Source organism: Oncorhynchus keta, unplaced genomic scaffold, assembly GCF_023373465.1.
Source record: "Oncorhynchus keta strain PuntledgeMale-10-30-2019 unplaced genomic scaffold, Oket_V2 Un_contig_4255_pilon_pilon, whole genome shotgun sequence".
Classification (NCBI taxonomy): domain Eukaryota; kingdom Metazoa; phylum Chordata; class Actinopteri; order Salmoniformes; family Salmonidae; genus Oncorhynchus; species Oncorhynchus keta.
In genome coordinates, this window is record NW_026287673.1 from 151,716 (window position 1) to 256,550 (window position 104,835).

At 43.2% G+C, this 104,835-nt stretch overlaps 2 protein-coding genes across 4 annotated transcripts; one reads left to right on the top strand and one right to left on the bottom strand.

The window, feature by feature from the left end:
• Window positions 1–28,315: 28,315 nt before the first annotated feature.
• senp8 (SUMO peptidase family member, NEDD8 specific) lies at window positions 28,316–30,620 on the bottom strand. 3 transcript variants are annotated; one of them, XM_035762253.2, is made up of 2 exons: window positions 30,473–30,620; window positions 28,316–29,951 (listed from the first exon to the last, which is right to left on the bottom strand). In XM_035762253.2, the coding sequence occupies exon 2, from the start codon at window positions 29,905–29,907 to the stop codon at window positions 29,269–29,271; it is 639 nt and encodes a 212-aa protein (XP_035618146.1). In that variant the 5' UTR covers window positions 29,908–29,951; window positions 30,473–30,620; the 3' UTR covers window positions 28,316–29,268. The 3 variants fall into 3 exon arrangements, with proteins under 3 accessions (XP_035618146.1, XP_035618149.1, XP_035618147.1); XM_035762256.2 differs by having other exon boundaries at window positions 30,478–30,614; XM_035762254.2 differs by having other exon boundaries at window positions 30,457–30,614.
• A 125-nt stretch (window positions 30,621–30,745) lies between these two features.
• On the top strand, window positions 30,746–72,413 carry LOC127924540 (unconventional myosin-IXAb-like). Its single transcript, XM_052509236.1, has 2 exons — window positions 30,746–31,049; window positions 71,398–72,413. Exon 2 carries the CDS (start codon window positions 71,484–71,486, stop codon window positions 72,396–72,398), a length of 915 nt encoding a protein of 304 aa, XP_052365196.1. The 5' UTR covers window positions 30,746–31,049; window positions 71,398–71,483; the 3' UTR covers window positions 72,399–72,413.
• The last annotated feature ends 32,422 nt before the right edge of the window (window positions 72,414–104,835 follow it).

Consider the following 104,835-nt stretch of genomic DNA (forward strand, 5'->3'; position numbering starts at 1 on the left):
ACCTGTTTTAGAGAAATGTCATCATTGAACATTGTAAGAGCTATTATTATTGTCTGTTTATGTGCCCCCTTTAGTTAACCTACGGTTCTGATGTGTACAGGGAGAATACTGTAAGAATGTTCTGAGTTCTGTTGCTGTACATTTCTAAAGTGCTGAACAAATAGTTCTATGGACGTCTGTCGTCACTGTCTCATTAATGTCTTCATCGAAATTACGGATTGCCTTTTATCTGCTTGTCCTCCCTCCCATTTTGCCATAATTTGTACATCTCGATTGTCAGTAGAAACCACATTTGTTTAAGCAAGTCTGCCATATCAGCTATGTTATTTTTTTAAATGCAGTAAATGAGGCTGAATGAAGGTGTTGTTGGGACTCTGCTGTTGGGACAGCTTTATGTAGGCCCTAACAGTTTGTGGGCACCGTTTGTCACCATTATAGTGCAATTAATAATGTATTGTTTAGTGGTGTGTTGTGTAGCGGCTTTGCTGGCATGCATCCCACTTTGTTTGTTTGCCCCACCAAGATTGACATGCTAAAATCACCACTGGTTATACTGTACCAGTGGTGAGCAATAATTTTGTCTCGAGAGGTATTTGAAAATGTCCATTGTCATTTATACATATATTATATCAAGTTTTAGACGTTCAAACTGCAATTTCAAGCAAATGTTACCGTGTTGCATCTATTTTGATTCAATGCAATTTCCTCTTGGAAGTCTGCAACCATAGAAATTCTTGGTATTTATGCCAATAATAAGCCAGTCACCGCTCAACTGTTGGTCACCGCTCACTGTCACACTATGTTGACATTATTATTGATTTAGTACAGAAATAAAAGTTCTAAGCAACTGGGACCATGTGTAACAGTATAACTTTAAACCGTCCCCTCGCCCATACCCGGGTGCGAACCAGGGACCTTCTGCACACAACGACAACAGCCACCCCCGAAGCATCGTTACCCATCGCTCCACAAAAGCCGCGGCCCTTGCAGAGCAAGGGGAATTACTACTTCAAGGTCTCAGAGCAAGTGACGTAACCGATTGAAACGCTATTTAGCGCACACCGCTAACTAAACTAGCCGTTTCACATCCGTTACACATGTAAATAACCTATTTGGAATCCACCTGTGTGTCCATAAAAGTCTGTGTGCAACCTGGCACACTTGAAAGGGTACTTACTGCCCCTACACCTTTAAGGCCCTTCACATGTTCCTCGCCTTCAACATAGAAATGTAACTACCATGATAATTTGGAATGACCAGTCAATTAGCATTATGATTAATGTAGTCGTCTTTCTACAGATTCCAAATTGACCTACAAACGTTTACATTATGCCATCTTAATCTCCCAAAAAAACCGTGCCATTCCAAACACAAAAAAATACAAAATACAGTGGTTTAAAAAGTGGAGGACCACGTGCTTCTTTAGATCATAAAGCGAATAAAATCGTCGCAAAATTGTAGGAACAGACCCTCTCCCCCGCAGCTGAGAGGTTTACGGTATTATAATACATGCAGCGCCTGGATCATTTACAGTTTAGAATGGTTCGATCTTGAAATTATCCTGTAAACATTATACTTTTAAACTAAAAGCCTATCTTCCCATTTCTAATGTCACAACTATAGGAAACGTTTGGATCAATGTTGTTATATCTATAGGAAACGTTTGGATCCAGAAATGACTAGATGTATGCTGAAAATGAGCGCAAACTAAACCATAATGGTACAAAGCATTATCTGACTTGACGATTGATGATTGAATGTGTCACTGTTTTCAATAAATATGTTGTTTTAATGTATTTATTTATTAGGGACAGATACAATTATTAAAACGTTTTAATTAAATATATTACTAACATAGTAGGCTATTATTTGTATTATCTCAAATATATTATTAACTCCATCGCCAAAAACTCTTACAGCCTAAAAAACCTATCTACTAATATAAAGTCGTAACAGTTTTAGTTAAAAGCCCATCTTTTATTTAAGCAGACTTTAACACCTCTACACTACCAGGGGTCGGGAGGGAGAACCCGGAGGGGGCGGATAGGTCAGGTAGGTTCTACCCGTTCTATCTAACGCCTCCTGCGGCCTCCTCTCCTGCGACGACGTCGGGACACCCTGGGGCGGCGGCGCCTGCGGACAGGTCGGCTGGAGGATCTGCGTCTTCTGGGCATTGTGATTGATGGATAGACATTTTAGACAGGCGGTTGTCCCTTTTATAGGGCTGGAGGGGAGCTGGAGTGATGTCATTATGGGATAAATAATGATGCAATAAGTATTAAAGACAGTTTAAATTGAGAAGACATCTGAATTATGTGACGTCATAGTAGCAGTGGCAGGATGATGCAATAATGATATTTTTATTTTGTCATTTTAAATCGTGATCTGTGTTTGAATGTTAAATGACGAGACAGGGCCATTGATGCGAGTAACCAGTCTTGTTCAGTACATCATAATTACATCCGGGTAAAACCGGTAAAACACACGAGTTGCAGTAATGAACATTTACCAACAGATGGCATCACTGTGCTGCCATCTTACACCCATAACAATCTGTTTATTTGGCCAACACAATGAACCATGGAAGAAATAATCAACCAGGTCTTTATTTAATGGTGATTTGGAATGTTGTAGGAGATCCTACTGCAGCATAGAATGCTTAGCATATTATAATACAGATAGGCTATCATACTACAGTAAAACACATCTTCGGTTGATTATGCCAAAACAGAACAGAGGATTTAAGGAAAGTCTATTTAATCATCAATTTCCTGCAGTCAAATAACCTAGTAGCCTCATGGGTGGAATGACATTAATATGATTCATCATTTCATAATTAATACACATTATTTTTTTAAAAGCTGCCGAAAATCCGGTGTTTCTATGTCAAACAATTTTGTTATATTTCAGTCTTCTGTGATGTATATAAAGTGTCATATTGGGATGCAAACTCAACATGTAATACAACTCTATCAACTCTATCTCTGACATGGTACAGGTAGGTAGGTGTCTTCTGTATACACCTCACACCCATAACCATGTGTGTGAGGTGTATACTTTTGTCTGAAAGTAGTTTTAAGACTACCTAGAAACACTGTGTGACCCTGATTCAGCCCACTGCAGTAATTATTAATGACCTCTACTATTACCCTTGACATGTCAGCCATGTCATCCATTAGAAAGTCTGAAACTACTGAATATGTTTATTACAACCAATCTCTAAACTACCGAGTAGGCGCTCTCATTACATCTATTATCATGTGATTTCTCAGGAGTCAATTGAATCAGCTTCTTTCAGCTAAACTGTTCAGAATGTCTGTGTAACTACTGCAACCAGCCTCTCAGAATCAGAATGTTGTGATGTCACTGAAACTGCATTGTGATTTAATGGCACCACAACAAGTTGTGCATAAAGCAAGTCATATTATGATCATCAAATGCTGCTCTACAGTAGATTGTTATCAGAATGGGGTATAATGTAAAAGTCATTTCCCAAATAATAAACTCAGTCAAACATTTCATCCTCTACATATTTTATTTGATCTCAATATAGAGAGAATGCTCTCTAAAATGGTAGATCTTCAGGAGCCCACTCCACCTGGATACCATGACAACCCTCAAGTGATTGACACTTTTTTATTTTACCTTTATTTAACCAGGTAGGCAAGGTGAGAACAAGTTCTCATTTACAACTGCGACCTGGCCAAGATAAAGCACAGCAGTTCGACACATACAACAACACAGAGTTACACATGGAATAAACAAACATACAGTCAATAAATAATACAGTAGAAAAAATCTATATACAGTGAGTGCAAATGAGGTAAGATAAGGGAGGTAAAGCAACAAATAGGCGATAGTGGCTAAGTAATTACAATATAGCAATTAGACACTGGAATGGTAGATGTGCAGAAGATTAATGTGCAAGTAGAGATACTGGGGTGCAAAGGAGCAAGATAAATACATAAATACAGTATGGGAATGAGGTAGTTGGATGGGCTGTTTACAGATGGGCTATTTACAGGTGCAGTGATTTGTGAGCTGCTCTGACAGCTGGTGCTTAAAGGGAGATATGGGTATCCAGGTTCAGTGATTTTTGCAGTTCGTTCCAGTCATTGGCAGCAGAGAATGTTGACAGGTTAGTTTCCACAGCCTGGTGGGCGGGACCAGAGGGACACCTGGTGCAGAGGTTCAAGAGGCCCTACTCTGACTCTCTCCTAGCAATGCCAGGAATTCCCCTAGCTAATTACCTAGGGAAGCTAGACACTGAACACACAGGCTTTAAGGTTGATAGGCCAGGCTAAACAAACCACACTGGAGCTAAGTGGCTCTGTTCGTGTATAGACCCAACTCTCTAAATATTCACATTTCTCTATCTAAATAAATTGGGCACAGACATCAAATTACCTTAGCAATAGATTTAGTTGTTTTTTTTCAATGCATAACCTCTTGTTGATCCTATAGGCATACCTCCCATGCCCTTACTGATGTAGGTCTCCATAACAAAGTCATCTTCATACAAAGAAAAGAGACAGAATGGGTACAGTTCAGAAATCCACAAGATCCACATTCCATAATTTCAGTACACCTGAACAAAAATGTACATATCCAATGTTGCATAATGTAGAACCCAAATTCTGAGAGGGGGTTGTATTGGGCTGGAGAGAGGCAGAGGTCAGGCTGAAGCAAATGGCCAGACACATTATAGCTGAGCTCATTCCTCTTGGGACATACTGTATACTAGTGAATGTTAAATCTGCATTTCAGCAAGGAAGAAAACTAGCAAAAGATTTCTAGTTATTTTACTCAGAATGTCTGAACAGATGCATTAGGAACAAACACACCCCTCTTTGATTATCAAATCAAATTGATTTATTAAGCCATTCTTATATCAGCTGATATCTCAAAGTGCTGTACAGAAACCCAGCCTAAAACCCCAAACAGCAAGCAATGCAGGTGTAGAAGCATGGTGGCTAGGAAAAACTCCCTAGAAAGGCCAAAACCTAGAGAGGAACCAGGCTATGAGGGGTGGCCAGTCCTCTTCTGGCTGTGCCGGGTGGAGATTATAACAGAACATGGCCAAGATGTTCAAATGTTCATACAGTATTTTCCCTGTACACTTTTTTTTTCCTGAGGTCTTCATTTTGATTTCCCCATGATGCCAAGCAAAGAGGCACTGAGTTTGAAGGTAGGCCTTGAAATACATCCACAGGTACATCTCCAATTGACTCAAATTGTGTCAATTAGCTTATCAGAAGCTTCTAAAGCCATGACATCGTTTTCTGGAATTGTCCAAGCTGTTTAAAGGCACAGTCAACTTAGTGTATGTAAACTTCTGACCCACTGGAATTGTGATACAGTGAATTATAAGTTAAATAATTTGTCTGTAAACAATTGTTGGAAAAATTACTTATGTCATGCACAAAGTAGATGTCCCAACCGACTTGCCAAAACTATAGTTTGTTAAAAACTTCTTAGGGCTGAGATCCCGTTAACGGGATTAATATGACAACAGCCAGTGAAAGTGCAGGGCACCAAATTCAAACAACAGAAATCTCATAATTAAAATTCCTCAAACATACAAGTATCTCATACCATTTTAAAGGTAATCTTGTTGTTAATCCCACCACAGTGTCCAATTTCAAATAGGCTTTACAGCGAAAGCACCAGAAACGATTATGTTAGGTCAGAGCCAAGTCACATAAAAACACAGCCATTTTTCCAGCCAAAGAGTGGAGTCACAAAAATCAGAAATAGAGATCGAATTAATCACTAACCTTTGATGATCTTCATCAGATGACACTCATTGGACTTCATGTTACACAATACATGTACAGTGGGGAGAACAAGTATTTGATACACTGCCGATTTTGCTGATTTTCCTACTTATAAAACATGTAGAGGTCTTTGTCATAGGTACACTTCAAGTGTGAGAGACGGAATCTAAAACAAAAATCCAGAAAATCACATTGTATGATTTTCTTGTTTATTTTTTTGTGTGAATTTTACCCCTTTTTCTCCCCAATTTTGTGGTATCCAATTGTTTAGTAGCTACTATCTTGTCTCATCGCTACAACTCCCGTACAGGCTCAGGAGAGACGAAGGTTAAAAGTCATGCGTCCTCCGATACACAACCCAACCTAGCCGCACTGCTTCTTAACACAGCGCCATCCAACCCGGAAGCCAGCCGCACCAATGTGTCGGAGGAAACACCGTGCACCTGGCAACTTTGGTTAGCGCGCACTGTGCCCAGCCCGCCACAGGAGTCGCTGGTGCGCGGTGAGACAAGGATTTCCCTACCGGCCAATCCCCCCCTAACCCGGACGATGCTAGGCCAATTGTGCGTCGCCCCACGGACCTTCCGGTCGCGGCCAGTTACGACAGAGCCTGACATTGTATGATTTTTAAGTAATTAATTTGCATTTTATTGCATGACATAAGTATTTGATCACCTACCAACCAGTAAGAATTCCGGCTCTCACAGACCTGTTAGTTTTTCTTTAAGAAGCCCTCCTGTTCTCCGCTCATTACCTGTATTAACTGCACGTGTTTGAACTCGTTACCTGTATAAAAGACACCTGTCCACACACTCAATCAAACAGACTCCAACCTATCCACAATGGCCAAGACCAGAGAGGGTGTAAGGACATCAGGGATAAAATTGGTGACCTGCACAAGACTGGGATGGGCTACAGGACAATAGGCAAGCAGCTTGGTGAGAAGGCAACAACTGTTGGCGCAATTATTAGAAAATGGAAGAAGTTCAAGATGACGGTCAATCACCCTTGGTCTGGGGCTCCATGCAAGATCTCACCTCGTGGGGCATCAATGATCATGAGGAAGGTGAGGGATCAGCCCAGAACTACACGGCAGGACCTGGTCAATGACCTGAAGAAAGCTGGGACCACAGTCTCAAAGAAAACCATTAGTAACACACTACGCTGTCATGGATTAAAATCCTGCAGCGCACGCAAGGTCCCCCTGCTCAAGCCAGCGCATGTCCAGGCCCATCTGAAGTTTGCCAATGACCATCTGGATGATCCAGAGGAGGAATGGGAGAAGGTCATGTGGTCTGGTGAGACAAAAAATTGAGCTTTTTGGTCTAAACTCCACTCGCCGTGTTTGGAGTAAGAAGAAGGATGAGTACAATCCCAAGAACACCATCCAAACTGTGAAGCATGGAGGTGGAAACATCATTCTTTGGGGATGCTTTTCTGCAAAGGAGACAGGACGACTGCACCGTATTGAGGGGAGGATGGATGGGGCCATGTATCATGAGATCTTGGCCAACAACCTCCTTCCCTCAGTAAGAGCATTGAAGATGGGTCGTGGCTGGGTCTTCCAGCATGACAACGACACGAAACACACAGCCAGGGCAACTAAGGAGTGGCTCCGTAAGAAGCATCTCAAGGTCCTGGAGTGGCCTTGCCAGTTTCCAGACCTGAACCCAATAGAAAATCTTTGGACAGAGCTGAAAGTCCGTATTGCCAAGCGACAGCCCCGAAACCTGAAGGATATGGAGAAGGTCTGTATGGAGGAGTGGGCCAAAATCCCTGCTGCAGTGTGTGCAAACCTGGTCATGAACTACAGGAAACATATGATCTCTGTAATTGCAAACAAAAGTTTATGTACCAAATATTAAGTTCTGCTTTTCTGATGTATCAAATACTTATGTCATGCAATAAAATGCAAATTAATTACTTAAAAATCATACAATGTTTAGATTCCATCTCTCACAGTTGAAGTGTACCTATGATAAAACTTACAGACCTCTACATGCTTTGTAAGTAGGAAAACCTGCAACATCGGCAGTGTATCAAATACTTGTTCTCCCCACTGTATGTTTTGTTCGATAAAGTTCATATTTATTTTTTTTAAATCCCAGTATACATTGGGCGCGTTATGTTCAGTAGTTCCAAAAACATCCAGTGATTTTGCAGAGAGCCACATCAATTTACAGAAATACTAATTATAAAATACAAATGTTATACATGGAACTTTAGATAAACTTCCTTAATGCAACCACTGTGTCAGATTTCAAAAATGCTTTACGGAAAAAGCAAACCATGCAATAATCTGAGTACGGTGCTCAGAGACCCAACAAGCCAAAAAGATATCCGCCATAATGTGCAGTCAACAGAAATAACATTATAAATATTCACTTACCTTTTTTATTTGACCAGGAAAGTCAGTTAAGAACAAATTCTCATTTTCAATGACGGCCTAGGAACAGTGGGTTAACTGCTTGTTCAGGGGCAGAACGACACCTTGTCAGCTTGGGGGTTTGAACTTGCAACCTTCCGGTTACTGGTCCACCACTCTAACCACTAGGCTACTCTGCCGCCTTCGATGATCTTCATCAGAATGCACTCCCAGGAATGCCAGTTCCACAATAAATGTTTGTTTTGTTCGATAATGTCCATCATTTATGTCCAAATAGCTACTTTTCTTAGCGCGTTTTGTAAACAAATCCAAAGTCACAAAGCACGTTCACTAGGAGCAGACGAAATGTCAAAAAGTTCTGTTACAGTCCATACAGAATCAGTCAATTACAGAATGTATAGAATCACTCTTTAGGATGTTTTTAACATAAATCTTCAATAATGTTCCAACAGGGGAATTCCTTTGTCTTCAGAAATGCAATGGAACGGAGTTTGTGGCACTCTGCCAGACCACTGACTCAAAGAGCCCTTCCTTTACAGTAGAATCCTCAAACAAGTTTCTAAAGATGGTTGACATCTAGTGGAAGCCTTAGGAAGTGCAACATGACCAATATCCCACTGTATTGTCAATAGGGAATGAGTTGAAATTGACCAACCTCAGATTTCCCACTTCCTGGTTGGATTTTTTCTCAGGTTTTTGCCTGCCATATGAGTTCTGTTATACTCACAGACATCATTCAAACATTTTTAGAAACTCCAGAGTGTTTTCTATCCAAATATACTAATAATAGGCATATATTAGCAACGGGGACTGAGTAGCAGGCAGTTTACTCTGCGAACCTCTGGGCATCTTATTCATCCAAGCTACTCAATACTGCCCCCAGCCATAAGAAGTTAAGAAGAAATGTGTGGAGTGGTTGAAAAACGAGTTTGAATGACTCCAACCTAAGTGTATGTAAACTTCTGACTTCAACTGTACTCTTTTCAAAACTGTTAAACTTAAGTTCAAAACATAACACAACATTGAATAAGACAGCAATTTGCTACATTTCTACAGTAATACCGTATTGAAATATATTTCAAATCTAAAAAAAATGAAATACTATCAAAACAATTAGACCAACCACAGCTGATTCCCATTGTAGCTGAACACCTACCCAGGTGTTACGTCTTTCAATTTCATTACCGTCTATACAAAAAGGGACATCTTAGGAATAATGCTGTACTGTAATGTAAACATGGATCCAGCCAGAGATATAGAAGTGGCTGACAGGAAGAAGAGTGGCTGGGAGAGGGAGAGGAGTACGCATGTGTGGTGGAAGAAGACAGAGGAAAATCAAGAACTGTAGTTTCAGATGAGATTAGAGCTACTATAATTGATTATGTAATAAATCGTGGTCTATCAATGAGAGGCTGGTCTGAGAGTGCAGCCAAATCTGCAACTCAACAGTGGCATCTATTGTGAGAAATTTCAGGCAAAACAACAGGTAAGATGTGCATTCTGCAAGGGCATCTGACTGAACTGCACATTACAGAAGTAAATTGAGCAAAGCCTCCAAACCCACTTGTGTGTAATTGTTTTTGTTTTTCTGCTTAGGACCCAACGGTTACGTCCCACAGGCAGGAGAGGTAGGATTTTCACTGCTGTGCAGGGAACTGCAATCGTTGATATGGTCATCAGAAACAATGGTATAAAACTCACAGAGATTTGGGACAGAGTGTTGGCAGACAACATTACATTTGGAAATATTCACAATGTAAGCATAACAACTATTTCTAGAGTCCTGAAACATCAAGTCAGAATGAAGCAGTTGTACACTGTCCCCTTTGAGAGGAACTCTGAACGAGTCAAACAACTCAGGAACCAAAAAGAGAAAAGAGCCACAGTGGATGTCTCGGACCAGAGGGGTGGATGTCCCGGACCAGAGGGGTGGATGTCCCGGAGCCAGAGGGGTGGATGTCCCGGACCAGAGGGGTGGATGTCCCGGAGCCAGAGGGGTGGATGTCCCGGAGCCAGAGGGGTGGATGTCCCGGACCAGAGGGGTGGATGTCCCGGGCCAGAGGGGTGGATGTCCCGGACCAGAGGGGTGGATGTCCCGGACCAGAGGGGTGGATGTCCCGGACCAGAGGGGTGGATGTCCCGGACCAGAGGGGTGGATGTCCCGGGCCAGAGGGGTGGATGTCCCGGGCCAGAGGGGTGGACCAGAGGGGTGGATGTCCCGGACCAGAGGGGTGGATGTCCCGGACCAGAGGGGTGGATGTCCCGGGCCAGAGGGGTGGATGTCCCGGGCCAGAGGGGTGGATGTCCCGGGCCAGAGGGGTGGATGTCCCGGGCCAGAGGGGTGGATGTCCCGGGACCAGAGGGGTGGATGTCCCGGGACCAGAGGGGTGGATGTCCCGGACCAGAGGGGTGACAACTTCACAATGTGTGCAGCAATATCCGCTGATGTATTGCTGTTACACAAATTGGGCCAAACAACACTGAGCGTCTCATTACATTCCTGGATGACCTCTCTGGAAGGGTTGTGCAATACAACACTGAGCGTCTCATTACATTCCTGGATGACCTCTCTAGAAGGGTTGTGCCATACAACACTGAGCGTCTCATTACATTCCTGGATGACCTCTCTGGAAGGGTTGTGCCATACAACACTGAGCGTCTCATTACATTCCTGGATGACCTCTCTGGAAGGGTTGTGCAATAAAACACTGAGCGTCTCATTACATTCCTGGATGACCTCTCTGGAAGGGTTGTGCCATACAACACTGAGCGTCTCATTACATTCCTGGATGACCTCTCTGGAAGGGTTGTGCCATACAACACTGAGCGTCTCATTACATTCCTGGATGACCTCTCTGGAAGGGTTGTGCCATACAACACTGAGCGTCTCATTACATTCCTGGATGACCTCTCTGGAAGGGTTGTGCAATACAACACTGAGCGTCTCATTACATTCCTGGATGACCTCTCTGGAAGGGTTGTGCCATACAACACTAAGCGTCTCATTACATTCCTGGATGACCTCTCTGGAAGGGTTGTGCCATACAACACTAAGCGTCTCATTACATTCCTGGATGACCTCTCTGGAAGGGTTGTGCAATAAAACACTGAGCGTCTCATTACATTCCTGGATGACCTCTGGAAAGGTTGGGCCATACAACACTAAGCGTCTCATTACATTCCTGGATGACTTCTCTGGATGGGTTGTGCCAGGTGAAGAAAGGGTTGCAGTGAGGCGAAATCAGCCAATATTTGACATTGTAATGGACACCGTGGCATTTCACCAGTCCAGTCACAGAGTGGTTTGCAGCTCATCCCAGGACGGCATCACGTTTCCTCCCAACTTGTTATTATTTCCTCATGGAGATGGAAGGTTTATGACCAACATCCACATCCTGGACACAATGAATGCTGGATGCCTGGACATACAGTACTGTGCAAAAGTCTTAGTCAGGTGTGAAAAAATGCTGTAAAGTAAGAATACTTTCAAAAATAGACATCAATTAACAATCAATTAACAAAATGCAAACCGAGTAAACCGAAGAAAAATCTACATCAAATACATTTTTGGTGTGACCACCCTTTGCCTTCAAAACAGCATCAATTCTTCTAGGTACATTTGCACACAGTTTTTGAAGGAACTCGGCAGGTAGGTTGGCCCAGACATCTTGGAGAACTAACCACAGTTCTTCTGTGGATTTAGGCAGCCTCAGGTGCTTATCTCTGTTCATGTAATCCCAGACAGACTCGATGATGTTGAGATCAGGGCTCTGTGGGGGCCTTACCATCACTTCCAGGACTCGTTATTCTTCTTTACACTGAAGTTAGTTCTGAATGACTTTCGCTGTATGTTTTGGGTCATTGTCATGCTGCAGAATAAATTTGGGGCCAATCAGATGCCTACCTGATGGTATTGTATGATGGATAAGTATCTGCCTGTCTTTCTCAGCATTGAGGAGACCATTAATTCTCACCAAATCCCCAACTCCATTTGCAGAAATGCAGCCCCAAACTTGCAAGGAACCTCCACCATGCTTCACTGTTTCCGGCAGACACTCATTTGTGTACCGCTCTCCAGCCCTTCGTGTACCGCTCTCCAGCCCTTCGTGTACCGCTCTCCAGCCCTTCGTGTACCGCTCTCCAGCCCTTCGTGTACCGCTCTCCAGCCCTTCGTGTACCGCTCTCCAGCCCTTCGTGTACCGCTCTCCAGCCCTTCGTGTACCACTCTCCAGCCCTTGTGTACCACTCTCCAGCCCTTCGTGTACCGCTCTCCAGCCCTTCGTGTACCACTCTCCAGCCCTTCGTGTACCACTCTCCAGCCCTTCGTGTACCGCTCTCCAGCCCTTCGTGTACCGCCCTCCAGTACCACTCTCCAGCCCTTCGTGTACCACTCTCCAGCCCTTCGTGTACCACTCTCCAGCCCTTTGTGTACCACTCTCCAGCCCTTTGTGTACCACTCTCCAGCCCCGTACCACTCTCCAGCCCTTCTCTCCAGCCCTTCGTGTACCACTCTCCAGCCCTTCGTGTACCGCTCCAGCCCTCTACCGCTCCAGCCCTTCGTGTAGCCCCGTACCTCTCCAGCCCTTCGTGTACCACTCTCCAGCCCTTCTCTCTCCAGCCCTTCGTGTACCGCTCTCCAGCGTGTACCCTCTCCAGCCCTTCGTGTACCGCTCTCCAGCCCTTCGTGTACCACTCTCCAGCCCTTTGTGTACCACTCTCCAGCCCTTCGTGTACCGCTCTCCAGCCCTTCGTGTACCGCTCTCCAGCCTTTCGGCGAACAAACTGCCTTCTGTTACAGCCAAATATTTATAATTTTGACTCATCAGCCCAGAGCACCTGCTGCCATTTTTCTGCGCCCCAGTTCCTGTGTTTTCGTTCATAGATGAGTCGCTTGGCTTTGTTTCCAGGTTGGAGGTATGGCTTTTTAGCTGCAAGTCTTCCATGAAGGCCACTTCTGACCAGACTTCTCTGGACAGTCGATGGGTGTTAGCAGAGTCCCACTGTTTTCTGCCAATTCTGAGCTGATGGCACTGCTGGACATCTTCCGAATGCGAGGGGAAGTAAACATGTTGTGTCTTTCATCTGCTGCAGTAAGTTTCCTTGGCCGACCACTGCGTCTACGGTCCTCAACGTTGCCCGTTTCTTTGTGCTTCTTCAAAAGAGCTTGGACAGCACATCTGGAAACCCCTGTCTGCCTTGACATGTCAGCCTGGGAGAGACCTTGCTGATGCAGTATATCAGCAAGGTCTCTCCCAGGCAGACATGGCAAGACTGAGCACAGCAACAAGACACAAGGTAGTTAGTTACCTTGTGTCTTGTTGCTGTGCTCAGTCTTGATATGTCTGCCTGGGAGAGACCTTACTGATACAGTATAACTACCCTGTGTCTTGTTGCTGTGCTCAGTCTTGACATGGTGTATGACTTTTGACTGTAAACTGTCTTCAGCAACCTCACCTTGTTAACTGAGTTTGTCTGTTCCTCACCCAGTTTTATTCCTCCTACACAGCTGTTGCTGTTTCAATTAATGATTGTGCTTCAACCTACATATTGAATTGATGATCATTAGCACCTGTTTGGTATAATTGTTTAATCATACACCTGACTATATGCCTACCAAATCCCTGACTTTATTCAAGTGTACCTAGAAGAATTGATGCTGTTTTGAAGGCAACAGGTCGTCACCAAATATGGATTTGATTTAGATTTTTCTTCTGTTCACTCACTTTGTATTTAGTTAATTGATAAATATAATCTATTAACATGTCTATTTTTGATAGCATTCTTACTTAACAGCATTTTTCACACCCGCTTAAAACTTTTGCACAGTAATGTATCTGCAGAAGATTGCCAGGGATGGACCAGACATGCCAAAAGAGGATTTTCTAGGTGTATTGCCCAAGATGACATCAGTTGTGACGTGGGTAAGAACCTGTGGTCTAATGCAGAAGACAGGGTTGACCAGCATTGATACTGTATCTGTATCAGTAGAAAATTATTGTATTTTGGAATCACTTAATGCCAAAAAAAAAGACATAAAACCTATTGAAGCATATTGCATTATGTCTGAATCATTCCTGGAACATACCCTGCAGTGAATTCTAAACAGTAGAGGTGTCATTATTGTTTTTTTATTTTTTACCTTTATTTAACTAGGCAAGTCAGTTAAGAACCAATTCTTATTTTCAATGACAGCCTAGAAACAGTGGGTTAACTGCCTGTTCAGGGGCAGAACGACAGATTTGTACCTTGTCAGCTCTAACTTGCAACCTTCCGATTACTAGTCCAACGCTCTAACCACTAGGCTACCCTGCCGCCCCAAATACATTTTTTACAAAAGAAAACATTGCATAATGCTACCTGTTTAGTGTTTTTTAGGTCATTGTTTTATGAGTGACAAAGTGTGCTTGTTGGGTGACAACCTTTGCTAGTGTTATGGAAGAATGAGTTGATTTGAGACATGTATGAAGAGTTTTGGTAGTTTTAGTGCATTTTGGATGTGAAATTAACTGCTGTGCCAGGCTGAAAGTTGGTTAGGAGAACTGTGTGAAGAGTTTTTAAAATGTGACCTAACTAAGTATTGAGAAATGGGTCCTAGCGATTGTAAAAAAAAAATTAAAAAAAACTGTAAAATGTGAAAATAGACCAAATTATTATGGTGAGGCACATGGGTTTACTAACAGTTTACTACACAACATACACTTAGTATTACTTTCTTAGCTACAGTATACATATCTCCCTTGCATATTACTTAATTTATGCAGCAGCATACAAGACATTTTTGGACTCACCTTGGCATTTGATGTGCTCACTTAACATGAAGGTGGCGCTGCATTCTCTGTATTTATGGTGGGAACTCCAAATAAAACCACACAGCCACTCCATTGAATAGCAGGCTACTTACTGGTTGCTTTGCACTGCTTGCAGTTTGCCACAGATTCCTTCCAAATGACTCATTGTTAAATTTGCGATTTCCAACTTGGTGTATGTAATCTTTATTTATGTACAATGGCCGATGAGCACCGATATACGTTTTATCTGTAATTTATCTCCATTATTTATCTTCATATGACAAGGATTAAAAAGGATTTGCAAGTAGATTATCGACTTAATTCATGATGATGACTGCTAGCTAAGAGTGTAATTAAGACGTTGACATGATCAGTCCAATCAAAGCTACTGTAGATATAACGTGATTTGACTTCATTTTATCTGTGGCCAATAACCTAGAGCCTTCTTGGAAGGGCACTTCTAATATAGCGCTATGGCAGGACCCAAAGGGCTGACATTTTGGATGTTTTACTAAGGACATAAACTTTGCGATGACATCGTGTCAGAACACTGAGCCAATCACGGCGCAATGCTCCTATTTTTTGCTGGCTCGCCGCACAACCACCGAAAGCACTGAGCTGGGCTGAAACACCTACCTTTTGAACAGGATATATAATAGACAGTAGAAGAAGTGTGTGTGTGTGTGTGTGTGTGTGTGTGTGTGTGTGGCTGGCGTCAGAATGCATGTGTGTGTGCATGCTATGTGTGTAGCCTGTACGTAGTGTGTGTGTGTGTGCTCCAGACTTGGTACCGCTTACCTTGCGGTAGTGGAGAGAACAAACAGCCTGTGGTTTGAGTGGCTGGAGTCTTTGACAATTTTATAAAATAGGTTAAACCATATATTGATTTGAGGTTTTCTCAAAGGGGTTTTAAGAATAAAAAGTTTTTTTTTTACCGCATAAAATGTGATTAAAGAAAGCAGCGCAATTAAAGCGACAACGGCACAAAATGTAGAATCCACAATTCCACTTTCTGCCTGGAAAAAGCTGCAATTATTTTTCTGATCACAAGATGGAAGCACAGACCTGAAACCCAACCATGTTTCATTTCCAAATTGTTCCTTTGCCCCATGGGTTGGTACACTGTACCCAAGGTGAGCAAGAATTTTGTCTCGGGCCACACCGGAATCTCAAAATTCGGTATAAATACGTTTAAACTAACAAGCCTATCTAATAATGTATATTCTCGTGTTTATTCGGTTCCTTAGTTGTCTGTCTGTCAATGTTGTACAATGTTAGCTTTAGGAAACGCTTAAGATGAATGATGTGCCGTTTCTAGTGCTTGGAATCCAACCGTTGGATCAATAAATAGCTGTAGATTTATGCTGCAAATGAACGCAACTTGAACCAGAATAGTGCAATGCATCATCTGACTTGACCGGTTGATAAGGCTGCATTTCTCAATACTGTTTTAAATAAAAGCTTTGTTTGAAATATGTTTAAAATAAAAACATTAACGTATTTATTATTCATTTGTTAGTGTAAGATTACTCTTCTTGCGTTGTGTCTTCTTGCGTTGTGTACAATCAGTCATCGACACGGAACTCTAATATGTAGCACCAGTCATGTAGCTTTATTCTGTTAGGAACGGCACAAAATTGCACGTCATGCAATGCTCGTCTCACCATCCAACTCACGCACTGTACAGTACTAGCTAGCAACTGGTGGGGGGACCAGACACACACAGTAAGTTGCTAGCTAGTACTGGCGGGAATTCTTTACAACAAAATGTACAACAAATATTCTCCAAAAACCGCGGCATCTTATGTGTGATGTTCGAATAACATTTACAAACAATTTGATATAAATTGTACATTTAAATCATCACTTGAGAGTATAAAAATCACTTTTGATGTACAGTGCTTGGCAACCAAAAACTTACCGCTGGTTTGGTGCTTGTTCACTGGGACGATTCTAACTGAAACATCCCCCCTCGTAAGCAAGCTACGTAAACCAGCCAATAAGATGCCATGTTGAGTAGGCGAAGGCAAGACAAACTCAAACCAAAAACCCATTGGTTTAACAATAAAGTGGCAAGGGGAATCACCAATATAAATAACCCTGTTACATTAGGGACAGACAGTTATTCAAATATATATGATATGATTAACTCTATTGCCTAAAACTATAACACCATCTTATAAAATAAAGAAAGTCGTAACAGTTTTAGTTAAAAGCCCATCTTTTATTTAAGCAGACTTTAACACCTCTACACCACCAGGGGTCGGGAGGGAGAACACGGAGGGGGCGGATAGGTCAGGTAGGTTCTACCCGTCCTATCTAACGCCTCCTGCGGCCTCCTCTCCTGCGACGACGTCGGGACACCCTGGGGCGGCGGCGCCTGCGGACAGGTCGTCTGGAGGATCTGCGTCTTCTGGGCATTGTGGTTGATGGATAAGACTTTTAGACGGCCGTGCTCCCTTTTATAGGGCTGGAGGGGGCTGGAGTGATGTCATTATGGGATAAATGATGATGCAATAATGATTAAAGACAGTTTAAATTTAGAAAACTTGTGAACTCTGTGACGTCATAGTAGCAATGGCAGTATGACGCAATAGTGATATTTTATATGTTGCAAATGTAAATTGTGATCTGTGTCTTTGGCCAACACAATGAACTCTAGTAAAATAAAAGGTCTTTATTAAATGGTTATTTGGAATATTGTAGGAGGGGATCCTACCGCACCATAGAATGCTTATTAGCATGTTATAATACAGATAGAGAGATACGCTACCTTACTTACTACACAGTAAAACATCTTCCATAGGTTTTGCCAAACTAGAACAGAGGATTTAACGAAATTCTCTGTTTAATGACCTCTACTATTAACCTTGACATGTCAGGCATTTATTTAATCAATTAGAAAGTCTGAAACTACTGAATATGTTCATTTACAACCAACCTCTCTACTACTGAGTAGGCTCTCTCATTAAATCTCTTATCCATTTAATAATGGATATCAGTGGTCAGTTGAATCAGCTTCATTCAGCTAAACTGTTCAGAATGTCTGTGTAATTACACTCTTAGAAAAAGTGCTATCTAGAACCTAAAAGAGTCCTTTGGCTGTTCCCATGGGAGAACCCTTTGAAGTTACCTTTCTGGTTCCATGTAGAACCATTTTGGGTTCCATGCAGAACCCTTTCCAAAGAGGGCTCTTCATGGAATTCAAAAGGAAGAATTCTACCTGGAACCAAAAAGGGGTTTTACCTGGAACCAAAAAGGGTTCTTCTATGGGGACAGTTGAAGAACCCTTTTTATTGAGTGTACTGAAACTAACCTCTCAGAGTCAGATTGTTGTGATGACTTTGTAGTTCCATTGTGACACAATAGAGTACCAAAGTATGTCATAATACCCATAAAACCTAGAGGTCAAACAGGGAAATGGTTCCAATAGTTTTCACACCATTCATTTTTTCCCACAGGGGATTTTAGAAATGCTTAAAATAAGGGCTGTGCTTCGTGTAGGCTTACACTGTGGGGACGTTTTGTTAAATGTGTAAATCTCTCTAGGACAAGGTGACTGTTCTCAATATACTCACCTGTATTTTCCCCCCAAAAATGAAATGCTAATTAGCTGCTAATGTGGCTATCATAAAGAACTAGAAATACCATGATGATCTGGACGAGACTGACGAATCAAATCAAACTTTATTTGTCACATGTGCCGAAGTGTAGATCTTACCGTGAAATGCTTACTTTACAAGCCCTTCACCAACAGTGCAGTTCAAGAAGAGTCCAGAAAAAAGATTGACCAAATAAACTAAAGTAAAAAATAATGAAAGTAACACAATACAATCCAGTGGCCATTTGATTAATTGTTCAGCAGTCTTATGGCTTGGGAGGGCCTTTAGGTCCTAGACTTGGCGGTACTTATTTTTCCACATTTTGTTACGTTACATCCTTATTGTAAAACTGATTCAACTGTTTTTCTTCCCCTCAGCAATACACACATAATATCCCATAAAGACAAAGCAAAAACTGGTAAAACATTTTTTTAATCACATTTACATAAATATTCAGACCATTTACTCAGTACCTTGTTGAAGCACCTTTGGCAGCCTTGAGTCTTCTTGGGTATGACACTACAAGCTTGGCACACCTGTAAACAGGGAGTTTCTCCCATTTTTCTCTGCAGATCCCCTCAAGCTCTGTCAGGTTAGATGGGGAGCGTCGCTGCACAGCTATTGTCAGGTCTCTCCAGAGATGTTCCATCGGGTTCTAGTCCGAGCTCTGGCTGGGCCACTCAATGACATTCAGAGATTTGTCCCGAAGCCACTCCTGCATTGTCTTGGCTGTGTGCTTAGGGTCATTGTCCTATTGGAAGGTGATCCTTCGCCCCCAGTCTGAGGTCCTGAGCGCTCTGGAGCAGGTTTTCATCAAGGATTTTTATGTACTTTGCTCCGTTCTCCTTTCCCTCGATTTTGACTAGTCTCCCAGTCTCTGCAGCTGAAAAACATCCCCACAGCATGATGCTGTCACCACCATGCATCACCATAGGGATGGTGCCAGGTTTCCTCCAGACGTGACGCTTGGTATTCAGACAAAATAATTCAATCTTGGTTTCATCAGACCAATGAATCTTGTTTCTCATGGTCTGAGTGTCCTTTAGGTGCCTTTTGGAAAACTCCAAGGGGGCTGTAATGTGTCTTTTACTGAGGAGTGGTTTCCGTCTGGACACTTTACTATAAAGGCCTGATTGGTGGAGTGCTGCAGAGATGGTTGTCTTTCTGCAAGGTTCTCCCATCTCCACAGTGGAACTCTGGATCTCTGTCAGAGCGACCATCGGGTTCTTGGTCAATTTCCTGACCAAGGCCCTTCTCCCCCGATTGCTCAGTTTAGCCGGGCAGCCATCTCTAGGAAGAGTCTTGGTGGTTCCAAACTTCTTCCATTTAAGAAGGATGGAGGCCACTGTGTACTTGGGGACCTTCAATGCTGTACCCTTTGCCAGATCTGTGCCTCGACAAAATCCTGTCTTGGAGCTCTACAGACAATGCCTTCAACCTCATGGCTTGGTTTTTGCTCTGACATGCACTGTCAACTGTGGGACCTTATGTTGACAGATGTGTACCTTTCCAAATCATGTCCAATCAATTGCATTTACCATAGGTGGACTCCAAGCAAGTTGTAGAAACATCTCAGGGATGATCAATGGAAACAGGCTATACCTGAGCTCAATTTCAAGTGTCATAGCAAAGGGTCTGAATACTTATGTAAATCTGGTATTTCAGTTTTTTATTTGTATAAATTAGCAAACATTTCTAAAAAACAGTTTTTTTTACTAGTTTTTGCTTTGTGTGGTATGGTATTGTGTGTAGATTGATGAGGGAATAATGTAATCCGCTTTAAAATAAGGTTGTAACGTAACAAAATGTGGAAAAAGTCAAGAGGTCTGAATTATTTCTGAATGCACTGAACATGGTTATCAAAATACCACGCCAGGGTAAGCCTAAACGAAACACAGACCTTATCTTTAGTTTCTAAAACCCCCTATGGAAAAAATGAATGGTGGAAAAACGATTGGAACCATTTTTCTGTTTAACCGCTAGGTTTTATGGGTTTATGACGCCTCCACTGTGGGGCTCTCAAAGAATACATTTCTCAAAGAATAAACTCAGTCAAACATTTCATCCACTATATCTTTTACTTCTATCATAGAGGGAGAATGCTCTCTAAAATGATGGATCTTCAGGAGCCCACTCCACCTGGATACCATGACAACCCTCAAGTGATTGACACTTGACAGGTTCGTTCCCACAGCCTGGTGGGCCTGAACCAGAGGGACACCTGGTTCAGAGGTTCAAGAGGCCCAACTCTGACTCTCTGCTAGCGATGCCAGGAATTCCCCTAGCTAATTACCTAGGGAAGCTAGACACTGAACACACAGGCTTTAAGGTTGATAGGCCAGGCTAAACAAACCACACTGGAGCTAAGTGGCTCTGTTCGTGTATAGACCCAACTCTCTAAATATTCACATTTCTCTATCTAAATAAATTGGGCACAGACATCAAATTACCTTAGCAATAGATTTAGTTGTTTTTGTTCAATGCATAACCTCTTGTTGATCCTATAGGCATACCTCCCATGTAGGTCTCCATAACAAAGTCATCTTCATACAAAGAAAAGAGACAGAATGGACACAGTTCGGAAATCCACAAGATCCACATTCCATGATTTCAGTACACTTGATTAAAAATAAACAAATCCAATGTTGCATAATGTAGAACCCAAATTCTGAGAGTGAGTTGTATTGGGCTGGAGAGAGACAGAGGTCAGGCTGAAGCAGATGGCCAGACACACTACAGCCGAGACCATTCCTCTTGGGAGCCATACTGTCTGTACTGGAATGTTCCTCAGGGGACCCTTATTTACTCTTGTTGTGTCAATGTGCACAAGCTGCCTGCAAAGATACAGTAACAGTCCAGCTTTATGTTTTATACTGCATTGCGATACGACATGACACCAGTTCTTGTTTGTGTTTGCTATGCAAAGGCCAAACAAATGGATTCATAAAGACATTCATCTTAGATTTTGCTGAAGCAATAAGTGTATTTTTTTCTCATAGAGGTGGCAATGACATCAGCATTGTTTGCTATCCAAGCTAGTCACATTGAGAGAGTAAGTTTTGCATGCTAGGCCTGTGACATACAGACTGGATCCCCTGATGTGGTAGGCCGTCATTGTAAATAATAATTAGTTCTTAACTGACTTGCCTAGTTAAATAAAGGTTTAATAAAATAAAAATACATACCGTAGCGATCCTCGCTATGTGAGCCATGTTACAATTCCCACCAAGTGGGTTAACCCTAATGGCACGATGCGTAGGGAGTTTGCCTATCACGCAGAGACACAGGTTTGCTTCCCTGGCCTGCCATTGTCGACATTGGTGTCAGAAGTGGGATGGTGGCTGTCATGGTCCGAACGTGTGAGGGGGCTGAGGTTAGTCGAAGCATGGGGACGTGCCTTCCCATTCGGATGGGGGCAGTGTAGCGATCCTCGCTATGTCAGCCACATAACCATTTCTACCAAGTGGAAACCCTATTGGTGTGATGCATAGGGTGTTTGCCTTTCACGGCAGAGATGGGGGTTGCTTCCCTGCCCCTCTGTTTGCTACAATACTGTGTTGATAATGAATAAATGAACATATCATAATCCTTGATACAGATGCATTCAAATAGAACCAATAACCATTCATCTACCCATGATGAAGTGTAACCTGTAAACATTTCAGCATTTCACCCTGTTTCCTGTGATGTTGAAAGGAGGCCATATTGTGAGCCGTGAGATGTCATGACCTTGAGGTGGTGAGTGTCCAGGGGAGATTTCCATGGCTGACAGATGAAGAGGTTGTCCTTGGGTCTGAGTCCCTCCAGATTTCTCTCTGGCAGTCTGGACCCCCTGATGTGGAAAATGGGAGCTCTATCTCGTTCTTCACGGCTGGATTAACGTTTCCTCTACTAACCTTCTCTCTATCGCGCTCTCTCTCTCTCATTTATATTGTAATTTGAATTAAACTTTTACAATTCACAGAAACACCTCAATATCATTCCCTAGCATCCTTTCCTCTCTAAAACATTAAACTTAGAATGATAAAAATCCCTGGAACGTTGTGTCCTCTTCCCTCCGACTACAACAACCAGTTGTCCCTTCCTAAACCTGCCTCTATACTACTGAGAGCAGAACCAGACCAATACCTAGAGAAGGAGGAACATCCAATCTTCCAAAATGTGCTAATGCTATGTTCTCCCTGATGCTAACGGCGATGCTAGTGAGTGTTTACAGGGAAAGAGCATTTAAGGTGGGTGTTCATTCTCCAGAACACTGACTGACTGACTGGCCTACCCAACACTATGCTGTCAGACCCAGAAGGACTGGTACTGGATAGTCCATACTCACTCTCAGCGCATTTCCATACAGTGTTTTACCCAAAAGGCTCAGACTTTTCTGTTTCCATCTCCAGTACACAGGCTGGCACCCGTGTCTCATTGGGCTTTGGCTCTGGAGGACCTGCTTTCACTTGGGGCCAAAGTAGGTCAACTGGTACTTTTCAGCTTTAACACCTCACGAAGCAACTGTTTTGATGATGCAGAGGTTGTTGATTCTGCTCTTCACAAGTCCTCACTGTCAACCCTAGCTATGGAAACACAATTTCCCTAGTGTAACATAAGGGTGTATACACTAGTGTAACATAATGGTGTATACACTAGTGTAACATAAGGGTGTATACATTTTCTGAATGGATGGCGCTTGTTCTCAATTAAAGTCACACATTTAGTTGAAAATGGGTCTAAAATGGTTTCATGTTGTTGTAGTTGGTTTCAGATGTGTGTGAGTGCATGCATACCTACGTGTGTGTGCGTGCAGTTAACTCTGTTTGGAGTCCATCCTGAAAGACCTCTAAAAACAGATAATGTGAAACACCTGAGATGCTACAGGGAAGAACTCTCCAACAGCCATGATAACAGACAGCGCTGATCAACAGACCAGATCCATTAACCCTGTAAATGGAACAGTGTGTGTGTGTGGGGGGGGGTTTAACATCTCACATGAGTGTTTGTTGTGTGTACAAAGCCTTAGTCGTAGCAGAGAGGCAGGCTTGGTACCGTCTGGTGAGCGTTCTCATGATGTGGGTGTTGACGAGCTCCCTGCAGGGCAGATTCAACCCTGGCTCATGAGCACACCAGCCACAGCCAGGTCTACAGAACTGTATCACACCACCCACAGCCAGGTCTACAGAACTGTATCACACCACCCACAGCCAGGTCTACAGAACTGTATCATTTGGAATGGGAAAACATCTGCCCGTGTGTTTTATCTTGGCATTCTCCACAGCCAACATGCACTCAATGCCATGACAGAGGGCATTACCCATGTAATACTGGCACCATGTCCCTAAACAAATGTCCTGTTTTCTTTCAGATGGGTACTTTCACTGTTTTAGGAGAATGAATGTGTGGTTAAAATCCCTCATTCATTCACAGGTCAAATCTGCTCTCCTTTATTGTGTGTTACTCTGCAGCGCTCAGAGAGGAGAGGGGGAGATATTTCTCTAATAGAGTTTGCCTGCCAAGGTGGCGAGTGGTCCCAGTCTTGTGTGGTTTATGGGGACAGTTGTAAACCTTAATGGGATTGTCTGTCCAGGCAGCTAGGCACTCCTGGTGAAATATGACCGTCTGGTGTGAACGGGCACATGATGCCAGAGGCACGAGACAGTCTCCATGGTGGCACTGTGCCAAGCGGAGTAACTCTCAGAGCAACGGGGCCCTCGGCCAACGATGCCATGGCAGTACCCGTCTCTCTCGCCCATTCTCAAGTGCATGGCACAACAGACAGTGGTCTTAACAGTACGGCTGCCTCTCAAATGACACCCTATTCCCTATACAGTACACCCTATTCCCTATACAGTACACCCTGTTTCCTATACAGTACACCCTGTTCCCTATACAGTACACCCTATTCCTTATTCGTCTCTGGTTACAGGTACAGTATAGTGCACTAGAGGGAATAGCTTTTTGTCAAAAGTAGCTCACTATATAGGGAATATGGTGTCATTAAGTATGCGGTCCCAGTACGTGCATTGATTATAGAGAACCAATAAGGATAATCAACAACATGCAGTAAGTGGAATCTACCAGAGTGAAAAGAGCTCTACATTATGATGTCACCATTGAAAAGCCCTTTTGGAGCTGCTGAGTGTTGGCTTATCCTATAAACTGGGTGGTTTGAGCCCTGAATGCTGATTGGCTGACAGCCGTGGTATATCAGACCGTATACCACGGGTATGACAAAATGTAAAATTTTACTGCTCTAATTATGTTGGTAACCAGTTTATAAAAGCAATACGACACATTTACATTTACATTTAAGTCATTTAGCAGACGCTCTTATCCAGAGCGACTTACAAATTGGTGCATTCACCTTATGACATCCAGTGGAACAGTCACTTTACAATAGTGCATCTAAATCTACACCTCTGGGGTTTGTGGTATATGGCCAATATATCACGGCTAAGGGCTGTATTCAGGCACTCCGTGTTGCGTCGTGCTTTACCGCACCCCCTGAGGTTTTATTGCTTAACTATACAATGCCTTCATAAAGACTTCATACCCTTTGATTTATTTCACATTTTGTTTTATTACAGCCTGAATTCAAAAATGATTAAATAGATTTTTTCTCTCCCCGATCTACACACAATACCCCATAATGACAGTGAAAACATGTTTTTAGAAATGTTAGCAAAAATAATACAGTCAATAAATGTTAGAATCACCTTTGGCAGCGATTACAACTATCAGTCTTTCTGGGTAAGACTAAGAGCTTTGCACACCTGGATTGTACAATATTTGCACATTATTATTTTTTAAATTCTTCAAGCTCTATCAAATTGGTTGTTGATCATTACTAGACAATCCTGATTGGTTCCCGAGTGGTGCAGCGGTCTAAGGCCCTGCATCTCAGTGCAAGAGGTGTCACTGCAGTCCCTGGTTTGAATCCAGGCTGCATCACATCCAGCCGTGATTGGGAATCCCATAGGGCGGTGCACTATTGGGCCGGGTAGGCCATCATTGTAAATATGAATTAGTTCTTAACTCACTTGCCTTCTTAAATAAAAATGTAATTAATAAAAAAGACAGCCATTTTCATGTCTTGCCACAGATTTTCAAGACGATTTAAGTCAAAACTGTAACTAGGCCATCCAGGTACTGTACATTCTATCGTCTTGGTAAGCAACTCCAGTGTATATTTGGCTGTGTGTTTGAGGTTATTGTCCTGCTGAAAGGTGAATTTGTTTCCCAGTGTCTGTTGGAAAGCAGACTGAACCAGGTTTTCCTCTAGGATTTTGCCTGTGCTTAGCTTTATTCCGTTTATTTTTATCCTCCCAAAAATCCCTAGTCCTTGGCGATGACAAGCATACCCATAACATGATGCAGCCACAACCATGCTTTAAAATATTAAGAGTGACATTGTGTTGGATTGGCCCCAAACATAACGCTTTGTATTCAAGACATAAAGTACATTTCTTTGCCACATTTGTTTTTCAGTTTACTTTACCTTATTGCAAACAGGACGCATATTTTGGGGGGATTTTTTATTCTCTACAGGCTTCCTTCTTTTCTCTCTGTCATTTTGGTTGGTATTGTGGAGTAACTACAATCTTATTGATCCATCCTCAGTTTTCTCCTATCACAGCCAATAAACTCTGTAATTGTTTTAAGTTCACCATTGGTCTCATGGTGAAATCCCTGAGCAGTTTCCTTCCTCTCCGGCAACTAAGTTAGGAAGGACGCCTATATCTTTGTATTGACTTCTCCATGCTCAAAGGAATATTCAAAGTGCTGTTTTTTTACCCATCTACCAATAGGTGCACTTCTTTGCGAGTCATTGAAAAATGTCCCTTGTCTTTGTGGTTGAATCTGTTTGAAATTCACTGCTCCAATGAGGGACCTTACAGATAATTGTATGTGTGGGGTCCAGAGATGAGGTAGTCATTAAAATAATGTTAAGCACTATTATTGCACACAGTGAGTCCATGCAACTTATGTGACTTGTTAAGCAAATGTTTTCTCCTGAATGGATTTAGACTTGCCATAACAAAGGGGGTTGAATACTTATTGACATTTCAGCTTTTCATGTTGTATTCATTCGTAACAATTGTGTAAAACATCATTCCACTTTGACATTATGGGGTATTGTGTGTAGGCCAGTGACACATCTCAAGGAGTGTGAATACTTTCTGAAAGCACTGTATATGGTACTGAATAACGGCATAGCTGTGACAACCGTGATCTAGAGCCTTCATAGGTTGACTGGAGTATTACGACGTATTATGACGTGTGAGGCGTCTGTGGAATGTCATGTGTTCTCCGCCACAAGCCTGCAGTGGATCATCTCTGGGCTATCTGCATCATGGCCGTCCCCGCTGACAAGCTAAGCCTGTCTAAAAGTCTACAACTGATACCACCTATAAATATGGATGGTTCAGATTCTACCGCCGACTGATACATTTGTGGAAAAGAAAAGCCTGTTCTTATCCTGACTGTTTCCCATAGCCTTGGGATTTAAAATACAATCTGTGTTGACTGAGTGAAGTCTTTCAGATGAGATGGAGGTCAGGAATGATCATGATAGGCACCCATTCTCAACGCTGTAGATGAATTCTGCCTGTCGGGAAGTTTATGTATTGTATCCCCAGATGGATATAGTCTGAGGAGTTGTGTAATAATACTGTTTGTGATGACTGGCTGCCCTTTGGAAGGGAAATCTAGATCTTCCCAGAAACAACCCCCTACTTCATCCTAAGCACCTGTGTAGATCAGAGGGCAAGTTGAAGCATGCATGTTTATGTTTCTATCTATCCAATTCATTCAGACCTACATGAAGTGTGAGGAGGGTAAGGGGACAGGCCTATTTCCTGTCAGAACGCCAAATGTCAGGCAACAGTCCTTTAATTACACTACAAACAGTCCTTTAAATTACACTACAATTACACTATACTACAGTCATTTTAATTACACTACACTAGAAACAGTCATTTTAATTACACTACTATTACACTACACTAGAAAGTCATTTTAATTACACTACTATTACACTACACTAAAAACAGTCATTTTAATTACACTACACTAGAAACAGTCATTTTAATTACACTACTATTACACTACACTAAAAACAGTCATTTTAATTACACTACTATTACACTACACTAAAAACAGTCATTTTAATTACACTACTATTACATTACACTAGAAACAGTAATTTTAATTACACTACTATTGCACTACACTAGAAACAGTAATTTTAATTACACTACTATTACACTACACTAAACAGTCGTTTTAATTACACTACTATTACACTACACTAGAAACAGTCATTTTAATTACACTACTATTACACTACACTAGAAACAGTCTTTTTAATTACACTACTATGACACTACACTAAAAACAGTCATTTTAATTACACTACTATTACACTACACTAAACAGTCTTTTTAATTACACTACTATTGCCTGACATTTGGCGTTCTGACTGGAAATTGTCTCAATCGGAAATGACCTGTAACGTTTCAGCGATACAGACTGAATAGAGCCGTAAACGGGACTAATGAAGGAATGTAATTACCGGGACCTTGTGATTCATCCCAGGATCGAATGGGTTTTCTATTCTTCAGGTGTTCATCATTGCCTCAGCCAGTAATGAATAAATAAATAATTGATATGTCATTACTACATTAGTACTTCAATTCATTATTCATAGTCTTGTTGATTTTGAATCATGTATTTGCTTGCATGCTACTGACACAAAGTGGAACCAAATTGGGCTGCTTATTGATATCAGATTCATTCCTTTATTATCATCCAAAATACTGTAACAATTTCAACATGAAATTAATTTCTCTCATTATATGCATATAATCTCATATATAAGATATGGCACTTTCATGTTCCTTGTTTGGTTTATTGGAAGTGTATCATGGAGATACTGTGTAAATGTTAATGGTTTACTAAGATGAGGACTAGGTTTTATTTGCAGGTTTAGTAAACGGAGAGGATCATGGAACCGGTGCCGCCACACAACCATCATTTGACCACGATCAACAGGTAGAATTGCATCCAAACATTTCTTCCTTGTGAGGTTACTGTATATTTAACATTCTAAGATATATTCTTCATATCAATTCTAATTTATTTACAGCAAACCTGAGCAAAAATCATTGTAAACAACTTAAAAATGTTCTTACAAGATCAAATGAAATACAGTGAAGAGAAAACGTGTCGTTCTTTTCAAGATGTCCATTTCTCCTGTGTTTATTATTATTTTATACCTGACCTAGTGTTGTTCATGTGCTTTTTGTAAGATCCTATTCTGGACTTTTTATTTCCTACCTCTGATATTGAACTCTGAGGAAACATTTAGCTGGATAGTTTACGCCTGTTGTATTCCGTCATGCGACAAATAAACTTTGATTTGTAACCCGCTCCTTGTGCTGAATATGATAAATAGATAATAAATTAGACATATTATATAGGCATGCAGGTGCAGTTTTTACATGTGTTGTTCTGGCTTTATAAGGAGTAAATATGACAGCATTTGTTGTATGAAGCCTGAAATATTGGAACAAGGCTTCAATCTTTTACTTTCAAAGGCAATATCGTTGTGATTGTGAATGTAGATCCTGTGCATTCCTTCATTGACCTTAACTCCCGAAGGCTCTCCTCTTCTGAGTACATTGAGGACACGCTTAGTGCTGAGGAGGAGAACATAGCTCCCCAGGTCAATCTCTGTCCAGTCTCTGGATCAGTCTGCACCACTCTAGCCTCTTCTGTGTGATGTAGGCCGGGGTGATGGTCTGGACAGGGAGGCGAGGCGAGCCCTCCACTCTGGCCCTCTCACACAAGGCCTCTGCGTTACAGATCACATACATGCCGCAGTCATAGCTGTTCTGCTGCAAAGGACAGGGCTCCTCCACAAAGGGCACTTTCTTCCCCGACCCCAGTAAGGGCTCCAGCTTTGTGGCGATCCGCCGGGCGTGAAGCGAGTTGCCACCACTCTGCGAGTCGTAGTGGGCAAAATGGCCGCCGTCGCGCAAGAACAGCAGCAGGCTCCAGTGAGAGCCGCCGGCAGTCTGGATGGAGTTGTCGTTCACAGCCAGGAAGACCCAGCGCCGGGAAGCTAGCCCCAGCGGCTCCAGAAACAGGGCTAGTTCCTCCGGGCAGGCAGCACACTTGATGAACTGGGTGACCTCGGGGCTGATGAAGATGGCCGCTTCGCCAAGGCCCTTGAAGAGCTCAGCAGCAAAGTACTCGAAGGCAAAGCCGATGACCTGGTCGTTGAGCCAGTGAGGGCCCTCCAGTAAGGCCACATCAGAGCGCCGCAGGAGGCTGTCCTGGTAGCTCAACACAACGGGATCCATTCTCTCCAAGGCAGGGTGGGGGCGGACAGGTAGACAGGGTCAGTCTGGAAAACATGGAGGAACCGGTTTTGGGGAGATTAAGTGAAAGATGAAGCAACACTACTCTACACAATCACAAACTGTCATCTTGTCAGATTTTTCAGGAATGAGCGCTAGCTAATTCATTAGTTGGGTGTATGAGCCACAAAAAGGAGGTTTTCTACTAGTTAGCTATAGCCTAGGTGCTGAAAGTACTTTCCAGATCTCTAACCTAATAGATAGCTAACCTAACCGTAGCAATGTTGGCAGGCTGATTAGCTATGAATAAATAAATACAACTTCTAATGGATATAATCTTCAATCTCACAATTAGTACTATAGCTATAAAGCCTATCTAACAACACACTAAGTTAGCTAGTCATAGCTAAAACATTTTTATTTTGGTCAAAGTTGGCAGGGTTGCTGGCGCTGCATTGCGTTTTGCTATGCTAGCTAGTGTTGACTCCCAGGCCAATGGGTTCGGCATGCACAGTGGGTTTTACGATGTACGAAATTAATAAACAAACTTACATTTTATTTCACATACCTTACCAGACACATTCACTAAACACGTCCATCAAAAAATGCAACCTTCCTTCCTCGTTGCAGTAAGAAACGTAAACGAGTACAAACTGCTCCACTACTGTAAACATTTTGCGACAGTACTGCGGGGCAAGTGGGCTTTCCGAGACTCGCTCTGTCCATGCGGGTGATTCGCTGAATGAGTCGGGTACATCCAATCCCCTCGAACCTCTCTGGGAAACCCTCCCTCCCTGATTATTTCACCCCGCCTATCAAGTAGCGTGAGCGCGCACTGTTTAGCAAGGGGAAAGGCAGCAGAGGTTTCATCGAACGTCACCGGGGATAGGAAGGGCTGCTTTTAATACATTTTAAGAAGAGAAGAAAATAGGACAAATATGCGTCACTGTTCGGGACTGATCTGAATTTTGAATCATTTTCGTGGGAAGTTATTTGGAGAGAAGAACGAAGGCGCAGTTGTTTAAGGAAACCCAGGGAATTAAAAATCAGATTTGAGAGTTGCATTTGTGTGCTAAATCCCCTGTCCCAAACGAGAAGGCTTCCGCGCACAACAGATTTGGATTAACGTTCATTGATGTAGTAAGGTAAGAAGTGTTGTTACTGTCCCAAACGAGGCTTTTCATGTGTGTATAAATATATATATGTATGTATCAATCACTGGGGTATGGTACCAATAGGCAAGGTTTTGCTATTGACGATATGATTTTTGGAATTCCATTCATCGCGCGGTGAAATACCCTTTCCACTGAGCCACAGGGAGTTTATTGCGTGTAGTTACCATTACTTGAAACGCTGTGTTAATTTATTGACTGGATTAAAGCTTGACCACTTTGAGATTGTGCGTGTATTAAAGAAACCACATCTTTGCAACCAAAATGAGTTATTTTTACTTTGTCAGTAGTGGGACACCCATTATTACAGAAGTCTATTGCTTTCGAGTAGTAAGTTATTGTCATGAGCTGTTAGATAACTGATGTTGTAGTTTATATCAAGGGAACCGAAAGTTTAGAACCTACGCACTATAGTTTTTAAACCAAATTAAATTCAAGTCAAATCAAGACAATATCTGTCAACGTCCATGCAGATGCATTGTATCCCATCAAATGTATCAAGCAAAATAGGAAGGTTACAATGTCCCGCCAACTTCAAGTGATCTCAGACCACCCTCTTTTGACACAAAGTAATCGAACAACAATTGAGAGCAATAGCAGAGGTGTGTTGTCTGTCTCTGTCTGGGGCGGGGAAATGTTTGCATGTATTATTTAGCGGAGGTCAGCCAGAATAGCTTCTAATGCAGTGGGTGCAGTACAGACTGCAAAGCAGTGGAATTGTAGAGGAGGTCTAAAGGGGTGTATAAGCTGCTGAATCATGGGGCCTGCCCAGAGCAGCACTCCTTAGCCCATAACATTTGTTCCATAGCCTTATCCACTACTTATCCCTCAAGCTCACCTATCCTCATACTGAGTTGATTGAGAATGTTTATATGATCTTTGTAGAATGTTATTGTTTGTAATGCCAGTGTAGAGGCTATAGCCTGTATTCTATACATGTCTTCTGTAGCTTGGATATTGTTTAGCCTCTGGAGTCTATGGGTATGATGGGAAGCGATTACTCAATGCTGAGCAACAACAAGACATTTTGAAATTACTAAAATATAATGAATGTTTAGAAACTAACTTTTATTTCTTATTGTTGCATTGTCGAGCCTGCAAGTAACCACTTCGTTGGACTGTGTATACCATGTGTATCTCGTACATATGTCTAATAAAACTCCCAGGTACTACAACTATATTCTCCATAAAGTTTGTTACTTTGGCCCATCCTCTGCACAGGTGATCAGAGTGGGTCTGGAGGAATGCATTGGGACTGAGAAGGACTGAGAAGACACAGCTGCATGCTGGGATAGCATCACAGAGTTAACTCTATGGTTATCATCCAATGAATAGTCATGATATGATGTTCTGGGGAGTGTCCATGGCTGGAGCTTGTATACCTGAAACGTGTAATAGCCTGGGTCAGGACCTGGCTACAGGATATTTCTGATCACAACTGGATACATTGTGATGAATGGGTTCATCTTGTTGAACTAAAGGCCTACTGGATAATATGGAAAGCAAGCCATCAGAGATGAAGGCTTGAGAAAAAAACACATTGTGCTGATATGAGCCTAGAGAGGTTCAAAAGTGGGAGTGATAGTTAGTGCAGCAGAGTAGCTACAGCAGCTGTTGTAGCCAGAGATCTAACACCTGATGCAGTAGAAGCAGTGCTGATGCAGTAGAAGCAGTGCTGATGCAGTAGAAGCAGTGCTGATGCAGTAGAAGCAGTGCTGATGCAGTGGAAGCAGTGCTGATGCAGTGGAAGCAGTGCTGATGCAGTGGAAGCAGTGCTGATGCAGTGGAAGCAGTGCTGATGCAGTGGAAGCAGTGCTGATGCAGAGGAAGCAGTGCAGGTGCAGAAGAAGCAGTGCAGGTGCAGTAGAAGCAGTGCAGGTGCAGTAGAAGCAGTGCAGGTGCAGTAGAAGCAGTGCAGGTGCAGTAGAAGCAGTGCAGGTGCAGCAGATGCAGTAGAAGCAGTGCAGGTGCAGTAGAAGCAGTGCAGGTGCAGTGGAAGCAGTGCAGATGCAGTAGAAGCAGTGCAGATGCAGTACACTGGGGCTCTGGAAATTGTTCATTTATGTTCTTAGGTGGGGTATGCTGTGGTATACTTTAGAAACCGATTATCTTTGAGGTGGACCAGTGAATTCAATGTGAATGGCCATTTGGCTGCACATTATTTAGTCATTGTACACTACTCTGTAGACGCTCCAAAGTCTGAGCTGTGGGGTGCTGCTTTCACAGCAGTAGCAGAGCAGTAGCAGAGCTCTTCCAAAGTGTTGATGGCTAGCCTCCATGATGGAAAAGACCATTGCAGAAATCTACAACTATTGCATCACCCTAAAGCTATCGCTCCCCAACCACAGAGACTAGCCAACATGTAGACTGTAGACTGTGTCAGTTCTATCCTGATTGTTTTGTTCACTGGTGGACCGAGGCAACAAACTGCTCCTCTGACCATGCTATGCTTTCCCATATAGGCCTACACAATGCCTTTGATGATTCTAAAACCCAACATGAGTGACCTCATTGCCACATGCTTCTGTGGGGTGGGGTGGTCGGTCACGTGCTGAGTCACTTGGTCAGCCGCACATGAAAAGTGTTGTGCGGCCGCATGGCCGGATTGTATGGCGTAAGTGATTGGCACGCACATGAAGTGAAGTCATTAACGTGGAACATGCCTGTTGCCCCTGAACAAAGCTCCCCATTCTCTGTGGCCATTACAGAAGGAGGCTATGGAACCTCAAAGGCTTGGCTTCCCCCATGGCTTTCCCCTCGTTAACTCCTCATGGTGCTCAGACTGGTCAGAATGAGACTTTCTACTTTTAATGTCACAAGTACAATGAAATGCCTTTCTTGCAAACTCAAAACCTAACAATGCAATGATTAATAACAATGTATTACTAGAAAAACCCCCATAAGAAATATAAAATACACAATTAAGTAAGTAAGCATACTAAATATAGGACATTTTTAATAAGTAAGTTCCAATACCATATTTACATGTGCAGGGATATTGGAGTAATGGAGGTAGATATGTACAGGGGTAAGGAGACTAGGCAACAGGATATAAGATAAACAGAGTAGCAGCAGCTTGTATGTGAGCGGCTGTGTAGATTCAGTATAAATGTATGTGCATATTATGTGTGAGTGACCAAATTATGGAGTGTGAGTGTGTAGGGCCCTGTGAGTGTGCATAGAGACAGTGCAAAGATTGAAATAAAAGGTCAACTCGGTCTGTGTAGCTATTTTGTTAGCTATTTATCAGTCGTATTGCTTGGGGATAGAAGCTGTTCAAGAGCCTGTTGGTGTCAGACTTGATACACCGGTACTTCTTGCCGTGCGGCACCAGAGAAAATAGTCTATGGCTTGAGTGGTTGGAGTCTTTGATTTTTCCAGGCGTTCTTTTCACACCGCCAGCTGTAGAGGTCCTGGATGGCAGGGAGCTCGTCCCCAGTGATATACTAGGCTGTCCGCACAACCCTCCGTAGCGCCATGCAATCGAGGGTGGTGCTATTGCCATAACAGGCAGTGATGAAGCCAGAGGATTTTAGGGCCCATGCAAAACTTGTTCAACCCCATGAGGGGTTTAGAGGCACCGTTGCGCCTTCATGACTGTGTGTGTGTTTGGACTATTTGAAGTATTTAGTTATTTGGACACAGAGGAACTTGAAGCGGTCTACCTGCTGCCCCCCCGTTTCCTGTCGTCCACGATCAGCTCCTTGGTTTTGCCGATGTTGAGGGATAGGTTGTTGCTCCGGCACCACACTGCCAGGTTACTGACCTCCCTGTAGGCTGACTCATCGTCGCCGGTGATCAGGCCTACCACCACTGTGTCATCAGCAAACTTGAAAATTATGTTGGAGTTGTGCATGGCCACACAGTTGTGGGTGAACAGGGAGTACAGGAGGGGACTAAGCACACACCCCTGTGGGGCCCCTGTGTTAAGGGTCAGCGTGGCTGAGGTGATGTACCCGTGGTCGTACTATCAGGAAGTCCAGGATCCAGTTGCAGAGGGAGGTGTTCATACCCAAAGTCATACGCTTGGTTACGAGCTTGGAGGAGACAATGGTGTTGAACGCTGAGCTGTAGTCAATGAACATCATTCTCACATAGGTATTCCGCTTATCAAGAGTGATCGAAAACAAGGAATTGTTTTTCTTTTCCTAACATTACCGGCTGTGTTTTCTGTTTTCACCAAATTGAGTTTAAATGCAGGTCAGGCCTATGATTTGGCTACTAGCCTACTTGGTCACTAGCCTACTTGGTCACTAGCCTACTTGGTCACTAGCCTACTTGTTTACTAGCCTTGGTCACTAGCCTACTCATTATTTGGTTATTAGTGTCCCTTTAAAAGTACGGAGTTCGCTCCTACAGTAGTTCTCCTCTAAAAAGGAGTGTCTCTTGTGGAGAGAGGACGGGGCCAAATCTTTGTTTAATTCATCTCTATTGAGAAACCCCTGTTGAGATTTAGTTAATATGCTAGAACAATCACAGGAAACTTGAAGGGTATGTAGCGAAAGTTGCTTCTGGAAGAAATCCCTTGAGTTAATTTTACCTACTGCTTCATCACTCTTAGCAAATGAGGTCTAAGGTATTTCATAATTTAAGCGATAGATTTTATTTAGCTTAAATGGTTACGTCAACTAAATTATTAGGCCAAGATGGAATTACCGTTTAACCTCACTTCTTGGACATACCAGAGCTTTGGATATGCAGTTTTAGAAACTGTTCTTTGTCCTGTAAGCCTTACATGGCAATGCAGGAATTTTGATAACGCACACTGCACAGGGCTGCAGGCCAGAAGGTTGTGGGTTCACAGACCACCATGGACAAGAGTAGGAGTGGAAAGTTCTCCTTTATAGTAAAAGCATTGCATGAATCTATCATCATATTTACAGACCCAAGAAAATATTGCCTTTTATAAACATTTCATTAAACTCTACATAATTTTAAACATTAGCAGAATATTTTTTTTAATACCACACAAATTACCAAAATTATAGGATAAGAATGGACACCGAAGGGCCTCCCGAGTGGCGTAGTGGTCTAAGCCACTGCATCGCACGAGAGATCCTGGTTTGAGTCCAGGCTCTTTCGTAGACGGCTGTGGCTGGGAGACTGAGGCCGTGCACAATTGGCCTAGTGTCCTCCGGGTTAGAGGAGGGTTTGGCCGGCAGGGATGTTCTTGTCCCATCGCACACTAGTGACTCCTGTGGTGGGCGCAATGCACGCTGACACGGTCGCCAGGTGTACAGTGTTTCCTCCGACATGTTGGTGCGGCTGGCTTACGGGTTAAGGGGGCATTGTGTCAAGAAGCAGCTTGGCTGGGTTGGTGTTTCGGAGGGTGCACGGCTCTTGAAATTTGCCTCTCCCGAGTCCGTACGGGAGTTGCAGCGATGGGACAAGACTGTAACTACCAATTGGATATCACAAAATTGGGGAGGAAAAAGGGGTAAAATAATTAAATGGACACCGAGATATGTGTTCATCTTATCATATTTCTCCAAAAATGTTACATTTAACTTCTGGCTATTCTTCCGTGGCTAATCCCAATGAGAGAAGGTCAAGTGTTTCGCTAAAAGCTGTCTGAGGTTAAACATCTTCTATTGTACAGAAAGTGAATAGCTTAATCAAATGGTAGTGAAATAATTAGATTACTTCCCAAGCAAAGTGTATGTTTTGTCTCCTCTGCTATAGAAGGTTGTAGCTCAGCCTCTGAATGTCAAATAAATGAAATCATGATATCCCCAAATGTGTCGGGAGTCACGTCATTCCCGGGCTTCTACACCTGCATTGCTTGCTGTTTGAGGTTTTAGGCTGGGTTTCTGTACAGCACTTTGTGACATCATATTTATAAAGTAAGAAGGGCTTTATAAATAAATAAATAAATACATTTGATTGATATTTTACATCTACAGCTGTTATAGATCACTTTATATAATCAGACCTGTTTTATTTTCTTTCAAATCAGCTTTATCTGGCCATTTTCACTCCATTATGGAACTTTAAGGGTTTATGACATAGTCCCTCTAGTAATTGAATTAATTGGTTGCATGTTGCGTGACAATATGTTTTGGAATGTTTGTTTTTAGGACCGATGCCCAACTGAGCGTTCTGCTCAATACATCCTTATTGGGTGCTGATGAATATTTGTTCTAAAGTGCATTACTGTGGCTTGAAAACACAATTACATTTCTTAAGAAGGCAAATCATTATTAGGAACACCTTTTTTATTATTTTGATGTCACCAGATTGACTTTAGATGCAGTATTACTTTAACTAGGTAGCTAAGATTGAGGGGAGACCTCCAGATTTGAGCTAGCTAACGTTAGCATTGCCAGCTATTTTTGATGAACTTTGCAAGCTAATGTCATTGCCATCTGTCTAATGTAAATTTGACAACTTGATGATGGCAAAGTTGTTTCCCACTATTTTATGAAATAAGCCCAAATCCTAAAAACATTATACCAACCTATAGAGTTTACAATTGCGTCGATGAACATCCCCTCCCTTACTATATAATTGGCGAAGGTCCCGAATGCATATTGTCATTTATCGGCGTAGTAACAAACCCCAACCGAGCAACCCATGTGACCCCAAACTGTTCACACCCCTTTTGTTGGCAAAGAGAGAATTTAGCAGTTTTCAAAGCTTATTTCCTGCAATTCTACACATTTTGCAATGTCTTATGTGTGTTCATATTATACAAGGGGTCCGACTGAGTTAAAACATTTACCTTTTTTTATTTGGTTCTATTTTTTTATTAGTCGGGACCCCTGGTCTGTATTGACCCCGTTCTGGTTCCAGATTCGAACCATGGTCTGCCTATTGAGTATGGGGGCCCGAGATATTACCCTTCATCTGCCAGCAATAGGCTACTGGCTAATGTTACAAAAAAAGATGAACATTTCCTACAGCTGGATCTTGTTTTCTTGAATAGAAGGATGACTTTTGGGGGCGGGTGTGTAAACAACAAGCACTCTTTGATATTCTATCACAATAGATGTACATTTGAAGGTTATTTAGAACTTTCTCAAAATTGTCTTATTGTCAGTTTATTCTGGCTGTAGGAGTAAAAGTTAGGCCTGTTTTATGCTAACTTTCCAGTCAGACCTTGTCTGGTGTTCCATGGTCTTTTTCCACCTCTCATTCCTTTGTTCACTCACTGCGTGCCCATTTAGCACGGAAAATACTTCCCCTGGTCATGTCACACAACTCTAGGCGAGCTGTGAAAGTTACAGGCACGGAGGCTAACATTCGCTCCAAGTGTTTCCGGAGGTGGGGCCAATGTAAATCTGGGAAAATAGACTCCCAATAGGATCACTGGACTGCTGTGACCATCTTATTCAAGGCAGCACGCTATTGTTCAGAGAGAGAAAAAAACACCTGAGCTGTCACTATTGGATGATAAGTCCCTTTTTGAAGACGTATTAGATCCCTTCCTGAAACAAGTTCCTGGCTAATTGGCCAAGATGCTAGTTGAATTAATCAATGTGAAACTGGCTGAGCTTCGATTCAGTATAATAGTGACTTATGGACAGATTCTTACACTAAATCTATACTTTGCTTTGGGGGGGAAAAAACATATTTGTGTAAAATTACAAAGGTAATGTTTGACATGGCCTCTGTATTACCTAGGACTGCCACAAGAATTGTGAAGCTCAAAAGTTCAAGTTTCTTTCCATACGTTCATCTCAAACAAAGCATGGATCAATGTGGCCACTGTTTCAGATTTCTGCGTCCCACCATCCACTGCTGCTCCGACTGCACCATTCGTCTCATATTTCAAAGAGCGTCGTCTGGCTGCAGACTGACAGCGATCAGTCAGGCCCGTCGTCATGTTGAAGAGTCTGTGAGAGCCCTCTGAACGCTGACCTATAGTTAGAGGTCATTTTGTATCTAATGCGCTAAGCAGATGTGCTTAACATTCAGCCCTGCAGTTAATGTCATGGCCTGCCCATTGTACTGTATATGATGAATATTGCATTAGTGCCATCATGGCTGCCAATGCATAAGCAATACCGTTTTGTTATACATGGGAAACCAATGGTCATCCCAAAACATGCTTTTAGGTTGTGCTTTCAAATCTCTGATAACTGTTGCTGGTATTAGAGTCGTTGACGGTTGCAACAGTGCAGCAAACAAACCAAATGAATTGTTTGTTTGAATGATAAAAAGCATTTTGTGCTTTGCTCATGTTCAGTTCGTAGAAAATGCATCATAAAGTCATTAGAGTGGACCCAATTAAATCGTAATCGTAATTAAATTGTTTCCAGCAGCACAGTTAGTCACCAAAGCTCTGGATAACGTGAAAACTACCTAACCAGCTCTGCCAGGTCGAGTCAAATGGTCAGTGAGGTGTTCTCTCATTTGTGTCTGGAAGTAACTAGCAAGTTAGCCAGTTAGCTTGGGCGCTTGACTGTCGCTCTGATCAACCATACTCTTCTGCCAGTGTCCAGTGTGCACTCTGTACGATCGAAGAGCAAAACGCTCTGAATTTACAGATTGACAATAATGTGAATTGACTAACGCCCAGAGAGCACGCTGGCACTCCAGATTGAATTTACAAACACACCCAAAGTCGAATGATTTCATATGTATATAATGTATTCTATTCTACTGTATTTTAGTCAATGCCACTCCGACATTGCGCTTCCTAATATTTCCCAATACAATTTGATGCCTAGCTAGTAATTTATGCTAGCAAGAGGTTGCATAGCAACAGCATCAACTTCCTGTAGACAGGCGAAGCGCTAGTATGCTCAACTGAAAGGATACCGTTCGTTTACAGACGTGTATATATTCATTAAGTATGTAGTATACAGTATGTTAGTATGGGTATTCGAACACAGCTATGGATTCTGTTATGGTGTGTGTGTACTATAGGACTGCCAACGACTCCAGTTGGTTTGAACCGGATACGTTTACGATGGAACTCAGGATTACCTTGCACAGCATGACCTCATATGGCTGGGTTGTATCTTTGAGTATCTTTCAGTCTAAAGTTTTTTGTATTATACTAAAAGTTGTACGCCCTCCAATATGGATTAAGGGTGTGAACGTAAGAAAAGTCCCTCACGGGAAAAACGGTTATTTTGTTTTTTTCTCCCCACTAAATTAAAATAACACTGCTGCTGGCTCGCTTGCTCTTCGCTAATGATGCGAGTGTGTGTTCAGTTTATTGCTTGTAAAATATCCTAACCTATTAATTGATGATAGGCCCTGCTTTACTGAAGTTGCAAGACATTGCGAAATACAGCATTAGATTGCTGATAGATAGGACTAGTGCCTTCTGACTCCTGTCTGCCTGGTGGGCAACCTGCCTGGTCATGTCTAGAAGGGATACAGCATTAGATTGCTGATAGATAGGACTAGTGCCTTCTGACTCCTGTCTGCCTGGTGGCCAACCTGCCTGGTCATGTCTAGAAGGGATACAGCATTAGATTGCTGATAGATAGGACTAGTGCCTTCTGACTCCTGTCTGCCTGGTGGCCAACCTGCCTGGTCATGTCTAGAAGGGATACAGCATTAGATTGCTGATAGATAGGACTAGTGCCTTCTGACTCCTGTCTGCCTGGTGGCCAACCTGCCTGGTCATGTCTAGAAGGGATACAGCATTAGATTGCTGATAGATAGGACTAGTGCCTTCTGACTCCTGTCTGCCTGGCCTGGTCCAACCTGCCTGGTCATGTCTGGGCAAGAAGGGATACAGCATTAGATTGCTGATAGATAGGACTAGTGCCTTCTGACTCCTGTCTGCCTGGTGGCCAACCTGCCTGGTCATGTCTAGAAGGGATACAGCATTAGATTGCTGATAGATAGGACTAGTGCCTTCTGACTCCTGTCTGCCTGGTGGCCAACCTGCCTGGTCATGTCTAGAAGGGATACAGCATTAGATTGCTGATAGATAGGACTAGTGCCTTCTGACTCCTGTCTGCCTGGTGGCCAACCTGCCTGGTCATGTCTAGAAGGGATACAGCATTAGATTGCTGATAGATAGGACTAGTGCCTTCTGACTCCTGTCTGCCTGGTGGCCAACCTGCCTGGTCATGTCTAGAAGGGATACAGCATTAGATTGCTGATAGATAGGACTAGTGCCTTCTGACTCCTGTCTGCCTGGTGGCCAGTGCCTTCTGACTCCTGTCTGCCTGCCTGGTCATGTCTAGAAGGGATACAGCATTAGATTGCTGATAGATAGGACTAGTGCCTTCTGACTCCTGTCTGCCTGGTGGCCAACCTGCCTGGTCATGTCTAGAAGGGATACAGCATTAGATTGCTGATAGATAGGACTAGTGCCTTCTGACTCCTGTCTGCCTGGTGGCCAACCTGCCTGGTCATGTCTAGAAGGGATACAGCATTAGATTGCTGATAGATAGGACTAGTGCCTTCTGACTCCTGTCTGCCTGGTGGCCAACCTGCCTGGTCATGTCTAGAAGGGATGCAGCATTAGATTGCTGATAGATAGGACTAGTGCCTTCTGACTCCTGTCTGCCTGGTGGCCAACCTGCCTGGTCATGTCTAGATAGGGATACAGCATTAGATTGCTGATAGATAGGACTAGTGCCTTCTGACTCCTGTCTGCCTGGTGGCCAACCTGCCTGGTCATGTCTACAGCATTAGATTGCTGGTCATGTCTAGAAGGGAACCATTAGATTGCCTAGGTCTACCTGCCTGGTCATGTCTAGAAGGGATACAGCATTAGATTGCTGATAGATAGGACTAGTGCCTTCTGACTCCTGTCTGCCTGGTGGCCAACCTGCCTGGTCATGTCTAGAAGGGATACAGCATTGATTGCTGATAGATAGGACTAGTGCCTTCTGACTCCTGTCTGCCTGGTGGCCAACCTGCCTGGTCATGTCTAGAAGGGATACAGCATTAGATTGCTGATAGATAGGACTAGTGCCTTCTGACTCCTGTCTGCCTGGATACAGCAATTGCCTAGTGCCTGGTCCTGGCCAAACAGCTGCCTGTGTCTCCTGTCTGCCTGATGGCCAACCTGCCTGGTCATGTCTAGATGGGATACAGCATTAGATTGCTGATAGATAGGACTAGTGCCTTCTGACTCCTGTCTGCCTGGTGGCCAACCTGCCTGGTCATGTCTAGAAGGGATACAGCATTAGATTGCTGATAGATAGGACTAGTGCCTTCTGACTCCTGTCTGCCTGGTGGCCAACCTGCCTGGTCATGTCTAGATGGGATACAGCATTAGATTGCTGATAGATAGGACTAGTGCCTTCTGACTCCTGTCTGCCTGGTGGCCAACCTGCCTGGTCATGTCTAGATGGGATACAGCATTAGATTGCTGATAGATAGGACTAGTGCCTTCTGACTCCTGTCTACCTGATGGCCAACGTGCCTGGTCATGTCTCGATGGGATACAGCATTAGATTGCTGATAGATAGGACTAGTGCCTTCTGACTCCTGTCTGCCTGGTGGCCAACGTGCCTGGTCATGTCTAGAAGGGATACATACATCTTTTGTCAAATTTGTGTAAAAAGTATATAACCCCTCCTAACCTTTATCAAATGATCCGAACCTGCTATGTTAATTCTCCTAATTTGCTGCAGAAATGTTCCTAATCCTACAAAAAGTAAAAATTTGACCAAAGTGTATGCCTTCTAGACAAAACCGACCTGCCTGTAATGTGCTCCTCTCCTCTCTTTGTCCCTCGCTAGCTCTATATGAAAGATGCGAGTGTTCTTGGAAGTATTGGAAACTAAATCAGTCTACTCCTTTCCAAAATCTTAAGAGTCGCTTCCTAGCAAAAGATGTCTTCTTTCTACAAAATGTCTTGATTTAAATCACAGTATTTAACAAACAGGCAGGCTGCGCGCAGGTAGTATGAGATTATTTGATTGACAGTTCTGGTTGCCTAGTGATGGACGGTAGTCACGCCCCAGAAGCTGCATTCCTTTACAGACAAGTAAAATACCCGTTCAGTGGCGCTTCGAAACTATCTCCAGAGAAGGTTTCGTGTCCGCATTTAAAAAACCTTCGTGTACCTTTACAGACAGACAAACAAACATGCCGTAGCTGGGTGCTTTCAATGGGTATATGACTGGTGGTAGAGAACTTCATTGCTTGGCTCTTGCGATCATATAATACGACCATTATTCTGCATTTAACAATTTGACGTCGAATTTTATGATTTTTTCTTATCGTTTTTAATGGAAAACTGATTTTAAAAAGGATGTTTTTAAACGTTTACTTTAGATATGTGTAGCCTTTCTTTTTTACGATAAGAAAAATCATACAATTCCACGTCAATTCACAATGCAGAATAATGGTCGTATTATATGACCGCAAGAGCCAGGCAATGAAGTTCTCTACCACCAGTCATATACCCATTGAAAGCACCCAGCTACGGCATGTTTGTTTGTCTGTAAAGGTACACTGTCTTTTTTAAACGTTAAGCAAAATTGTCCTTTTGTAATTTGTCCATAGCATGAGATACAGTTATGAATCAAGACATCACAAGTGACAACTGCAGTGTGGTTATGTAATTAATGCCTCAGAAAGGAATCATCCCGCAGATAATTCGATCAACATCAACACAGTTAATTGACTGTGATGGTTAGTTTGATTCAGATCTTCATACCCTGCAGGTCTAAAGACTGTTTGTGTTCAGTTGGTTGCATGGCCACATCATTCCAACTACTAATGGAGGCATCGAGCAGGAAACAGACCATTTATCAGTTCAGATCTGTTGGCACTGAATATTCAAGGCAGGTTGTATCTCTGGCACTGTAATGGGAGCAGAAGTCCTCAACAGACAGCTGTGAAACAGGACATGAGTTCTGGTGTTTGCTCAGTCATTCTGTCTCTCGAACTTGCATTGATCATATCTTGCATTACTCATCTCATATGTGTATATATAGTATTCTATACTATTCTACTGTATCTTAGTCCGTTGTGCTTTGACAGCTCGTCTGTATGTATATAGTCTTAATTCATTCCTACCTAGATGTGTGTATATGTTGTGTAATTCGTTATATATTACTGCATTGTCAGAGGTTGAAGCACAAGCATTTCGCTACATCCGCTGATCACGTGTATGAGATCAACAACATTTTATTTGAATGTGTGCGCTTGCGTGTTAGTGAGAACGGTTGATGCGATTTATTTGTATTAATTTTTTTGATAATCCGATTTAATATAATAGTTTGATTAAAACATTTACAGTGGCTTGCTAAAGTATTCACCCCCCTTGGATATTTTCATATCTTGTTGCCTTACAACCTGGAATTAAAATTGATTTTTTGGGGGGGGTTTGTATCATTTGATTCATACAACATGCCTACCAATTTGAAGATGCAAAATATTTTTTCTTGTGAAACAAACAAGAAATGAGACCAAAAAACAGAACTTCAGCGTGTAACTATTCAACCCCCCAAAGTCAATACTTTGTAGAGCCACCTTTTGCAGTAATTACAGCTGCAAGTCTCTTGGTATGTCTCTATAAGCTTGGCACATCTAGGCACTGGGGGTTTTGCCCATTCTTCAAGGCAAAACTCCTCTAGTTCCTTCAAGTTGGATGGGTTCTGCTGGTGTACAGCAATCTTTAAGTCATTCCACAGATTCTCAATTGGATTGAGGTTTGGGCTTATACGAGGCAATTCCAATACATTTAAATGTTTCCCCTTAAACCACTCAAGTGTTGCTTTAGCAGTAGGCTTAGGGTCATTGTCCTGCTGGAAGGTGAACCTCCGTCCCAGTCTCAAATCTCTTGAAGACTGAAACAGGTTTTCCTCAAGAATTTCCCTGTATTTAGCTCCATCCATCATTCCTTCAATTCTGAACAGTTTCAGTCCCTGCCGATGGAAAAATATACCCACAGCATGATGCTGCCAGCATGATGCTGCCACCACCATGATTCACTGTGGGGATGTTGTTCTCAGGGTTATGAGGTGTTGGGTTTGCGCAAGACATAGCGTTTTCCTTGATGGCCAAAAAGCTCAGTTTTAGTCTCATCTAACCAGAGTACCTTCTTCCATATGTTTAGGGAGTCTCCCATATGCCTTTTGGCGAACACCAAATGTGTTTGCTTATTTTTTTCTTTAAGCAGTGGCTTTTTTTCTGGCCACTCTTCTGTAAAGCCCAGCTCTGTGGCGTGTACAGCTTAAAGTGGTCCTATGGACAGATACTCAAAACCCTGAAGGAGCTGCAAAACTCCACAGTAGAGATATCTTTGGTCTTTTTGTTGCCTCTGATTAATGCCCTCCTTGCCTGGTCTGTGAGTTTTGGTGGGCGGCCCTCTCTTGGCAGGTTTGTTGTGATGCCATATTCTTTCCATTTTTTAATAATGGATTTAACGGTGCTCCGTGGGATGTTCAAAGTTTCTGATATTTTTTTGTAACCCAACCCTGATCTGTACTTCTCCACAACTTTGTCCTTGACCTGTTTGGAGAGCTCCTTGGACTTCATGGTGCCGCTTGCTTGGTGGTGCACCTTGCTTAGTGGTGTTGCAGACACTGGGGCCTTTCAGAATAGGTGTATATATATATATGCTGAGATCGTGTGACACTTTCACACAGGTGGACTTTATTTAACTAATTTTGTGACCTCATGAAGGTAATTGGTTGTACCATATCTTAATTAGGGGCTTCATAGCAAAGGGGGTGAGTATATATGCACGCACCACTTTTCTAATTGTTTTATTTTATTCCCTTCACCAATTTGGATTATTTTGTGTATTTTGTGTATGTCCATTACATGAACCCCCCAAAAAAAAAAAAAACATTTTTAAATTACAGGTTGTAATAGAACAAAATAGTAAAAATGCCAAGGGGGGTGAATACTTTTGCAAGGCGATGTACATGCTTTCTAAGAACGATTTCCCTAATAATAATCCTGTTTCCATGGAGCCATCTGAAATCAGGCTACCTGATGGCACTCTGATAAATGCAGAAAATCACCAATCAAAATAAATGTTCTACCACAGCGACTGTTATTTCTGGGAAGCATATTTGTTTGAGTTCGGACATATAATGTTTGTATGTGAACTATTTCTAAGATGCATTTCTCAGAAAACCATGTGTTTTTAATTGCAGAGTAAGGTGTTTACATGACTATTGCGTAATCTGTCTACTGCCATAATCAGTTAAATAGCAAATTATTACTGTGCATATAAACGTACTCGGTGTGAGCGTGTGTATTTACCAGCCACTGTGTCTGGAGGAGTCCACCCGCTGGTGCCCAGCTCCTCCTCCTCCTCTTGCCTTGAAGCTGCCTTGCCCCCAGGCCAGGACCTGCTGAGCTGAACCAGGCCTTGGCGTAATGGCTACCATTCTTATAGGGTAATGGAGTGTGTGTAATCCAGGTCACTGATACCTCCTACAGTAACCTCCCTGTGTCTTCTTCTTCACCCTCCTCTCCACTCCCTCTCTGCTGCTTTTTCTCCCTCTGACCAACCCCAGCTGCTTGCTTTCAACACCGGTGGAGTGGATACTCTGACATCACCCCTGATGTCAGAAGTTCTCTTTAGAGTACATTTTCCTCATTGAAGGGAAATGGAATAGGTTTTACTTTCTGAATTGAAATGGATTTGACCCAGACCCTGCTTGGCATCATACAGTCATTTGCCATGTAACTCGCCACCAGACAGATTTGTGCTTGAGGTGATACCTTTCTAGTGGTTAGACTTTGCAAACTTCTAAAGAGGTGTACAATCCAGCTACACATGAGCTCAAGGGTGTTCTTTATTCCGTTGCTGTGGGCTTCCTGCCACACACACACTGAACTTCTTTCCAGTATGAATTGATGAGCGGCGTTACCAGGAAATGTTTTTAAACAAATCTGTGTGATGACTATATATTTCATGCCAGCTAGTTCCCCCATGTCTTTATTTGTTATAAAATGTGTTGGCAAAGAAATCCACAACTGTCTGGAGATTACAGAATGGCCAATTTGTTTTATTTTTATACTTAAAAAATATCTGGCAGTTACAGTGCACTTCATACCTTCATCATCATATTAGTTAGATTGATCTTTGAATTAGACCTTTTCCAAGTACGAAACCCATTTTTCCCAGTATTCCTGACCTCTCCTGTTGAGTTCTTAAAGCAGAGGTCATACGCTCCATGTGGTGTATTTCTTCTACAATGTCTATCCATTGTGACACGGTGGGAGGGTCTTTTTGAAGCCATTTCCTAGTTATAGCCTTTTTACTGGCTGCCAGTAGGACCTTCAACAGGTACTTTTCTCTATTGTGTAAGTTATCAGGTATTTCACCCAAGTACAAAGAAATGAATGTTTGTTCTATGTCAAATCCCATTAGTTTTCCAATGTTAGATCTTATTTCTCCCCAGTAAGTTTCGATTGCGGGGCAAGTCTAAAAGATATGAGAGTGGTCCGCCCTCAATAGGCCGCATTCTCTCCAACAAGGGTGTAGTGAGCCAGTCTGTTTGATTTCAGTTTAGGCGTTATGAAGAAACGTATAACATTCTTCCAACAGAGTTCTCTCCATGACCTTGAGTTGGTGGAGATTTGTTGAGTCTCTAGTATGTTCAACCATGTTTCATCAGTTATTTCAATGTTAAGTTCCTCCTCCCATTTCTTTTTAATACAGTTTGTAGAATGTTTTTGAGGATTGAATACCCAAGTAGAGATTTGAAATAGTTTTTTTGTTACTCCCCAAGTTGTATGCATTAGTGAATACTTGGATTAATTTTGGAGGTGCTCGAGGGTCAGTCACTTTTATCTCCCTTAAGAAATGGTGTCGAACTTGTAGGTATCTGTGAAAATCTTGTTTATCCAGGCCATGTTTTTTAAAACTTAGGTCCTGGAAGTTATCTAGGTTCCCATTCCTTATAATTGTACTGAATGATGTGATGTCTTTCTGTGTCCATTTTTAAACCTGCTGTCCTGAGTTTCAGGGATGAAGCTGGGGTCGTATGCGGGCCAACTCAGCAGTTTGATCTCTCTAAATAAGCTTAACTACCCTAAACCATATCTTCAGAGAGAAATTAATCCACGGAATTTGTATATTTATTTGACTATGTCCTTATTTCCCAAAACTGACTGTATGGGTGTCTCTGTCAAAGTAGTTTCCATGTCTTTCCATTTGGATTCGTATTCTGAATTGCACCAACACACCAGAGGTCTCAATTGGGCTAACGCATAATAATCTTTTAGGTCTGGTAAGGCCATACCCCCACAGTTTTTTGGTAATTGTAATGTTGTATATCTAGTTCTTGGTCTCTTACTGTTCCAGATAAACCTTGATATCCGTTTATCCCAGATAAACCTTGATATCTGTTTATCCCATTCCCTAAACTGTTTAGGTGGGATTTCTATGGGCAGTGATTGGAACAAATACAGTAACCTTGGCAGGATGTTCATTTTGATTGTTTCAATTCTACTACTAAGATCTAAGGGAAGTGAATTCCACCTGTCTCGGTCATCATATATTTTCTTGTTAATGTGGTCGTAATTCATTAAATAAAGTTTGGGTGTATCTTTTGGTAAATTTACTCCCAGATATTTAATGGATGAGGAGGTCCAGGTGAAGTTATACCTGCTCTTCAGCTCTTCCTGTGGGGTATATTTATATACTAGGGCTTGGTCTTGTGTACGTTATGCACATACCCTGAATATGTTCCAAATGTTTGTAAAACATCCATCAATCTAGGTACACTTGAGCCTGGGTCTTTAAGGAATAACAACGTCATCAGCATACATGCATATCTTATATTCACTGCCTCTTATTGTTACTCCCTCTAAGGTTGGGTCCTGTCTTATTGCCTGTGCTAATGGTTCGAGGTACAAGGAGAAGAGCGTGGGTGAAAGATTACAGCCTTGTCTTGCCCCTCGCTCTAATTTTATCGTTTGTGTCAAATGTCCATTTATCTTTATTCTAGCAGGTCGGACATGAATACAGTGTTTTGATGTACTGTATCACTTCTTTGTTGAAACCAAATCTATCCATAACTTGGAATAGGTAATCCCATCCCACTGAATCAAATGCTTTTTCTGCATCTAGGCTGATTCATATTGCACTTGTCTTATTCTGAGTAATGTGGTTTATGACATGTAGTGTTCTCCTTGTATTGTCCTGTATCTGCCTATTTTGTATGAAACCAGTTTGATCTCCGTCAATCAATTCTGGGATTCTGTTCTCCATCCTTTCGGCTATTACTGATGCATATAGGTTATAATCTGTGTTAAGAATTGCGATCGGTCTATATGAACTCCATTCCTTCTCATCTTTACCCTCTTTTGGGATTACTGATATGATGGCCTCTCTCTCCATGACGGTGGGAGACACCCCTCCCTCAGAGTCCAGTTAAACAGGCCTTAAAAGTAGAGGTGCTAATTGTTCTCTGAAGGTCTTGAACCATTCTGAAGGGAAGCCATCAGTGCCTGGAGACTTGACTTTTTGTTGAGATATTGCTTTATTAATTTCTTTGGTGGATATCTATCATAGTCTATCATTTTGCTCTGTCCCAATTGAGGGGAGATCAAGTGAGTTCAAAAAGTGCTCTATTGTCTGTGCATCTGCCTTCTCTGGTTGCTTGTACAGATGTGTAATATGATTCAAATGCATTCTGTATTTCATCTCATTTGCATGTGATCTTTTTTGTTTTAGGGTCTTTTATATTGAAAATGGTTTTCTGTGCTTGTTGTTTCCGGAGTCTCCATGCTAGTAATTTGGTTGCCTTTGAGACCGCTTCATCATATCGTTGTTTCAGGAACCTAAGCTTTTTCTCTACTTCTCTATAAATCTGGTCAATTTCCTGTTTTACCTTTTTTGAATCTCTCGTAATATAAGAGGGTCTTTGTATTGACTATGAGATCGTTCTAAGTTTCTTAGAGTTTCCTGTAATTTCAGCAGTTTCTGTGCTTTAATCTTTTTCTTTGAGAGATGATGTGGCTATGATCTTCCCTCTAATAACCTCCTTAGCTGCATCCTACAATATAGCAGGAGATACTTCCCCATTATCATTATTCTCCAGATAATGTTCAATTCTGTCTTTTATTGATTCCTTGAATGCTGGATCATTCAGCATGCTTGTATTAAGTCTCCATATAGTATTTCTTGGTTTGCTATCAATGTGTAGAGTTAGGTAAACTCCATTATGATCTGATAAGTCGCTCTGCCCGATCCTACAATCCTCAAGCCTGTGTCTATCTGCACGGTACATGAAAAAGTAGTCTAACCTGGAGTATTCAGTGTGGCGTGCTAAGTAAAAAGTATATTCCTTATCGGTCTTGTGGGTGTCACGCCATATATTGAGCAGTCCTAGATCCTGCAGTATCCTATTGATATTTTTGACAACTAGGCTCATTTTCCGATTTTGGTTTGTGCTGTCCAATTTTGAGTTTAGAATTGTGTTGAAGTCCCCTCCACAGATGAGAGTGCCAGTGGTTTCTGTGGCAATTAAATCAAACACCTTCCCGTAGAAGACCGTGCCACTCCCTGGGGGTGCGTATACATTAAATAATGTAACTTCCTTGTTATCCAGTTTACATTTAAGTATAAATCTACCCTCGTCTTTTATTTCTGACATAAACTCAAAATGAACTGAATTTGGGATCAAGATTTCAACTCCCCTTCTACCCATTTTGTAAGAAGAAAAAAAAGTGTTCCTATATCCCATTTTCTTGAGTTTCTCGTGGTCAGGTGTAGATAAGGGAGTTTCCTGTCAGAATATTATGTCGACTCTCTCCTCATCTTTGCTATGGCCTTAATTCTCTTGATTTCACTCCCCAGTCCGTTTACATTGAGACTTATGACCTTACTTCTCTTGACGTCACTCCCCAGTCCGTTTACATTGAGACTTATTACCTTACTTCTCTTGACGTCACTCCCCAGTCCGTTTACATTGAGACTTATGACCTTACTTCTCTTGACGTCACTCCCCAGTCCGTTTACATTGAGACTTATGACCTTACTTCTCTTGACGTCACTCCCCAGTCCGTTTACATTGAGACTTATGACCTTACTTCTCTTGACGTCACTCCCCAGTCCGTTTACATTGAGACTGATGACCTTACTTCTCTTGACGTCACTCCCCAGTGTTTACATTGAGACTTATGACCTTACTTCTCTTGATGTCACTCCCTAGTCCGTTTACATTGAGACTGATAACCTTACTTCTCTTGATGTCACTCCCCAGTCCGTTTACATTGAGACTTATGACCTTAAATTCCCCATGATGCATCGATATAAATAAAAACTGTGCACCATATCTGCCTGCTTATCATGAACCTAAAAATGAACGAAAAATCAAGAACGAAAATAAAGTAAACCAAAGTGCGAAAATACTTTGGTATTTGGACTCCCATGTCAGAGGACTGTCTCTTGCCTCCGGGGTTTGAGGGGACGATCCTGTCCGCAAACAAGACCTGGTAGAACCAAAAATAATAAGGGCACCTATTTCGTCGCTTATACACATCGGTTAATTACAAGTGAAACTATATCGGTCAGGCTTGCATATCATGAACCCTCCCCTTGATATGCCCTTCTGTCGCCCCGTTGTCAATGTGTCATTAATCCTTAGCTAATATATATGTTATTAACGTGACGCTACTTAGTGTGTTCATAAAGAATACATGCTTTTGGCTACTCACCCTTCAGCATTGGGGGAAAATAGGGGAGATATTTGACCTATTGTAATGTCCACCGTAACAACCCAAAGTCTTAACAGCTCGTGGTAACTATTAATTCTGTTAAATCTGATTCAGTGTCTTCCATCTTCCCGTTGGAAATGCCTGAGTCTCTCTCGGCTGTGAACGTCCTCTCGCCGAGAGGGTTTCCACCTTTCTCCATGACCCTGCTTGTCAACAATGATCCATGGGAGGAGAGCCTGCTCAAGTCTTTCCGCTGGTGATGTCGCCTTTCTCCTGGCGGTATACTCCACTGGGAAGCCCCTTGACTTCAGGTCCTCAGCCGCCTCGTCTGCATGCTCGTATGTAACCGGGACATTTTCCAGAAATACCCGCATTTTTGCCGGGAATGGTGTTTGGAAGCGAATACCCTTCTCTTTAAGTGCTTTCTTAATGGGGCTGTATTCTTTCCTTTTCAGTATCTCTCCCGCGAAGTCATGATCAAAGAACACTCGTTGGCCTTGGAAGTTAACAGGCTTTTTCCAGGTTGCATGTAAAACTTTCTCTTTGACTGAGACTTTTAGGAACCGTACTACTATGGATCTTGGTGGGGCGCCGCTGGGGGTTTTGAGGCCAGAGCTCGGTGTGCTCTCTCGATTCCCAGGTCCGTGTCGTCTTCAAGTATGCCCTTGAATAGACCCTCCACAAAGTTGGGCAGAGTCTTTTTCTGCGCCCTCTACTACGTTATAAAGTCTGTTGTTTCGACGTGAGAAACCTTTGAGTTCTGTCACTTTTGCCTGTAGTGCGTATTGGCTTTTCAGTGACTGTTCAAGTATTTCCTTGACTGCTGAGTTCCATGTGTCTGTTTCCCCAATGTGCTGTTCTGTGTCCCCCATTCTTGTAGATATGCTGTGAAGTTCCATGTGTCCGTTTCCCCAATGCGCTGTTCTGCGTCCCCCATTCTTGTAGATATGCTGTGAAGTTCCATGTGTCCGTTTCCCCAATGTGCTGTTCTGTGTCCCCCATTCTTGTAGATATGCTGTGAAGTTCCATGTGTCTGTTTCCCCAATGTGCTGTTCTGTGTCCCCCATTCTTGTAGATATGCTGTGAAGTTCCATGTGTCCGTTTCCCCAATGTGCTGTTCTGTGTCCCCCATTCTTGTAGATATGCTGTGAAGTTCCATGTGTCTGTTTCCCCAATGTGCTGTTCTGTGTCCCCCATTCTTGTAGATATGCTGTGAAGTTCCATGTGTCCGTTTCCCCAATGTGCTGTTCTGCGTCTCCCATTCTTGTAGATATGCTGTGAAGTTCTAATTTGTTTTCTTCCAGTTTCTGGTTAATGTCCTTCTTGAACTCATTTAGTTATTTTCTTACATCTTCTCGAAGTTCCTCTCGTAAGCCTGTGAGCGCCTCGCGCAACTCCTCCTTCATCACCTCATGAAATGAGGGTTCTTTTGCTGCTGCTATCTTATTTGCGCTAGCATTAGCTATTTCGGGTTCATCTACGATTATATCTTCTGCTGTCTTGTTACAGGCTGTTGTTGTAGCTCCGCAACCTTTTCCTATCTCCCCTCTTCCATTTTGCGTAACTTATTATAATGCTCAGAGTAAATACTTGAATTTAGGGGGGGGGGGGGAAATACCCAGCCGATGTGCAGTACGAAAAACTAGGCCGCCATTTCCTAAGTTGCGTCACCGGACCGAGAATGGCCAATTTTGACAGATTTCTCTTTCCTGAGAAAGGAACATCCTACTCCTCCCCTATACTAATGTTAAAGTATGTTAATAGCCCAGTGTAGCAGATTCATGCTGTTAATGATTAAGTTCCATTTGTAACACAGATGTTGTTCTTGCCAAGTCTTCATCCAGATTATACTGATATCTCTGACACCATGGCTGTGTTTACACAGGCATCCCAATTCTGCATTTGTTTCACTAATTGGTCTTTTGACCAGTCAGATCAGCTCTGAAAAATATCTGATGTGAAAAGATCTGATGTGATTGGTCAAAATATCAGAATTGGACTGCCTGTGTAAACGCGGTCCATTTGGATCAGGCTACCTCATACTTATTTGGTTGTATGGTATGATTGGCATCCTTTAATGGTTTACTGTTGGAATGCCCTCTATCATCACCTCTTACTGTGTCTTGTTCTGAATGATTTCACATGGACACTATATAACTAACTATAGAACTCTCACCTTTCAGCTGTGACAGAGACACAATCAGAGGGAGAGATGGACAGAGAGGGAGAGATGGACAGAGAGGGGGAGATGGACAGAGAGGGGGAGATGGACAGAGAGGGGGAGATGGACAGAGAGGGGGAGATGGACAGAGAGGGGGAGATGGACAGAGAGGGGAGATGGACAGAGAGGGGGAGATGGACAGAGAGGGGGAGATGGACAGAGAGGGGGAGACTGAGTGGGAGACTGATGGTGTGGGAGAGCGCAACTGGACGACAGTGAGAAACAGCGAGAGAGGTTTGGAAAGGGTAAGAATTCTGGTATGTGTTGTGTTGTTCTGGGTTAGGGTTAGAGAGAGTGGAGTTTTGTCGAGAGAGGTTTGGAAAGGGCCAGATCTGTGTGTTATTCTCCCAGGTTCCTGACTGGTGTCTGTCGCCCTATCTACGTCCTTCGCCGGTGCTCTGTCTGCGGCCAGTCAGAGGAGCGTGGGAATGGTGAGAGTCCTCCAGAAAAAGCTCACATGCTGTCTGACCCACGGACCTGTTTGGCAGTCTGTCCATCCGTACTGTTTTCTAGGTAGTGTCTGTTGACAGGAAGCTCTGGCAGTCTCCTCACAGTTGGCTGTCTGCTGTGAGAATCCCTCTCTGGTTGGGATGTCCTGTTTGATCATGTTCCTGTCTGTTGTAGATCAGAGGCACACATCAATGTTTTATTTCCTCTTTTGTCATAGTATTTTCTGTAATCTTCTCTTTTTTTGACTTAAAGGGCAGGGAATTTAAGAGCCCCTGTTGGCTACGATTTTGTAGCTAGATGTTAAACTTTGACATACGGCATCAATTTGACCCCCAAAGAGTTAAAGTTCCTCAAACTGGGAACATTGTAGCATCAAACAAGACACTTAAAAGTTCATGAGGAGGTTCATGCGTTGCTATCAGTAGAAAGTGTAAAGGGAGCTGTAACAATGTCACGGTGTTGTTGCTGTGGAGAAGCCCCTGAAACATGCTTCCTGCTTCGCCCATGCCGGGGTCATTGTCCTGGGAGTGGATGAAGGAAGTAGGCCTCGCCATTGCGACCACGCAGGGGTGGTCCTGTTTACTCTCCCTGTCTCCAGTGCTCTTTTCCGTGCAAACCCCTTCAGTGGTATTAATAGCAGTTCCTTTCAGGAACCTGCCTTTGAGTTCACTGGCATGACAGTCTATTGGATTGTTTGGCCCAGAGTGACTAGTATTTTCTGAAAGGCCCATGAACCATCCCCTTACTGTATGTAGAGAGGGGACAGCATTGCCCATTGAAGACTGGCCATGTTGATAGAGTTACAAAGATTTGCTCATTAAAGAACGCTATTATGGTGGCCATCTTTGATTTCGTTTAAGCTGCCTTATTCTTCAAAGTTGGAGTCTTTGTTGACCAGTGGACTACTAGGTTACATTGACATTTAACTGCTGAAATGAAATGGTGTCCTTTCATTATAAAGTCAACATTAAGAAATCAATGAACATAGCTATACACATGGCTATGGTTGTAGTAATTCTTGGCTAAGTAGTGACATGCTCTCCCTGCTACAGACTTCGTTTGTCCTGGCTTGTCACTGGCCAGGCCCGGATGTCTCTCTTCAAGAGTTGCGAGTTTTACAAGGCAATAAAAAAGCTATTTAGGCTTGACATTTCTTTCCACCTTTGCATTTAACGATAGGCCGTTTATTTCTATACATATTTTATTGTAATTTCATAATTCTGTTTTCTTTTTTGAATGTGGCATTAGAGCAATTTTGAACAGGATCAGCACAGTCTAGCATCCGATCATTCCTAGTACATCTTCCCCCTTTGTCTAGCGAGCGAGCGCTCCTTGTTCTGTGACCACACACTGTGCTAACTGGACTCTGTACTAATAATAGAACCAGCATGGCCAATCTCGGCTCTTATTTTAGCAGTGACACATGGCACAGTCACCCTGACCAATCAAACAAGATCCTCCGGGCCTCCTCAGCGAGACAACTTCATATTTGTGTACGAGTGCAAATTCACAGTTGTGCCACCACCACACACACTGTCGGCGCTTCGCGTAAGGCAAGCATGTTCCTATTGTAGCAGGCATGTGGAGGGAGTTAGCATGGCAGTTGTATTTCATTTAGAATACCCATTATTATCTCTGTGCTGTGTCGTGCACACAGACCCAGGGAGCCTTTGGTCAGCTGTAATTACAGTGAGAACGGTGAAGTTTGGAAGGATGTGTCAGTTGGGTTAGCCACATGTTAGCATGCTACCCTGCTAGGTTAACAGGTTAGCGCTATTGCACTTTGTGTAAGCCCAAACTCTGCTTGACTTTATTTCTCAATATCTATGCCTAGGCCTGTCTCTTTTAAACATTGTGATTGAATTACTAAGGTATTTGTGATATCTTATCTATGAAGTTGTAAACAGGGCACCAATATTTAGTGAGGAAGGAACTTCAATTAGGCATAGGTGAAGGTGTGACATACAGGCACCAATCTCATCTCATCCTGTTTCCCCTTCATCAAAGAGTTAACCTCTTGGCCAAGTCGGGGAGGCTGAAGGATCTCTGCTCCCACTCAGAGGAGGGGCCGGTGACGGTGCGGCCCTTTAAGTGACTTGGCACAGTGGCAGTGTTTCTGTTGGCTTTGAAGGCGTGGGGCAGCCATGTTTCCTCTCCTCTCGCTGACCCTGGCCTGCTGACTCAGGTGTCTCCTTCCAGCTCACAGTTCATACGCTGTACACAAATAGTTTATGACAAGCCATGTGTTAAGGTCCTGGCAGTGAATCAGAGAGACTGCATCAAAGTAGAGCTACTATAACTGTTTCATCTCTCTTTGGCTCTTCTCACATAATTCCTGGCTGTCGTTTGATCAAGAGCTTTTGATAGTGTGTTTATATCAGAGCATCAGTTGACGTCTGAACACAGTTCTGAGAGGCCATGGTTGTGTTGTTTTCTCTGTGGCTGTAAGGAGTCCACATGTTTATTCACTGTAGATGGCCGACACTTTCCTTACATCGTCAACGTCTGGAGAACCTGCCTTTTCAACCCAGAAGTTGAATACAACCTGAACCTTTCCAGCCCAGCATGACAGTGTGCCTGAATTATGGATAATTTCTTTGTTTTCCACTGGTTATCTGTTTATTCACTTAACACATTTGATTGAATAAGGCCCTTACTGGAAGAGGCAATATCCTGCTAGCCCACCAAGTATGCTACATTTTCAACCTTTAACATTGTAAAATGGATTATCTGGCAGCAAACAATGACATAAACATCTTAAAACAAGGTCATGGAACAAAAAACATTTAGGTACGAGCAAAAATGACTTGATGTCTTTGATGTCTCTTCCCGTATTTAATTGGTTAGCTGTGAGTTTCACCTCAGAGAGCTGTGTTTTTAGAGCCCGCTATTGGATTTACTAAGGGTGTTTTAGAAGAGTTGCCAGCGCACCACATCAGAAGTGTACTACTAGCAGGACGTCTGTTCTCCCTTGAGACCCTCTCTTAACTCAAATCTACTTGGATTCACTAATGAGCTACTAGCAGTTGTCTGTTCACGTAGTTGACTTTGATCTTGTACATCTTGTAGGTCAAACACTTTACAGCTTAAACTTGACGATTTCAACTTCAATTGCAGTAATGGTTCTGGCAATGCGTTTTAGACTGTTACAAACATTGAAAGACTTGTGTTCGTGTGACATTGATTGAAGTATGGAGCACAAGGTTGAGTGAAAACGGCCACATATAAAGGGTTGGCTTACATTTAGCTAGGGAGCAATAGACTGAGCTAGGCAGAGACCGTGTTTGAATTAGACGTGGTGTGGAGATTCAGGAGCCTCATGTCTTGGTTGTGGGGATATTATCCCACAAAAGCACCCACTACTGGTCTCACTGTGCCCACCACCACAGAGGACTATTTGCTCTGCAAACAGAGCATCTACCTGATCTGCTAGCCAAAAGGAACACCTATATGAGAATGCTATTCATTGACTACAGCTCAGCGTTGGAACACCATAGTACCCTCAAAGCACATCACTAAGCTAAGGATCCTGGGACTAAACACCTCCCTCTGCAACTGGATCCTGGACTTACTGACGGGCCGCCTCCAGGTGGTGAGGGTAGGTAGCAACACATCTGCCACGCTGATCCTCAACACTGGAGCCCGTCAGAGGTGTGTGCTCAGTCCCCTCCTGTACTCCCTGTTCACCCATGACTGCGTGGCCAGGTACGACTCCAACACCATCATTAAGTTTGCAGACTACACAACAGTGGTAGGCCTAATCACGACAACGACGAGACAGCCTATAGGGAGGAGGTCAGAGACCTGGCCGGGTGGTGCTAGAAATACAACCTATCCCTCAACGTAACCAAGACTAAGGAGATGATTGTGGACCTGAAACCCCACCTCTTCAAGGAATACCTAGGATAGGGTAAGTAAGGGTAAGTAATCCTTCTCACCCCCTTCTCCCCCCCAAAAAAAAAAAAAAGATTTAGATGCAAGTGGCTGTTCCACTGGATGTCATAAGGTGTATGCACCAATTTGTAAGTCGCTCTGGATAAGAGCGTCTGCTAAATGACTTAAATGTTAAATGTAAATGTAAATGGACTACAGGAAAAGGAGGACCGAGCACGCCCCCATTCTCATCGACAGGGCTGTAGTGGAGCAGGTTGAGAGCTTCAAGTTCCTTGGTGTCCACATCAACAACCAACTAGAATGGTCCAAACACACCAAGACCGTCGTAAAGAGGACACAACAAAGCCTATTCCCCCTCAGGAAACTAAAAACATTTGGGAATGGTCCTCAGATTCTCAAAAGGTTCTACAGCTGCAACGTTTAGAGCATCCTGGTTGCATCACTGCCTGGTACGGATATTGCTCGGCCTCCAACCGCAAGGCACTACAGAGGGTAGTGCATACGGCCCAGTACATCACTGGGGCTAACCTGCCTGCCATCCAGGACCTCTATACCAGGCGGTGTCAGAGGGAGGCCCTAAAAAATTGTCAAAGACCCACCCACCCCAGTCATAGATTGTTCTCTCTGCTACCGCATGGCAAGCGGTACCCGAGTGCCATGTCTAGGACCAAAAGGCTTCTCAAAGACTCCTGAACAGGTAATCAAATGGCTACCCTGTGTGTGTCCCAACCCCTCTTTTATGCTGCTGCTGCTACTCTGTTTATCATATATGCATAGTCAATATAGATTCATGTACATACTACCTAAATTAGCCCGACTAACCGGTGCCCCCGCACATAGGCTACCTGGACTATCTGCATTGTTTCCCACCACCCACCAACCCCTCTTTTACACGACTTTGTTTATCATATATGCATGGACACTTTAACCATACCTTAGGTTGGAATCATTAAAACTTCACAAATGTCTTTTTCACAAAATATAGTTTTGGCAAGTCGGTTACGACATCTACTTTGTGCATGACACAAGTAATTTTTCCAACAATTGTTTGCAGACAGATAAATCACTGTATCGCAATTCCAGTGGGTCAGACGTTTACATACGCTAAATTGACTGTGCCTTTAAACAGCTTGGAAAATTTCAGAAAATGATGTCATGGCTTTAGAAGCTTCTGATAGGCTAATTGACATTGTTTGAGTCAATTGGAGATGTCCCTGTGGATGTATTTCAAGGCCTACCTTCAAACTCAGTGCCTCTTTCCTTGACATCATGGGAAAATCAAAAGAAATCAGCCAACACCTCAGAAAAAAAATTGTAGACCTCCACAAGCGTACCACGCTCATCTGTACAAACAATAGTACTCTATTATAAACACCATGGGACCACACAGCCATCATACTGCTCAGGAATGAGACACGTTCTGTCTCCTAGAGATGAACGTACTTTGGTGCGAAAAGTGCAATCAATCCCAGAACAACAGCAAAGGAACTTGTGAAGATGATGGAGGAAACCGGTACAAAAGTATCTGTATCCACAATAAAATGAGTCCTATATTGACATAACCTGATAGGCTGCTCAGCAAGGAAGAAGCCATTGCTCCGAAACCGCCATAAAGAAGCCAGACTACTGTTTGCACCTGCACATGGGGACAAAGATCGTAACTTTTTGAGAAATGGACTGGTGCGGAGGAGGGACGAGTGCACTTCGTAAAATAGAATCACGAGGAAGGAAAATTATTTGGATTTTTTTGAAGCAACATCTCAAGACATCAGTCAGGAAGTTAAAGCTTGGTCGCAAATGGGTCTTCCAAATGGACAATGACCCCAAGCATACTTCCAAAGTTGTTGCAAAATGGCTAAAGGACAAAGTCAAGGTGTTGGAGTGGCCATCACAAAGCCCTGACATCACGCCTATAGAAAATGTGTGGGCAGAACTGAAAAAGTGTGTTTGAGCAAAGAGGCCTATAAACCTGACTCGGTTACATCAGCTCTTTAAGGAGGAATGGGCCAAAATTCACCCAACTTATTCTGGGAAGCTTGTGGAAGGCTACCTGAAACGTTTGACCCAAGTTAAACAATTTAAAGGGAATGCTACCAAATGCTAATACTCTACTACTAATACTCTACTACTGTAAATACTCTACTAACTGACCTAGGACAGGGAATATATACTAGAATTAAATATCAGGAATTGTGAAAAACTGAGTTTAAATATATTTGGCTAAGGTGTATGTATGTAAACTTCCAACTTCAACTGTACATACTACCTCAATTAGCCCGACTAACTACCTGTATATTGCCTCTCTACTGTATATAGCCTCGCTACTGTATATAGTCTCTCTACTGTATATAGTCTCTCTACTGTATATAGTCTCTCTACTGTATATAGCCTCTCTACTGTATATAGTCCCTCTACTGTATATAGTCCCTCTACTGTATATAGTCTCTCTACTGTATATAGCCTCGCTACTGTATATAGCCTCGCTACTGTATATAGCCTCGCTACTGTATATAGTCTCTCTACTGTATATAGTCTCTCTACTGTATATAGCCTCTCTACTGTATATAGCCTCGCTACTGTATATAGCCTCGCTACTGTATATAGCCTCTACTCTATATAGCCTCTCTACTGTATATAGTCTCTCTACTGTATATAGCCTCTCTACTGTATATAGTCTCTCTACTGTATATAGTCTCTCTACTGTATATAGTCTCTCTACTGTATATAGTCTCTCTACTGTATATAGTCTCTCTACTGTATATAGCCTCTCTACTGTATATAGCCTCTCTACTGTATATAGTCTCTCTACTGTATATAGCCTCGCTACTGTATATAGCCTCTACTCTATATAGCCTCTCTACTGTATATAGTCTCTCTACTGTATATAGCCTCTCTACTGTATATAGTCTCTCTACTGTATATAGTCTCTCTACTGTATATAGTCTCTCTACTGTATATAGTCTCTCTACTGTATATAGCCTCGCTACTGTTATTATTCATGGTCTTTTTACTGTTGTGTTTTTATTTCCTTATCTATTGTTCACCTAATACCTATTTTGTACTTATAAATGGCACTGTTGGTTAGGACCTGTAAGTAAGCGTTTCACTGTCAGGTCTGTTGTATTCTGCGCACGTGACAAACTTTGATTTGATTTGAGCTCTCCATTCAGGGGAAAAGAGAGAAGAAGGCAAAGGGAATAAAACATAGTAAAGGATTGGATTGAAGACGAGCTGAGAGAATATAGACCGACAAGGACCAAGAAGAGCGGGCGAAGGAGAGCACATGCTTACTGCCCACTATATAGGGCTGTGGTGCGTTTTGACAGGCCGCTGACAGACTATGGGCAGGTTCTGTTATCTCTCCGTCTCTCTTTCTCACACACACAGACACACACTTCCTTGTCATGAGGCCAGAATAAGGGCTGTGTGAGAGAGTGGGGGAGACAGTCACAACACATACACACAGCACACATATGGTCAGTGTGACTGAAAACGTTTGTGGCACACTCCTTCCCGGTATGGAATGTCTGGAGGTGTGAGTGCACTGCTGCTCTTGTGGAGATCTGCTAGCCAGCTGAAGCACTACTCTACTATTCACTACAGAGACACTCAACATACTGGAAGATTGGTTGAACACCAACTCTCTGTTTTAAAGACCTGAAAGAGCTACACTTAGCAACAACATGACTGCTTATACTGAGAACTGTCTTAAAATCAAACTTATTTTACTTTGAGGGACTCAGTAGCTTAATGCCACATACTCATAACATTGATGATGTCTGGTATGTACTGTATATTGGTTGGGTTCAGAGACACCTCAGTTTGCTTCAGGAGGTGGGGCACACGTCCATGCTTGCTTTTCCTCTTCAAGTCAAACGATGAGGGCATTTGAATGTTTGGTATGTCCTTGAAACTCTTGGGAGAAGGCGTTCAAGCGCAATGTTGTAGCCGATACTGGGATATGTGCTGTGAACTTTACGCTCTATGTCCCACCTCAGTGTTTTGTTCTGGAGTTGGAATGAACAATGTATGAAAAAAGATATTTGAAATGTCGACCTTTTGAGGGAACACGAGGTCTTGGAAAATGATGAGACAACATTCTATGTGTTGGCACACTGTTGCTTGTGTATTGTTTATAATTATTTGCATAATAAGTCTAACTACCGGTGAGATTAGACTGTAGGAGTTGGGGACTGAAGAGGAGGTTGCACAGCTGACTTGTAACAGAATCATTGGCAGCAGCTGCACATTTTCTTTCCCGTCAGGTCAAGCAAGACAAAAGGGAAAACATCCCCCTGATGACTATGCAGTCAACCATTTGGTTAGAAACTAGTGCTTGAATTAAGTCACTATTGTATTTTGGCAAAGTTTTGCTTTGCAATGTCCCGGACCTAAAAGACGGGCCCTCCCTCCTGTAGAAGTGGCCTACAAGACGACGGGCCCTCCCTCCTGTAGAAGTGGCCTACAAGACGGGCCCTCCCTCCTGTAGAAGTGGCCTACAAGACGACGGGCCCTCCCTCCTGTAGAAGTGGCCTACAAGACGACGGGCCCTCCCTCCTGTAGAATTGGCCTACAAGACGGGCCCTCCCTCCTGTAGAATTGGCCTACAAGACGGGCCCTCCGTCCTGTAGAATTGGCCTACAAGACGGGCCCTCCCTCCTGTAGAATTGGCCTACAAGACGGGCCCTCCCTCCTGTAGAATTGGCCTACAAGACGGGCCCTCCCTCCTGTAGAAGTGGCCTACAAGACGGGCCCTCCCTCCTGTAGAAGTGGCCTACAAGACGGGCCCTCCCTCCTGTAGAAGAGGCCTACAAGACGGGCCCTCCCTCCTGTAGAAGTGGCCTATAAGACGGGCCCTCCCTCTTGTTGAAGTGGCTCAAATCCAGTAGTCTTTGACTCCATGCTTGGCTCGATAACACTGCTTCACTAATACTCTCTTAAGAGTAGAACTGTGAAGTCATTGACTTCATGCTGAATTGTAGCATCCCTGTTGACAAGGTCATAACTAGTGCCGCTGAGTCACAAGGGAAAAGGTTTTGGGGTCCCTTGCGCACACACACACACACACACACACACACACACACACACACACACACACACACACACACACACACAGCAGTCCTGTGTTATGTCACTCCTCTTCAACTGTCTTTTCCCATCAATTACCAGACTCATTACTGTGCTCTTGTGACCAGATCTTGCCCTGCTTACTGTACCCCCTCTCACTCAGCCAGATATCCCATGATCCTCTCTGCCTCCGCTGGATGAATGCCCAGGACTGCCAGCGATAGAACCCCCCTTAATTTTGGAAATGAATTGAGTCGTTTGGTTAATTAAGACCTCTCCCCTCTGACTGTATTCTATCAGAATCCATAATGCCAAACATAAGGAGCTTTAATTTAAGGCTTGCTATTGGCTGCTCCGAGTTTTTGCCAGTTATGTCAAACCAAAGCACTGAGCACATTGAGCTTAGTTTCGACTGTTCTGTTCTGTGTTTCATGCCTGTTTTTCACAAGCCATGTTCTCTGCATTTGTCTTTATGGCTGTATGAATGTACTGTTGTAATGTGTTTTGTGTCCAAAGTGCAATTTCCTTTCTCTGACTCTGGCCTTTTCCCCACATCTCTGGAGCCCTTGTAGAGGGACATGACCAGTATAGATATTATGGAGGAGTCTGGCTCTCCTTTAGGTTCTAATGCAGTACTATAGGTGATGAATGGTCCAGAACATATATGCTATGCCATGTAAATGCATACATACATTCTTAATAAACTGGTACAGGAGATGAAAAGATGCCCGTTGTCTGACATGGTCAGCTGTCGGTGTGTTTGCGGTTGATGACACACAGCTTCTCAAAACCATGATGTAATAACTTAAACCGCCCCAACTCCATCCTCCACTTCTCTCACAACGACGGCCATCTAATCAGTCAGCACTAATACATTCTACCCTCCTCCGAGTGGGTGACCCCTTTCCCATTGTTTCCCTGTTAGTGAGTCAGTTTTTTTACTGAGGGGACTTTGAAAGGGACACACACACACTGCGGGACATTTTTGTCCCTGTGGGTTCAGTGTGCTGTGTCTCACTGAACCCACCAATAGAAAAGGTCCACCACGGGACCTCTATTAGTCCCCACAAACAGCAGCAGCTCTCACTGTGCTCAGTCACCATTACATCATGGCTTAGACATTCTCTCTCTGTCTTTGCAGGGCCTTGTCTATCTGTATATCTCTCTTCTCTCCCCTCTCTGTCTCAGGACATTTGCTTCAGCAAATGGCAAGAGTTTTCAGTTTTTGTTTGCCAGTCAAATGGGTAATAGTTTCAGAATGTGGCAACAGCAATGTGATATTGTGTCCCTGGCCGTACGGGGTGTGTTCACTGATTCATATTGACACTGTATCAGTGTGTGTTGACGGTGTAACGTGTTGTTATGGGGTTACGAGTGTCTTTGCCACCTTGTTCTTTAGAGTATACGACTATAGCCTCATTTTCCTGCTGGAAGGAATGTGTTGACTTGGGCCTATAGTTATGTAATTTTAATGGCAGTTTAAAAACAGATTGCTGGTTGTAATCATGGGTGAGTATTGTCTACTCTACACTGTTTTTAACCTGAATACTATGTTGTATTTGATTGAATATACAGTTGTCATGTACGGTACTACTACTAATCAATACACAGTACTTTAAGAATTACCACCCACCCTGCAAACATACAATCCTCTAACATTATACACTCCACCCCATAATCAGCTTCAGTCTTGGGTTGACACAAGCCCCTCCCCCTCTACCTCAGCTGTGAATAGAAGGATTGTGCATCTCCAATCCAAACTGGAGATGAGATTCTGGACCCCACCCAGACAGTTGCGGTGATTGCTACGGGCTGGTGATTCCCTGGAGGAGAGCATTAGTTGATTGACCTGATGTGGTGAACATGGTTCGGCATGGCCAGCCAGTCAGCCACGGAGGGAGAACAACCCTAAATCTATTAACCCCTATCCTTTAAGCAGTGCACTGGCCATCTGCTCCACCACCCGACTGTCACACACACACACACACACACACACACACACACACACACTGCAAAGTGCACCATTAATACCCCCAGTGTGTGTGTGCCCAGCCTTACACAATCTGGTTAGCAGGGGTGTGTGTGTTGGACACATGCAGGCAAGGCTGCTCACAACCTGGTTGGGGGGGGGGGGTTGAATGTAGGCCGGCAGGAAATTGGAGAGAAGGGTGCAGCATTGTATTAGGACCCAGCTGGAGATGGCGTGCCACCTATATGCTTCCCTGTTCCATTTCCTGTTTTCATTTTTTTTCTCCCCACATAGAGGTTTTTATGGGCAGGAACAGTTTTGTCCTTAGCAACAGAAATAACACTGTATATTGGACTGACAAAGCAGCATCTGTGTATGTTTCTAGCTGATCCATTGTGAGAGGAATTGTGGTAAATGCAAGCATGTTCATATGGCAAATGGTTCTCATTGGCTCTGGTATTAGACATTCAATAATTCTTTGTCTACACCCATTCAGCATCGTTCACACCCTCTAAAGACTTAGCCCCACCCAGCTCTTTAAGGATTCACATGTGAGGCCATGTACTAAACAACCAAAGGTTTCATGACTAAAGGCTGGTTTATACTACGGGTGTATTCATTTATTCCAGCTAGGTCTATCGACAGTTGTCTCAGTGACGTCATGATCATTCTATTGAAATGGTTACTTGCATATGTAGACATGTAGCTAGCTAGCTAAACAATGAACCATAATCCCAACTCATAACGTTACTACCCTGCATGAGTCTACAGGTAGCTAACCAACCAGGTTCAATGTTAGCTAGCTAACATTAGGCTATAACTAGCAATGCAAATGGCTCTGAGATATGAATAATATAACTACATAGATCATACACGTAATATTAACGAGCAAATGTTAGCTAGCGAGCAAATGTTAGCTAGCTAGCTAAAAGTACACTTGAAATGAAAACGACTTTTTGACAGAATTAGAAACGTGTCATATCTGAATGTAGCTAGTTACATTCAAAGCGTCCATACATGGATGGACTCTTCCCCCTCACTGTGTCGGATGCCATGGTTGCCCTTCGTTTGAATATGTAATCTGGAGACGGGATTTTTTTTTGACTCCGTCTGCATATTTGCAATCAAACGCCAGAATCTCCTTAGCTGTCATACTCTAATTCCACTGATTTCAAAACTCGGCCCTGCAGAAAGTGGAGAGCAACACTTATAAAGTCTACTAGATGATATCTTCTATAAAAACGGCGTTACAAAGGACTTCCTACACATACTGACCATTTCATGTTATAAGCATGCTATATGGCAGACCAATCCGAACTCCTCTCTCTGCATGTCCAGCCCACTCATGATCTCAGCCAATCATGACTAGCGGTAAGGTTGCTGGCTTTTTCTGCAGCTAAACCAACTAGGCTCGTAATTTAAATTTTTTATTCGTATTTACAGATGGCATAGAAGTTTGTTATTAAGGCACATTAAAGTTCACATTGTTCCAGACGGAATTTCTGCCCAAAAATGCATTTTGATTAACAACAAAAAGTTTACATTCAAATGGTTCGACATACAGGAGGGCGTGACTACGCACAGTTTCAATTACATAAAATCAAATGTTTGTCACATGCGCCGAATACCACAGGTGTAGTAGACCTTACAGTGAAATGCTTACTTACAAGCCCTTAACCAACAATGCATTTTTAAGAAAAGTAAAACTTAAAAATAAAAAAAATTACAAGAAAAATTGAGGTGCAAGGAGCAACAAAAATAACAGTAGCGAGGCTACATACAGAGTCAACGTGCCGGGGCAATGGTTAGTCGAGGTAATATGTACAGTGCCTTGCGAAAGTATTCGGCCCCCTTGAACTTTGACATCCAGTAGAATACCTTTTGCCACATTTCAGGCTTCAAACATAAAGATATAAAACTGTATTTTTTTGTGAAGAATCAACAACAAGTGGGACACAATCATGAAGTGGAACGACATTTATTGGATTTTTCAAACTTTTTTAACAAATCAAAAACTGAAAAATTGGGCGTGCAAAATTATTCAGCCCTCTAAAGTTAATACTTTGTAGCGCCACCTTTTGCTGCGATTACAGCTGTAAGTCGCTTGGGGTATGTCTCTATCAGTTTTTCACATCGAGAGACTGAAATTTTTTCCCATTCCTCCTTGCAAAACAGCTTGAGCTCAGTGAGGTTGGATGGAGAGCATTTGTGAACAGCAGTTTTCAGTTCTTTCCACAGATTCTCGATTGGATTCAGGTCTGGACTTTGACTTGGCCATTCTAACACCTGGATATGTTTATTTTTGAACCATTCCATTGTAGATTTTGCTTTATGTTTTGGGTCATTGTCTTGTTGGAAGACAAATCTCAGTCTCAAGTCTTTTGCAGACTCCATCAGGTTTTCTTCCAGAATGGTCCTGTATTTGGCTCCATCCATCTTCCCATCAATTTTAACCATCTTCCCTGTCCCTGCTGAAGAAAAGCAGGCCCAAACCATGATGCTGCCACCACCATGTTTGACAGTGGGGATGGTGTGTTCAGGGTGATGGGCTGTGTTGCTTTTACGCCAAACATAACGTTGCCAAAAAGTTCAATTTTTTGGTTTCATCGGACCAGAGCACCTTCTTCCACATGTTTTGTGTGTCTCCCAGGTGGCTTGTGGCAAACTTTAAACAACTCTTTTTATGGGTATCTTTAAGAAATTGCTTTCTTCTTGCCACTCTTCCATAAAGGCCAGATTTGTGCAATATACGACTGATTGTTGTCCTATGGACAGAGTCTCCCACCTCAGCTGTAGATCTCTGCAGTTCATCCAGAGTGATCATGGGCCTCTTGGCTGCATCTCTGATCAGTCTTCTCCTTGTATGAGCTGAAAGTTTAGAGGGACGGCCAGGTCTTGGTAGATTTGCAGTGGTCTGATACTCCTTCCATTTCAATATTATCGCTTGCACAGTGCTCCTTGGGATGTTTAAAGCTTGGGAAATATTTTTGTATCCAAATCCGGCTTTAAACTTCTTCACAACAGTATCTCGGACCTGCCTGGTGTGTTCCTTGTTCTTCATGATGCTCTCTGCGCTTTTAACGGACCTCTGAGACTATCACAGTGCAGGTGCATTTATACGGAGACTTGATTACACACAGGTGGATTGTATTTATCATCATTAGTCATTTAGGTCAACATTGGATCATTCAGAGATCCTCACTGAACTTCTGGAGAGAGTTTGCTGCACTGAAAGTAAAGGGGCTGAATAATTTTGCACGCCCAGTTTTCAGTTTTTGATTTGTTAAAAAAGTTTGAAATATCCAATAAATGTCGTTCCACTTCATGATTGTGTCCCACTTGTTGTTGATTCTTCACAAAAAAATACAGTTTTATATCTTTATGTTTGAAGCCTGAAATGTGGCAAAAGGTCTCAAAGTTCAAGGGGCCGAATACTTTCGCAAGGCACTGTACGTACTTGTAGGTCGAGGTAAAAGAGATATGCATGGATGATAAACAGAGTAGCGGCAGTGTAAAAATGAGGGTGGGGGCAATGCAAATAGTCTTGATGGCCATTTGATTAGATGTTCAAGAGTCTTGTGGCTGTTAAGAAGACTTTTGGACCTCGAGTTGGCACTCTGGTACCTCCTTGTCGTGCCGCAGCAGAGAAAACAGTCTGATTTGGTTGGCTGGAGTCTTTGACAATTTGTTTTAGGCCTTCCTCTGACACCGCCTGGTATAGAGGTCCTGGATGGCAGGAAGCTTGGCCCCAGTGATGTACTGGGCCGTACGCACACCCTCTGTAGTGCCTTGCGGTCGGAGGCTGAGTAGTTGCCGTACCAGGCAACCAGTCATGCTCTCGATGTTGCAGCTGTAGACATTTTTGAGGATCTGAGGACCCATGCCAAATCTTTTCAGTCTCCTGAGGGGAATAGGCGTTGTCGTGCCCTCTTCACGATTATGATTTTTCTATGCCGATACCGATTATTGGAGGACCAAAAAAGCCGATACCAATTAATCAGACGATTCTAATGATTTATTTATTTGTAATAATGACAATTACAACAAGACTGAATGAACACTTATTTTAACTTAATATAATACATCAATAAAATCAATTTACCCTCATAAATAATGAAACATGTTCAATTTGGTTTAAATAATGCAAAAACAAAGTGTTGGAGAAGAAAGTAAAAGTGCAATATGTGCCATGTAAGAAAGCTAACGTTTAAGAACGTTGCTCAGAACATGAGAACATATGAAAGCTGGTGGTTCCTTCAATATTCCCAGGTAAGAAGTTTTAGGTTGTAGTTATTATAGGAATTATAGGACTATTTATCTCTATACCATTTGTATTTCATTAACCTTTTACTATTGGATGTCGTTATAGGCATTTTAGTATTGCAAGTGTAACAGTATAGCTTCCATCCCTCTCCTCGCTCCTACCTGGGCTCGAACCAGGAACACATCGACAACAGCCACCCTCGAAGCAGCGTTACCCATGCAGAGCAAGGGGAACAACCACTCCAAGTCTCAGAGCGAGTGACGTTTGTAACGCTATTAGCGCGCACCCCGCTAACTAGCTAGCCATTTCACATCGGTTACACCAGCCTAATCTCGGCAGTTGATAGGCGTGAAGTCATAAACCGCGCTGTGCTTGCGAAGTGCTGCTGGCAAAACGCACGAAAGTGCTGTTTGAATTAATGCTTACGAGCCTGCTGGTGCCTACCACCGCTCAGTCAGACTGCTCTATCATATCATAGACTTCGTTATAACATAATAACACACAGAAATACAAGCCATAGGTCATTAATATGGTCGAATCTGGAAACTATCATCTCGAAAACAAGATGTTTATTCTTTCAGTGAAATACGGAACCTTTCCGTATTTTATCTAACGGGTGGTATCCATAAGTCTAAATATTCCTGTTACATTGCACAACCTTCAACGTTGTGTCATAAGTATGTAACATTCTGGCAAATTAGGCGGCCCAAACTGTTGCATATACACTGACTCTGCGTGCAATGAATGTGCAATTATTTATATATATATATATATATTAAATCAGCCAAATCGGTGTCAAGAAATACCGATTTCCGATTGTTATGAAAACTTGAAATCGGCCCTAATTAATCACCCATTCCGATTAATCGGTCGACCTCTAGTTTGGACCATGGTAGTTTGTTGGTGAGGTGGACACCAAGGAACTAGAAGCTCTCAACCTGCCCCAATACAGCCCCGTTGATGAGAATGGGGCGTACTCGGTCCTCCTTTTCCTGTAGTCCACAATCATCTCCTTAGTCTTGGTCACGTTGAGGGAGAGGTTGTTATCCTGGCACCACAATGCCAGGTCTCTGACCACCTCACTGTAGGCTGTCTCATCATTGGCTTATGCAAAACAAATTACACAACACTAGTGAATACCTGAATGTCTATGCTACCTTTGTAGCTGTGTACACTCTGTGTGAGGTATTGTGGATGGTTTCTGTTTCAGTATAGTCTCCAGGGGAATGAGCTGTATACAGGAGAGAGGAGCCCAGACAATAGAGGGCTTAGTGGTTTGTACACACACACACACACACACACACACACACACACACACACACACACACACACACACACACACACACACACACACACACACACACACACACACACACACAGACTAATGCTACGTTCATACTGATTTTTAGGTCATTTATATGGTCCATCCTTCAATCAAATGTATTTTATAAAGCCTTTTTACATAAGTAGTTGTCACAAAGTGTTGATGAGTTTTGAACAGCCCAGTGAGTCAGAGACAAAACATCTGTCCTTCTCATAATGCTCTTCTCTTCTCTCTGTGGACACCAGTCACCCCATCAGGACTTTTGGGTGTATATTAAGGTTTTGAATGGTGTTATTGTGTGTTCAGTGAAGAAGCTGGCAGCTGCTAGTCTTGGCATGGGGATGGACTGCTGCTGCTGTGCAGTGTAATCTAGTCGGTCCAGATGCTGTTATCCCTGAATGTTCCAGTCTCTTTATGTTGGCCAGCCAGCTATAAACTCATTTGTACATTTTTCATAGGTAACATAATAACATGAAATGCACATTTTTGTGGTGGATTCAGTGAATGATTTACGGTGTTGACCTCTCTGTGTGTTGTCTTGTCATCTCCAACCCTCTCTTTCTCTGTCTCCTCCAGCGGTGATGTCTTGAGACAGTCTCCCATCCAGCCTAGTGAAGGACGTGCGAGGTCAAGTGACTGCTAATGGGAACCCCTGTGACACCATGAGTGCTCGTGATGGCGGCCACGGCGGAGGGATCGGTGGCGTGGGCACGCTGGGCAGGCGAGGACGCTACGAGGACTCGGAGTTCACCCTGCGCATCTATCCGGGCTCCCTGGCCGAGGGCACCATTTACTGCCCCGTTAGCGCCCGCAAAAGCACCACGGCCGCCGAGGCCATCGAGCGCTGCCTGGAGCGCCTGCGTCTGGACCGTGACCGCTGCTACGTGCTAGCCGAGGTCAAGGAATTTGGCGGGGAAGAATGGATCCTGAACCCCAGCGACTGCCCCGTCCAACGGATGATGCTGTGGCCCCGCGGGGCTCTGGAGCAGCGCTCCGGCTCGGGTGGCGGGGAGGACTACCGCTTCCTGCTACGGCAGAAGAATCTGGATGGCTCCATCCACTACGGCGGCAGCCTGCAGATGTGGCTGCGTGTGACCGAGGAGCGCCGGCGCATGACGGAGCGTGGCCTGTTGCCACAGGAGGAGGTCAGGGGTGACCATGCCGACTTGTGCTGCCTGCCGGAGCTCACCGAGCGCTCGCTGCTGGACAACCTACGCTCGCGCTTCCGCCAGGAGAGGATTTACACCTACGTAGGCAGCATCCTCATCGTCATTAACCCCTTCCAGTTCCTCCCCATCTATAACCCTAAGTACGTCAAGATGTACGACAACCACGCTCTGGGAGACCTGGAGCCGCACATCTACGCCGTGGCGGACGTGGCCTACCACGCTATGCTGCAGCGGCGGAGGAACCAGTGCATCGTCATCTCTGGAGAGAGCGGCTCGGGAAAGACCCAGAGCACCAACTTCCTGATTCACCACCTGACCGCCCTCAGCCAGAAGGGATTCGCCAGCGGGGTGGAGCAGATCATTCTGGGGGCGGGGCCAGTGTTGGAGGTAAGGACACCCATGCAATAAAAATCCTTTGAATTTGTAACAGTGATGGTTATTTTGTCGCTGAGTTTTCTGGTGCTATTTTCCTCTCATTGATATAAAATGAGCCAAACATGCTTTTGTTCTGTTTCAGTCAGCCAGTCTACAGTGCTGTTTGTGTCAGCCAGTCTACAGTGCTGTTTGTGTCAGCCAGTCTACAGTGCTGTTTGTGTCAGCCAGTCTACAGTGCTGTTTCAGTCAGCCAGTCTACAGTGCTGTTTCAGTCAGCCAGTCTACAGTGCTGTTTGTGTCAGCCAGTCTACAGTGCTGTTTGTGTCAGCCAGTCTACAGTGCTGTTTGTGTCAGCCAGTCTACAGTGCTGTTTGTGTCAGCCAGTCTACAGTGCTGTTTCAGTCAGCCAGTCTACAGTGCTGTTTCAGTCAGCCAGTCTACAGTGCCTCCTATCAGTCTATGAACTCTGTGTAGTGTAGTAGTACAGCAGCTGGTTGATGGTGCAATAAAAACCGTTTCCAGTAATGAAGAAACCGTTGCTCTGGGATGATCAACCTGGTTTGTACCTGATAGACGGGATGAGCTGTGTGTTCAGACTCTGTTGGCTTGTACCTGATAGACGGGATGAGCTGTGTGTTCAGACTCTGTTGGCTTGTACCTAATAGATGGGATGAGCTGTGTTCTTATGCAACAGTGTCTGGCTCTAGCAGTTCTACTGCTCTATAGAAGGCTTTATTGCAGTTTTCATCCAGCTGTGCAGGGATTATATTGTACACAGAGGAGCTTGTTCCTCTGCCCACAGCAGCTTCTGCATGTACAGTTGTACTAGCAATTCTACTGCTCTATAGAAGGCTTTATTGCAGTTTTCATCCAGCAGTTGTCTTGTTTCACTGTTTCCCCCTTGTTTTTGGATACCAGAACGGAACGCAAAGCAACATCCAAGGTCGTCAATACATAATAGTTAAATCAAAATACATTCTGAACCTGTTAAGATGGGCGGCAACAGAGCTTGGAAAGAAGGACAAACTCAAAGTGAGTTGTTTATTACTGAGTTGTGTTACCTTCGTCAGAGGCGTAGGTTGTCTGAATAACAAGCCCTGTAGGTTATTTTGGGGCACCCTCTATTTCTGAACATTCCAGAGGGATTTACAGGCAGAAAGAGACCCCCCTCCCCACATCCTCTGTCGTTCATCTGTATGTCACACAACAACAACAACACCTGAACCTTATTTCACCAGAATACCCTGGCAACTACAGCCACACAGCCTGGCAACTATCTTCTTTTTTCCGTCTCGGTGGTTCGCCGTCTGACCACAGTCTGTTTACAGTAGCTTGGGTTTCATTGAACGTGGGAGTGTACACATTCCTTATGACATTCCTTGAGGAGGACTTCAGAGTGGCACCACACTCATACTGTGTGACTGAGGAGTATATTGTTTTCGGTGGCTTTGGAAAGTGTATAGTTTTAGTGTTCTGAACTAATTATAAGAACTGGACAAGCAGGTGTTTTGGTCAACCCTGACCCTGATTGGTGTACAGTACTTACTTGCCTCGCTCTATTTGAGAACATTAACACCTATGCTGTAGGCCTATTACAAGTCAAGTGTTTGAGGGAGAACTATTCCTGTAGATTCATCCAGCCGTACTGTTAAACCGGTGTCTGAAATCCAAGTGTATGAAATGACAGAACGTGACCAAGATCAAGGGGTGCTATTTTTTTTACAGCCTCTCAAACACCATTTGCAGTGCCTGTCTCCACTCTGGACAGCTAATGTGTGTGTGTGTGTGTCTCCCACTCTGGACAGCTAATGTGTGTGTGTGTGTCTCCCACTCTGGACAGCTAATGTGTGTGTGTGTGTCTCCCACTCTGGACAGCTAATGTGTGTGTGTGTGTCTCCCACTCTGGACAGCTAATGTGTGTGTGTGTGTGTGTGTGTGTCTCCCACTCTGGACAGCTAATGTGTGTGTGTGTCTCCCACTCTGGACAGCTAATGTGTGTGTGTGTGTGTCTCCCACTCTGGACAGCTAATGTGTGTGTGTGTGTGTCTCCCACTCTGGACAGCTAATGTGTGTGTGTGTGTGTGTGTGTGTCTCCCACTCTGGACAGCTAATGTGTGTGTGTCTCCCACTCTGGACAGCGTGTGTGTGTGTGTGTGTGTGTGTGTGTGTGTGTGTGTGTGTGTGTGTGTGTGTGTGTGTGTGTGTGTGTCTCCCACTCTGGACAGTGTGTGTGTGTGTCTCCCACTCTGGACAGCTAATGTGTGTGTGTGTGTGTGTCTCCCACTCTGGACAGCTAATGTGTGTGTGTGTGTGTGTCTCCCACTCTGGACAGCTAATGTGTGTGTGTCTCCCACTCTGGACAGCCAATGTGTAAGCCCTGTGGGTTAATCTCTAACAAGCGGCACAATTGAGTGGTTTTTGAGGGCGGAGGTGCAGCATTTAATTGTTTGCACAGTGAGATTGTGTATCTGCCCTTTACTGATTAGTAATGCTAGGGCCCAGGAGAGGGGGACTAAGGGAACTAGGAGAGGGGGACTAAGGGAACTAGGAGAGGGGGACTAAGGGAACTAGGAGAGGGGGAACTAGGGCCTAGTCCAGTCCACTCTATAGCTGACTCGTACCAATATTGATGTCTTCCTTTCCTCGTCTCCTTTGCTCATGATCACTGACCATGGAACTGGCCCCAACCTTGGAGATGGAACACATCTCACCTTGACAGTCTAACCTTGGAGATGGAACACACCTCACCCCGACAGTCTAACCTTGGAGATGGAACACATCTCACCCCGACAGTCTAACCTTGGAGATGGAACACATCTCACCTTGACAGTCTAACCTTGGAGATGGAACACACCTCACCCCGACAGTCTAACCTTGGAGATGGAACACATCTCACCCCGACAGTCTAACCTTGGAGATGGAACACATCTCACCCCGACAGTCTAACCTTGGAGATGGAACACATCTCACCCCGACAGTCTAACCTTGGAGATGGAACACACCTCACCCCGACAGTCTAACCTTGGAGATGGAACACATCTCACCCCGACAGTCTAACCTCGCAGATGGAACACACCTCACCCCGACAGTCTAACCTCGGAGATGGAACACATCTCACCCCGACAGTCTAACCTTGGAGATGGAACACACCTCACCCCGACAGTCTAACCTTGGAGATGGAACACATCTCACCCTTACAGTCTAACCTTGGAGATGGAACACATCTCACCCCGACAGTCTAACCTTGGAGATGGAACACACCTCACCCCGACAGTCTAACCTTGGAGATGGAACACACCTCACCCCGACAGTCTAACCTTGGAGATGGAACACATCTCACCCCGACAGTCTAACCTTGGAGATGGAACACATCTCACCCCGACAGTCTAACCTTGGAGATGGAACACATCTCACCCCGACAGTCTAACCTTGGAGATGGAACACACCTCACCCCGACAGTCTAACCTTGGAGATGGAACACATCTCACCCCGACAGTCTAACCTTGGAGATGGAACACACCTCACCCCGACAGTCTAACCTTGGAGATGGAACACATCTCACCCCGACAGTCTAACCTTGGAGATGGAACACATCTCACCCCGACAGTCTAACCTTGGAGATGGAACACATCTCACCCCGACAGTCTAACCTTGGAGATGGAACACATCTCACCCCGACAGTCTAACCTCGGAGATGGAACACATCTCACCCCGACAGTCTAACCTGGAGATGGAACACATCTCACCCCGACAGTCTAACCTTGGAGATGGAACACATCTCACCCCGACAGTCTAACCTTGGAGATGGAACACATCTCACCCCGACAGTCTAACCTTGGAGATGGAACACATCTCACCCCGACAGTCTAACCTTGGAGATGGAACACACCTCACCCCGACAGTCTAACCTTGGAGATGGAACACACCTCACCCCGACAGTCTAACCTTGGAGATGGAACACATCTCACCCCGACAGTCTAACCTTGGAGATGGAACACATCTCACCCCGACAGTCTAACCTTGGAGATGGAACACATCTCACCCCGACAGTCTAACCTTGGAGATGGAACACACCTCACCCCGACAGTCTAACCTTGGAGATGGAACACATCTCACCCCGACAGTCTAACCTTGGAGATGGAACACATCTCACCCCGACAGTCTAACCTTGGAGATGGAACACATCTCACCCCGACAGTCTAACCTTGGAGATGGAACACACCTCACCCCGACAGTCTAACCTTGGAGATGGAACACATCTCACCCCGACAGTCTAACCTTGGAGATGGAACACACCTCACCGACAGTCTAACCTTGGAGATGGAACACATCTCACCCGGACAGTCTAACCTTGGAGATGGAACACATCTCACCCCGACAGTCTAACCTTGGAGATGGAACACACCTCACCCCGACAGTCTAACCTTGGAGATGGAACACATCTCACCCCGACAGTCTAACCTTGGAGATGGAACACACCTCACCCCGACAGTCTAACCTTGGAGATGGAACACATCTCACCCCGACAGTCTAACCGTGGAGATGGAACACATCTCACCCCGACAGTCTAACCTTGGATCACTCAAAAAAGGGACTGTGGCTTTAAGAGGTATAGGGAAGTAGCAGTGTGAACTCTGTTTAAATCAAGAATCTATTCATCCAAGGTGCATTTCTAAGCGCTAGTTGTGTGGAACAGAATCCTGCTTCCCTCTAATATTCTTAACAGAGCTTTTAAGACTGCTGTTAAGGTTGAATTAAGACACTGGGAGTGTCTCCATTCCATACTCCTCTCTCCTCGCCTCTTTCTCAAAACCTATTGGAGCAGAAGGTCAGAGGGGAGGGACCTCTGGCTTTCTCATCCAATGGGTTTTAAGGAGGCGAGGAGTCTGCAATAGAGATCTTCCTGTCTTTTCATTCCTCTGTCCCTCCCTTTGATGGTACATTACCTTGACTTGACTCCCACTCAAACATGGGGAGGGGGGCTGGGTCGGCTACCATTTCACTCCTGAGAGAACAATGTGCTACTGGTCTTTACGCTAATGTCAGAGCCCCCTGACTAGCTAGTTAGCTAACACACGTCTATCCTTTGGTTCAGCTGTCAAGCACTATTCAGGAAGCCAGTATGTACATATATCCAGTGACCCAGCCATTCAGCTGGACCTACAACAGAGACTATAGAGTAGTGTTACTTGTCAAACCACTAGTTTACCTCCGTTAACTATAGGCTCAAGTTCAACATTTGCGAACATAGAAATCCACAATGAGAATATAGCAACATACCTGCAAGCATTGTTCTGACAGATGTGATTTATGATGCATAGTATTCTCTTGGCTCTAGCCTTGAGATAGTATGAGACACTCCCTTCAAGCATATAGCTCATGCGCTAAATAAATGCCTACCACAAACCGTCACGTTATGGAGGCTGTTTAAGCGAATGGCTCATTAGCGTACTGCATTTGCTAATGGCCATAAATGGTGGAAGCGATTCAATAGTTTATCATTGAGCTTTGTTAAAGTGGTAGTACTGCTTATTAAACACAGCGGATAAGGTTGGATAAGCAGGATACCAGGCTGTATCACTAACGGCCGTGATTGGGAGTCCCATAGGGTGGCGCACAATTGGCCCAGCGTCGTTAGGGTTTAGCCGGGGTAGGCCGTCATTGTAAATAAGAATTTGTTCTTAACTGACTTGCCTAGTTAAATAAAGGTTAAATAAATAAACATATTTCCTTCTGGGGATTTCTATATTACTGTTGCAAAACCAAAGCTGAACACACACTCATTTTCCAATGGCTGTCAGTTGAGAAGCTCACCCTGGGGCCACTGGCACAGACAGGATGTTAACGCTTGATGGAAGATATCACTTACGAGAGGCTTTACTCTGTTTGGAGCTCTGCCAACACCAACAGTTAGCTGTTAACTCCTGACATGCCCTGTCTCTCAAGTGCTCAAATTAATCAAGCTTTGGATTGATTGAGATGAATAGTGAGACTCAAGCTGCCATCAGCCAGGTGCATGTCTCTGGCAACTACTGAGTGGTAGGGTCATGTTTCTAGGTCGTGTACTGCTGTGAGTAGTGTGTAGGGATTCACTGAAGGATGACAATGAATGTGGGATGTAAATTGTAGAGGTTGACCAATTAATCGGAATGTCCGACTAATTAGGGCAGATTGCAAGTTTTCATAACAAATGAAAATCGGTATTTTTGGACACCGATTTGGCTGATTAAAATTTTTCTTTTACATTTAATTAAAAAATGTATATTTTTACACCTTTATTTAATCTTTATTTAACTAGGCAAGTCAGTTAAGAACACATTCTTATTGTCAATGATGGCCTAGGAATGGTGGGTTAACTGCCTCGTTCAGGGGCAGAACGACAGATTTTTACCTTGTTCAGCTCGGGGATTCAATCTTGCAACCTTACAGTTAACTAGTCCAACGCTGTAACCACCTGATTACGTTGCACTCCACAAGGAGACTGCCTGTTACGTGAATGCAGTAAGCCAAGGTAAGTTGCTAGCTAGCATTAAACTTATCTTATAAAAACAATCAATCATAATCACTAGTTAACTACACATGGTTGATGATATTAGTAGTTTATCTAGCGTGTCCTGCGTTGCACATAATTGATGCGGTGCGTATTGTTGCTCCAATGTGTACCTAACCATAAACACCAATGCCTTTCTTAAAATCAATACACAGAAGTATATATTTTTAAACCTGCATATTTAGATCAAATAAATCCAGGTTAGCAGGCAATATTAACCAGGTGAAATTGTGTCACTTCTCTTGCGTTCATTGCACGCAGAGTCAGTGTATATGCAACAGTTTGGGCCGCCTAATTTGCCAGAATTGTATGTAATTATGACATAACATTGAAGGTTGTGCAATGTAACAGGAATATTTAGACTTATGGATGCCACCCAATAGATAAAATACGGAACGGTTCCGTATTTCACTGAAAGAATAAACGTCTTGTTTTCGAGATGATCGTTTCCAGATTCGACCATATTAATAATAATAATAATAATAATAATAATGACCTAAGGCTTGTATTTCTGTGTGTTATTATGTTATAACGAAGTCTATGATTTGATAGAGCAGTCTGACTGAGCGGTGGTAGGCACCAGCAGGCTCGTAAGCATTCAGTCAAACAGCAATTTTGTGCGTACTGCCAGCTGCTCTTCGCAATGCTTCAAGCATTGCGCTGTTTATGACTTCAAGCCTATCAACTCCCGAGATTAGGCTGGTGTAACCGATGTGAAATGGCTAGCTAGTTAGCGGGGTGTGCGCTAATAGCGTTTCAAACATCACTCGCTCTGAGACTTTGGTGGTTGTTCCCCTTGCTCTGCATGGGTAACGCTGCTTCGAGAGTGGCTGTCGTCGATGTGTTCCTGGTTCGAGCCCTGGTAGGGGCGAGGAGAGGGACGGAAGGTATACTGTTACACTGGAAATACTGAAGTGCCTATAAGAACATCCAATAGTCAAAGGTTAATGAAATACAAATGGTATAGAGGGAAATAGTCCTATAATAACTACAACCTAAAACTTCTCACCTGGGAATATTGAAGACTCATGTTAAAAGGAACCACCAGCTTTCATATGTTCTGATGTTCTGAGCAAGGAACTAAAACGTTAGATTTCTTACATGGCACATATTGCACTTTTACTTTCTTCGCCAACACTTTGTTTTTGCAATATTTAAACCAAATTGAACAGGTTTCATTATTTATTTGAGGCTAAATTGATTTTATTGATGTATTATATTAAGTTAAAATAAGTGTTCATTCAGTATTGTTGTAATTGTCATTATTACAAATCTATTTCTAAAAATCGGCCGATTTTAATCGGTATCTGCTTTTTTGGGGGGGGGGGGGTCCTCCTCTAATGGTTCCATCTTTCTCCTCCTGTCCTCCTCTAATGGTTCCATCTTTTTCCTGTCCTCCTCTAATGGTTCCATCTTTCTCCTCCTGTCCTCCTCTAATGGTTCCATCTTTCTCCTCCTGTCCTCCTCTAATGGTTTCATCTTTCTCCTCCTGTCCTCCTCTAATGGTTCCATCTTTCTCCTCCTGTCCTCCTCTAATGGTTCCATCTTTCTCCTCCTGTCCTCCTCTAATGGTTCCATCTTTCTCCTCCTGTCCTCCTCTAATGGTTCCATCTTTCTCCTCCTGTCCTCCTCTAATGGTTCCATCTAATGGTTCCATCTTTCTCCTGTCCTCCTCTAATGGTTCCATCTTTCTCCTCCTGTCCTCCTCTAATGGTTCCATCTTTCTCCTCCTGTCCTCTATCCATCTGGCACCTTGCCGCTGTCCATAATTTCAGAACATTGTTTACATTTCTTTCCTAGATACAGCAGAACCTTATGTGGACAAGATGTTTAGCATTGGCAACTTGAACTACATTTGAATCCACCTCAGAACAACCAAGCTGTTCCACTTCCTCAAAACTACTGCTCATCAGTAATGACAGGCCAGCTCAGGAAACCAGTGTATCGTCTTGGAGATAACTGACCTGTTTGTCAAACGCTCAACGTAGTGGTTTTCCTCACACACACTATAGTCAACGTGACATGTACAGGCAGAGTGCAAACAGTCTTGACAGATTGATGGGTCAGCTCATGCTCCCGGCCCTGCGCTCTGGGAGTGAAGGGTGGGAAGATTGCAGAGATAAGGGCCAGATAGGATGGGCCAGATAGGATGGGCCAGATAGGATGGGCCAGATAGGAAGGGCCAGATAGGAAGGGCCAGATAGGATGGGCCAGATAGGAAGGGCCAGATAGGACAGCCTGTTGACTTGTTCAGCTGCATAACTACCACTCCAATCCAGATGGAGTGGTAGTTATGCAGACACACACACACGTTGAAGATATGTTAGACCCATGGTTGTTGGAATGTTGGTTTAGAGATGGTTTACCGAATACGTTTAATACCAGGTTTAGTATTAGTTAGACAGGTTTAGTATTAGTTAGACAGGTTTAGTATTAGTTAGACAGTTTTAGTATTAATCAAACGTCATTATAAACTAAGCTGCAACAACAATGATACATTGATCATTTACATTTTGTTTTACAACATTTTCACCAACAGAATACTTTTTCTACCTGTCCAAGACAATTGGCCTGCGGTCAACATTCGTTTTTATCCCGCAATTAAAAAGCCATCCTAATAAAAGACAGCTGTGGGAACATGGCATCAATTTCAGATTAACAAGAAAGCTAGTATGTCACTTTAGTGAAGGGTAGGGAGTATAGATGGGAGGGAGTATAGATGGGAGGGAGTATAGATGGGAGGGAGTATAGATGGATTAAGGATGACACATGTTAAGACACACGTTTTCTAGAACTTCAAAAAAGAATCTCTCATAGGAAAACGAGTAGTTCTGGGCTACCTGTAGATGTGAGTGGAGACAGCTGGCTTCCCTGGGAGGGAGTCAGGAGCAGGCAGAGTCCAGGGTGACGTATGCTGCGCTTTCTGTGGTTGCCTCATCATTGTCTGCCTTTGAAGAATAAGGAGCTGTCACAAGGCCTTAGTGTGGGAGCAGCTGGGGGCTACACTGGAGCCGCTTCAAGGTTCCTGGTACTGCTGTTAGTGTGTGTGCGTGCACAGTTTCCTCTAATTTGCACACACACACACACACACACACACACACACACACACAGATCAACTCTGTGAGGGCTCCCGAGTGGCGCAGAGTTCTAAGGCACAGCATCTCAGTGCTAGAGGCGTCACTACGGACACTGGTTAGATTCCAGGCTGTATCACAACTGACCGTGATTGGGAGTCCCATAGGGCGGCGCACAATTGGCCCTGCGTCGTCCGGGATTGGCCCAGGTAGGCCGTCATTGTAAATAAGAATTTGTTCTTATCTGACTTGCCTAGTTAAATAAAAGAATAATAAAAAAATTCCTTCCACATGGCTTAGTGACGTAACAAAACCGTTAATTAGATTTGAAGATGTTTTATAGCCTTTTAGCTTCTTCTCTCTATCAGTGCGGAGACTGCAGTGTGAGCTAGTGGTTGGAGAATAGGATGGTGACCAGGAGATATATGGTTTGAAATCCAGGTCAGACACAGTTAGTAAGTAGACCCACACTCACCGCTGAGGAATCGGGATCATGCAACTTGCTTTGATTGAAATGTGGCCTACTTTGCAGACTGTTCCCCCTAAAACATGGATTCAAGAAAATAATCTCTGTAGAAGACAACCGACTAGTTACTGTCTGTGGATGGAGCTGCTGTGAGGAGTCTGGAGGGTCTGGCTAGTTACTGTCTGTGGATGGAGCTGCTGTAAGGAGTCTGGAGGGTCAGGCTAGTTACGGTCTGTGGATGGAGCTGCTGTAAGGAGTCTGGAGGGTCAGGCTAGTTACGGTCTGTGGATGGAGCTGCTGTAAGGAGTCTGGAGGGTCAGGCTAGTTACGGTCTGTGGATGGAGCTGCTGTAAGGAGTCTGGAGGGTTAGGCTAGTTACTGTCTGGATGGAGCTGCTGTAAGGAGTCTGGAGGGTCAGGCTAGTTACTGTCTGTGGATGGAGCTGCTGTAAGGAGTGTGGAGGGTCAGGCTAGTTACTGTCTGTGGATGGAGCTGCTGTAAGGAGTGTGGAGGGTCTGGCTAGTTACTGTATGTGGATGGAGCTGCTGTAAGGAGTGTGGAGGGTTAGGCTAGTTACTGTATGTGGATGGAGCTGCTGTAATGATTATTTGGCCCAATCCTACATGCTACTATTGTACTCCCCCTTACGACATGTACAGCCAACAGAAACACTCCCGGAGTGAGTCGGCCCAGGTCAGCAGCTTCTCCTCTCTGCGCTATCCCTCATCACTACCCTGCTCTCTCTCTCTCTCTCACTTTCACACACACACACACACACACACACACACACACACACACACACACACACACACACACACACACACACACACACACACACCACATGTAATACCAACCCCCTAGCCCTGTAATGCTCTGCAGGATTAGGGCTGTACTGTATGTCTCCCTCCACACAGGGTGGGGTCAGCAGCAGACATGGGAGGGGGGGGGCTTTACTGTCCACTGGAAGGGGTTGTTTTTCATTCCCCTTGGCAACAGAAAGACCAGACAGATAGGGATCCATTGAGCTCTTGGCTTTCTGGTGTAGAATCTGGTGTCCATTTTGTTTGTGTGAAACCAAATCACCGTGTGTGTGTGTGTGTGTTGAGGCCCTGGGGTGTGTGTGTGTGTGTGTGTGTCTAGAGGGTGTGTGTTGAGGCCCTGGGGTGTGTGTGTGTGTGCTCGTGCGAGGTTACACAAGGTATTGTAACTGTAGTCCTACAGTATTGACTGGTTGAATAAACAGTCAGCAGATACAGGCTCACTTCCAGTTTCTCCTAACATCGTATAGATGACAGAAAAGGCTGAAGGTGTGATTATACTCCCACTCTCCTGTGTTATTCTCTCACCCCATTAGGTTGCTGGTGTGACTGGTTCTGTGTCAGACTTTCTAGTAGTTCTAGTTGTCTGCCTCATTAAGATCATATACATGTCAGAGATGATCCACTTCAGGAAATAAACAAGCTAAATGGATTCAATCCCTGTGGTTGTAATTAGGACTGTCTCGAGAAAAAGAGAAAAAAATTAAAGTTTTCTGTTTTTTTAACCAATCTATTGGTAGAAATGTTACAACGTGTATTTTTCATATATAGACACACTATACAGTGCATTTGGAAAGTATTCAGACCCCTTGACTTTTTCCACATTTTGTGTTACAGCCTTATTTTAAAATGGATTCAATTACAGTTTTTCCTAATCAATCTACACACAATACCCCATAATGACTAAGTGAAAAAAATATTCATTTTATTATTTTTGCAAATGTATTTTAAAAAAAATACCAGTTACGGTTTTGGTTTCATATGCACATGTTCATGGAATAGTTTCATTACATTTATAAACAACCTCTTTTTATCTCAAAATCATTGTCATGTGGTTAATCAAAAATCAATCTAAATGAAAATGATACGAACCTTAAAAGTATATGAAGCCAACAAATATGAAGCCTGTAAATATGAAGCCTGTAAATATGAAGCCCGACATTGTGTAAAATATTCTGGGCCCTCAGTTTCCAGTGGGACAGACACAGCTGTAGGCTATTTGCACAAGGGATAATAAGTAATCATGTCGGCCTATTTTTTAGAGCATTACATTTTTGCACTTTCATGCTGAGTAGTTATCAAACGAAGCGAGCTGGAATACATTGAGGAACTATTGTCATTCTCAGTGGATGTAAAAACATATGTCTACTTTGCTGGCTGTTTGAGGTGAAGAAAACATTACTTTGAGAAGCTCCACAGCTCATTAGTGATGGTGGTGCATTAAGCCAATCAGAAATGCTGTCAGATCCCCAAATGGGCACATTCATATGCATTGGTGTAAAATACTTCGTTTTTTGGGGTATCTGTACTTTACTTATTTATATTTTTTACTACTTTTACTTACATTCCTTAAGAAAATATTGTAATTTTTACTCAATACATTTTACTTGACACCCAAAAGTCCATTTTGACTGCTTAGCAGGACAGGAAAATAGTCAAATTCACACACGTATCAACCGAACATCCCTTGGCCTCTGATCTGGCTTACTCACTAAACACAAATACTTTGTTTGTAAATTGTAAATGATGTTGGAGTGTTGGAGTGTCAGGTCAGGTAGTGTCTCTATGAGTAATCAGGCCAGGTGAGTGTCCGGAGTAATCCTGGATTTCAGTAAATAAAAAACCAAGAACATGGTGCCTTCTGGTTTGCTTAAATAAGGAATTTGATACGATTTTTACTTTTGCTACTTAAATATATTTTAAACCAAATACTTTTACTCTTAGTATTTCACTGGGTGACTTACTTTTATTTAGCCATTTTCTTCTTAAGTAATCAGGTCTTTTAGTCAAGGCTACTATGAGTACTTTTCCCACCACTGTTTAGCCATAGTCTACATTTGAGTAATCAGGCCAGGTAGTCATAGGCTACTTCTAATGAGTAATCAGGCCAGGTAGTCATAGGCTACTTCTATGAGTAATCAGGTCAGGTAGCCATAGGCTACTTCTATGAGTAATCAGGCCAGGTAGCCATAGTCTACTTCTATGAGTAATCAGGCCAGGTAGTCATAGGCTACTTCTATGAGTAATCAGGCCAGGTAGCCATAGGCTACTTCTATGAGTAATCAGGCCAGGTAGCCATAGGCTACTTCTATGAGTAATCAGGCCAGGTAGCCATAGGCTACTTCTATGAGTAATCAGGCCAGGTAGCCATAGGCTACTTCTATGAGTAATCAGGCCAGGTAGTCATAGGCTACTTCTATGAGTAATCAGGCCAGGTAGCCATAGGCTACTTCTATGAGTAATCAGGCCAGGTAGCCATAGGCTACTTCTAATGAGTAATCAGGCCAGGTAGCCATAGGCTACCTCTAATGAGTAATCAGGCCAGGTAGCCATGACAGGATTGCTCCAAACAAAAGACAATAACTAAACTCGTAAAATGGAATGAAATGAACCTAAACGTGTTTCTCACAAGGGTAGCATAGGTTGTGCGCTATGAGCAAACAACGTGTCTACTCCGACAATGAGAACAGGTAAAAGACTGTAAAATAATAATATATTAAATGCATGAACAGAAATTACCGTAACCAAACAAACATTGTAGATTAGAAAATATAGGAATTAATGTTAAATGTACTACTGGTGATATATGTGGTGATATATGTAATGGGGAAATTAAAGGAAATTATGAGACGATGAAGTTGCACGAATTGGCGGGAGAAGGGCATTCTGGAGCCAGATGTGCATTTTAGCCACACTCCCCTTCTTCCTGGACTGCATCATCCCCACGGCCTCCGCAATGGATTAGTTCACTGAGATCGGAGCGAATAAGACAGGTGTCTCATGTGCCATTAATAAAACAAATATATGTGTATATATATTTGCTTCTGCTCAACAACAACCACAAATTGACCAGTTGCCTAATTGGGTCACAGCCCTACTTGTAATGTAAAGATGATGACTAAGTGATATGATAAACTGCTCAATTATAGTGGGCTGCAAACGGTCCTACTTACTGTGATGGTGTTCGTCATTAAAATAGGCTCCAATCCGAGAGCACTGGGTTATGGGAAAAACGTCACATGCTTCGGTACCGGCATGTTTTAAACAGGGAACGTCCTGATTTGGCTCTCGTGAAAGGAAGACGTAAACATACAGGAACTATTTTCAACAGGAGGCTCTGTGTTGGGCCTCCCATTTGAATAAGTGTAGTAATAACAGTGTGTACTGCGAATGGTTTCTACGGTTCAATCCTTTTCCATCACCTTGATATGGGGTGGTTAGGAGCAGCCCCCTTGCCACAGTAACTACAGGTAATGTTATGATATATAAGGTTAAGTAGAATCCTTGTTAACTGTGAAGGATGACCAGAGACCTGTGAGCTGTAGAATAGATGCAGTACAGGATATGGTAGTATGTAATGGATCAACCTGTTAAGAACACATGTATCTCTTCCTCTGGAGGAATGCTGTTTACATAGACCAGCCTCATTAGAACGGCTGCGGTGATCTGAGCTCCTCTCTGTCTGAGCTCCACACACCTCTGTCCTCCCTTTTACACAGGCTGCATTCTGCTCGTATACGTGTGTGCATCGCACCAGCCTCAACTCCTACATAAAGCTTCACTCCAACCATGTGCACACACACACTATATTACTAGTCATCTTCTAAAGTGTTCTCAGAAGTCATATTACTATGCATGTAGTGTACATGCCAGTGCACTAACCTGTATCCCCCCCAAAAGACTGAGCTGTCGTGAAATTGAACGATTTGCTTCAACCAATTGGCGTCTAGGTAGAGGAATGCTGACCAACTTCTCTCTGCTTCTTCTCAACACTCCTTATCTCCCCCAGGCAGAGCCAAGCACAGTTTCTCTCATAGACACTGTGTAGGGTTGTAATGGAAGGCTGGCCTCATGCAGCGCTAGCTAGCTGAGGAGGGACGGTTCGCTACAGTACACGTTGTTCCATCCTGGTCCTACTTTGCAGTCCTGTGTGATTTGTATGTGCTTGTACTGTACATGACACCACATAAAGTTCCCTCAGGTTAAATAAAGTTTCCCTCAGAAGTTCCCACTGAGAAAAAAAAAGTGTTCATAGTGGATCGACGCTCACTGCTGCTTCTCCCATTGGATCAAAGGGCTGCAGCCAGGTCAACGTTCACTCAGACATTTTGTCTCTACGTCAGATCCAAGTATGGACAGGGCCAGAGTGAATACTTGGTGAGTCCACTCCCTTACTAAATCAAAGGACGGGATGCTCCAACTAGACTCTTGACTGCTGCCAGACCCTCCCAAAACATCTCCAGGTCAACATCCTGTCTGTGTGACTGGGGGCGTATTGTATTTGGTTTACACAGTGCAGGTGGTGGACAGACCAATAACTTCTGTATTAGTCTGGAGAGAAACAAAGCATTGTCCTTGATCTGCTCTGGTTACTCACATTTTCCTGCAACGGTTTCTAATTAATCAAGTCAAGATGATGCACAAACCATTTGTTCAGGGGGCCTTTTCTGGAGACAAAAACCACTCAAACAATACCATATCTGTTATAGCATTCACTTGCTCAGAAGTCTGTACAGAAACAGTATTGAACAGGTGAACTGCAGAACTGTAGCCCAATCTCTGAACAGGCATAGCATTCACTTGCTCAGTCTGTGCAGAAACATATCCTAATCTCTGAACAGGTGTAGCATTAGCTGCCCAGGCTGATGCCAGTGTGCTGGGTCTGGCTCCTGTCACGGTACTAAAGGCTACCAGTTGGTTAGGCAGTGGCAGATGCTGTTGGTGTGTCCAGTCAGTGGCAGCCCAACAATGTGCTTGTGTTTGTGCGGCATCAAAAAGCCTCTTTATTTAAGGGGAGGCAGGTGAGAGTCCTCAGATGCCACGTCAGCAACACAGTGTAGCCAGCACCTGCTGTCTGCATTCACTAGCTGCCCCGGCCCGCTGCCCCGGCCCGCTGCCCCGGCCCGCTGCCTGTACTACACCTGGGGCTTTGTCAGTGTGGCTAGAGATAGATTTATGGCACAGTCTTGATAGATTTATGGCATAGTCTTGATAGATATATGGAATAGTCTTGATAGATATATGGAATAGTCTTGTTAGATATATGGGAGAATAATGTTTGGAATAGACTTGATAGATAAATGGGAGAATAGATGTTTGGAATAGACTTGATAGATAAATGGGAGAATAATGTTTGGAATAGACTTGATAGATAAATGGGAGAATAGATGTTTGGAATAGACTTGATAGATAAATGGGAGAATAGATGTTTGGAATAGACTTGATAGATAAATGGGAGAATAATGTTTGGAATAGACTTGATAGATAAATGGGAGAATAGATGTTTGGAATAGACTTGATAGATAAATGGGAAAATAATGTTTGGAATAGACTTAAATGGGAGAATAGATGTTTGAATAGACTTGATAGATAAATGGGAATAGATGTTTGGAATAGACTTGATAGATAAATGGGAGAATAGATGTTTGGAATAGACTTGATAGATATATGGGAGAATAATGTTTGGAATAGACTTGATAGATAAATGGGAAAATAATGTTTGGAATAGACTTGATAGATAAATGGGAAAATAATGTTTGGAATAGACTTGATAGATAAATGGAATAGTCTTGTTAGATATATGGGAGAATAATGTTTGGAATAGACTTGATAGATAAATGGGAGAATAATGTTTGGAATAGACTTGATAGATAAATGGGAGAATAGATGTATGGAATAGACATGATAGATACATGGGAGAATAGATGTTTGGAATAGACTTGATAGATACATGGGAGAATAGATGTTTGGAATAGACTTGATAGATACATGGAATAGATGTCTTGAATAGACTTGATAGATACATGGGAGAATAATGTTTGGAATAGACTTGATAGATAAATAGGAGAATAGATGTTTGGAATAGATGATAGATACATGGGAGAATAGATGTTTGGAATAGACTTGATAGATAAATGGGAGAATAGATGTTTGGAATAGACTTGATAGATAAATGGGAGAATAGATGTTTGGAATAGACTTGATAGATAAATGGGAGAATAGATGTTTGGAATAGACTTGATAGATAAATGGGAGAATAGATGTTTGGAATAGACTTGATAGATAAATGGGAGAATAGATGTTTGGAATAGACTTGATAGATAAATGGGAGAATAGATGTTTGGAATAGACTTGATAGATAAATGGGAGAATAGATGTTTGGAATAGACTTGATAGATAAATGGGAGAATAGATGTTTGGAATAGACTTGATAGATAAATGGGAGAATAGATGTTTGGAATAGACTTGATAGATAATGGGAGAATAGATGTTTGGAATAGACTTGATAGATAAATGGGAGAATAGATGTTTGGAATAGACTTGATAGATACATGGGAGAATAGATGTTTGGAATAGACTTGATAGATAAATGGGAGAATAGATGTTTGGAATAGACTTGATAGAAATGGGAGAATAGATGTTTGGAATAGACTTGATAGATAAATGGGAGAATAGATGTTTGGAATAGACTTGATAGATAAATGGGAGAATAGATGTTTGGAATAGACTTGATAGATAAATGGAATAGAGATAGATAGATGTTTGGAATAGACTTGATAGATAAATGGGAGAATAGATGTTTGGAATAGACTTGATAGATAAATGGGAGAATAGATGTTTGAATAGACTTGATAGATAAATGGGAGAATAGATGTTTGGAATAGACTTGATAGATAAATGGGAGAATAGATGTTTGGAATAGACTTGATAGATAAATGGGAGAATAGATGTTTGGAATAGACTTGATAGATAAATGGGAGAATAGATGTTTGGAATAGACTTGATAGATAAATGGGAGAATAGATGTTTGGAATAGACTTGATAGATAAATGGGAGAATAGATGTTTGGAATAGACTTGATAGATAAATGGGAGAATAGATGTTTGGAATAGACTTGATAGAGAATAGATGTTTGGAATAGACTTGATAGATAAATGGGAGAATAGATGTTTGGAATAGACTTGATAGATAAATGGGAGAATAGATGTTTGGAATAGACTTGATAGATAAATGGGAGAATAGATGTTTGGAATAGACTTGATAGATAAATGGGAGAATAGATGTTTGGAATAGACTTGATAGATAAATGGGAGAATAGATGTTTGGAATAGACTTGATAGATAAATGGGAGAATAATGTTTGGAATAGACTTGATAGATAAATGGGAGAATAGATGTTTGGAATAGACTTGATAGATAAATGGGAGAATAGATGTTTGGAATAGACTTGATAGATAAATGGGAGAATAGATGTTTGGAACAGAAAAGTGTGTCAACTCTGTCAGATTTCTATCTGTAGAAATAGTTGCGGTTCTCTAATTATTATCCTTAATTATAATAGCCGTCTACCAGGATTTCTGGAAAACTACGTCATTTATTGAAAGTTCCAGGAATTTTGCAACTCTACCCATCACCCATAAATGGGTTTAAAGTGGAATTGACAGTGTTTTAGCAACATGAAATCTTATTTTCGCGTTTTCCTACTTTGACTGTTTGGGAATTACGTACATTAAGGCAATTGAACATTGTATAGCAATATATTGTGGGAAGGCACACTGCAGTAAATAAAACCTAATAAAAACATCTGTCTTGTCCAGGACCTGATTCTACACAGATCGGTGCACCTTAGCCAATCAGAGCTACATTAGGCCTATATGCAAATAAGCAATTTTCTACACGGACCTGCCATCATTCACTTTGAACTGGACTGTCTGTTTACAGGCAGTAGGACCTGCCATCATTCACTTTGAACTGTACTGTGTGTTTACAGACAGTAGGGCCTGCCATCATTCACTTTGAACTGGACTGTGTGTTTACAGACAGTAGGGCCTGCCATCATTCACTTTGAACTGGACTGTGTGTTTACAGACAGTAGGACCTGCCATCATTTACTTTGAACTGTACTGTGTGTTTACAGACAGTAGGGCCTGTCATCATTCACTTTGAACTGTACTGTGTGTTTTCAGGCAGTAGGGCCTGCCATCATTCACTTTGAACTGGACTGTGTGTTTACAGACAGTAGGGCCTGCCATCATTCACGTTGAACTAGACTGTGTTTTTACAGACAGTAGGGCCTGCCATCATTCACTTTGAACTGGACTGTGTGTTTACAGACAGTAGGACCTGCCATCATTCACTTTGAACTGGACTGTGTGTTTACAGACAGTAGGACCTGCCATCATTCACGTTGAACTGGACTGTGTGTTTACAGACAGTAGGACCTGCCATCATTTACGTTGAACTAGACTGTGTTTACAGACAGTAGGGCCTGCCATCATTCACTTTGAACTGTACTGTGTGTTTACAGACAGTAGGGCCTGCCATCATTCACGTTGAACTGGACTGTGTGTTTACAGACAGTAGGACCTGCCATCATTCACGTTGAACTAGACTGTGTGTTTACAGACAGTAGGGCCTGCCATCATTTACGTTGAACTAGACTGTGTGTTTACAGACAGTAGGGCCTGCCATCATTTACATTGAACTAGACTGTGTGTTTACAGACAGTAGGGCCTGCCATCATTTACGTTGAACTAGACTGTGTGTTTACAGACAGTAGGACCTGCCATCATTCACTTTGAACTGGACTGTCTGTTTACAGGCAGTAGCAACAGCGCAACATTAGATCATTATATCATTATAAAGCATATGGCAAAATACACCTGAATGGATTTCTGCAAGTATGTAATATCACGGGAGTCTTCTAATATTTGGGAACTTCACAGTCATGTTGATCAAATAGCCAACCTGTTCATGTTTGTCTTTGAATCAAATATAACCTATTTTTAAAACCTCTTATAAAGTTGGTATTGTAGCATAAACTAGGAATTTGATATATTTTTCTGATATTATGATTCTGTTTGTTTCATATCTGCAAAGTAGTTAAAATGCTGTCAGTTCCACTTTAATGTTTCATCCCAATGAATAGGCTGTATATCTTCCCAACAGCTTTAACTAATATACACAATGTGTCTCTCTGTTATTCATAGACATGCACTCACTGTCTGTGCACGTTATGTGGAAAATAGACATTCTGTATTTCCATTTGTTATGGCTTGGTTTCATTCTTTCCAGTTGAAACTACATGGTTCAATCATTTCCGTTAAAATGCACTCAGTACCCCCGAAGAGTGATAGGGGAGATGGTTACGCTCTCTGTTTCATTCCTCACGCTTCCTTCGTTGTAGAGACACATCATAGTGTACAAAAATACCAACAGGAACAGGAACGATCATTCACACATCATAGTGTACAACAATACCAACAGGAACAATCATTCACCCATCATAGTGTACAAAAATAACAACATGAACAGGAACGATCATTCACCCATCATAGTGTACAACAATACCAACAGGAACAGGAACGATCATTCACCCATCATAGTGTACAGAAATACCAACATGAACAGGAACAATCATTCACCCATCATAGTGTACAAAAATACCAACAGGAACAGGAACGATCATTCACCCATCATAGTGTACAACAATACCAACAGGAACAGGAACAATCATTCACCCATCATAGTGTACAGAAATACCAACAGGAACAGGAATGATCATTCACACATCACTAATACACATCATCTCTCTCTTCGCTCTTACTCTCTTTTTCCTACCCCCCCTCCCTTCCATACATACACCATCCATTCCTCCTTTCCTGTGTGGCCTTGACTGTGTCCATCTGCAGCTGGCTGTGTTATCCTGCTGCTCCCTCCTCTGCAGCCCTCTACACTCCTCTTCTGTCCTGTACATGTAAAGGAGTGGATGTCGCTTGGTTTTTAAAAGTCCTTTTTGCACTCTCATTTTCTGCCTCTGTAACCCCTTTCTCCTCCTCGTCTTTCCTTCCGTAAGAGGAACCCAGGAATTTTCCACATGCATAGGCTTATATCTCTCAAATGTTGTGCTAAAATGTGTTTATATCCCTGTTAGTGAGCATTTCTCCTTTGCGAAGATAATCCATCCACCTGACAGGTGTGGCACATCAAGAAGCTGATTAAACAACATGATCATTACACAGGTGCACCTTGTACTGGGGACAAAAGGCCACTCTAAAATGTGCAGTTGTTGTCACACAACACAATGCCTCAGATGTCTCATGGTTTGAGGGAGCATGCAATTGGCCTGCTGACAGCAGGAATATCCACCAGAGCTGTTCACAGAGATTAGGGTCTAAGTCATTTATTTCAATTGAGTGATTTCCTTGAACTGTAACTCCTGAAACCAAAATTGTTGAAATTGTTCAGTGGTGTGTTTTATATTTTGTTCAGTATACACCAATCCACGGGGGTGACCGTAGTGGTGTGGTTCACATCTGGCGATGGTCGTCGTAGTGGCCCAGTCCTCTTAGTCCAGATGGGCTTCGTAGCAGCTCGATCCTCTTAGTCCAGATGGGCTTCGTAGCAGCCCGGTCCTCTTAGTCCAGATGGGCTTCGTAGCAGCTCAGTCCTCTTAATCCAGAATGGCTTCGTAGCAGCTCAGTCCTCTTAGTCCAGATGGGCTTCGTAGCAGCTCAGTCCTCTTAGTCCAGATGGGCTTCGTAGCAGCTCGGTCCTCTTAGTCCAGATGGGCTTCGTAGCAGCCCGGTCCTCTTAGTCCAGATGGGCTTCGTAGCGGCTCGGTCCTCTTAGTCCAGATGGGCTTCGTAGCGGCCCGGTCCTCTTAGTCCAGATGGGCTTCGTAGAGGCTCGGTCCTCTTAGTCCAGATGGGCTTCGTAGCGGCTCGGTCCTCTTAGTCCAGATGGGCTTCGTAGCGGCCCGGTCCTCTTAGTCCAGATGGGCTTCGTAGCGGCCCGGTACTCTTAGTCCAGATGGGCTTCGTAGCGGCCCGGTACTCTTAGTCCAGATGGGCTTCGTAGCGGCCCGGTACTCTTAGTCCAGATGGGCTTCGTAGCGGCCCGGTACTCTTAGTCCAGATGGGCTTTGTAGCGGCCCGGTACTCTTAGTCCAGATGGGCTTCGTAGCGGCCCGGTACTCTTAGTCCAGATGTGCTTCGTAGCAGCCCGGTACTCTTAGTCCAGATGGGCCTGGTACTCTTAGTCCAGATGGGCTTCGTAGCAGCCGGTACTCTTAGTCCAGATGGGCTTCGTAGCGGCCCGGTACTCTTAGTCCAGATGGGCTTTGTAGCGGCCCGGTACTCTTAGTCCAGATGGGCTTCGTAGCGGCCCGGTACTCTTAGTCCAGATGTGCTTCGTAGCAGCCCGGTACTCTTAGTCCAGATGGGCTTCGTAGCAGCCTGGTACTCTTAGTCCAGATAGGGTTTCTCCATTTGTAAAGTGCACATGCTGTTCCTTCCTCACACTAAAGCACAGACATCTGGAAAACAGCAGGGTTTCTTATTAGTGAACAACATGAGGGACATCACCCCGCAGTAGGTCAGTCGTGGAAATAACATCACGGGCCGTGGACTGTGCTCTTCCTGTATCCGTCCCGTAGTGTGGTTTAGGTGCATGCTGTGTTTGACTCCAGGCAGGTTTGGAGAGTTTGTACTCTACGCCATACTTTTTGGTTGAAGAGCATAGTGTGCTCTGAAGTATGTCTACAGCAAGGTCAATTCTGTTTACATTTAATTGAGTTAATTTAGTGTATGCATCAACAATTTAATTTAAGAGATAAATAATTATCAAGTTTGGTGGACAGTGATTCACAGCTATGTAGCGTTGAGGCCAAAGGTCGACAATAAATTGATTATTGAAGGAAAGCTTGGACTGTCAGTCCCTTCTCCCTCTCGCTCCCTCACTCCCCCCCTCCTGCTCTGGTTGTCTGGTCATTCTAACTGCACTCGACTCACAACCCTCTAGCCCTGTGAGATGACACGTGTCACCACCATGCTAAGAATAAAGCGCTTGTCCACCTGGAATGTTGCCTGTGGTATAGTAAATGACTGTCCACAACAATGACTACAGTTCCCTCCCAATGTGTAAAGCCTTTACCAGCCTATATCTCCATTGTATCTGGACTTCACTGCTTCCTTCTAAGCCGTGGCCTTAACAACGTCCTGTTGATGTGTAACAGGGCGTTGTTACAGTAACTGCGTCAGAACATGGTTCTCTAGTGAATGTTTCAGTACAATAGGCTACATTCTTTTTGCGTTTGTTTAGCTCATATAGAATTTAGCATATCATACTCCTGAGTGGCACTGCGGATTAAGGCACTGCATCTCAGAGCAAGAGGTGTCACTACAGTCCCTGGTTTGAATCCAGGCTTTGGCCGTGATTGGGAGTCCCATAGGGCGGCGCACAATTAGCCCAGCGTCGTAAATAAGAATTTGTTCTTAAGTGATTTGCCTAGTTAAATAATAGTTAAATAAATACAAAATACTCCCAGCCTACAACTGTATCTAGACACGCCGCAGGGATATACCTCTGAGAATTTTCACGGGATTGGAAGAAGTGTCTCTGAGATCTAACTAATGGGATTGCCCTTCTTTCTGCTGTGTCCATGTGGGTTAGCGTTAGCCTCATTGTGCTAAGTCACTCCCGTGGCTTTACCTCAACATGTCTGGTTTAACAGGAAGAGCTCTAGAAACATCCAGAGCATTACATGTGCAGAACCTCCCCCTTCCTCTGCTGCCTCCTCCTCTTCTCACACTTCAAGCTACTTAGAATCTGAAGTTTGACACTTCATTTATATATTTTTACCCCTTTTTTCTCCCTAATTTCATGGGATCCAGTTGGTAGTTAGTCTTGTCTCATCTCTGCAACTCCCGTACGGACTCTGGAGAGGCGAAGGTCGAGAGCCGTGCATCCTCCGAAACGCAACGCAACCCAATGCAATTTGCACTGCTTCTTGACACAATGCCCACTTAACCCGGAAGCCAGCCACAACAATGTGTTGGAGGGAACACCGTACACCTGGCGACCGTGTCAGCATGCACTGCGCCCGGCCCGCCACAGGAGCCGCTAGTGCGTGATGGGACCCCCCAGCCAAACCCTCCCCTAACCCGGACGACACCGATTGTGCGCCTCCCCTGGTCGCTGCCGACTGCGTCAGAGCCTGGACTCGAACCCAGAATCTTTAGCGGCACAGCTACAGTGCCTTAGACCACTGTGACACTCGGGAGGCAATATAACTGCAAAATGCAACAATTTCAGTTGCAGTTATATGAGGAAATCTGTTAATTTAAATAAATTCATTCACGAGGCTGGTTGGATGTACTGCCAAATTCTCTAAAACGACTTTAGGCGGTTTATGGTAGAGAAATTAAGATTAAATTATCTGGCAACTGCTCTGGTGGACCATTTCCTGCAGTCAGCATGCCAATTGCATGCTCCCTCAACTTGAGACATCTGTGGCATTGTTGTGGTGACAACTTTACATTTTAGAGTGGCCTTTTATTGTCCCCAGCACAAGGTGCACCTGTGTAATGATCATGCTGTTTGATCAGCTTCTTATTATGCCACGCCTGACAGGTAGATGAATTATCTTGGCAAATGAGAAAAGCTCACTAACAGAGATGTAAACAAATTTGTGCACAACATTTGAGAGAAATAAGCTTTTTCTGCATATGGAACTTTTCTGGCATCTTTTTTTTCCAGCTCTTGAAATGTTTATTTTTGGTCAGTGTAGTTATTGTTACCTCACTTTGACAGAGTTTTGTTGATTTATTGGAATAATCTCTTGTTGTCGTCAAGTAAGATCACAATGGAAGCTGTACGTGACCCACTACACAGGAGCTGAAATCATCAGTGGTGTGGCGTTTAGTGAAGGGTGTTTGCTGGGTAAATACTGGACTTGGATTAGGGAATGGAAGCCCTCCAAAGTAAACAATGTTCATGTGTGGAGGAGTTAAGGGAGAAAAAAGGGCAGAAAGCCAAGCTGTCTTTCTCCACCACCTCCAATCAAAGGCCTAGCAATCACAGCACTGATGAAACCCATATGAACACAATGATAAAGTACCGGTTTCATACATTGCTTCTGGTGAATCCACATGGATTTCCTTGCCGTTTCGTAAGTGATTTCCTGCATGGTTAAATATTTCCTGGCTAGTAAAAGAGATGAAGTCATAGCTGAGGCTTGAGGAGCAGCTGCAGTCCTGTAGAGCAGAGGTTCTTAAACTGTTTCAGACACCCAAATGAGAAATTGACCGTCATCCCGTGACCTAAATCATCCTCTCAACGAGCCAAATTAAGTAGAAATAATGTGTGATTTATATATCAATCAAATGTATTTCTTTATAAAGCCCTTTTTACATCAGCCGATGTCACAAAGTGCTATACAGAAACCCAGCCTAAAACCCCAAACCGCATGTATTCTCATATATCACAACCCACCTCTCACATGCCCAGGGCCCACTTTGGGCCCTGACCCCAATTTTAAGAAACCTTGCGGTAGAGTGTTGAGTGTTCTGTAACATTTGACTTATTGTGGGCCAACTGGTTCCTGTCTGAAGTGGGTTATTGACATCTGGCCAGAAAGCAGTGCTGTTTTCCTCCCATTCTGACGCAATCACATGAATGTCCTCATGCTAACCTCAAAGATAAAGTAGACTTGTAATTGGTGAAGTTGGATACCTAACCTTAAGCTACCAGAAGTACATCTTCTGAAGGAGTAATTTATTTTATGGAACATTTCGCTGATATCTTTAAAGCCTTGAGGTAAGGTTAAAAAAAAACATCCACAAGAACCAAGACTCTACCTTGCACAAAATGGCTGTTCATCTGTTTCACAGATTCTTCTCTCCCTGGAGTTGATTTGGAACGCTGCAACAGTATTGGCAGAGAACACAATAGTAGTTATTGTTCTACTGTCGCAGTGGGATTCCCAAAAGCTCACTGTAGGTCTGCTATTGTGACTTTTGTCCTGGTCTGCTTTGACCGTGGCTCAGTTGGTAGAACATGGCGCTTGCAACTCAAGGGTTGTGGGTTCGATTCCAGCTGGAACCACCCATACGCAAAATATATGCACGCATGGCTATAAGTTGCTTTGGCTAAAAGTGTCTGTTAAATGGCATGTTATGTTATTTGTTACTACTGCATCTCTGTACCCTTCTCTTTTTGTGATTGTGTGTTTGAGAACGACTTTCCTTCAGCCACGTTTACCACACTAGGCCTTTACCACACTAGGCCTTTACCACACTAGGCCTTTACCACACTAGGCCTTTACCACACTAGGCCTTTACCACACTAGGCCTTTACCACACTAGGCCTTTACCACACTAGGCCTTTACCACACTAGGCCTTTACCACACTAGGCCTTTACCACACTAGGCCTTTACCACACTAGGCCTTTACCACACTAGGCCTTTACCATACTAGGCCTTTACCACACTAGGCCTTTACCACACTCGGCCTTTACCTTCCACCGTCTCCAGTAACTCCATCCCTGTCGACACAGTTAGCTAAGGCAATACTCTGGGAAAGCAGATGTCCAAGCCCAGCCTCCGGCCAACACTGACTGATCTACAATACCAATTAGCAATAGCATCGCTCTGTTAGCACAAGGAGATTCTTGGCCTGACAAATACATGAGGAGAGTTGGTTTGCTGCTGCTGAGGAGTCCCACTCCGTACTCGACCTGCCCATAGCTGTTTTCACAGCGTTGCGCCTTCATGCTTCACACGAACAACAGTTTTTCCACCCAACAGTTCATCTTTGAATAATGAGGTAATTGGTGAAGGGATGTGGAGCTCGCGTTACAATTCATCATCAATGTGTGAGAAAGGAAAACAATGTCATTACTGGCCAATCAGAGTCTGGTAACACTTTACTGAAGGTGTCCTTATTCATAAAGCCTTTATAACAGATATAACACTTTACTGTAGGTGTCCTTATTCATAAAGCCTTTATAACAGATATAACACTTTACTGAAGGTGTCCTTATTCATAAAGCCTTTATAACAGATATAACACTTTACTGTAGGTGTCCTTATTCATAAAGCCTTTATCACAGATATAACACTTTACTGTAGGTGTCCTTATTCATAAAGCCTTTATAACAGATATAACACTTTACTGTAGGTGTCCTTATTCATAAAGCCTTTATCACAGATATAACACTTTACTGTAGGTGTCCTTATTCATAAAGCCTTTATCACAGATATAACACTTTACTGTAGGTGTCCTTATTCATAAAGCCTTTATAACAGATATAACACTTTACTGTAGGTGTCCTTATTCATAAAGCCTTTATAACAGATATAACACTTTACTGTAGGTGTCCTTATTCATAAAGCCTTTATAACAGATATACCACTTTACTGTAGGTGTCCTTATTCATAAAGCCTTTATAACAGATATACCACTTTACTGTAGGTGTCCTTATTCATAAAGCCTTTATAACAGATATAACACTTTACTGTAGGTGTCCTTATTCATAAAGCCTTTATAACAGATATAACACTTTACTGTAGGTGTCCTTATTCATAAAGCCTTTATAACAGATATAACACTTTACTGTAGGTGTCCTTATTCATAAAGCCTTTATAACAGATATAACACTTTACTGTAGGTGTCCTTATTCATAAAGCCTTTACAACAGATATAACACTTTACTGTAGGTGTCCTTATTCATAAAGCCTTTATAACAGATATAACACTTTACTGTAGGTGTCCTTATTCATAAAGCCTTTATAACAGATATAACACTTTACTGTAGGTGTCCTTATTCATAAAGCCTTTACAACAGATATAACACTTTACTGTAGGTGTCCTTATTCATAAAGCCTTTATAACAGATATAACAGTGTGTGTGCACACACACACACACACACACACACACACACACACACACACACACACATAACAAATAAACTTACACGGATGGATTTGGGGTTTCTCTACCCGCCGAACCTCATAAACATTCCTTGTCAACAGTTCATAAATCCTCCCCAAAAAATTCCTTGTGGCACACCTCAACTCTCTGGAGATGGTGGAATGTTCTATAGGCCTTTACTGTAGGTGTCCTTATTCATAAAGCCTTTATAACAGATATACCACTTTACTGTAGGTGTCCTTATTCATAAAGCCTTTATAACAGATATACCACTTTACTGTAGGTGTCCTTATTCATAAAGCCTTTATAACAGATATACCACTTTACTGTAGGTGTCCTTATTCATAAAGCCTTTATAACAGATATAACACTTTACTGTAGGTGTCCTTATTCATAAAGCCTTTATCACAGATATAACACTTTACTGTAGGTGTCCTTATTCATAAAGCCTTTATAACAGATATAACACTTTACTGTAGGTGTCCTTATTCATAAAGCCTTTATAACAGATATAACACTTTACTGTAGGTGTCCTTATTCATAAAGCCTTTATCACAGATATAACACTTTACAATTTTTGTCATAAGCAACATTTATCTCTCTTTCTGTCTCTCTCTTTCCATCTCTGTCTCCCTCCCCCTCTCTGCTACATTCCTTCCCCCTCTATAGTAGCCAGATTTGGGAAGATTCTCTCCCCGCCACACACATTTCCTCTGCTTCCGCTGGCGTCTGGCTTCTCCTTCCTTTTCCCGCCACGGCAAGGCCAAAGCCTGGCGGGCCCCCTCCTTTAAGCCTTCCTCATTCTACTGTACCTAACAAGCCAAGTGGAGGACAAAGGGCCTGAGTGGTAGAGAGGGATGGCTGGGTGATACTAGAGTAATCCACTGGACCGAGTGCATCTTGTGTTTTTGGTATGAACAAATTCATATACCGACAAGTATACAAGTGTGTGCACACACACACACACACACACACACACACACACACACACACACACACACACACACACACACACACACACAAATAAACTTACACGGATGGATTTGGGGTTTCTCTCCTTACCCGTCAACAGTTCATAAATCCTCCCCAAAATTCCTTGTGGCACACCTCAACTCTCTGGAGACAACTCCTACATCAGTACACTGATGGAGCTGTGTGTTCTCTATGGTGGAGCTGTATGTTCTCTATGGTGGAGCTGTATGTTCTCTATGGTGGAGCTGTATGTTCTCTATGGTGGAGCTGTATGTTCTCTATGGTGGAGCTGTATGTTCTCTATGGTGGAGCTGTATGTTCTCTATGGTGGAGCTGTATGTTCTCTATGGTGGAGCTGTATGTTCTCTATGGTGGAGCTGTATGTTCTCTATGGTGGAGGTATGTCCTCTATGGTGGAGCTGTATGTTCTCTATGTCTAGTAGGGTTCTCTATGGTGGAGCTGTATGTTCTCTATGGTGGAGCTGTATGTTCTCTATGGTGGAGCTGTATGTTCTCTATGGTGGAGCTGTATGTTCTCTATGGTGGAGCTGTATGTTCTCTATGGTGGAGCTGTATGTTCTCTATGGTGGAGCTGTATGTTCTCTATGGTGGAGCTGTATGTTCTCTATGGTGGAGCTGTATGTCCTCTATGGTGGAGCTGTATGTTCTCTATGGTGGAGCTGTATGTTCTCTATGGTGGAGCTGTATGTTCTCTATGGTGGAGCTGTATGTTCTCTATGGTGGAGCTGTATGTTCTCTTGTCTAGAGGGTCCTCTATGGTGGAGCTGTATGTTCTCTATGGTGGAGCTGTATGTTCTCTATGGTGGAGCTGTATGTTCCTCTATGGTGGAGCTGTATGTTCTCTATGGTGGAGCTGTATGTTCTCTATGGTGGAGCTGTATGTTCTCTATGGTGGAGCTGTATGTTCTCTTGTATGTCCTCTATGGTGGAGCTGTATGTCCTCTATGGTGGAGCTGTATGTTCTCTTGTCTAGAGGGTCCTCTATGGTGGAGCTGTATGTTCTCTATGGTGGAGCTGTATGTTCTCTATGGTGGAGCTGTATGTTCTCTATGGTGGAGCTGTATGTTCTCTATGGTGGAGCTGTTTGTTCTCTATGGTGGAGCTGTTTGTTCTCTATGGTGGAGCTGTTTGTTCTCTATGGTGGAGCTGTATGTTCTCTATGGTGGAGCTGTATGTTCTCTATGGTGGAGCTGTATGTTCTCTATGGTGGAGCTGTATGTTCTCTATGGTGGAGCTGTATGTTCTCTATGGTGGAGCTGTATGTTCTCTATGGTGGAGCTGTATGTTCTCTATGGTGGAGCTGTATGTTCTCTATGGTGGAGCTGTATGTTCTCTATGGTGGAGCTGTATGTTCTCTATGGTGGAGCTGTATGTTCTCTATGGTGGAGCTGTATGTTCTCTATGGTGGAGCTGTATGTTCTCTATGGTGGAGCTGTATGTTCTCTATGGTGGAGCTGTATGTTCTCTATGGTGGAGCTGTATGTTCTCTATGGTGGAGCTGTATGTTCTCTATGGTGGAGCTGTTTGTTCTCTATGGTGGAGCTGTTTGTTCTCTATGGTGGAGCTGTATGTTCTCTATGGTGGAGCTGTTTGTTCTCTATGGTGGAGCTGTATGTTCTCTATGGTGGAGCTGTATGTTCTCTATGGTGGAGCTGTATGTTCTCTTGTCTAGAGGGTCCTCTATGGTGGAGCTGTATGTTCTCTATGGTGGAGCTGTATGTTCTCTATGGTGGAGCTGTATGTTCTCTTGTCTAGAGGGTCCTCTATGGTGGAGCTGTATGTTCTCTTGTCTAGAGGGTCCTCTATGGTGGAGCTGTATGTTCTCTATGGTGGAGCTGTATGTTCTCTTGTCTAGAGGGTCCTCTATGGTGGAGCTGTATGTTCTCTATGGTGGAGCTGTATGTTCTCTATGGTGGAGCTGTATGTTCTCTATGGTGGAGCTGTATGTTCTCTATGGTGGAGCTGTATGTTCTCTATGGTGGAGCTGTATGTTCTCTTGTCTAGAGGGTCCTCTATGGTGGAGCTGTATGTTCTCTATGGTGGAGCTGTATGTTCTCTATGGTGGAGCTGTATGTTCTCTATGGTGGAGCTGTATGTTCTCTTGTCTAGAGGGTCCTCTATGGTGGAGCTGTATGTTCTCTATGGTGGAGCTGTATGTTCTCTATGGTGGAGCTGTATGTTCTCTATGGTGGAGCTGTATGTTCTCTATGGTGGAGCTGTATGTTCTCTATGGTGGAGCTGTATGTTCTCTATGGTGGAGCTGTATGTTCTCTATGGTGGAGCTGTATGTTCTCTATGGTGGAGCTGTATGTTCTCTATGGTGGAGCTGTATGTTCTCTATGGTGGAGCTGTATGTTCTCTTGTCTAGAGGGTCCTCTATGGTGGAGCTGTATGTTCTCTATGGTGGAGCTGTATGTTCTCTATGGTGGAGCTGTATGTTCTCTTGTCTAGAGGGTCCTCTATGGTGGAGCTGTATGTTCTCTATGGTGGAGCTGTATGTTCTCTATGGTGGAGCTGTATGTTCTCTATGGTGGAGCTGTATGTTCTCTATGGTGGAGCTGTATGTTCTCTTGTCTAGAGGGTCCTCTATGGTGGAGCTGTATGTTCTCTATGGTGGAGCTGTATGTTCTCTATGGTGGAGCTGTATGTTCTCTATGGTGGAGCTGTATGTTCTCTATGGTGGAGCTGTTTGTTCTCTATGGTGGAGCTGTATGTTCTCTATGTCTGGAGGGTTCTCTATGGTGGAGCTGTATGTTCTCTATGGTGGAGCTGTATGTTCTCTATGGTGGCGCTGTATGTTCTCTTGTCTAGAGGGTCCTCTATGGTGGAGCTGTATGTTCTCTATGGTGGAGCTGTATGTTCTCTATGGTGGAGCTGTATGTTCTCTATGGTGGCGCTGTATGTTCTCTTGTCTAGAGGGTCCTCTATGGTGGAGCTGTATGTTTCTCTATGTTCTCTATGGTGGAGCTGTATGTTCTCTATGGTGGAGCTGTATGTTCTCTATGATGGAGCTGTATGTTCTCTATGGTGGAGCTGTATGTTCTCTATGGTGGAGCTGTATGTTCTCTATGGTGGAGCTGTTTGTTCTCTATGGTGGAGCTGTTTGTTCTCTATGGTGGAGCTGTATGTTCTCTATGGTGGAGCTGTATGTTCTCTATGGTGGAGCTGTATGTTCTCTATGGTGGAGCTGTATGTTCTCTATGGTGGAGCTGTATGTTCTCTTGTCTAGAGGGTCCTCTATGGTGGAGCTGTATGTTCTCTATGGTGGAGCTGTATGTTCTCTATGGTGGAGCTGTATGTTCTCTATGGTGGAGCTGTCTATGGTGGAGCTGGTTCTCTATGGTGGAGCTGTATGTTCTCTATGGTGGAGCTGTATGTTATCTATGGTGGAGCTGTATGTTCTCTATGGTGGAGCTGTATGTTCTCTATGGTGGAGCTGTATGTTCTCTATGGTGGAGCTGTATGTTCTCTATGGTGGAGCTGTATGTTCTCTTGTCTAGAGGGGTCCTCTATGGTGGAGCTGTATGTTCTCTTGTGGAGCTAGAGGGTCCTCTATGGTGGAGCTGTATGTTCTCTTGTCTAGAGGGTCCTCTATGATGGAGCTGTGTGCTCTCTTGTGTAGAGGGTCCTCCATGAT

Coding starts and splice junctions, on each gene's coding strand:
- senp8 (XM_035762253.2), bottom strand. CDS start 29,907: ATGGATCCCGTTGTGTTGAGCTACCAGGACAGCCTCCTGCGGCGCTCT.
- LOC127924540 (XM_052509236.1), top strand. CDS start 71,484: ATGAGTGCTCGTGATGGCGGCCACGGCGGAGGGATCGGTGGCGTGGGC.